Raw genomic sequence first — 144,179 nt, 5'->3', positions numbered from 1 at the left:
GAGCGGGACTCAGGGCAGAAGTGTCCCCTCACTGCGTTTTTTTTCTTCCTTTTATCCAAAGAACGGGGCAGGTCGCACGCTTCCTTCCTGTCCCCCGGTTAGGAGCGGGATTGGTGTGCGGAGTGGTTCGTCTTTTTTTTCTTTTGAACTTGGGAGCGCTATTTTTTTTCTTTTTCTTTTTTTAGGCTCAGTGCCGTCCGGGCTGGTTTCCCCGGTCCTTGACTAACCGCTTTCTGCCCCTTCTTTCGCCACCCCTGCCCAAGGTCGCCCCTCTGCCCTCGCCCCTGGCCCGGAAGGGTGGGAAGCTTTGACCCCTCCCTGCCCCTCGCGTCTTCGCAGCCGTAGCCGCACCTGCCCCAATATGAATAGGGTCAACGACCCACCTATTTTTATAAGAGATATTAAGCCCGGACTGAAAAACTTAAATGTCGTCTTTATTGTCCTGGAGATAGGACGCGTGACCAAAACCAAAGACGGCCATGAAGTGAGATCGTGCAAAGTAGCAGATAAAACGGGCAGCGTCACTATTTCCGTGTGGGATGAGATCGGAGGTCTTATCCAGCCAGGGAATATTATTCGGTGACCAGAGGGTATGCATCCTTGTGGAAAAGATGTCTGACACTTTATACTGGAAGAGGTGGTGAACTTCAAAAAATTGGGGAATTTTGTATGGTTTATTCAGAAGTGCCAAATTTCAGTGAACCCAACCCAGATTATCGAGGACAGCAGAACAAAGGGGCACAGAGTGAAAGAAGAATAATTCCATGAATAGTAATATGGGTACAGGTACATTTGGACCAGCGGGAAACGGTGTTCACACTGGCCCTGAATCAAGGGGACACCAGTTTTCACATGCTGGCAGAAACAATGGCTGGGGACTTAGAAATCCACAACTACCAGGAACAGCTAATAATCAAACAGTGATGACCACAGTAAGTAATGGCGGGGACCCTCGGAGAGCCTTTAAAAGATGACCTAGGCCCAATACTCACAAGCAGTTTTTATAGTACATGCCCTACTTGAACATGTATTGCACTTTTATTTATTGTTAACTGTGAAAAGTATGTCCTTTATTGGATTTCCTTTTGTATTCTTGGTTTGTTAAGAATGGTTTGTTTTTATAGCAAAACTGTTAAGCTGCTTAAGTCTCCCGTTGAAGAATGGGAACAGTGAAAAGTAGGGGCATTTATTTTTAGAGCAAAAAGACTGTTGGATAGCCTCTAAAAAACCTGCACCCATTTCATGGGTGAGTTACTTAAGACATCAGCTTTATAGCCTCTATAAGTCTATCTTCTATATAAGTTTTGTAATATTTAACACAAGGCTTAATGGAAGCGGTTCTTTTGTCTTATATTCAGATATTGCCAACTAAAGCAATAACCATGAAAAAACACAAGAACTTGTCAATGCTAGCTGTAAGTTTTGAGTGTTTGTGGCTCTCGGAATGATTGACTTTATTGAGTGACTGCCATTAAGATTTTCCAAGGACTGACTCATCCTAAATTTTTGTTGTATTACCAAAAAACAGATTCCTTATCAGAATTTGGAATATGCGATCTATACTGCAACAAGTAATTCTAAAAGAAAGCTACGTTTATTTTAAAGTAGCGTTCCTAATATGTATTATCAATATCAACTTTGTGGATTACATTGGAAGAAGATTGAAACTGGGGAAAAAAAAATGAAATGAATGCAAACCTGCTGGGTTTAGAGTCTCAGTCCTCAGGGTGTCTGAGCAGGGCCAGGAGCAGCTGGAATGGCCGAAGAGCAGCACCTCCTGCTGCTCCTCCATCACTGATGCCCGTGTGCCACAGCGTGCAGTGCCAGGCCCACTGTGCACCTTCACATGACAAGACTGGAAGTGCTTGCCTAGAAAGACGCTACACTAAGCACATGAGATGTAGACAATTTATTGCGGCATTGTTTGTGGGAGCAGAATAAATGAGAATAGCCTAAATGTCTACCAGTGGAAAATGGATTAAACAATAACACACCGAGGAGCTTCCAGCTCAGTGAACACATGGATGGGTCTGCAGGGCGGTGCCCGGGAGAAAGTATGAAGCCCTTGACCTCCCTCAGACCTTGCCCTATATATCACTTCATCTGGCTCTTCCTGAATTGTATCTTTTTTTTTTTCTTTTTTGAGACAGAGTCTCACTCTGTCACCAGGTGCCAGACTGGAGTGCAGTGGCACAATCTCAGCTCACTGCAACCTCTGCCTCCCGGGTTCAAGCAATTATCCTGCCTCAGCCTCCAGCTGGGACTACAGGCACATGCCGCCATGCCCAGCTAATTTTTGTATTTTCAGTAGAGACGGGGTTTCACCATGTTGGCCAGGATGGTCTTGATCTCTTGACCTCGTGATCCACCTGCTTCGGCCTCCCAAAGTGCTGGGATTACAGGCTTGAGCCACCACGCCCGGCCGAATTGTATCCTTTATAATAAACCCACAATGGGCTGGGTGCAGTGGCTCATGCCTGTAATTCCAGCACTTTGGGAGGCTGAGGCGGGCGGATCATGAGATCAGTAGTTCCAGACCAGCCTGGCCAACATGGTGAAATCCTGTCTCTACTAAAAATACAAAAAAAATTAGGCGGGTGTGGTGGAGGGCATCTGCAATCCCAGCTGTTTGGGAGGCTGAGGTAAGGTGAATAGCTTGAACCTGGGAGGCAGAGGTTGCAGTGAGCCGAGATCGGGCCACTGCACCCCAGCCTGGGCGACAGTGCGAGACTCCGTCAAAAAACAAACAAACAAAAAACCCCACAGTCTAGTACCATTTTCCTGAGTTCTGTGAGCCATTCTAGCAAATTATCAACCCCAAGAAGGGGGCCTTAGGAATGCTGGATGTACAGCTTGTCTGTCAAAAATACAGGCAATATCCGGATTTGAAATTGGCAGCGGAAGCTGAGGGTGGAGCAGTTTTGTGGGACACAGCCCTTAATCTGTGGGATCTGCGGCAATCTCAGGTAGATGATGTCAGAATTGAGTTAAATTGTAGGACACCCAGCTGGCGTCTGCCAAGGAACTGAACTGAATTTGTTGTAGGGAAATAACCCACACATTTGGTCACAGAAGTGTTCTAAAGTTGAGAGAATAAAGTAGGTTTCTTCCTATATATTTAATGTTAGAGAAGGGATTTCTAGGGATTTGCTTGAGCAGTCCTGACTCATAGAAACGTGTGATTTATAAAGAAGAAGGATGAAAGGATGAGCGATCAGGAACCTTTGATCCCTGGATGACTACGTGGTCACCCATGGTATGAAAATGCAGCTGAGCTGCATTCAGTGACTAAAGGTAAAAATTACCCGTGGAATTTGGAGATGGTAATAGACCCAACTCTTAAGGAGTTGGCCCTTTGGGTACATAAGGAAATGCAAAACAATCAGAAGCATGCTAAACATCTAATTCTGAGGATACTGTTAGATGTACTAGCTAAAATGAAATTAAGAGAATGCTGGCTTGGACCTCGAGGCAGGACCAAACTCAGATATGGGTTAGTCCAAGCTTCAGCCTCTAGCCTCAAAGCCACCCCCAAAAGAAAGAGTACTTTCTAGACCTCTGCTCACCAACAAGTTCGTCCACGTGAGAGGATGGCAAAAATAAGAAAGGACTAAAGCTGGGGGTATGGTGTGAAGGAGTTGTTTCATTCTGTGAATCAGTCCACCAGCTTCCAAAAGTCGATTGTGAGAGTAACTCATTTAGGGGCAGTATTTTTGGTTTTGATTGCCACAGAGCGGAAGAGCAAGGTTAGGTTAATACAGGACCTAGAGTTCACCATGGAACAATCACCAATGACTGTACATGATCCAGACACACTGAGGTAATTCCCTAGGGAACGGCCAGCCTGGTGGACTGAGTAAAGCCCCTGAAAGGTCTGTTTACCTGAGAGGGGTGTCCACCTGACTCCACCCTGGGGCTAAGAGGAGCCCTGCAGATGAAGTAGCTGAAATGCTTTGTATGCAAGCCACGTGGAACTGGCTCCATGATGACTGGGATATTCACACATTGAATATGCCTGTTACCCAGGTCATGATAAATGCTGTGGTTAAGGGGGTTCCTTTTGCATAGGTGTCTCATGTGACATTACTTCTGCAGAATCAGAGGACAATCCACAAATCCTTATCAGATCACCTGTCTCAGCTTCCCTGTATAGGTCTTACGGACACCAAGACATTAAAGTGATTTAATGGCCGGGCAAGGTGGCTCACACCTGTAATCCTAGCACTTTCGGAGGCTGAGGCAGGAGGATCATTTGAGTCCGGGAGTTCGAGAACAGCCTGGGCAACACAGTGAAACCCTGTCTCTAAACAAAAATACAAAAAATTAGATGGGCATGGTGGCATACTTGGGGTGCTGAAGTGGGAAGATTGCTTGAGCCTGGGAGGCAGAGGTTGCAGTGAGCCAAGTTCTTGCCACTGCACTCCAGCTTGGGCGACAGAGCAAAACTCTGTCTCAAAAAAAAAAGAAAGAAAAGAAAAAGAAAATGAAGAGACAGGGGCAAGAATCAAGGAACTTGTCCCAGCAGGTGGAAGACTTTGGATGAAAAATGGGATGAATGTGGCGTACACAGATGGTGCTAAACAAAGGTGTTGATGCAGCACTATCAAAGGTTGGGTGAAGCAATGGGGCCTTCTGTTCACACCCTACACCAAAGGGCCCTGTCTTTAGGGGCCAGGCATGGTGGCTTATACCTGTAATCCCAGCAGTTTGGGAGGCCAAGGCAGGTGGATCACCTGAGGTAGGGCATTTGATACCAGCCTGACCAACAAGGAGAAACCCTGTCTCTACTAAAAGTTTAAAATTAGCCAGACGTGGTGGCACACGCCTGTAATCCCAGCTACTTGAGAGGCTGAGGCAGGAGAATTACTTGAACCAGGGAGGCATAGGTTGCAGTGAGCCGAGATTGAGCCATTATACTCTAGCCTGGGCAGCAAGAGAGAAACTCCATCTTTAAAAAAAGGGCCCAGTTTTACTGTTTGTTCTGCTATAATAGTGTCTACAAAAAGAGTCAAACTCTGTAAAATATTTGAAGATAATTATCCTGAGGCAATTATGAGTGACCCATGACACAGCCCTTAAGAGGCCCTGAGAGCAGGCGCCCAGGGTGGTCAAGGCACACCCTAGTTTTATACATTTAAGGGAGAAAGGAGACATCGAACAAATACATGTCAGATATACGTTGGTTCAGTCCGGAAAGGCAGGACAAGTGGTTCAAAGAGTTATTATCTAACGACCGGGAATCAATAGAAAGGAATGTCTGATAAAGGAATGATAAGGAGTTGTAGAGACCAAAGTTGTTATCATGTAGATAAAGCCTCCAGGTAGCAGGCTTCAGAGAGAATAGATTGTAAAGGTTTCTTATTATACTTAAAATCTGTGTTGATGTTAAATTCTGGTTAGCTTTTCCTGAATTCCGAAAGAGGGCAGGGTGAGGGTATAATGAGGCGTGTTAAACCCTCCCTTCCTGTCGTGGCCTGAGGCAACTTTGGAATTTCCTTGGCTGAGAGGGTCCCATTCACATGGTTGGTGGGAGGCGGGGAGGCTTAGAATTTTGTTTTGGGTTTACAATAGAATACCACAGAGTAGGTAATTTATAAAGAACAAATTGGCTCACGTCTGTAATCCCAGCACTTTGGGAGGCCAAAGCAGGTGGATCACCTGAGGTCAGGAGTTTGAGACCGGTCTGGCCAACATGGTGGAACCCCATCTCTACTAAAAATACAAAAACTTAGCTGGGCATGATGGCGGGTGCCTGTAATCCCAGGTACTCAGGTACTGAGGCAGGAGAATTGCTTGAACTTGGGAGGCAGAGGTTGCAGTGAGCCGAGATTGCACCATTGCACTCCAACCCTGGGCAACAAGAGCGAAACTCTGTCTCAAAAAAAAAAGAACAAAAGTGTATTTCATACAGTTCTGGAGGTTGAGAAGTCCAAGTTGAAGGGGCTGCATCTTATGAGGGCCTTCTTGCTGCCTCATCCCAAGGCAGAAGGTGGAAGCGCAAGAGAGTACTTAGGAGCAAGAAGGCGGAAGCAGGCTGGCCTCATTCTTTTATCAGGGGCCCATTCCTTCAATAACAGCATTCATCCCCTCATAACGACAGAACCCTCATGACCCAATCATCTTTCGTGGGTTCCACTTCCCAACACTGCTGCACTGAGTATTAAGTTTCCAACACATAAATTTGGGGGAATACGTTCACCACATAGCACTGTCAAATCAATAATTTTTACGAACTTCAAGACTGAAACCTATCTGATATTGTTTGGACTTGTGTTCCCGCCCAAATCCTATGTCAAATTGTAATCTCCAATGTGAGAGGAGGGGCCTGGTGGGAGGTGATTGGATCGTGGGGGCAGACATCCCCCTTGCTGTTCTGGTGATAGTGAGCTCTCACGAGATTTCATTTTCTAAAAGTGTGTAGCACCTCTCCCATCATCCTCTTCCTCCTGCTCCAGCCATGTAGGACATGCCTGTTTCCCTTTCACCTTCTGCCATGATTGTAAGTTTCCTGAGGCCTCCCCAGCCATGCTTACTGTACAGCCTGCAGAACCGTGAACCAATTAAAGCTCTTTTCTTTATAAATTACCCAGTCTCAGGTAGTTTTTTATAGCAATGTAAGAATGAACTAATACACTATACAGTCATTCATTGCACAAATATGGATGCATATGGACTGAAATACTTTGCTGGAGGGGGAGCACACCTGGTCCATGCCCCATGGAGCTTCGATGCAGGGTCATGCTTGTGATAGATGACTGAAATGTGAAGTCAAGAGAGCTCTAGGCACCCACCAGGAAAGTCTGGCCCTGCCTGGGTGTCAGAAAGAGCTGCCTTGATAAAGTGGTGGTTATGCTGAGGTCTAAAGGACTAATAGGGCTAACAAGGTGAAGAGAAGCAAAAGAACATTCCAGGTGTCCTGAAAGTATTTGTAGCTTTAAGAAAACATTTCTGGTGAAGCTAGCTCTGGGATATGAAGCCACAAGAGAAGTTACTCAATAAAATGAGAACTTGGTGGGGAAGGTGGCTCACGCTGGTAATCTCACTACTTTGGGAGGCAGAAGCAGGTGGATCACTTGAGGCCAGGAGTTTGAGAACAGCCAGGCCAACATGGCGAAACCCCATCTCTCCTAAAAATACAAAAATTGGCCGGGCGCGGTGGCTCAAGCCTGTAATCCCAGCACTTTGGGAGGCCGAGGCGGGTGGATCACGAGGTCGAGAGATCGAGACCATCCTGGTCAACATTGTGAAACCCCGTCTCTATTAATACAAAAAAATTAGCTGGGCACGGTGGCGCGTGCCTGTAATCCCAGCTACTCAGGAGGCTGAGGCAGGAGAATTGCCTGAACCCAGGAGGCGGAGGTTGCGGTGAGCCGAGATCGCGCCATTGCACTCCAGCCTGGGTAACAAGAGCGAAACTCCGACTCAAAAAAAAAAAAAAAAAAAAATTAACCAGAAATGGATAAGGGTATCGGGCGTCTATAATTCCAGCAACTCAGTAGGCCGAAGCGGGAGAATCACTTGAATCTGGGAGGCAGAGATTGCAGTGAGCCGAGATCACACCACTGCACTCCAGCTTGGGCAACAGAGTGAGACCCTGTCTCAAAAGTTAAAGGAAAAAGAAATCTATGATTATAAATAGTTACATTGTCAGACTACTCAAGAATTGGTGATGTGATTTCCATGCCTTAGAAGATACTTATTCACAGGATCCTGGGCACAGCATGCAGATTGGGTTTCGTCCTCACAGTGAGCAATCAACTTCTACACTCCTACTATTCCACATCCCTACTATTCTGAAGATTACACACTTCTACTATTCCACACTCCTACTATTCCACATTCCTATATTCCACACTCCTATTACACACTTCTACTATTCCACACCACTATTCTGAAGATTACACACTCCTACTATTCCACACTCCTACTATTCCACATTCCTATATTCCACACTCCTACTATTACACACTCCTATTGCACACTCCTACTATTCCACACCCCTACTATTCCACACTCCTACTATTCCACACTCCTACTATTCTGAAGATTCCACACTTCTACTATTCTGAAGGTTACATTTTATCTAAGATTGATGCTCTTTTTTGTAATTGTTAAACACAATATTCAATTGCTTTTGTATAGCTAGTTAGCTTCATACAAGATAAATTTCCTCTATCTCAATGTACGGACTGAATTTTATATCTTTTGGAAATACTTTTGCCCTAAAATTTTATGAACCTTTTTTTCTCAGAATTTAGAATGTTAACCATAGGAGAAGTTAGAGGCCTTTTATTGCCGAGGAACTATTTAATAATATCTTCTATTTGAATTTATTATTTTATTACTGATGTGTCCATTTTATTTTTGCTGTTTACAGTGACTAGTATTTCAGAGTACAAAATTATAAATTTTTACCGCTTACATAGGAGGAATAACTTATAGTGTTCCATAGTACTATGGAATGACTATAGTTAATAATACTATGTTATATAGTTTCAGATAGCTAGAAGAAGGATATTGAATGATCGCAATATAAAGAAATGATACATATTTGAGGTGATGAATATGCTAATTATCCTGATCTGATTACCTACATTATATGTATCACAACATCACAAACTCATAAATATGTAGTTATTTTGTATCAATTTTTTTTTTGAGATGGAGTTTCACTCTTGTTACCCAGGCTGGAGTGCAATGGCGCGATCTTGGCTCACCGCAACCTCCGCCTCCTGGGTTCAGGCAATTCTCCTGCCTCAGCCTCCTGAGTAGCTGGGACTACAGGCACGCACCACCGTGTCCAGCTAATTTTTTGTATTAGTAGAGACGGGGTTTCACCATGTTGACCAAGATGGTCTCGATCTCTTGACCTCGTGATCCACCCGCCTCGGCCTCCCAAAGTGCTGGGATTACAGGCTTGAGCCACCGCGCCCGGCCAGGAGTTTCACTCTTGTTGCCTAGGCTGCAGTGCAATGGCATGATCTTGGCTCACGGCAAACTCTGCCTCCCAGGTTCAAGTGATTCTCCTGCCTCAGCCTCCGGAGTAGCTGGGATTACAGGCATGCACCACCATGCCCAGCTAATTTTGTATTTTTTTTTTTTTTTGAGACGGAGTTTTGCTCTTGTTACCCAGGCTGGAGTGCAATGGCGTGATCTCGGCTCACCGCAACCTCCGTCTCCTGGGTTCAGGCAATTCTCCTGTCTCAGCCTCCTGAGTAGCTGGGACTACAGGCATGCACCACCATGCCCAGCTAATTTTTGTATTTTTTAGTAGAGACAGGGTTTCACCTTGTTGACCAGGATGGTCTCGATCTCTTGACTTCGTGATCCACCCACCTCGGCCTCCCAAAGTGCTGGAATTATAGGCGTGAACCACTGCGCCCAGCCAATTTTGTATTTTTAATAGAGATGAGGTTTCTCCATGTTGGTCAGGCTGGTCTCGAACTCCTGACCTCAGATGATCCACCCGCCTCAGCCTCCCAAAGTGCTGAGACTACAGGCATGAGACACTGTGCCCAGCTTTGTGTCAATTTTAATGAAGACCAAGGCCAGACACAGTGGTTCTACTTAAAAAACAAAAATTAGCTGGGCATGGTGGCAGGCACCTGCAATCTCAGCGACTCTGGAGGCTGAGGCATGAGCACCTCCTGCACCCAGGACATGCAGGTTGCAGTGAGTCGATATCACCCCACAGCACTCCAGCCTAGGTGACAGCACAAGACTCTGTCTCGAAAACAACAACAACAATAATAATTAGCCAGCTGTGGTGGCATATGCCTGTAATCTCAGCTACTCAGGAGGCTGAGACAAGAGAATTGCTTGAACCCAGGAGGCAGAGGTTACAGTGAGCCGAGATCTCACCTCTGCTCTCCAGCCTGGGTGACAAGAATGAAACAAGAAAAGCAAAAGAGAAAAGAAAAGGAAATAGGCCTGGCAAGGTGGCTCATGTCTGTAATCCCAGCACTTTGGGAGGTCAAGGCAGGCTAATAGCTTGAGTCCAAGAGTTTGAGACCAGCCTGGGCAACATAGAGAGGCCCCTATCTCTACAAAAAATAAACAAAATTAACCAGGCATAGTGGCATTCACCTCAACTGTGGTCCCAGATACTCAGGAAGCTGAAGTGGGAAGATCCCTTGAACCTGAGAGGTCAAGGCTGCAGTGAGCCAAGATCACACCGCTGCACTCCAGCCTGGGCAAGACCTGTCAAAAGAAAAAAAAAAAGAAAGAAAGAGAGAGGGAAAGAAAGAAAGAAAGAAAGAAAGAAAGGAAGGAAGGCAGGAAGGAAGGAAGGAAGGAAGGAAGGAAGGAAGGAAGGAAGGAACAAATAAAGAAAGAAGAGAGGAAAAGAAAATTAAAGAAGAGAAAAAGAAAAAGACAAAGAAAGAAAATCTGCCAGGAAAATGTTGAAGGAGAGAAAGAATGAGAGCACACAATCCTATCACAAGTCAAAGTAGCCGACGGCATTGAAATGAACGTTGTGTGGCTTTGGCACTGATGGAGGAGGCAACTCAACAAATGGGAATTTAGCACATGACAAAGGTCACAGTTATTTTTTATTAACTGTTGGTTTTAAAGCCAGGATCTTGCTCTGTTGTCTAGGCCTTGACCTCCTGTGCTCAAGCAAATCTCCTACCTCAGCCTCTGAGTAGACTACTGGTGCACACAACCAAGCCTGACTAATTTTTGTTTATTTCTTGTAGAGACTGGGTCTCACTATGTTGTCCAGGCTGGTCTCGAACTCCTGAGCACAAGGGATCCTCCCACCGTGCTCTCTTACAGCGTTGGGATTATAGGCATGAGCCACCACAGAACGAATTATTTTTAAAATAACAGTGTTGAAACAATTGTCTATGTGAAAAAAAAACTGCAATATTTTCCTAAGATCACACATCCTTAAAATTTTTTATTGATTAAGGACCTAGGTGTAAAACAGTACTTTAAAAAAGCACTGGAAGAAACCAAGGGAGTATATTTCTGTACGTTTTATTTGTAAAGTATTTACTAATTAGGACATTAAATACACAAATTATAAAGAAAATAAACTGGCCGGATGCAGTGGCTCACACCTGTAATCTCAGCACTTTGGGAGGCTGAGGCGGGCGGATTGTGAGGTCAGGAGTTCCAGACCAGCCTGGCCAACATGGTGAAACCCCATCTCTACTAAAAATACAAAAATTAGCCAGGCGTGGTGGCATGTACCTGTAGTCCTGGCTAGTTAGAAGGCTGAGGCAGAAGAATCACTTGAACCTGGGAGGCAGAGGTTGCAGTGAGCCAACATTGTGCCACTGCACTCCAACCTGGACCACAAAGCCAGACTCTGTCTCAAAAAAAAAGAAAAAGAAAAAGAAAAGAAACTGGCTGAATGCAGTGGCTCACACCTGTAGTCCCAACACTTTGGGAGGCCAACGTGGGTGGATCACCTGAGGTCAGGAGTTCAAGACCAGCCTGGACAACATGACAAAACCCCATCTCTACTAAAAATACAAAAAATAGCCAGACATGGTGGCAGGCACCTGTAATCCCAGCTACTCAGGAGGCTGAGGCAGGAGAATTGCTTCAACCTGGGAGGTGGAGGTTGCTGTGAGCCGAGATCAAACCATTGCACTCCAGCCTGGGCAATAACAGTGAAATTCCGTCTTCGAAAAAAAAAAAGAAAGAAAGAAAGAAAAGAAACTGATAGATTTGGGCCATTTTAAAATTTAAACATCTATATGAAAAGGCATAAACAAAGTTAAGCAAGTAATGCCAAAAAATGTTTTAACTAAAAGAAAAATGCAACAACCCAATGAAAGAAAAATGGACAAAGGATAGGAGTCAACAATTTACATAATAAAAAACATAGGCTGGGTGCTCATGAACCTCTCCCAGCACTTTGGGAGGCTAAGGAGAGAGGATTGCTTCAGCCCAGGAGGTCGAAGCTGCAGTGAGGCAGCCAAGGTCACGCCACTGCCCTACAGCCCAGACAACAGAGCAAGACCATGTCTCAAAAATTTTTTTTGAAAAAGAAAAATATGTGCCAGGCACAGTGGCTCATGCCTGTAATCCCAGCACTTTGGGAGCCCGAGGCAGGTGGATCATTTGAGATCAGAAATTCGAGACTAGCCTGGCCAGCATGGTGAAACCCTGTCTCTACTAAAAACACAAAAAATAACCAGGCATGGTGGCGGGCACCTGTAATCCCAGCTACTAGGGGGCCCGAGGCAGGAGAATTGCTTGAACCTGGGAGGCACAGGATGCAGTGAGCCAAAATTGCACCAATACTCCAACCTGGGCAACAGAGCAAGACACCATCTCAAAAAAAAAAAGAAGAAAAATATAAATAAATGGTCAATAATAGATGCATTCTCTCAATAGTTATCAGAGAAAGGTAAAGTAAAACAGAGAGATATTTAAACTAATTAGATGAGCATGAATATTAAAGATTAATAACATTCAGTACAGACTGATGCATATGTACATATGGAAAGAAGAGGAAGACCATATCCCCATTCAGTTTTGGTAGAAAATGTTTATGGAATTTTTAGATGAACTCTTTGGAAACATCTATCAACATTTACAGTATACATATATTTTATGGTAACAATTACATTTCCAGAAAGCTATCCCATAGAAACATTCATACATGTATACATATGTTTACAGAAATATTGTTTATCACAATGGAAAATGGAAATAATCTAAATATTTATCAAAAGGGAAACAAACTATGGCACCTTTTTAAAACAGAATACTAAGTAGTGGTTTTGCAAAAAATAGGAATTTCAATTCAGGATGGTAGACCAATCACACATACCTACCTCCCACCTGATGAGGTCTCATGATACAGAATTTAGAGGCACAGGATTGAATAAATCCAAAATATTAGAGCAAGAATGAGGTGGTGGTGCAGGAGAGAGTGGTGGACAACAGATGAGAAATTTCAGTACACTTGTGGGAGACACATACCAGTGGTAAGCATGTTCGCCTAATTACGAACGTTCTGTAAATGTGGTGAGCTCAAAGTGAGTTGGTAGGATGGAGGACAGAAGTCAGGATTGGGGTAAATGGGGAGAATTGACTGCTTGGGTTGGGTCCCTTACTTACTCCCCATCCCCGCAGTGGATAATTCAAGAGAACAAGAGATACATTTAAAAGTCTCTAACATAAGGCCAGGTGCAGTGGCTCACTCAATCCCAGCACTTTGGGAGGCCGAGGTGTGTGGATCACGAGGTCAGGAGTTCAAGACCAGCCTGACCAACATGGTGAAACCCCGTCTCTGCTAAAAATACAAAAATTAGCTGGGCATGGTGGCACACGCCTGTAATCCCAGCTACTCAGGAGGCTGAGGCAGGAGAATTGCCTGAACCTGGGAGGCGGAGGTTGCAGTCAGCCAAGATCGGAAAATACACACACACATATTGTTTTTTTGAGACAGAGTCTCGCTCTGTCGCCCAGGCTGAGTGCAGTGGCACGATCTCGGCTCACTGCAACCTCTGCCTCCGGGTTCAAGCGATTCTCCTGCCTCAGTCTCCCAAGTAGCTGGGACTAAAGGCACGTGCCATCATGCCCAGCTAATTTTTGTATTTTTATTAGAGACAGGATTTCACCATATTGACCAGGCTAGTTTGAACTCCTGACCTCGTGATTCACATACCTAGGCCTCCCAAAGTGCTGGGATTACAGGTGTGTGTATATATATATAGACATGTACTTTTTAACTACAAAACAAAGCCAGGAGAAATGGGGAGTTCTTGTTTAATGGGTATAGGGTCTCATCTGTAGGGCATTAGAATGTGCTATCCCAGGACAGGTAAGGTAGCTCATGCCTGTAATCCCAGCACTTTGGGAGGTGGAGGCAGGCAGACTGCATGTCTGTAGTACCAGCTACTCTGGAGGCTGAGGTGGGAGAATCACCTAAGTCCAGGAGGTTGAGGCTGCAGTGTGCCATTATCATGCCACTGTACTACAGACTGGGTGACAGAGCAAGACCTTGTCTTAAAAAAAAAAAAAAGTGTTATCCCAGGCCGGATGCGGTGGCTCATACCTGTAATCCCACTGCACTCCAGCCTGGGTGACAGAGTGAGACTCCATCTCAAAAAAAAAAAAAAAAAAGTGTTATCCCAAAACATGTCTCTTTGACCTAATTATTATTTTGAGCCAAAGACTCAGTAGTTGAGAAACAGCAGATGCCAAAAAAGCTCTCTGCCCTCCCCCTCATTTGCCTAAAAGCAGGCTTAGAGGCTTAATCACCTGAGACTCTTTTTGGCCCTGAGACAGCACCCAAGGGGAATCTAGGTAACAAACCTTGCCAAAATAATGATCTTCCTTCCCAAGTTTCCCTGCACATCTTCACCTTCCCACGGACTGCCATCTAGAAAAGCTTAGACATCTTTTCCTTTGTCCCATCACTTCTCTACAAATGTATTGTTCTTTGTCAAGATGCAGTACAAGCTCATGTCTTTTTTTTTTTTTTTTTTTTTAAATAAGATGGGGTTTCACCATGATGGCCAGGCTGGTCTTGAACTCCTGCCCTGAGGTGATCCACCCACCTCGGCCTCCCAAAGTGCTAGAATTACAGGTGTGAGCCACCACGCCCAGCCACAAGCTCATGTCTAACCACCCCTCTGAGTTACTCCTCCCTAAGTGCTGCAGTGTGTTTGCACAGTGCACATGTTAACAAACTTCCGTTTGTTTTTCTCTTGTTAATCAGTTTAATTTCCAGGGCCCCAGCTGGTAAACCTGGAAGGGTAGGGAAGAAGCTTTTTTCCCTCCCTTACACAGTTCTGCAAGGTGATAAAAGTTCTGTAGGTGGGGCGTGGTGGCTCACGTCTGTAATCCTAGCACTTTGGGTGGCTAAGGTAGGAGGATTGTTTGAGCTCAGGAGTTCAAGACCATCCTGAGCAACATAGCGAAACTCCGTCTCTACAAAAAATACAAAAATTAACCGGGCGTGGTGGTGAGCGCCTATACTTCCAGCTACTTGGGGAACTGAGGCAGGAAAATCACTTCAGCCCAGGAAGTGGAGGTTGTAGTGAGCTGAGATTGCACCACTGCACTCCAGCCCAGGGAACGGAAAAAAACCCTGTCTCAAAAAAACAAAAAAACAAAGTGGGGGACATGGGGGGTACACACTGGGCTGTGTCCCTGAGCTTCCCTTCTCCTGTCTGTGGTGGCATGGCTGCAGCTCCGGCAGCCATCTTGGGACCAGAGGGAAGGCAGTCAGGAGACACTGAGACCTCGACTATGGCATCCAGCTGAGAAACTCCAAACACCACCAGTCTCTATGCTGCTTTTTCATAAACGCTTTGAGTTTGAGTCACTATTATTATTATTGTTGTTATTATTTTTTTGAGAGAGAGAGAGAAAGAGTTTCACTCCAGGCTGGAGTGCAGTGGTGCACTCTCGGCTCACTGCAACCTCCACCTCCAGAGTTCAAGCGATTCTCCTGCCTCAGCCTCCCCAGCAGCTGGGACTACAGGTGTGTGCCACCATGCCCGACTAATTTTTTGTATTTTCAGTAGAGATGGAGTCTCATCGTGTTAGCCAGGATGGTCTCGGTCTCCTTACCTTGTGATCTGCCTGCCTCAGCCTCCCAAAGTGCTGGGATTATAGGCATGAGCCACCGCGCCCGGCTGAGTCACCATTATTTTGTGCTTGCTGTTATATGCAGCCAAAGGCAATCCCTAACTGATGCATTCTTGTTATATCCTATTCCTGTTTCATGTGAACCAGTCCCGGCAGCACCTAGCAGAAACCTTTGCAGAGCAGCCTTTTAACAAAGACTTGTTGAGTGACAGAAATCGACTTGGGATTGTTATAACTTATGTCAAACTGAGAACAGTGCCACCAAATGCACTGGTGCCCTGAAAACCTCATAAAGGAAAGCAGAAGCCTTCCCCAGGGAGGAACATGAAGAACTAACAACTCTGCACCTTAAGGAAACTTCCATCAGTCTTGTCTAAGGAGGAAAGTGGATAGCTTATGTCCCGGCAGATGAGGTAATAAGACAGGCCCTCCACTGTGAATTTATGTGTTCCAGCCCCTTGGGAAGTAAACTGCCTGAAGCCAATCAACTTGTGGGTATTAGTGCCAAGGTGCAGGTGACAAATCGCCCCCTGCTTATTATAACGGAAGCCAGAATGCCTCAGCTCTCAGGGAGAGAGGTGTTAACCCCTCACATCCTCTCCTGCAGTGGGGCACTTCATGAAAACTAGAGAATTATTTCCCTTTATTCTTGGTAGTCAATAACAATCACTTATTTGGGGAGAAATATTAGGCTTAAAAACAAACAAACAAACAAAAAACACACACAAAAAATCACTTATACCACGGACATGGGAGACAAAAGAATTCTTAGCCCTCCTCATTAAAAAGACCACTAAACTGGCTGGGTGCAGTGGCTCTCGCCTGTAATCCCAGCACTTTGGGAGGCTAAGGTGGGCGGATCACCTGAGGTCGGGAGTTCAAGACCAACCTGACCAACGTGGAGAAACCCCGTCTCTATAAAAAAAAATTTAAAAATTAAAAAAAAAAAGAAAAAAGACCACTAAACCATAAATCACACAGGTCATAGAAGCATAGAACAAATATTCAAGTTGCCTGTCTGCTTTCATTTTTGAGATCAGAAACTTGGGGCTGAAAAGCTAAATATTTGGCAACTAATTTGGGAACTTAAATTCATGCTTGGAAAGCTCTTAATGTCTAAAAGGAAAATAGATAATATTGATATTCTTCCCAAATAACTACACATTCACCATCATCGCACCCACCCCCACAAATGTGGATGCTTAACTGTATTTTGTTTTCTTTGTTCTGAACTGATCTGGTATTTATAGTTCTAACGATCTCTCCCTAATGAGGGCTGTGGTTTTAAGGGCCACTCCCCTTCCAACATCTACTATTACTTCCCTTCTTTTTCTCTTTTTCCTTGACAATTGGGCCCTTTCCTCCAGTCTCTAGGTCCAAAAGAAATCACATTCTAGTAAGAGGATCTAGTTAATATAAAATTTTATACATTTTCTATTCTGGGTTTCATATAGAACTTTAAAAACAATAATGAAAATTGTGTTGACTTAGATGGATACTTTGATTAATCTTTCTCCTATAAATTGTATTTGATGTCTGGGGGCGTGGTGGCTCATGCCTGTAATGCCTGTAATCCCAGCACTTTGGGAGGCTGAGGTGAGCAGATCACCTGAGGTCAGGAGTTCGAGACCAGCCTGGCCAACGTGTTAAAACCTCATCTCTACCAAAAATACAAATATTAGCCGGGCATGGTGGTGTGTGCCTGTAATCTCAGCTACTCAGGAGTCTGAGGCAGAAGAACGGCTTGAACCTGGGAGGCAGAGGTTATAGTGAGCCAAGATCACGCCGCTGCACTCCAGCCTGGGCGACAGAGTGAGACTCCATCTCAAAGAAAAGAAAAGAAACAATGTCAACAGTATATATCAAAAGCACTTTCATTTACTATTTTATTATTTATTTTTACTTTTTCCAGACAGGGTCTCCCTCTGTTGCCCAGGCTGGAGCACAGTGGCAAGATAGGCTTACTGCAGCCTTGACCTCCAGGGCTCAATCAATCCTCACACCTCAGCCTCCTGAGTAGTTGGGACCACAGGCATATACTGGCATGCCTGGCTAATTTTTTTTATTTTTTATTTTTTGTGGAGACATGTCTCTTTATGTTGCTCTGGCTGGTCTCAAACTCCTGGGCTCAAGCGATCCTCCCACCTCAGCCTCCCAAGACTTTGGGATTAGAGGCATGAGACACTGTATCTAGCCCTCTTTCATTTTTGAGAAGTGACTAACAAAAAATACAAAAACTAGCCGGCTGTGGTGGCGTGCACCTGTAGTCCCAGCTACTGGGAGGTTGAGGTGGGAGAATCTCTTGAACGAGGAAGAATCACTTGAACCCAGGAGGAGGAGGTTGCTGTGAGCTGAGATCAAGCCATTGCACTCCAGCCTGGGTGACAGAGTGAGACTCCATCTCAAAAAATAAAAATAAATAAAAATAAAAATTAGCTGAGATAAATGGAGTGATCTTGCAGTATCCATTAATGTGCTACTTAAATTCAGGGACGTGTCATGCAGACGCCCCCACTGAGGCCTCCTCCCTGCTTTGGAGGTCCTCACCTCCCTTCCCTCCAACACCAGAGACTGGTTGACAGGCACGGCAGTTCTCCCTTAACTCTAAGAATGAAGAGGTGAACACGTGATTTCATTCTTAAGTTTATACTTTTCTATCAGCCTCCTGGGGAATAATCACACCTGCTCGCCTGAGGACACTCTTTTCCGCATTTTGTACTTCAGTGGCCGGAGAGTAAGGGATGAGAAGAATCTGAAAACACTGCCCACTCGTTCATTCACCAAATCAAAAAACTTACAACTCTTTCCCCAAAAAAGTCAACAGAACCAGAAACAGCTACCAGGCTACTTCTCTGTTTCCGACCTGGGCTGGTTCACCCCTCCTTAGGTAACCTGGTGGTCTCCCGCTCCCAGGAGGTCACCATATTGATGCCGAACTTAGTGCGGACACCCCATCGGCATAGCGCACTACAGCCCAGAACTCCTGGACTCAAGAGATCCTCCAGCCTCAGCCTCCCAAGTAGCTGGGACTACAGGCACGCGCCACTGCGCCTGACTCTATTTCCTTCTCAACCATGTTAAAGAAAAATTATTCCAACTCTTGTTAAAATGATTGGGAAGACTTATCTAAGATTATTGCAACAGAGGAGATCAGGCTGAACTCCAAAGGCAGGAGAGACAGGTGGGACTGATAGCCAAAGAGCAGGGTGGGGTCAGTGGGTGGAAAATTACTAAGAGGAGGCACCAAGGGTCAGTAGATTCTGGCTAACCCAGCCTAATGAGACTCTTGCTAAAGGCAGGCCAGGGACTTAGACTTAGAAAGCATCACCTTTTCAAAGCTGGAGGATGATCAACTTGATGAGACATCAAGGGTGACCAGATTTCAAGGAAGACGGGACTCTCATAAAACTGACTCCCAGAGATCTCTTTATAAAGGCACTCATGATATAACCACCTCCCAAAGACTCCACCTGATACCATCACTTTAGGGATTTCTACTTATAAATGCAGGGGGGACACAAACAGACTATAGCAGTATTATTAGCTTTTAATAATCCCACACTTGCTGCGTGCAGTGGCTCACGCCTGTAATCCCAGCACTTTGGGAGGCCGAGGCAGGCAGATTACAAGGTCAAGAGATCGAGACCATCCTGGCCAACATGGTGAAACCCCGTCTCTGTTAAAAATACAAAAATTGGCTGGGCGTGGTGGTGTGCGCCTGTAATCCCAGCTACTTGGGAGGCTGAGGCAGGAGAATTGCTTGAACCCGGGAGGCAGAGGTTGCAGTGAGCCAAAATCATGCCACTGCACTCCAGCCTGGCAGCCTGGCACCTGGTGACAGAGCGACACTCTGTCTCAAAAAAATAAAAAATAAAAATAATCCCACACTTTGGCTAGGCACAGTGGCCCACATCGAAATCCCAGCACATTGGGAGGCTGAGGTTGGGGAATGACTTGAGGCCAGGAGTTTGAGGCCAGTCTGGGCAACATGGCGAAACCCCATCTCTACTAAAAATACAACAATTAGCCAGGTGTGGTGGCACATGCCTGAAGTCCTAGCTACTTGGGGGACTGAGGCAGGAGAATCGCTTGAACCTGGGAGGCGGAGGTTGCAGTGAGCCAAGATCATACCACTGCACTCCAGCTTGGACGATAGAGTGAGACTTCATCTCAAAAAACAACAACAACAACAACAAAACCAGATACTATCTGTGACTGGGTATTTATAAAGAAAAGGTTTAATTGACTCACATTTCCACATGGCTGGCGAGGCCTCAGGAAACTTACAATCGTGGCAGAAGGTGAAGGGGAAACAAGGACCTTCTTCACATGGCGGCAGGAAAGAGAACTGCAAGCAGAGAAAGTACCAGATGCTTATAAAACCAACAGATGTGCCGGGTGCGGTGGCTCACGCCTGTAATCCCAGTGCTTTGGAAGGCCAAGGTGGGCAGATCACAAGGTCAAGGGATCGAGACCATCATGGCCAATGTGGTGAAACCCCGTCTCTATTAAAAAATAAAAAAAAAATTAGCTGGGCATGGTGACACACAGCTGTAATCCCAGCTACTCAGGAGGCTGAGACAGGAGAATCACTTGAGCCAGGGAGGAGGAGGTTGCAGTGAGCTGAAATCTCGCCACTGCACTGCAGCCTGGTGACAGAGAGAGACTCCAACTCAACAAACAAACAAACAAACAAACAAACAAAAACTATCAGATCTTGTGAGAACCCACTATCACGAGAACAACACGGGGGAAACCACCTCCATGATCCAATCACCTCCCTCCCTCCACACGTGGGGATTAGAGGCCCCTCCCTGGACACGTTGAGATGACAATTCCAGATGAGATTCGGGGGACACAGAACCAAACCGTAACAGTACATATCAGAGCCACCCTCTTGGGGTTGACCTCACAAAGAAACTGTTGTTTCATTGTCCTCTACGCTGGTTTGAGCATCAGGCTGGCATGGAGCAAGGCTTCATCATACTCCTTCCTGGGAAGACCCTGAATCCTGTCAACACCACTTCATGTAGACAGTGACCATTTGGGCAATCCATCATAAGCATGTGAGACCTTTCTGGTTATTGATTATTCAGATCCAAAGAGATGAGGTGGTAACAAGCGCACACTGAATATCTTCTTTAAGTCTCTCATAGGGGTCAGGACATGCTATCCCAAATTGTGGCCCCTTGACGTTTGACAAAACAGCCAAGGCAGGAAGGTCACTCTCACTTCCCCTTCACCCTTTTCCTCTAAAGCAGGTCACTAAACCCTCATTTTTGAGGTGTCCTCTCTGCACTCAGAAGAAAGGAATGTCCTTATCTCTGAAGGCACAAGGACACAGAGAAGAATTTGAACAAACATGTCTTTCAAGTCCAAGGTCTATTACCATTAGATCATGTCCCTTTGTTCAATCACACTTCTGCACACCTGTCCACTCTTCATCAACTTAACATAAAAATATATAAGTTTCCCTGTTTCTTTGGGTCTTCATTTCTTTTGTAATAGGGGCTTCAGACATGAACCTACTGATGGGGAAGAAAAGGTGGTTTGTTGGGTTTTTTTTTTGAGATAGAGTTTTGCTCTCTCCCCCAGGCTGGAGTGCAATGTTGTAATCTCAGCTCCCTGCAACCTCCACCTCTATGCTCAAGCGATCCTCTCACCTTAACCTCTGGAGTAGCTGGGACCACAGGTGCACACTACCACGACTGGTGAATTTTAAAATTTTTTGAAGAGACAGGTCCCACTATGCTGCCCAGGCTGATCTTGAACTTGTGGGCTTAAAAGATACTCCCACCTTGGCCTCCAAAGTGCTGGGATTATGAGCATGAGCCACTGAGCCAAGCCAAAAAAGGTTATTTCTTTGTTCATACATCTCCTACCATTGGTACATTGTTCTAAATTCCTCTGAGGCTCTGAAAACCAGGTCTGGTGCTTATTGAATGGGTAAATTGAAAGGAAAAGGGTTTATAAGGTGAAAGAAGTTGGTGCCACTTCACTTGTGTGAAGATTTTTCTTAAGGATAGGAGGACCTTTCTCAGGAGCACTTGGGGATTTTCTTCCTTGTGAACTTCTTCCATTACAGGAGAGAAAATAATGTTTGCCCTTGTCAAAGGCCAAATGTGGAAACCTTTGACAGTGCCTGTCCATTGCCACTCATGACTTCCCCCGCCAGGGGTAGGGGGCTGCCCACAAGCAGCTGGGGAAATAAGAGCACCTGAACCCTGAAGCACAGCCATAAACCATTGAAAACAGCCTTTGTTCACAAAGCATACTGCTGGCTTCCAAAGCTTCTCAGCTGGCCGAGTGCAGTGGCTCATGCCCATAATCCCAATGCTTTGGGAGTCCAAGGCAGGAGGATTGCTTGAGCCCAAGAGTTCAAGATGAGCCTGGGGCTTGAATCCATGGGGAGACTCCATCTCTACAAAAAATAAAATATTAGACCAGGCGTGGTGGTTCACACTTGTAATCCTAGCACTTTGGGAGGTCAAGGCAGGCTGATCACCTGAGGTCAGGAGTTCAAGACCAGCCTGGCCAACATGGTAAAATCCTATCTCTACTAAAAATACAAAAATCACAGCCTCTGTGACAGAGTGAGACTCCATTTCAAAAAAAAAATTAGCTGGGTGTAGTGGCTTGTGTTTTAGTTACTCGGGAGGCTGAGGTGGGAGGATCAGTTGAGCCAGGAAAGTTGAGGCTGCGGTGAGTTGAGATCATGCCACTGTACTCCAGCCTGGGCAACAGAGTGAGACCCTGTCTCAAAAAAAAAACAAACAAAAAAAGTTATCTGTGCTCTTACCCAGAAGCTCCCCTCAGTCTCAGAGGCCACCAGATAGGGCACTGGTGCCTCATCTATCCCAATGCTAGGCCACAGTGCGAGCTCTGGCTCCAGGGTCCTGCTGTGTCAAACCCGAGGACAATAACAGCAGTCCTCCGACAACAGGGATGAGCCTTGCATTCCAATAACATATTAACCTAATGGTTCCATGGAGAATATGTGGAGAATTCCACTGTGGACCTTTGCTGGTGTCTCTAGGATGGAGCCTCTCCAGGGAAGGCTGGTGAGTGAGCCTGTGTCCAACGGATAGGAATCTGCACAGCAGGAACCTACCCAGCAGCTCCAGTGACAGGCATGTGAGGGTCCTGGGTCCTAGTGCAAAAGCACATACAAAGGAGAAATAAGGAGGCTTAATTTTCCCCGTGGAAAATAAGAGACTCCTGCAGCTTTTCCCTCTTTCTTTCCTCTCTCCGTCCCTTTCTCTCTCCCTCCCTCCCTCCCTCCTGCCCTCCCTTCCTTCTTTCCTTCCTTTTGAGATGGAGTCTCACTCTGTGGCCTAGGCTGGAGTACAGTGGAGTGATCATAGGTCACTGTAATCTTTTTTTTGAGACAGAGTCTTGCTCCATTGCCAGGCATCAGGCTGGACTGCAGTGGCGCCATCTCGGCTCACTGCAACCTCCGCCTCCTGGGTTCAAGCAATTCTCCTGCCTCAGCCTCCTGGGTAACTGGGACTACAGGCGTTCGCCACCATGCCCAACTAATTTTTATATTTTTAGTAGAGATGGGGTTTCACCATGTTGGCCAGGATGGTCTCGATCTCTTGACCTCGTGATCCGCCCGCCTCCGCCTCCCAAAGTGCTGGGATTACAGGCGTGAGTCACCACGCCCGGCCAGGTCACTGTAATCTTGAACTCCTGGGCTCAAGCAATCCTCCCACCTTGGCCTTCCAAGTCACTGGGACCACAGGTGCACACCAACATGCCTAATTTTTAAATCTTTTGTGGAATGAGGGTCTGCTGGGCTCAGTGGCTCACATCTGTAATGTCAGCACTTTGGGAGGCCAAAGTGGGAGGATTACTTGAGACCAGGAGTTCAAGATCACCCTGGGTGACATAGAGAGACCTGTCTCTACAAAAAATGCAAAAATGTTAACTGGGCTTGGTGACATGCATCTATAGTCCTAGCTGCTTAGGAGGCTGAGGTGGGAGGATTGCTTGAGCCCAGGAGTTCAAGGCTGCAATGAGCTGTAATCATGCCACTGCACTCCAGCCTGGGTGATAGACTAAGACCCTGTCTCAAAAAAATAAAAGAAAATGAGAGCTGGCATCTCACTGTATTTGCCCAGGCTATTCTTGAACTCCCACCTCGGCCTCCCAAAGCTTTGCAGTTACAGGTGTGAGCCACCCACTGTACTCAGCCACCTTTTCTTTCTTTCACCTTTTCTTCCTTTCTACCTTTTCACTGCAATCTCAGACTCTTGAGCCCAAGCCATTATTCCACCTCAGCCTCCCGCATAGCTGAGACTACAGGCATGCACCACCGCGCCTGGCTAATTTTTTTGTACTTTTAGTAGAGATGGGTTTTCACCATGTTGGCGAGGCTGGTCTCAAACTCCTGACCTCAAGTGATCCGCCCACCTGGGCCTCCCAAAGTGTAGGGATTATAGGCTTGAGCCACCATGCCCAGCCGAGATGGGGTTTTGCCATATTGCCCATGGCTGGTCTGGAACCCCTGGGCTCAGAGTGATCCACCTACCTTAACCTCCCAAAGTGCTGGGATTGGCCAGGAATGGCAGCTTATGTCTGTTATCCTAGCTACTTGGGAGCAGGAGGATCTCTTGAACCCAGGAGGCAGAGTGCGGAGGTTGCAGTGAGCCAAGTCGAGATCACACCACTGCATGACAGAGTGAGACTTTGTCTCAAAAAAAAGGTGGGGGTGGGTTGGGATTATAGGTGTGAGCCACCATACCCCTGCTACCTTTTCTTTCAATATCTTTCTCTGTCCTTTTCTCCTTTTTTGTTTTTGTTTCTGAGACGAAGTTTTGCTCTTATTGCCCAGGCAATGATCTCAGCTCACCACAACCTCCACCTCCCGGGTTCAAGTGATTCTCCTGCCTCAGCCTCCTGAGTAGCTGAGATTACAGGCATGCACCACCTTGCTTGGCTAATTTTGTATTTTTAGTAGAGATGAGGTTGTATTTTTAGTAGAGATGGGGTTTCTCCATGTTGGTCAGGCAGGTCTTGAACTCCTGACCTCAGGTGATCTGCCCACCTCGGCCTCCCAAAGTGCTGGGATTACAGGCGTGAGCCACCACCCCACAGCCTCTCTGACCTTTTAAAATGTATGTAAATCTTCTAATGGCCAAAGAAGCCTATTGCCTGCCTCCCAATGCCACGAATGTTTCCTCAAGGACCCAGGAGACATCTCCGTGAGATGTAATCATCAAGGAAGAAGATGCCCCTGTCTCCCAGTTTGAAATGCAATTATCAAGGAAGAGAACAGCCCTGTCTCCCAGTTTGCAGAGAGGAGCTGGGCCTCACTTGCCACCTGACTCCACACTGCAAACCTACTTACTGCAATGTGCTGCTGCAGCCACTTGCCTGTACAAAAGAGGGAAATTTCTTTCAGTCTTTGCAATCTTCCAGCAGATTGCCTGTGATGCGCATCACTCTATTTGATGCTTATTCGATAATGAAATTGTTTTCTTTCCCTTCTACCTTTGTAGAGAGGTTTTCTGGCTTGGAAGGGGATTTTGTTTTTAAATCCATTTTCAAAGCACTGGCCAGGAAAGCCCCCAGAGCACTTTTCTTGGGCCCCAGGGGAGGGCTGCTTTCCCTCTTGCATCTTGGAAGCACCCAGGAGCTCCAGAAAAGACCAAGACTGGCTGAGCACGGTGGCTCACACCTGTAATCCCAGCACTTTGGGAGGCTGAGGCAGGCGGATTGCCTGTGCTCAGGAGTTCGAAGCCAGCCTGGGCAATATGGTGAAACCCCATCTCTACTAAAATACAAACAAACAAACAAAAATTAGCTGGGCGTTGTGGCATGTGCCTGTAGTCACAGCTACTCAGGAGGCTGAGGCTGGAGAATTGTTTGAACTCGGGAGGTGGAGGTTGCAGTGAGCCAAGATCGCACCATTGCACTCCAGCCTGGGTGACAGAAGGAGATGCCGTCTCCAAAAAAAAAACAAGACCTAGAGGGGCCCCAGGCCAATTACCATCAGTCAAAATTTCTGGGGGTAGGGAAATAAAAAAAGAAAATAAAAGGGAAAATTAAAAAAAATGTTTAAACTCTCCAGGTGATTCCAGTGTGCAGGCATAGCTGGGGTGTGCCACCCTGGGAGGACCAAAGAAACCAACAGACAAACCCACTACCAATGGAACTGGACCCTTATGTAGAACTATAAAGACACAAAAACATGGCCCCGACTTCACCCTTAAGAGACTTCCCATCTTCCTGCTCCAGGTCCCTTGAGGCTTGCCTGCTTCCTTATTCTTTCTAAGCCCGGTTCTCTAGTCCTTTCATTTAGGGAACAATATGCTGGCATTAAATTTCCTTTTGTGGCCGGGCACAGTGGCTCACACCTTGTATTAGTCTGTTTTCACACTGCTGATAAAGACATACCTGAGACTGGGAAGAAAAAGGGGTTTAATTGGACTTACAGTTCCACGTGGCTGAGGACATCTAGGAATCATGGTGGGAGGTGAAAGGCACTTCTTACGTGGTGGCAGCAAGAAAAAATGAGGAAGAAGCAAAAGTGGAAACCCCTGATAAACTCATCAGATCTCATGAGACGTATTCACTATCATGAGAATAGCATGGGAAAGACCAGCCCCCATGATTTAATTACCTTCCCCTGGGTCCTTCCCACAACGCATGGAAATTCTGGGAGATACAATTCAAATTGAGATTTGGGTGGGGACACAGCCAAACCATATTACACCTGTAATCCCAGCATTTTGGGAGGCCAAGGTGGGAGGATTGCTTGAGCCCAGGAGTTCAAGACCAGTCTGATGCCATCTCTATGAAAAATGCTAAATTTGCTAAGTGTGGTGGCATGTTCCTATAGTCCCAGCTACTCAGGAGGTTGAGGTGGGAGGATCACTAGAGCTCCAGAGGCAGAGGATCTAGTGAGTCAAGATGGCACCACTGCACTCTAACCTGGGTGAAACAGCAAGACATTGTCTCAAAAAAAAAAAAAATCCTTTTGTGCAAGTTAGACTACAACTAAAAAACCCGATATATCTATCCTGAGAAAGTCATCATTAGCTTAAGTCTCATACTGAAAAATCCAGTCATGACTTAGATTTTTTTCTAAGCTCTGAAAGCATAAAAAATCCATTTCAAATTTCTTAGGACTGAAGCCTCATTAAGGGAAAAATAATTCACTTGTTAAAACAGGAAGAAAGACTATTCAGGACTATAGTTATTGGTGTCAAGATGGCTGCAATAGGGGAGAAAGATTACATTTAACTCTGAATACACCTGTAATCCCAGCACTTTGGGAGGCCGAGGCGGGTGGATTACCTGAGGTCAGGAGTTCAAGACCAGCCTGGTCAACGTGGAGAAACCCCATCTCTACTAAAAATACAAAAATAACCCCATCTCTACTAAAAGTACAAAAATTAGTGGGGCATAGTAATGGGTGCCTGTAATCCCAGCTACTCAAAACTCTGAGGCAGGGGAATCACTTGAACCCAGGAGGGGAGGTTGCAATGAGATCATGTCACTGGACTCCAGCTTAGGCAACAAGAGTAAAACTCTGTCTCAAAAAAAAAAAATAAAATAAAATAAATTAAAAAAAACTGGCTGGGCACGGTGGCTCACGCCTGTAATCCCAGCACTTTGGGAGACCAAGATGGGCAGATCACAAGATCAGGAGTTTGAGACCAGCCTAGCCAATATGGTGAAACCCCATCTCTAATAAAAATACAAAAATTACCTGGGCGTGGTGGTGTGTGTCTGTAGTCCCAGCTACGCAGGAGCCTGAGGCAGAATTGCTTGAACCTGGGAGGCGGAGTTTGTAGTAAGCCGAGATTGCGCCATTGTACTCCATCCTGGGTGACAGAGCAAGACTGTCTCAAAAAAAAAAAAAAAAGGGTCAGCTGCGGTGGCTCACGCCTGTAATCCCAGCACTCTAGGAGGCTGAGGTGGGTGGATTGCCTGAGCTCAGGAGTTCGAGACCAGCCTGGGCAACATGGTAAGACCCCATCTCTACTAAAATACAAAATATAAGCCGGGCGTGGTTCCACCATGCCCAGCTAATTTTTTTTGTCTTTAGTAGAGATGGGGGTCTCACCATGTTGGCCAGGCTGGTCTCAAACTCCTGACCTCATGATCCGCCTGCCTCGGCCTCCCAGAGTGCTGGGATTACAGGCATGAGCCACCAAGTCTGGTCTTCTTTTTTTTTTTTTTTAAAACATCCTGGCTGGAGTGTAATGGCATGATCTCAGCTCACTGCAACCTCTGCCTCCTGGGTTCAAGTGATTTTCCTGTCTCAGCCTCCCAAGTAGCTAGGATTACAGTCATGCGCCACCATGCCTGGCAAATTTTTTGTATTTTTGGTAGAGACAGGGTTTCACCATGTTGGCCAGACTGGTCTTGAACTCCTGACCTCAAGTGATCCTTCCACCTCAGCTTCCCAAAGTATTGGGATTACAGGTATAAGCTACCACACCCGGCTGACCACACTTCTCAAATACTACCTGATAACCTTCTGGTCACATTTGATAGTTTACCTTAGAAGTAAGCAGGCTTACTAATTAATCCACCTTGGGAAGATCTTGTGACTTGATGGTGATATTCTGTCTCTGAGTAAAGAATCTTATCTAAAGTACCACAAATTGTTGATGTACTGATGAATGCGTAGTGTGCTGACACTGAATAGGATGCTGATTTATTTTAAGATTAGCTGAAGCATGAAGTTCTACTGATTGTCTTGCTGTAGGCATTTTTTAGCCCACATGATGTAATCTGTAGCTAATGATCATGACTTCTGTATTGTACCCACCTATGAAACGAGAACAACTCCAGTATAAGAAATTCTCCTCCCTTCTTTTAAACTTTCCTATAAAAAACTTTTCAGGAGTTCGAGACCAGCCTAGCCAACCTGGTGAAACCCCGTCTCTACTAAAACTACAAAAACTAGCCGGGCGTGGTGGTGGGCACCTGTAATGGTGGCTTGGGAGGCTGAGGCAGGAGAATTAGTTGAACCCGGGAGGCAGAGATTGCAGTGAGCCGAGATTACAACATTGCACTCCAGCCTGGGCAACAGAGCAAGACTCTTCTGAAAAAAAAAAAAAAAGAAAAAAAAACAACGTTTCACCATGGTGGGGTGTGGCAGCTCACACCTGTAATCCCCGCACTTAGAGAGGCCGAGGCAGGAGGATTCCTTGAGGCCAGAAGTTTGAGACCTGCCTGGGCAACATAGTGAGACTTCATCTCTATTTTAAAAAATTAAAAAGAGAAAACAACAACAAAACCTTTCACCTAGTGACACGCTCCAGAACAACTCCAAGTTTGTTGATGGATCTTCCTAGGCCAATCCTCACCTTCAGCTTTCAATAATCCCTTACAAAATTATTTCTCTCTCAACAGCCTCAATTTTGGTAGACAAAACCAGCCGACTGACTGCCCCAATCACGTCCTCTATGAGGTTTTCACACTCTAGGCTGCCATACACCTGCCCTAATCACCCCCCCCAGGTACCAGACAACTAAGAGACAGCCCCTAAGCTCCAGGGGCCACTGAGATTATGCAAACTAGCCAATCTTAAACCTGCTTTTGCTGCCCCTCCCATTCTTTCCTGTGGAAAAGGCTAAAGAAACTTACCCACAGTTTTACCCTCCTCTTTCTTCCTCCTGACTAAACCTGATGCAGTTCCATCCAGAACCGCACCACCTATCCACCCTATCCCCATAGCATAACCTCTCCTCTTCGAAACTGTGAGTAATTATGTTATAAATGAAATATACCTGGTCTTTGTCCCTAGTTAACACAGAGCACCTAAACTCCTTAGAATTTCTTAAGAGATACTTCTATCTTTTGCTTTCTGTTTTTTTTTTTGAGACGGAGTCTCACTCTGTCGCCAGACTGGAGTGCAATGGTGTGATCTCAGCTCACTGCAACCTCTGCTTTCCAGGTTCAAGTGATTCTCCTGCCTCAGCCTCCCAAGTAGCTGAGACTACAGGCATGCACCACCACGCCCAGCTAATTTTTGTATTTTTAGTAGAGATGGGGTTTCACCACGTTGGCCAGGATGGTCTGGAGCTCCTGACCTTGTGATCTGCCTGCCTTGGCCTCCCAAAGTGCTGGGAATACAGGCGTGAGCCACTGGACCCTACCACCTTTTGCTATTCTTTTGATCACACCTGAATTTGTGCTAATGAGGTGACTTACAGTGGGGCTGCTATGCTAGCTTCAGGATGAGATTTGTCACCAGAAAGACCAAAAATGTAATTGGAGGGTGGGAACTATCAGCACCACCTTCCCACCTCTGGAAAGAGGATGAGCTAAAGATTAGGTGCTATAAATAACAGGCCAGGTGCGATGGTTCACGCCCGTAATCCCAGCACTTTGGGAGGCCCAGGCGGGTGGATTACCTGAGGTCAGGAGTTCAATACCAACCTGACCAACATGGTAAAACCTTGATGAGCTTGGGGTTGGTGAACACTTGGAAGTACCTGGAGGGTAGCACACCCAGACAGGGCATGAGAGCTCTGCGCCCCTTTCCCCTACTGTCTTACCCTGTGCATCTCTTCCATCTGGCTGTTCCAGAGCTGCATCCTTTATAGTAACCAGCACATGTTAGTAACTGTTTCCCTGAGTTCTGTGAGGGGTCTTAGGAAATTAATTCAACCCAAGGAGTGGATTGTGGAAACCCCCAATTTAAAGCCAATCAGTCTTGTCAGACTGAACACTCCAGTGGTGGGATCTGATGCTGTTTCCAAGTAGTTAAAGTCAGAATGGAATTGAATGAGTACACCCAACTGGTGTCTGCTGAAGAACTGCCTTGTGTTTGGGGAAAAGAAACCCCCACACATCTGGTTACAGAAGTGTTCTGTGGTGAGTCTGAGTGTACAGAGGGGAAAAAAAATCTGTTTTTCCTTTACAGTAATAAACTATTTTTTCACTGCCCTCTCTCCTGATCTGTTATCCTCAGTACACCTTAAATTTTGTATCAATACACCATATTATAAAATATTATGTCACTGTCTCTAGAAGTAAGCTCTGTTATTGGGGAAAGAGACTAGAACTGGCTGGGAGCGGTGACTCACGCCTATAATCCCAGCACTTTGGGAGGCCAAGGTGGGCGGACCAGTTGAGGTCAGGAGTTCGAAACCAGCCTGGCGAACATGGTGAAACCCCTTCTACATGATAAATACAAAAATTAGCCTTGCATGGTGGCATGCGCCTGTAGTCCCAACTACTCAGGAGGCTGAGGCAAGAGAATCGCTTGAACCTGGGAGGAGAAGTTTGCAGTGAGTTGAGACTTGCCACTGCCCTCCAGCCTGGTCAACAAGACTGAAACTTCGTCTCAAAAAAAAAAAAAAAAAAAAAGAGAGAAAGAGAAAGAGACTGGAACTGCCCAATGGGTTTGGCTTGCCTACTGCCTAGACAAAGCCAATATATAAAGACAGGGAAATTGCAATACAGAAAGAGCAATTCACGGAGATCTGGCTGTGCCGGAGACCAGAGCTGTATTATTACTCAAATTAGTCTCCTGGAGTATTTAGGGATCAGAGTTTTTAAGGACAACTTGGTGGATCGAGGGAGGCCAGTGAGGCGGGAGTGCTGATTGGTCAGGAATGAAATCACAGGGAATTGAAGCTGTCTTCTTGTGCTGAGTCTGTTCCTGGGTGGCGGCCACAAGATCAGATGAGCCAGTTTATTGATCTGGGTGCTGCCAGCTGATCCATCAAGTGCAGGGTCTGCAAAATATCTCAAGCACTGATCTTAGGAGCAGTTTAGGAAGGGCCAGAATCTTGTAGCCTTCAGCTGCATGACTCCTAAACCATAATTTCTAATCTTGTGGCTAATGTTAGTCCTACAAAGGCAATCTAGTCCCCAGGCAAGAAGGAGGTCTGCTTTGGGAAAGGGTTTTTTTGGTCTTTGTTTTAAACTATAAACTAAGTTTCTCCCAAAGTTAGCACTGCCTACATTCAGGAATAAACAAGGACAGCATAGAGGTTAGAAGCAAGATGAAGTCAGTTTAGTTAGATCTTTTTCATTGTCTCAGTCACAATTTTGCAAAGGCATTTTTAAGACCTTTGCATAGTGTGGATACCCAGCATGGTCCATGAGCCCAAAAGTGTTATTTAAATGTAGTTAAACCAAACACAAAGACATACATTTCCTGGGTATAACACTGTACCAAAAAAAAAAAAAAAAAAAAAAAAAGAAGAAGAATTAAGAAAGTTTGGACACATTTAAATATTGAATAATAGTTTCTTGACTACGAGGCAAAAATAAAATCCAAGGAACTCACCACCCAGTCATTCCTGTGGTCCTGAGGTCCCTGTCTCTGTCTTTAGTCTGCTGTCTTCTGTCCTTCTTGTGATGTTTGTTCCTTTTTTTTTTGAGATGGAGTCTCGCTCTTTCACCCAGGTTGGAGTGCAGTGGTGTGATCTTGGCTCACTGCAACCTCCGCCTCCCAGGTTCATGCAATTCTTTTGCCTCAGCCTCCTAAGTAGTTGGAATTACAGGTGTGCACCACCATGCCTGGCTAATTTTTTTTCCCCACACTGCCTCCCCTCCCCAATTTTTTGTGTGTTTTTAGTAGAGATGGAGTTTTACCATGTTGGTCAGGGTGGTCTCAAACTCCTGACCTCAGGTGATCTGCCCGCCTTAGCCTCCCAAAGTGCTGGAATTACAGGCGTGAGCCATTGTGCCCGGCCATGACATTTGTTTCATATATAATACCCAGGACTGTTAGTTGTACTTAGTATGAGGAATAAGGAAACTACCACAACTCACACATATGAAATAGATAATTTGAAAAGCTGCATAACTATTAAAGAATTTGAATTCATAATTTTAAAACTCTCAAAAAGGAAAAATTCACGGACAGATGGTTTCATTGGAGACTCCTGCCAAATGCTTAAAAAAATTAACACCAGTTGTACACAATCACTTTTAGAAAATAGGAGAGAAGGGAATATTTCCCAACTGATTTTATGAAGTTACTATCAGCCTAATGCCAAAACCAATTAAAGTATAAAAAAATAGACCAGGCACAGTGACTCACATCTGTAATCCCAGCACTTTGGGAGGCTGAGGTGGGAGGGTCACTTGAGCCAAGGAGTTCCAGAGACTAGCCTGGGTAACTGGTGAGACCCCATCTCTATTTAAAAGTAAATAAATTGATTAATTAAAACAAAAAACTACAAACCTATAACCCTCATGAGTAGACGTGCAAAACTTAATAAAATATTATTAAATTGGGCCGGGTGGGGTGGCTCACGCCTGTAATCCCAACACTTTGGGAGGCCGAGGCGGGTGGATCACGAGGTCAAGAGATCGAGACCATCCTGGTCAACATGGTGAAACCCCGTCTCTACTAAAAATACAAAAAATTAGTTGGGCATGGTGGCACGTGCCTGTAATCCCAGCTACTCAGGAAGCTGAGGTGGGAGAATTGCCTGAACCCAGGAAGCGGAGGTTGCGGTGAGCCGAGATTGCGCCATTGCACTCCAGCCTGGGTGACAAGAGCGAAACTCCATCTCCAAAAAAAAAAAAAAAAAAAAAAAAATTAGTAAATTGAATTCAACAATATATTTTTAGAAACTATACAACATGTCTGAGTAGGGTTGATTTTAATGATGCAATAATAGTTTAATATTTGAAAATCAGTGTAATCTATTACATTAACAGCTTAAACAGAAGCAAATCACAGTCATGTCAATACATGCAGTAAAAGCTTTTGATGAAGTTCAACACCCATTAATGATAAAAAATTTCAGAAAATAAAGGAATAGAAAAAACACTTCTTCCATCTACAAAAAACCTACAGCTGCCAGGCACGGTGGCTCATGGCTGTAATTCCAACACTTTGAGAGGCTGAGGCAAGAGGATCTCTTGAGTCCCTGGGCTCAAGACTAGCCTGGGCAACAAAGAGGGACTCTGTTTCTACAAAAAAATAAATAAATAAATAAATAAATAAATAAAATTAGCTGGGCATGGTGGCTCTTGCAAAGCATGAGGATCACTTGAGCCTGGGAGGCAAGGCTGTGGTGAGCTGTCATCATACGACTGCACTCCAGCCTGGGTGACAGAGTGAGTGACACTCTGTCGCCACAAAAAACAAATTAACAAACAAACCTATAGTTAACATACTTGATAGTGAAAGACTTAATGTTTTCCCTTTAAGACCAGGAACAAGACCAAAAAAAAGATCAGGAACAAGGAAAGGATGTCAGCTCTTATCAGTCTTAATTTAACATAATGCTGAAAGTTATATGCAGTGTATAAAGCAAGAAAAGGAAATGAAAGGCACACAAACCATACAGATCAGAAAGGAAGAAATAAACTTGTCCATGGCTGGACACAGTGACTCACCCCTACAATCCCAGCACTTTGGGAGCCAGGCTGGGAGGATCACTTGAGATCAGGATTTCATGGTAAAACCTATCTCTACTAAAAATACAAAAACGTAGCTGGACGTGGCAGTGCACGCCTGTAGTCCCAGATACTCAGGAGGCCGAGGCATGAGAATCACTCGAACCTGGAAGGCGAAGGTGGCAGTGAGCCCAGACGGCGCCATTGCACTCCCGCCTGGGCAACAGAGTCAGACTCCATGTGAGAAAAAAAAATTGCCGGGTGTGGTGGCTCACCCCTGTAATCCCAGCACTTTGGGAGGCTGAGGCGGGTGGATCACCTCAGATGAGGAGTTCAAGACCACCCTGAGCAACATGGTGAAACCCCATCTCTACTAAAAATACAAACATTAGCTGGGCATCATGGCATGTGCCTGTATTCCCAGCTCCTTGGGAGGCTGAGGCATGAGAATCACTTGAACCTGGAAGGCGAAGGTGGCAGTGAGCCCAGACGGCGCCATTGCACTTCAGCCTGGGCAACAGAGCAGGACTCCATCTGAAAACAGTAACACAATTGTCCCCATTTGCAGATAGCACATGTATTTTTAAATTTTTATTGGAGAAGGAGTTTTATAGTGTTGCCCAGGCTAGTCTTGAACTCCTGAGCTTAGTCGATCCACCCACCTTGGCCTCCCACAGTGTGATTACAGGGGTGAGCCACTGTGCCTGGCCAGATAGCATAATTTTCTATGTAAAAAATCTCAAGGTAATTAAAAAAAAAAAACTTCCTAGAATTAATGCAGAAGCCAATTGTATTTCTACATACTAGCATGAACATGAAGACATCAAAGGTAACAATGGAATGCCATTTAAAATAACTCAAAAAGTACTCAGGTATTAATATAGCAAAATACGTACATGACTTACATGCTAAAAACTACAAGCATTTCAGGAAAGACATCAAAGAAGATCTAAATAAATGAGGAGACATACCATATTGATGGATTAAAAGACTGAACATAGTAAAAATGGCAATTCCTTCCAAGTTGATATACAGGTATAATGCAATTCCTATCAAAACGGCAGCAAGATTATCTGTAGATATAGGCAAGATCATTCTAAAATGTGTATGGAAAGGCAAAGGAACTACAATAGCTAAAGTAATTTTGAAAAAGAATAAAGTAGGTGCAATCAGTTTACTTGATTTCAAGACTTGTAATATAGCTACAGTAATCAAGTTGTTTGGGATTGGTAGAGGGATAGACACATATATTAACATAACATAACATAACCTAATAGAGACCCAGGAATAGACACACACAAATATGCCCAACTGACTGGGCAAAAGCAATTCAACAGAGGAAAGATAACCTCTTCACAAGATGGTACTGGAGCAATTGGACATCAAAAAGCAAAAAAGATAAATCTCAACCAAGTCTCATACCTTATGGAAAAACTAGTCGGGTGCGGTGGCTCACGCCTATAATCTCAGCACTTTGGAAGGTCGAGGCGGGCGGATCACGAGGTCAAGAGATGGAGACCATCCTGGCCTACATGGTGAAACCCTGTCTCTATAAAAATACAAAAAATTAGCCAGGCGTGGTGCGCGCTTGTAATCCCAGCTACTAGGGAGGCTGAGGCGGAAGAATCACTTGAATCGCGAGGCGGGGGTCGCAGGGAGGCGGAGGTCGCAGGGAGCCGAGATCCCTCCAGTGTACTCCAGCCTGTTGTCAGAGACTCCGTCTCAAACAAAAAAGAAAAGAAAAGAAAAGAAAAACTCTTTTGGCCGGACTCAGTGGCTCACACCTGTAATCCCAGTACTTTGGGAGGCCGAGGTGGGTGGATCACGAAGTCAGGAGTTTAAACTCGGCCTGGGCAAGATGGTGAAACCCCGTCTCTACTGAAAACACAAAAAATTAGCTGGGCGTGATGGCAAGCGCATATAATCCCAGCTGCTTGGTAGGCTGAGGCATATAATTGCTTGAACCCAGGAGGTAGAGGTTGCAGTGAGCCGAGATTGCGCCACTGCACTCCAGCCTGGACAACAGAGTGAGGAAAGAAGAAAAGAAAAGAGGCCGGGCGTGGTGGCTCACGCCTGTAATCCAAGCACTTTGGAGGCCAAGGCGGGCGGATCACCTGAGGTCGGGAGTTCGAGACCAGCCTGACCAACATGGTGAAACCCCGTCTTTAAAAAGAAAAGAAAAGAAAAGAAAAGAAAAGAAAACAAGAAGGAAAAGGAAAGAGAGAAAGAGAGGAAGGAAGGAAGGCAGGCAGAAGGAAGGAAGGAAGGAGAGAGAGGAAGGAAGGAGAGAGAGGAAGGGAGAAAGTGAGGGAGGAAGGAAGGGAGGAAGTGAGGGAGGGAAGAGAAGGAAGGACAGAAAGAAAGAGAAAGAAAGATCTTCCCAATGTTTAGGAAGGGAGGCAGAAGGAAGCATACATATCTATAGCTCTCTTTTCTCACATAGAGAAATGTAGCTAGAAAATACAAAAAAAAAAAAAAAAAAGACCCAAGAATCACTTTAAAAAATAAACAGGCTTCAGCAGGTCATAGACTTAAAAAAAAACAAAAAACAAAAAAACCATGAATAGGCTGGGTGAAGTGGCTCAGGCCTATAATCCCAGCACTTTGTGGGGCCCAAGGCAGGCAGATCACTTAAGGGCAGGAGTTCGAGATCAGCCTGGCCAACATGGTAAAACCCCATCTCTACTAAAAATACAAAAATTAGCCAGGCTTGGTGGTGGGCGCCTGTAATCCCAGCTACTTGTGTGGCTGAGACATGAGAATCACTTGAACCAAGGAGGGGAAGGTTGCAATCAGCTGAGATCACACCATCGCACTCTAGCCTGGGCAACAGAGCAAGACTCTGTCTCAAAAAAAAAAGAAAAAAAGGGGGGGGGAATGGAGACAGCAAACCACCATGGCATGTATGTACCTATGCAACAATCCTGCAGGATGCAGGATGTGCACATGTACCCCAGAGCCCAAAGTACAATTAAAAAAAAAAAGAAAGAAAGAAAAAAAGAAATGAACAATACAATGACTGAGATAAAGAAAAACAAAACAAACAAAACACTGGATAGGATTAACGGCATCTTAGACAAGGCAGAAGAAAAGATGAGTGCATTGGAAGATCAAGCAATAGAAACCATGCAAAATGAAATAGAACATAACACAGAGACCCAGAAATACTCAAAAGTCTTTTTTTTTGAGGGAAAGACTCAAAAGAAAAATAAACTGAAAAATAAATTGGTGAGCTACTGGATAACATCAAATGCCTAATATATTTGGGCCAAAAATTTTTGAAGAAAGAATGGCCCGTGTTGTCAAATTTGATGAAACTGTAAACCCACAGCTCAAACAAACAACAAAACCCAACAACCCCAAGCAGAAGGAGCATGAAGAAAATTACACCAAAGTACAATATAATAAAATTGCTGTCCAGGTGTGGTGGCTCACACCTGTAATCCTAGCACTTTGGGAAGCCAAGGTGGGTGAATCGCTTGAGTCCATGAGTTTGGGACCAGCCTGGGCAACATGGCAAAACCCTGTCTCTCCAAAAAACACAAAAATTAGCCAGGCATGGTGGCATACACCTGAAGTCCCAGCTACTCAGGGGGAGGCTGAGGTGGAAGTATGGCTTGAGTCTGAGAGGCAGAAGTTGCAGTGAGCCAAGATCTCGTCACTGTACTCCAGCCTGGGTGACAGAGTGAGATCTCACCTCCAAAACAAATAAATAAACAAAATTGCTTAAAGTGAGATATAAGGCTGGGCATGGTGGCTGACACCTGTAATCCTAGTGAGATAGAAGAAAGGTAGAAAACGGCAAGGCAGGCAGTTAGGATGAGTCATTGCTTGAATTCTTTCATACAGAAGAACAGCTGGAAAAATCAAGCTTCAGGCACAGATAAGGAAACTTGCAAGGGGGCTTGCCTAAGACAGGCCCACAGCTGCACAGATAAGAAAGGATATATAGGTGACATGTCCACAATGGAAAAATTCTGTCCCCTGACACATATGCAGTAAAGGGAACAAAACAATATGGAGTAACTCAAGCTGAGGGCCCACGTGCACATTAGGAAGAGGAAGTGGAGCCACCAGAAATTTGCACCTTATGCAAATGAGATGCCCAAGCCTCACAGGTTTCTTATAAAAGCCTTTACATTCAACTGTAAAAACAGTAGGCTGGGTACAGTGGTTTAACACCCCTGTAATCCCAGCACTTTGGGAGGCCTGTAAGTCTTCACCTCCTATTAACACAACATCATTAGCACAAAGTCACCACAAGTCCTCTGGCCAGGCATGGCTCCCTCTGTGCAGATGCTCTAGGAAGTACCCACTGATGTATTCCCACCACGAACCCCTAAATTTCCTTGTTCTGCAGTGGTTCACTCTCAACCCAGGAATCTGAAGCAATGATTTCTAAATCATGTAATTTGAGGGGGAGAGGTGATAAGAAGGTTGACATATTTAATTGGTAACTAAGGCATAGAAAAATCAGCTAAACTTGGGCCGATTAGTTGATGGCTCATGCCTGTAATCCCAGCACTTTAGGAGGCTGAGGCAGGCAGATCACCTGAGGTCAGGAGTTCGAGACCACCCAGACCAACATGGAGAAACCCCGTTTCTTTACAAAAATTAGCCGGGCTTGGTGGTGCATGCCTGTAATCCCAGCTACTCAGGAGGCTGAGGCAGGAGAACTGCTTGAACCCGGGAGACAGAGGTTGCAGTGAGCTGAGATTGCACCACTGCACTCCAGCCTGGGTGACAACATGAGACTCCGTCTCAAAAAAATAAAAAATAAAAAATAAGTTAAACTCGTGTCATTTTTTCATATGTAGACAACAGTTACACACACACACACACACACACACACACACGGTACATTCACATATGGGCATGCTCAACAGGTTTTTAACTGCCCAAACACATTTGGAATTCATCTGTGTAGAACATTCCAACACTCCTGCCTCAAAGGATGGTTGATCAGAAGACTGAAGATAACAAACAAAATTCTTGGCCTTTGGTTTGCAAAATAGGTTTCTGAGGTTTCAAGGCAGAGATTTTAGTTTGAGACAACAAAGTTTTGAAGTCTGCAAGATCTGTTTGAGATTCAAATGCCAAATTTCCTTTTTCTTTTTTTTTTTCTCTCTTAAGTGCCAAATTTCTAAAGATATATTTACTTTAGGAATATGAAAAGATTGCATGAGATTAGCACTCTCCTGTCCCCTGTGATAAAGATACCTTCCTCTGTCTGGGCAGGAGACAGTTGGTGATGCTATGAAAGGCATGAAAGCCTTTGGGTCAGGGCATGAGAGAGTTCTCTGGCTCTTGGCTGTCATTGCCTAGGGGTTAGTGTCTTGGCTGAGTCTTGGGGTATCATTTCTGTTCTGGCCCGGGTACACCTTCTTAACCTATTTATGCTCGAGGCTGCAATTTTGTGTGTATGAAAAATCAGATCTTGGCAATGATCTTGAGCAACAGAATATAAATAACTCCCGCAAGCTTAGGGTTCCAATAATGGAACACTAACTATTATCCAGGACATGTATTATCTGCTGGAATGCCAAGGCTCCCCTGCCTGTGCCACAGTGTTTGTGCACCCCTCAGACTCATCCTGACACTCAGAGAGGCTGTGGGCAGGCCTAGCACCCCTGCTGAGGCTGGGCACTTATCATGTACACTCTGACTATAGTCAGTAGATGACCTAGTCTTGGAGCAAAACTGTGAAAAGTAACCACCCCCAAGTTCACTGTTTGAAAGCACTGTGGTTTCTTAGATTTAATCTATTCTATTACATGCTGATGATTTATGGTTTTCACATCAAAGAAGTGAGCACTTACACTTTTTACCCTTAGGGCAAATCTAGCCAGGGGAGGAGGGAATTAGTTGGTCTCTCACACAGAGGAACAGGCATTTTCAAACACAGATGCAGATGTAGAACTAGTAACCCTTTGGAAAGCTTGTCTTTTGTTTTAAGGAAATTATCTGTGGGCTGGCTACTATATAAACTAAAATTTACACTTGATAGAGACTGAAAGTAGAATATTTTGATTATTTGACATTGTGAGTCATGTGAAAAATACGTTTTTTTTTTTTTTTTTTTACTTTTTTTTTTTTTGAGATGGAGTTTCGCTCTTGTTACCCAGGCTGGAGTGCAATGGTGTGATCTTGGCTCACCACAACCTCCGCCTCCCAGGTTCAAGCAATTCTCCTGCCTCAGCCTCCTGAGTAGCTGGGACTACAGGCCGGCGCCACCATGCCCAGCTAATTTTTGTATTTTTAGTAGAGACGGGGTTTCACCATGTTGACCAGGATGGTCTCGATCTCTTGACCTTGTGATCCACCCACCTTAGCCTCCCAAAGTGCGGGGATTATAGGTGTGAACCACCGTGCCTGGCCCAAAAAACATGTTTAAAGACAAAATTGGCCTGGCTCAGTGGCTCACCCCTGTAATCCCAACACTTTGGGAGACTGAAGTGGGTAGATCACCTGAGGTTAGGAGTTTTGAGACCAGCCTGGCCAACATGGCAAAAACCCATCACTATTAAAAATACAAAAATTAGGCCGGGTGTGGTGGCTCACGTCTGTAATCCCAGCACTTTGGTATGCTGAGGAGGGTGGATTATGAGGTCAGGAGTTCGAGACCAGCCTGGCCAACGTGGTGAAACCCCTCCTCTACTAAAAAAAATACAAAAAATTAGCTGAGTGTGGTGGCATGCACTTGTATTCCCAGCTGCTTGGGAGGCTAAGGCAGGAGAATTGCTTGAACCTGGGAGGTGGAGGTTGCAGTGAGCCGAGATCGTGCCATAATCTCCATTGCACTCCAGCCTGTGTGACAGAGACTCTGTCTCAAAAATAAATAAAGACAAAATCAAAATTAATCCTCTCCAGTGCTTAAAGTTATATTCTATAATTTTAAATGTTTTTTTTTTTTTTTGAGACTGAGTCTTGCTCTGTTGCCCAAGCTGGTGTGCATTGGCGCAATCTCGGTTCACAGCAACCTCTGCCCCCCAGTCCCAGGTTCAAGCAATTCTCCCACCCCAGCCTCCCGAGTAGATTGGGACTACAGGTGCCCGCCACCATGCCTGGCTAATTTTTTTGTATTTTTAGTAGAGACGGGGTTTCACAATGTTGGCCAGGCTGGTCTCAAACTCCTGACCTTGTGATCCACCCACCTTGGCCTCCCAAAGTGCTGGCATGACAGGCATGAGCCACCACACCCAGCCCAATTTTAAGTTTTTAAAAAACAAACAAGTGTTTCTGAACATGGGAGTAAAAAAATGGATTATCTTGGTATAGGAAAGATGTTTTTTAACACTGTAAAAACTAAAGAAGCAGTGCAAGAAAATAGTACCAAATTTGATTATACACAAATTTTAGGCCAGGTGTGGTGGCTCATGCCTACAATCTCAGCATTTTGGGAGGCTAAGTCATGAGGATCACTTGAGCCCAGGAGTTTGAGACAAGCCTGGGCAACATTGCAAGACCTCCTCTCTCCAAAAAAAAAAAAAAAAAAAAAAAATTGGCCTGTGCATGATGGTATGTGCCTGAGGTCTCGTTTACTTGGGAGGCTGAGGTGGATGGATCACTTGAGCCTAGAGGATGAGGACACAGTAAATTGATGATTGCACCACTGCAGGAAAATAAATACCATAAACAAAATAAAAACTGAAATAAAAAATTGGATAAAAATTTTGCTACATATGTGACAACAGATTATTATTCTTCAACATGTAAGGAGTTCCTGAAAAGGAGAAAAAACAAAAATCCCAATAGATTAGACCACAACATGGACAATTCACAAAGAATAAATTAAAAAAAAATTTTTTTGCTTTATTCTTTTTTTTTTTTTTTTTCCTTGAGACGGAGTTTTGCTCCTTACCCAGGCTGGAGTGCAATGGCGCGATCTCGGCTCACCGCAACCTCCGCCTCCTGGGTTCAGGCAATTCTCCTGCCTCAGCCTCCTGAGTAGCTGGGATTACAGGCACGCGCCACCATGCCCAGCTAATTTTTTGTATTTTTAGTAGAGACGGGGTTTCACCTGCTTTATTCTTTAACAGCTTTTTTGAGATACAATTCATGTATTATACAATTCAGCTTTTAGTATATTCATAGTTGTGCATCCGTTATCATAATCAATTTTGGAATATTTTTATTACTCTAGAAAGAAATGTAAGCACCTGACTAATTCTTCCAGCCCATTGTGTAACCTCCCAGTGGGTTCACCTTGCCCTCTGCCTAGACAGAGCTAATTTATCAAGACAGGGGAATGGCATATAGAAAGAGTAATTCACACAGAGCTGGCTGTACAGGAGACCAGAGGTTTTTCTGTTTGTTTGTTTGTTTTTGAGATGGAGTTTCATTCTTGTTGCCCAGGCTAGAGTGCAATGGCAAAATCTTGGCTCACAGCAACCTCCGCCTCCTGGGTTCAAGCAATTCTCCTGCCTCAGCTCCAGAGTAGCTGGGATTACAGGTGCACACCACAATGCACAGCTAATCTTTTGTATTTTTAGTAGAGACAGGGTTTTACCATGTTGGCCAGGCTGGTCCTGAACTCCTGACCTCAGGTGATCCACCCACCTCAGCCTCCCAAAGTGCTGGGATTACAGGTGTGAGCCACTGCACCCAGCCCAGAGTTTTCTTATTGCCCAAATCAGTCTCCCTGAGCATTCAGGGAGCAGAGTTTTTAAGGACAACTTAGTAGGTGGGGAAAAGCCAGTGAGCCAGGAGTGTTGATTGGTCAGGGATGAAGTCATAGGGAATTGAAGCTGTCAGCTTTTGCTGAGTCAGTTCCTGGGTGGGGGCCGCAAGATCAGATGAGCCAGTTTATTGATCTGGGTGGTACGAGCTGATTCATCAAGTGCAGGGTCTGCAAAATATCTCAAGCACTGATCTTAGGAGCAGCTTAAGAAGGGTCAGAATCATGTAGCCTCCAGATGCATGACTGCTAAACCATAATTGCTAACCTTGTGGCTAATGTTGGTCCTACAAAGGCAGTCTAGTTATTAGGCAAGAAGGAGGTCTCCTTTGGGAAAAGAACTATTAGGGTCTTTTTTTTTGGGGGGGGTCTTTGTTTTAAACCATAAACTAAGTTTCTCCCAAAGTTTAGTTCAGTGTACCCCCAGGAATGAACAAGGACAGCTTAGTGATTAGAAGCAAGATGGAGTTGGTTAAGTTAGATCTCTTTCACCGTCTCAGTCATAATTTTACAAAGGTGGTTTCAATTGCAAAGAAAAAATTATAATAATTCACTGAGACCATGACATTGCAGTAAAGAAAGACTTCAATTGCCAGGTGTGGTGGCTCACGCCTGTAATCCCAGCAATTTGGGAGGCCGAGGCGGGTGGATCACGAGGTCAAGAGATTGAGACCATCCTGGTCAACATGGTGAAACCCTGTCTCTACTAAAAATACAAAAAAAAAATTAGCTGGGCATGGTGGCGCATGCCTGTAATCCCAGCTACTCAGGAGGCTGAGGCAGGAGAATTGCCTGAACTTAGGAGGCGGAGGTTGCGGTGAGCCGAGATTGCGCCATTGCACTCCAGCCTGGGTAACAAGAGCGAAACTCCATCTCAAAAATAAAAAAAGAAAGACTTCAGTTGATATGAGGCTGGTCACACCACATGAGAGATGGAGTTATTACTCAAATCAATGTTACCAAAAGCTTGAAGGTTTGGGGTGTGTTAAAAATAGTTCAATGGGCAGGGAGTTAGGGTATAGGTGCTGATGATTGGTTGAGGATTCAATCATAGGGGTGTGGAAAATGATCCTTATGTCTGAGTTTGCTTCTCAGTGGGTGCCCAGGACTGGTTGAGTCATGGGCCTGGGTAGGGCCGTCTAGTAGTTGAAAATGCAAAGCCTGGAAAGACATCTCAAAAGGCCAATCTTAGGCTCTACGGTAGTGATGTTATTTACAGGAATAATTGGGGAAGTTGCTAATCTTGTGACCTCTGGAATAATGTCTGGTAACCTTTTAAATAATTTTGCAAAGACAGTTTCAGAAACCGTGCACTCCTTAGCCATCACCCCTCAATTCCCCATTCCCCCCAGTCCTAGGCATCAGTATAATTTATCTCTATGAATTTGTCTTCCAATTCATGAACATAGGATGCTTTTTAACTTACGTTGGCATTTAATTACCTTCAACATTATTTTATTCTTTTGGAATCTATTATAAGTAGAATTATTTTCTTAATTTTATTTTCAGTTTGTTCATTGCTACTGTATATAAATATAACTGATTTTTGTATTTGATCACATATCCTAAAATCTTGCTGAACTCATTTATTAGTTCTAAGAGGTTTTTTTCCCCTTTTTTTGATGTAATAGTATTGCTTTTGTGTAAAGTTCTAAGAGTTTTTTAGTGGATTCTTTAGGAAGAAATTACTTTTAAATACATAAAAAAGATATCAACTTCTCCTATATTAATAAGATAAATGCAAATCCAGATTATCACAGGATATGATAAATTCACTTACTAAATTGGCAAAGATCTAAAATTTTGATATCATTGTGTAGGTGGGGTATCTATTAAGACAAATACTCATACTTTTTCTTCAGAATCCTGAAATCATCATTGCAAAAGTATAACAGACCTAGGCCGGCTTAAAGAGACCTGACCTAGGCTGGGTGCAGTGGTTTATGCCTGTAATCTCAGCACTTTGGGAGGCCGAGGCAGGTGGACCACCTGAGGTCAGGAGTTCAAGACCAGCCTGGTCAACATGGTGAAACCCCATCTCTACTAAATACACAAAAATTAGCTGGGCATGGTGGTGGGTGCCTGTAATCTCAGCTACTCAGGAGGCTGAGGCAGGAGAATCGCTTGAACCCAGTACGGGAAGGTTGCAGTGAGCCAAGATCACACCATTGCGCTCCAGCCTGGGCGACAAGAGCAAAACTGTCCCCCCGCCCCCCACAAAATAAAGATCTGACCTAACCAACTCCATCTTGCTTCTAACCTCCAAGCTGTCTTTGTTCATTCCTGGGGGTAGGCTGAACTAACTTTGGGAATAACTTATGTTAGAAACAAATGCTTGTTCCTTGGTGCTGAAAAGAAGAACCAGTGCTCAAAGAACTTTTCTCAGCAAGGCGATTTTACTTTCTGCAGAAAGGGTGCTTTTTGGAAGTCTGATTGCCATGAGAACACATGAGATAAAGAGAAGCAGAAGTTTTTATCCCTGATGCATTGGATCCTTACTGCTATGTCTTATCACCATTGGCTGGAGCTGGACTGCACTATCTAGACTGATCCTGACTGACTAAGAACTTAAAACTTTCCTAAATAGGTAAACACACAATGAAGAACAAAGAAAGGAAGGGGGTTGTTTACAGGAAACTAGGAGAGTAATAACATTTCCAAATAAGGAAGAGGCATAGGCTTTAAGCCAGGAGATGCCTGGGCATATTCGGACATGTCTGAGCAGGCTATAGGCCAGAACAAATAACTTGGTTAAAGTACAAGGACATAGAATGTACTTATTCCCTTACTATATTTAGCAGCTGCATAGAGCTTAACAAGGAGTTACCAGCAAAAAGCAAGGAAACTTGAAGGAAGTTAGGCTTTTTTTTGGAGAAACTATTATTTCTATCACATTATTTATTCTTCAACAAAAAAGGAAACTTTGAAGAGGAATTTTTTACTTTTCACACTTATAGTTTGAAGCAAAGATGATAACAGCCCTTTCCCAAAAAAAACTGCCTTCTCGCCTGGGGACTAGACTGTCTTTGTAGGACTAACAAATTAGTCAAAAGATTAGAAATTATGGTTTAGGAGTCATGCAGCTGGAGGCTACAAGATTCTGACCCTCCCTAAATTGCTCCTGGGTATAACAACACTACTGTAAAACCTAAGATCAGTGCTCGAGATATTTTGCAGACCTGGCACTTGATGGATCAGCTGGCACCACCCAGATTGATAAACTGGCTCATCTGATTTTGTGGCCTCCATTCAGGAGCTGACTCAGCTCAAGAGGACAGCTTCAACTCCCTATGATTTCATCTCTGACCCAATCAACACTCCAGAATCACTGACCCCACCCCTCACCCATCAAATTATCCTTCAAAACTCTGCTCCCTGAATGTTCAGGGAGACTGATTTGAGTAATAATAAAATTCCCATCTTTGTACAGCCGACTCTGTGTGAATTACTCTTTGTCTATTGCAATTCCCCTGTTTTAATAAATAAGCTCTGTCTAGCCAGCAGGCAAGGTGAAACCTGTTGAGTGGTTATAAATTTATAAAATATCCTCCTTTTCAACTTAACCATAATGTTGCCATCATCCTGCTCCCCAATAAAATAATTATCCATGATCATCAAGTACCCAGTTTACTTGCTGTTTGACAATTATTGTTATTGAGACAGGGTTTCCTTTGCTCTTGTTGCCCAGGCTGCTCTATTTTTAGTAGAGATGCGGTTTCTCTATGTTGGTCAGGCTGGTCTCGAACTCCTGACCTCAAATGATGCACCTGCCTCGGCCTCTCAAAGTGCTGGGATTACAGGTGTGAACCACCATGCCCAGCCTTATTATTACTTTTGAGACGGAGTTTCACTCTTGTCACCCAGGCTGGAGTGCAGTAGTGCTATCTCGGCTCACTGCAATCTCTGCCTCCTGGGTTCAAGGGATTCTCCTGCCTCAGCCTCCCGAGTAGCTGGAATTACAGGCACCTGCCACCACACCTAGCTAATTTTTGTATTTGTAGTAGAGGCAGGGTTTCACCATGTTAACCAGGTTGGTCTTGAACTCCTGACCTCAAGTGATCTTCCCGCTTGGCCTCCTAAAGCGCTGGGATTACAGGTGTGAGCCATTGCACCCATTCTGACAATTATTATTATACTATCCTTTTCATGAGCACTACATCAGGTCTAGTCCTGTCCCGAAAAGTTTATTACAGGAGACTTCTACATCGTCTCCTATATCTCAAAATTCCTCTTCTACATTTTCCTCTAGATAGCACCAGACTGACTCAGTAAAGTTTACCCCACAAACCTGACCAAACATCTCGAATGGTTTCCAGCTGTATGGTGAAACTCCTTTGTATATATGTAGTTCTTTACAGAACTTATTTTGATTCTTGACATAACTCTGTAAGAATGGGTAAGGAGAGTTTAAATTCTCCAAATATCCTGGAGCTTTACAACCTCTGTGTCCTAATAAATCCACATGACCCAGTATTCCCAGACCACGTCATGTATTTATTCATATACGCAATTGTTGAACCCTTCCTGTGCTCTAGGAGTATACTGATAAAAACAGAGTTTGTTGTGCCCTCTGGACTTTATAATGGGGTAAGAGAACAAGAGGATATACAAGTAAACAAATTGATACCCATGCAATTACAAAAAGCGATGAATGCTACAAGTAGAAACGATAAGGACTAAGTAAAAGAGAACAGTGGGCAATCTACCTGTGCAGGTGGTCAGGGGAGGCTTCTCTGAGGAGGTGACATTTAAAAGCATTTATTTGTCTGCTGTGCAGAAAGTGACCTGTAGGGAGCTGGGGTGTCAGCCAAGGGAAATGGAAAGAAGCCTGGTAGTTGACCAGATGGCTGAACTCTGCTCCTGCTGTTTCAAGTCCTTCATTCAGTAAACATTTCTTGAGCACTATGTGATGTTTCCCCCCTCCCCCACCTCGTGATATATATAGACTTTGTGCCCCCTCCAGAGACTAATGAATAAAGATATCTGCTAAACCAGTGAATGGAAGGGCTCTTCTGGTTTTCTTTATACAGACAGGGACAATTTCAGTTGTTTGAGAGAAGCCTGGAAGGGCATGCACTGTAATTTGTGATTTTGCTGAGGCTCCAGGAGCATGGCATTAAGCCATAGTATAAACGAGTGTGGAGAGAGAGTGCCTTCTGAGACACAGTTCCTGGATTCTCTTTGCCCCTTGAAGTCTCACTGCTGCTGCCGGGCTTCCAGCGGATAGTAGCAGGCTAGTTTAGGGGAGAAAAAATATATTTTTCCTCAACCCTCTCTGAGTTCTTTGAGATGGACTGCTAGAACAAAAGACAGATTAACAAGAGAAAAACAAAGAAGTTTATTAACATGACTACCTTATAACTACATGGGAGATAACTCAGAGAAATGAGACAATCTCAAGAGTAGATATCAAAGAATTAGCTTCAGACTTACCATCATTCCCTGACACAAAGAATGAAGGGCATAGGCCAAAACATCCTCATCCTCCCCTAGGACTGCCTGGTCAAGAGGTGCAGGGTAAACAAAAGCCAGGTCTGTGATGCAGATTGAGCTTGTGCTTTTCACATTAAGAGTTTCCAGTGATTTACTCATCCTTTTCTTCCTGGTACGGAGAGGAAGGTACCATTACAGATGCAGATTTTCTTTATAGAGTAAGTTTCTCTTGCTGAACTTCACCACTGGCTCCCTCTCCCTTTAATAGGAATGTAAATAACATTTATAGGAGGCCATTGATTTCCACTGAGCTCCTGCACCAGCTTTAACAGACCAAACCAAGTCCCTCCTCTAAAGATTGCTGTCACCAAACTGAAACTAAGTTAGCTGACCTGAGAAATCAGGAGAGAGAGATAAAAGTCAAATTTCCAAACAGGCAAGCTTTAGCTGGCATGACAAGGGAGTCTCCTCTGCTTTAACCTTTACAAGGAAAGCAACTTTCAAACTACCAATTTGCTTTTTGTTCTTTGTTTCTGCTTCCTTCAGCTTTTTACCTAAGGACTGAGTTATGGTATATACTTACATATATATATATATATTTACCTTGCCCAAATTCCTATCTAAGGGGTTTAGGGGAGAAAAATATGCCCTACAAACCATAAATTCTCATCAGATGGGTTTTATTTAACACTGTATATCATGACTTACTTTCCAATCTGACTCTGGCATAACAAGGAAGAAAATAAGAATATTTACCCCAAATCATGTTTCTCTGCCATATCTTGAAATGGCCCTGCAAAGCCATCGCTTATGGGAAAAATCTACATTCTGCAGAGAATCCCCTTTCCCCCCTCAACTTTTTTTTTTTTTTTTAAACTTTCCTTCCTTTCCAGATCCAGGAGATAATCAACCAAGAGCCAGGCACACTTTTAGGTCCAATAAGAAACATTTTACAACCTGTTCACTCTGAAGTCTGCTATCTGCGAGCTTCCTCCGCACAATAAAACTTGGTCCTCACAATTCTTTATCTTACCCTGAACATTTCCTTTCTACTGATCCCAGGTCTTCACATAAACTCCACTGATTGTCAACCAGGAAACATTTAAATTTACCTATAGCCTGGAAGCCCCCTCTTTGAGTTGTCCTATCTTTCAGAACCAAACCAATGTATTTCTTTTTTTTTTTCTTTTTTTACTTATTAATAGTGGGCTTCACCCAACCAGGTGAAAGTCTTTTTTTTTTTTAAAGACAGGGTTTCACCATGTTGGTCAGGCTGGTCTTGAACTCCCGCCTCAGGTGATCTGCCCGCCTTGGCCTCCAAAGTGCTTGGATTACAGGCATGAGCCACCACGCCCGGCCCAATGTATTTCTTAAGTGTATTTGATTGATGTTTCATGCCTCCCTAAAATATATAAAACCAAGCTGTACCCTGACCACCTTGGGCACAGGTTCTCAGGACCACCCAAAGGCTGTGTCACGGGTCACGGTCACTCATATTTGGCTCAGAATAAATCTCTTAAAGATTTACTCTCAACATATCCATCCAAAACCCTCACTGCCCACATCACAGAGATGAGCTCTCGAAACCTCTTCTTGTTCTGAGGGTTGCATGATTGGTGAATGTTCTTTGCTCAAATAAGCTCTGTTCAACTTGTCCGATATTTTTCTTTATCAGGAAGAAGCTTTAGTGTGGAGTCCAGTGGTCTGAGGCTTCCTGAGAAGCAAACTAAATAGGCCCCCACCATTCAAGACTCACACTCTAGCAAGGTGATGGGATGGTATGATAAAGGGTCAGAGGATGGGGGCTGGGCCTGGGACTGGGTGTGGCTCCTCCAGAGAACATCTGGGTTTTCTTTTTAATTTTTAAAACCAATTACTTCCCATGGAAGAATAACTTCTGTATTGCAGTTGTGGAGCAAACATGGGGATGCCATCCATAGGCTCTAAGCCATCAGTAAGCCCTGAGCCAGTCTGGAACTTGCTCAAGCTGGTCTTGAACTCCTGGGTTCATGCAATCCTCCTGCCAAGGTCCCCCAAAGTGCCGAGATTACCGGTGTTAGCCACAGCACCCAGCCTTGTAGTGTCTTTATTGACATCTACTCTCACAGACTTTTGTGTAGGCAGTGGAGATACAGCAGAGAATAGAGGAAAGGATGTATGCTCTGGGAGTTTACAAGACTATGATAATGTGACAGAGGGCTAGAGGAGGCACAGAGCATGCTCCCACCCTTGCCAGCCTCCTGGAACCCAGGCGAGCAGGCAACACCTGGAGAGGCTCCCAGCAGGGCTGTGTGTGCTGTTTGTTTCTGACCCTGTCTCTGTGCTTTCCTTATTTGTTCCCCTCCTCTGGTCTTAATGCTGACCATCCAGGCAGATGCTGGTCACTTCAGTTCTGACCCACAGCCTGGACTCCACACTTCCTTACATGAAGCCTGTATCAATTGTGGCTCTCGGTCAGAGATCTGGCCCCAGTGCCTCATCACATCCAACACAGAAGAGATGCCTCTGTCTCAATGAGGCCACCATCTTATCAGAATTCACGTTAGGTGTCTCATTCTATTTTCTGTTGCTTGAAACTGGGTAATTTATAAAGAAAGAGAATTTTTTTTTTTTAAGATGGAGTTTCACTCTGTCACCCAGTCTGGAGTGCAGTGGCACAACCTTGGCTTACTGCAACCTCCGCCTCCTGGGTTCAAACGAGTCTCACACATCAGACTCCCGAGTAGCTGGGACTACAGGCACATACCACCGCACCTGGCCAACTTTTGTATTTTTAGTAGAGCTGGGGTTTCACCATGTTGGCCAGGCTAGTTTTGAACTCCTGACCTCAAGTGATCCACTCACCTCGGCCTACCAAAGTGGTGGGATTACAGGTGTGAGCCACTGTGCTCAGCCTTTAATTTTTAAATTTTTATTTATTTATTTTAGAGTTGAGGTATTGCTACATTGCCCTTGTCGAACTCCTGGGCTCAAGCCATCCTCCTGCCTCAGCCTCCTAAAGTGTTGGGATTACAGGTGTGAGCTCCAGTCCTGTGTATTCTCCGTATCTCCCAGTGTGACCATTACTAGAGACAAAATTTAAATCAGGAGCTGGGGATGGAGAGGGAGGTGGGGCAACATATTTGACTTTGAAGAGATTTTCTGCAAATTTTGGAGGAGTGGGTGTGCTACTGACATCTAGTGGGTGGAGGCCAGGGATGCTGTCAAACATCCTACAGAGCATGGAACAGACCCCACACAAAAGGATTATTCGATCCCAAAAGTCAACAGTGCTTAGGTGGAGAAACCCAGGGCTCTTACCAGTGAGATGAAATGTTCCAATCAGCAGACTTCTTGTCACCCACCTTCTTCCCATCCCTCCTTGTTTCTGAGCTAACCCCACTATAAGACATTAAACAGGCTGGACGCAGTGGCTCACACTTGTAATCTTAGCATTTGGGAGGCTGAGGCCGACGGATTGCTTGAGGGCAGGAGTTTGAGACCAGCCTGGCCAACATGGCAAAACCTCATCTCTACTAAACATTAAAAAAAAATTAGCTGAGTCGGGCATGGTAGCTCACGCCTGTAATCCCAGCACTTTGGGAGACCAAGGCGGGTGGATAACCTGAGGTCGGGAGTTTGAGACCAGCCTGACCAACATGGAGAAACCCCGACTCTACTAAAAATACAAAATTAGCCTGGCGTGGCGGCGCATGCCTGTAATCCCAGTTACTCGGGAGGCTGAGACAGAAGAATCGCTTGAACCTGGGAGGCAGAGGTTGAGGTGAGCCGAGATCGCACCATTGTAGTTCAGCCTGGGCAACTCTGTCTCAAAAACAAAATTAGCTGGAAGTGGTGGTGCATGCCTGTAATCCCAGCTACTCCGGAGGCTGAGGCACTGAGAATTACTTGAACCCGGGAGGCGAGGTTGCAGTGAGCCGAGATTGCGCTACTGCACTCCAGCCTGGGAAACAGAATGAGACTGTCTCACCAAAAAAAAAAAAAAAAAAAAAAAAAAAAAAAGACATTAAATACACAAATCAAAATGAATAATCTCTCAACACTTGTGAACCTGTAAGTACAGCGATACACTTTTATATCCCGGTATTGAAATTAGCCCTCTGGTTGGCCTGTGAACATCCCATGCCTGCCAAGTGTGTCATCTGAGACAAGCACTTTAATTTGTTTGAGCAGGCACATATCAATCTTATTTGGAAGAAAAGGTGCCAGTAAAAGCCCAAAGAGTATTGCTACCTAATAATTGTGCTGCAGTTTGGATTGTTCAAGGTGCTTTCCAATAACATGTTCTGAAATTTGATCTGACAACGCTTTGGGAGGCGGTTTATTAGGAAGAGGCTGCCCTGTCGCACTCGAGGAACCGGGTCAGTGACCTGCTCCCGGACACGAGGCTGGCGGGGAGTGGAGAGAGGCCGGCTGGACTCAGCCTCCAAGTCCCGCACTCGATTCTGCAGGAATAAAAACAGTTCTTCATGCTACCTCTCTCCCTTCTCCTGTAAACAAGCAACAAAATGCTGAAAAGGCATCTTAACTGAAACGGAAGTCAAATGAATTCGCGTGCGATCATGGGAATTTTTGGCTCTTAACCTTGCGAGTGGAGCTGGGTGAGTTCCATTTGTGGTGGGGGGCTGGAAACAGGTTTCTGGGCTTCCAGAGCCACATCCCGTCCCCACGCAGCCTAGGCCGGGCCAGGTGTTTGTAGGTGAGGCTCCGGGGCTCCAGCTAACCTGAGCTACCTGGGCAGGGCTTTGTGCGGGGAGGCAGCAAGCGGGGTGAGCGGGCGACGACGCCGGCCTCTACGCAGTGCGGTGGTGAAGACGTCTCTTCCAGGGAGTCACAGGACGCAAATCCATCCTTTTAAAGGGCTCGCGTCCCGCGGCCCTAAACCGGCGCGCTGGAGGAGAGCTGCGGCGTTCCCCGAGGTTCAGGGCTCACAAGGCTCGCAGCCCAGCCCTGTGATCCAGCTTCCTCAGTATTCGCGCTGCACCGCTCAGGACGACTTGCGGCTTACGTCCCAGGACAAAGGGGGCTTGTCCTTTCTTGAAAGTCCTACTGCGCGAAAACAACGCCCTTCTCTGGCTGCCTGCCCTCCGGGAGAAGCTGCGCACCCTCAGGCTCCTGCGCTCGGGGCGCCTGCCACCGCCCATTCCCGGCGCGCACCTGGAATTCCAGAGCTCGGGCCCCGCCCTGCCGCCCGCCAGGTGAGCGGCGCCAGGCCCCGCCCCCGCTCCCCCCCGCCCTGCTCCAACGCGCCTGCGCAGTCGGCCGTCGGCGCCAGGCGCCGGGGCGGCGCGGCCGTCGCAGTTCGGCGGGCGCAGTGCGCGTGCGCCCTGGCTGCTGGGGGGCGGGCGGCGTCCTCGGCGAGGGAGCGGGGGCGGGGAGGCGCCGTCTGGCTCGGGCTGGGGCCGGCGGGAGCGCGAACGAGCGACGGCGGCAACCGCGGGCCTGTGGACGGCGGCCCCAGCGGCCAGCAGGTGAGGCCCGCGGGGCGCGGGCGTGGGTCATACAGGGCCGTGAGTGGGTGCGGGTTGCGGGCGGGCCAGGGGTGCGGCGGCCTGGCCGGGGGCGCAGGTGAGCGCGGCCGGCGCGGGGCCCGGCGGAGCATTGTCCGGCGGGCGGCGCCCGCACAGCGCCCCCTGCCGGCCGGGCCGCGGCGGGGACCCGGGCGGGGCGGGCCTGGGCCTCGGGGCGGGCGCGCGCTCCTTTGTTCGCCGGCCCCCACTCCTCCGTTCCCCCCATCTCTGCCGCCCCCCGCCAACATGGCCGCCACCCTCCTGTCCCCAGTTCCCCGGCCGCCGCCGGCCCCTTAGCGCGCGCTTTGTTTGGAGCAGAGCTGGGAGGCCCACGGGCGGGGGGCGGCGGCGCTGAGCAGTCGGGCGCGGGGAAGGGGGCGCTGCGCCAGAATGCGGGCGGGGAGGGGGAGCGTTGCATAATCCTGGGCCGGCGACGGGGGCGGGGCGGGGGGAGGGGCGGGACCCCGGCGCAGCGGGTCGGGTCACCCCGGGGACGCGGGCCTGCCCTCGGGCCACCCCTCCCAGGCCCGGGGGATGGCTGTGGTCCTTGCGAGTTGTAGGCTGCCGGAACGCCCACCGGCCGGTTCTCGCGCCGGCGCAGCCCCCTTCCTGATGGGCCCGTCTCTTCGCCGCCCTCCGTGGGGGCGCGGCGAAAGGGTTGCGTGCTCTGGAGGGAGACACGCACTTTTCCTCTCCATCGTGAGTGACCTTGGATGTATTCGTCAAGGAATGAATGTGTTGAAATGTGCGATGCGGGAACTGCGCAGCGCCTCGGGTTTGGTTTTCTCCAGCATCTTATTGCATTGATTGTGCCTTCTCGATTTTACAGAGGTTGGTGTTGAGTAATGGCTTCAATAATGTTAACCCTTATGCATTTCAAAGTTTGTTTATGCAATTGTTTTTACATTTATTCTCTTTTTATTTATAATTTTCGAATAAGATTTTTGTGTTTTGGAGAGATTTTCCGTACCTGGTGGAAGTGTTTTTAATCTTGGTAAATGTGGATTATTTGGCTGTTTTATCACGTTCGTCAGAAATCAATACGAGGAACATTTAAATGTTTTAAAGGCTTTCACTCTGCAATGACTTGTGCCAAAAACGACATACATACCAAAACGGGAATACCTAACTTTTTTTTTAATTGGAATTTTCTGGAAGGAATTCTATGCAATCTGAAAGGATTGATGGAGAGTATAGTAATTGTTTTCTACATCGCTTTTGTTAAGCAGTGAAAATTAGACAAACTTGGAGATTTATACCTGGACATACTGAATTTTTGAACACTTGAAGTGAAATTTTGGAAAGGGCAGGTGAAAGAAGGCTTATTCCAACCTCCCTTTCTCCCTCCCAGTTTGGTTAAAAGGCAAGCACCAAAATATTGTAGTTGGTAATTTACAGAACGTTCATTATCAGATTTGATTATTATATATTAAGGTTGTACAATGTGTATGTGAGAATTATAGGTAGTAGGTCGTAGAATCTTATGAAAAATACAATTTCTTTATAATCTTCTGAGTAGCGAAATGGTTACTGTTACAATGGTTATGAATTGTCAAGGCAATAGGGCCAGTATATGTCTTCAGTTATCTTTTTATGTTTTATGCCTGAAATCCAGGAAACAGTGTAAATGAATGTTCCCTGGAACAGCCATCGCAATGCCATATGTTGATCATTGGTGTCCTTACAGTGTATCTCAGATATGGTGTGTCTCCCTTACTTGTGAACTGAGGCGTCATGATATTGCTGTGGCTTGTGTGTGCACCTCTGCATTTTGTGGGTAGTGTCTCACATTTGGCTATCATATTGAGAAGATGAGGGTTACTAATTTGGTTTTAACTGGAAGAAATTTAGGTGGTTTTCACTTCCCAGTGACTTACCTGATTGCACATAGTTACAACATTACTGGTTGCACTCCTTAATTGCTAGCATCTTTTTTCTAGTATGTTAGATATACATTCTTTTGGTTTGTCCTTTAAAATAATATTTGCTGAGAAAGCACTTAAATGTTAATACTGTATTTGTTTATATTTATTGGATGCTTAATTAAATGTGTTTCTTTCCCTTTTCCTGAATGAAAAATTGGAAGAAGAGAATCAACTATTTTGTGCAAGTATTTTGTTCAGTTTAGAAGACATGGTATTGTGAAAACAGTGTAGTCTCTGGAGTTAGACCTGGAGTCAGAGTGTATCTCTGACATACTAGAAAAAAGATGCTTGGAAGAATGGCTTTCCAAGTCAGAAGAATCTGGGTTGAAGTTGAGCTCCACTTCTTACTGGTCCAAAGCCACATAACTGATTCATCATGCAGCCTTTTTGTTAAAGAAAAAAAATTTTTTAATGCTACTCGAATATGTCTTATTTTTTCTCTATACATACATTTCTTACTGAAAATTGCAAAAATAGCACATTGAAGGTCCTTTTATTGGAGTTCAAACATTTGAAAACCAGAAAATTTAATTATGCTGTAGCCAAACTACCCAATGTTTTCTTTACATTCCTGCCCCATTGTGGGTAACCCCCCATATAGGCACCGAGGAATGAGAGCTAAGTGGAACCCTGGCACAGTTAGGGCTTGAGGAATATCTCACTTTATAGTGTTACTACTCAGCTATTTCCTTTTATATAATCCTTTACATAATCATATATTAGTTTATAGAAATAGGGCTTGAAGAATCCCTTTATATAATCCTCTATATATAATCACATAATAGTTGATAGTATGAGTGCCTAAGGAATATTTCCCTACATATATACCTATAATTATATCTTAGTTCATAATCGGAGGAATGCCTAGAGTAGACACAGTACAGAGCATGAATTGAGGAATAAGCAGCTTATAATCGGAGGAATGCCTAGAGCAAACACAGTGCAGAGCATGATTTAAGGGAAAAACAGTTATACCTGGACAAGAATCCATGGCCCAGGCGGCAGCGTTCAGTATCTTAAAGATACCCGCTGTATGGCAGGCTTGGGGCAGGAGCCACTCCTCCTGATAATGGAGTTGTAGGACCTTGCTCTAGTTCTTGTGGAAGGCTGCCCTCAGAACGGCAATCCGCCTTGGTGACTGTGAACTTTATCAGCTCTTGCTACTCTGCTGCTTGAAAAGCATCTTCCCATAGAACCCATTGGAAGCTGCCAGAAGGTGGCGGTAACCTTGACAGCTCTGTCACTGCTATGTGACTTAAAGCATCCTCCTATAAATCTTCTTAGAAGTAGTTTGCCCATAGATAGAAGTATTGTACATTGCACCCTCTTCACTGCTCACGGCCCACCTTCAAGTGTCGGTGACCTAATGGGGGTGGACCCCTTACTGCACATGCCCCTTGCCTTCGTGGGAAAGGGCCCCTTGCTGCGCACTGTCCACCTCCTGGCCTAGGTGACCTAATGGGGGTGGACCCCATGTTTTATTACTCACGACCCTATCACTATCCTTAAAGATGATTTCACTCACTGCCCTGTCCCCTAACCTATACATAATAAATACTCATGCTTCTGGACATTCGGGGCCTTGCCTGATTCCGCTTATAGGTGGCGTGGCCCCTGAGCCCAGCTGCATTTTTCTTGTACTTCTGTGTCCTGTCTCTTCATTTCTCGGATCCTGCGCCTCAGCACAGCATAAGGCTCATCCCACGAACCTGTGGGCACTCAACCCTACATCGGGCTCCCAACGTGCCCTACACCCCACAAGTTGCTTTACTTCGATTCTTGATGTTGGGCTTCATCTCACTGACTTCAGCCTTCTAACACACATGGGAATCTTAGGACCTACTGGCTCTTGGGGTCACATCAGAGAGGAGAGCTGAAGTATGTTGAAGTTATTCAGACACATTCAAGCTACATAGATCTCTTATAAATTACTGGGATCATGGTAGAAAGGAAAAGATAACAAAAAAAGACATCACAGAACTCTTTATCAAGGTTATTGGTATACAGGCTGTCCTAGCATAGAGTAGCCTTCTCAACCTGGTGCATAAAATTACCAGCAAGAAAAGTACAAGAGTAATAGTTCGTGGTTGAATTGGCTTGGTGTCATGATTCCCTGTTCTGGCATTCTCAGGCTATGATACACACAGAAACTGCAGCCACATTGGAATGGTTCCCTTCTTGATGCATTTTGAACTCCCTTTAGGCCAGTGTCTACTACTTCTTTTTCAAGCCAAGGAAATCTGTTGAGTAACAAGTATCTCGATTTTACCCTGTTTTCTTTCTGCATAGATAGCAGTGTTCTTCCTTCTCCTACTCCTAAGGCAAGCCATTTCTGATGTCCTGGAAGATTCTCTTCTATCCAGTTGTTGGAATGAATCTTCTGCTAGAAGGGAAGGGGGGAATTTGGTACTAGGGTTGAAAGTCGTGTTACTAAGGTTCTTTATTGACGTCTCTGAGCAGAAAAGAGGCTCCTGAGTCATCCTGGAAATTTTCTTCAGTGAGCATTTATGAAGACTCTGAGGTCAAGGTTGGGTTAAACTTTTGTGGTGGGTCCATCCAAGGTCTAGTCAACAGCACTGAGCTCTTCCTGGATATTTGGGACCCAGCGGAAAGTGATTCCAGCTCTCAAATTGCTACAAGGTAGCCTGGAAAGAAATCTATGACCCAGAAAAAGCCTGAAAACCCAAACTCCAGCAAATAATGTGAAAGAGCCAACTCACAAAGCCTTTTAAAACCTTCAATTCCTTTTCTATAAACTAGAATAAAACCTATTGTATAAGGCTATTCTGAGAGTTACATGAAATGGACTTATAGAGTTCTTAGTACAGTTCCTGAAATACAGCAGCTGATGCCAGTAGATTTCCTTCCCTTTTCTACTTTTGAACTTTGCTGTAGTTATTAGCATTTTTTTAATGTTGAAGTAAACAATTGGCTTAGTTGTGTATCAGTATTCAGTCCAAATTAATTTTAAATTAGGTCTTTACTGGGAGCCTCTTCATGACCTTAAAATTGTCATTAACCCTTTATAGATAAAACAGGTTGTATTTGACTAAATATATAAACAGGGCCAGGCACAGTGGCTCACATCTGTAATCCCAGCACTTTGGGAGTCTGAGGCGGGCAGATCACCTGAGGTTGGGAGTTTGAGACCACTCTGACCAACATGGAGAAACCCCATCTCTACTAAAAATACAAAATTAGCCGGACATGGTGGTGCATGCCTGTAATCCCAGCTATTCGGGAGGCTGAGGTAGGAGAAATGCTTGAATCCGGGAGGTGGAGGTTGCAGTGAGCCAAGATCATGCCATTGCATTCCAGCCCGGACAACAAGAGCAAAATTCTGTCTGAGGAAAAATAAAAATAAAAAAACCCAGAGATGTATCCTTACAGACTTTGCAGTCTGATAGAGGAGACACAAATACATATAGTGAGGGAATTCTGCACTGAAGGGTGTCTGGGAAGAGAAGGTGATTCTACAGAATAGCAGAATGGGAGAGGAAAGACATCTGGCTGGAGGAGAAAGCAGGAGCAGAGGCATGAAAGGAGTTGAAAGAGACCATGGGGGATTTCAGTCCCAGCCAAAAGTTAGCCCCTTGTTTCCTTCCTTCCCTCCCTCCTTCCCTTTCCCTTTCCCTTTCCTTCATTCTTTTTCCTTTCCTTTTTCTTCCTTTGTGAGTGTGTTTGTTTATAGCGTGGGACGAGAACACCTACCTCATCAGGGGTGAGCTTAAATGAAGTGAAATGATTCATAGGCTCCTGGTACACAGTAAATGCCCAGTTGATATTGATGATGTCACCACTGCCAACACCACCTGTAGTTTCCTATGGCCGGTCTGTCTAGGGATGAATCTGGAGGCCACATTTTAAGTTTTGGATATAACATTAATTAAGGTGGTTGGTGTTTAATTTGTAGGTAGGGGAAGCCATTGAAAGGTAGGGACAGGATTGGACCTTTGTTTTAGAACAGTATTAAAGTGGGTTTGGAGGAATCTGCCCATGTAGGAACTTTTAATTTCCAGAGTCTAGTCTGTTAGAGAAGCTGGTGAAGTCATTTGAGGCATGGAGTATGGGTCTAAAGTCAGAATATTTTAATTTTTTTTTTATTTTCTCTGGTCAGGGTGGAGAAGACAAAGTCAGAATATTTAATGTTATGTTAAATGTGCTTCTTTTTTCCCTGAAGGGAGAAGGGAGAAAGGATTTATTTAATGTAAATTATTATTTTATCCAAACATTGAGAGAATAGATGAAGAGACTGGTAAGGCATTTTTGTACCATTTGAGATGTTAGATTATAGTAGCATCTTAACAAAATAGGCAGAATTTTTTTAAAAACTAGATTATATTTGTTTGTAGTTGTTTATGTTTGGGCCTCTCTGAATATTTGAATTACTATTACTTGACACAGGTAATAAGGAGAGAAAAGAATGTGCTTTTTCCTGCTTTGGGTTTTTTTTTTTTTTTTTTTGAGATGGAGTCTCGCATTGTTGCCTGGGCTGGAGTGCAATGGTGTGATCTCGGCTCCTTGCTCGCTGCAATCTTCGTATCCTGGGTTCATGCGATTCTCCTGCCTCAGCCTCCTGAGTAACTGGAATTGCAGGAGCACACCACCACACCCTGCTAATTCTTTGTATTTTTTTTTAGTAGAGACAGGGTTTCACTATGTTGACCAGACTGGTCTCAAACTCCTGACCTCATGATCTGCTTGCCTCGGCCTGCCAAAGTGCTGGGATTACAGGCGTGAGCCACTGCACCCGGCCTCCACCATCCCCCAGAAGGAGTCATGCTGTGTCACTCTGGCTGGAGTGCAGTGGTGTGATCTTGGCTTACTGCAACTTCCGCCTCCCAGGTTCAAGCAATTCTCCTGCCTCAGCCTCCCAAGTAGCTGGGATTACAGGAGTGTGCCACCACGCCTGGCTAATTTTTTGTATTTTTGGTAGAGACGGGGTTTCACCTTGTTGTTCTGGCTGGTCTCAAACTCCTGACCTCAAGTGATCCACCCACCTCAGCCTCCAAAGTGCTGGGATTACAGGTGTGAGCCACCATGCCTGACTTTATCCAGTGTGTTTTGTCTCTTTTTGTTTGTTTATTTATTTATTTGTTTTTTCTTTCGTATTTTTTTCTTTTTTTTTTTATTCTTTTTTTTAATATCCAGTGTGTTTTAATGAAATACTGTTTTTCCTCAGCTTGTCACAATGTGGACATGTTGAGGTCCTTTCAAGCTAGTTCTCTTTCCTTTGACGTGACACATAACTTTCTGAAGCTTTTCTTGCTTTCTGACCCAAGATATCTGAGGTTCACTTTGTGCTTTTCCTGCCAAATACCTATCAGTCATTTCTTTTTTTTCTTCTTCAATTCGGGTAAGTCATTTCTTTTAGCGTGTTTTATTGATGAATAGAATTTAGATACTAAAATCTGGGTGTTACATGTTCTTACTGTTAGGATGCCCATGCTTTCATTGGGCAGCCATGGGAAATGTACAGATTTGGATTTTTATATTGCTGTTTCTAGTTCAAATTTAACATCACAGTTTTTATTATGAGTTTATCCTTTTCTCTCTAACGTTGAAAATTAACATTCTTAGCAACATTAATATAATTGCTTTATCTTACAGTACAAATGTTGTAGTTTGAAAATAACACTGATAACAATAAAGCAACTGTAGGTTTATGTTTGGTTATGGTTCTTTTTGTTCTTCAGATGTATCCACATAAGCGTGTACAGTTGGCATTCCGATTTGTAAGGCCATTTGAAAAGATTTTCTCTGATGATGTTATGTGATAATTAATTTGGTTTGTTTTTCTGAAATTTTTCTAAGAATTGTGTTTTTTATTTAATGTATTTTTTTAATGTGTAGAACATGTATGTGAACGTTTATGTAGTTGAAAGTTCGGCGCTGTGTGAAAAATTTATGTTCACAGCCTCACTTTCTTTTTTTTTTTTTTTGAGACAGAGTCTCACTCTGTCACCCAGGCTGGAGTGTAGTGGTGCTATCTTGGCTCACTGTAGCCTCTGCTCCCTGGGTTCAAGCGATTCTCCTGCCTCAGCCTCCTGAGTGGCTGGGATTACAGTTCCCTGCCAGTGTGCCTGGCTAATTTTTGTATTTTTGGTAGAGATGGGGTTTCACCATCTTGGCCGGCTGGTCTTGAACTCCTGACCTCATGATCCACCTGTTTCAGTCTCCCAAAGTGCTGGAATTACAGGCGTGAGCCCCCTCACCCAGCCCACAGCCTCACTTTCATTCTGTGCCTCCACAAATTTTTCTTCTTTCCCAGATAATTGTTTCTGCTTTATTCTTTTGGTATTTCATTTTTGCAAATGTAAGCACATCTGTATATTTTTATTTTCCTTTCTTAATAGGCAGCATTCTGTGCACACTGCTCTGCTTCCTTTTGCTTCATATATTCTGGAGATCGCTTCATAGAAGCTGTGTATTTTGTGCTTGCAGCTCATCGCCTAATGATGAACATTTAGGTTGTTTATGTTCTCTTGGCTGTTACAAATATTGCGACACTGAATAACCTTGTGCATATATTGTTTTGTATTTATGCAGGTACAGCTTTAGGGTAGATTGTTGGGTGAAACTGAACACATTTGTAGTTTTGTTCATGTCAAAGCAATTACATTTTCTTTTAAAAATTTTGAATTTTTTGTAGAGATGAGGTCTCACAGTGTTGCCCCGGATGATCTTGAACTCCTGACCTCAAGCAGTCCTTTCACCTGGGCTTCCCAAAATCTTGGGATTACAGGCGTCAGGCCCAGTTAATTTTTGTATTTTTGATAGAGACGGGATTTTGCCTTGTTGCTCAGCCTAAAAAATTACATTTTCACGCTGGGTGCGATGGCTCTTGCTTGTATCCCAGCACTTTGGAAGGCTGAGGCAGGTGGATCCCTGCGGTCAGGAGTTAAAAACCAGCCTGGACAACATGGTGAAACACCGTCTCTACTAAAAATACAAAAATTAGCTGGCACACACTGTAAGGTGGCACACACTGTAATCCCAGCTACCCCGCATGAGAGTCACTTGAAACCTGGGAGGCGGAGGCTGCACGAGCTAAGATTGTGCCATTGTACTGCCATCTGGGTGACAGAGCGAGACTCCATCTCAAAAAAAGAAAATTAAAATTACATTTTTAAAAGGCAGATCCCATGTCACCTTTTACTGAAAACTCTAAATGGCTTCCTGGTGCCTTAAAGACAAAAGTTTATAATGTAGTCTCAAGGGTATACATATAGTTGCTGTACATACAGTTTTACATCCCTTAAACATGGAGATACATTCAGAGAACCTCGTTGTGAACATCATAGAGTGCAGTTACACACACCTATATGGGACAGTCTAATGTGCACCTAGGCTGTGTAATACGGCCTAATGCTCCTAGGCTACAAACCTGTACAGCATGTGACTGAACTGAGTACTGTAGGCTTGCAACACAGGGGTATTTGTGTATGTAAACATATCTAAGCACAGAGAAAGTACAGTGAAAACATGGTACAAGAGATAAATGGTATGCCTGTGTAGGGCACTTAGTAAGTCATGATTGGAGCTGGCAGGACTGAAAGTTGCTCTGGGTTGAGTCTGTGAGTGAATGGGAAGGCCTAGAACATTATTGTTCACTACTCTAGACTGTATGTAAACACTGTACAATTAGGCTACACTAAATTTATAAAAAGTTTCTTCAATAATTAACCTTAGCTTACTGTAACTCTTTAACCTAATAAACCTTTTCTTTTTTTTTTTTTTAACTTTTTGTCTAAATAGCACTTAGTTTAAAAGAGCCTCATTGTAATGTGGATCCATTGCGGTATATGTGGTCTTTTGTTGACAGAAACGTCATTAGGTGGTGCATAACTCATTACTTTGGGCCTCAGCCTCATCTTGTACCATTTTCCTCCTTGCTGTCTTTGCTCCAGCTGTGTGGGGCCTCCTTCATTCTCCTGTGCTCACCGTCTTCTCCACCAGGAATCTTGGCACTTGTTCTTTCCTTCTGCCTGGAATGCCTTTCTTTGTTAACAGTTATCCCTAGTCTTTAGAGTTTGGCTCAGGCATCACTTTTTAATGAAATTTTCTGTGTGCGTGCTTGCAAGTTTTTACTAAGATAAGAGATTGGACTGTGCTGATATTCATCACCCACTCCAACAAGTGTCAGTTGTCTGAAGTTTTTTTTTTTTTTTTGAGACAGAGTCTTGCTCTGTTGTCCAGGCTGGAGTGCAGTGGTGCAATCTCAGCTCACTGTAGCCTCTACTCTCCGGGTTCTGGTGATTCTCCTTCCTCAGTCTCCCAAATAGCTGGGACTACAGGTGTATGCCACCATGCCCAGCTAATTTTTTTTTTTTTTTTTTTTTTTGGTATTTTTAGTAGAGACGGGATTTCACCTTGTTGGCTAGACTGGTCTTGAACTTCTGACCTCAAGTGATCTGCCTGCCTCGGCCTCCCAAAGTGCTGGGATTACAGGTGTGAGCCACCACTCCTGGCCTGAAGTTGTTTTTTGAGACAAGGTCTCACTCCGGTTGCCCAGGCTGTAGTACAGTGGCACAGTTTTGGTTCATTGCAGCCTCAACCCTCTCGGGGCTTAGTTGATCTTCCCATCTCAGCCTCCAGAGTAGCTGAGACTACAGGCATGTGGCACCATGCCTGGCTAGTTAATTTTTGTATTTTTGGTAGAGACAGGTTTTTGCCTTGTTGCCCAGGCTGGTCTTGAGCTCCTGGACTCAAGCAGTCTACCTGCCTCAGCCTCCCAAAGTGCAGGGTTTACAGGCATGAGCCCCTGTACCCAGCTGTCTGAAGTTCTTGAATTTTTTTCCTGACCTTTCTGCAGTCAAGTCATCTTGGTGCCTACCAAAAGTACAGTGTTATATTAGTTTATGTAATTTAATTAATTTTAGTTTTCCCACAAAGGCTGAGTTTCAAGAAAGCAGAACCATTCCTGTTTTTGACCATAATTACTTTTCTAGTACCTAGCTCAGTGTTTAAATCCTGAGGGCTCAAGCTACCATGTGCAGTAGCTAGAATTGAATAATGAGGAAGTCGAGGTTTGTGCATTGGCTAAATGTCTTGTCTGCTGCACAGATATCTGTCATATAGTGATTAGTAAGTAACAATTTGGTGACTTTTAATTGTAATTTTTCTTTCAGGATCACATATGGTTTAGAAAAATAAATCCACTAGGATGGATAAAGAAAAAAGTATATGGGGTGTGTGTTTATGTATTAAGGCATTTGTTACAGGGATTTGAGTTCACACAGTGTAGGAGTTGGCTAAGCAGTTTCTATCAGGCTGTTGTCTTTGTGCTTCATAATCGAGTTTGAAGTCCACAGGCAGTCGTTTGAGAAAGGAAGAAGGATGTAAAGTGGGGAAGAAGCCATAGGCAGGGGGGATGGAAAGCCATGCTAGTTCTAACTGCCTCTGTTCTTGTGTGGGTGGCCTGTAAGAGCGGGATCCTTGGCACATGTAGCCCGGGAGGCACAGAAGCAAGATAAGGAGAACCCAGAGGAAGGTAGAGTGGCTACGGCTGTGGTTCTAGGCCAGCCACTGCCTCACAGGAGTGGGGTGAGTCAGAAGATGAGCAGCAACAGTGTGTGCAAACTGCAGGGTGGTTGCTGTATCTGCTGCACAAGAATCTCTTGAGCCTCGCAAGTTGGAAACATTAAGGAAAGGAAATTCTGAGGAATGTAGTTCAGCTCAGCCAAGTTCAAACCATACAAAAAATGATGAGCTCAGGCTTTTAGATTTTTAGCTCAGGTTACACGTAAGGAACCTGAAGGTTTCTGTGACTGCTCTAAAAGTGCAAATGTAATTCTCAATTTGTGGGTGAGATCATTGATTGGTAGGAATGGAATCCTAAAAATTGGATTGGAGGCATATGGTCAGATTCTGTTCAAACTGGTGACCTTAAAGCTTTAAATGCTGCTCAGCTATCTTTGCGGAAGAAGCAAACTTTCCAACCCTTCCCAGAGGAACTTAATCTCCCTTTGCCTGAAAAACCTGTAACTGGCCTCCCTTTGGGTAGTTGCCTTGTAGGGTACTATCTTTCTGGGAATCTGCCCTGTAATCCTTCTTTCTTGTAGATCTGTGACTGAACTGTTCTTGCGACAGGTCCCAGAGAGTGAGGTAACCCATGAGAAAGGCATGCTACACTCCAAAAGATGGTATAGTTTTGCCACTATATAGTCAGGACCCTTGAGGAGTATTTGTGGCAATGGATCTTAGGAGCGTAGTATAATAGTGGAAGGAACATAAAGTTGGATCAGGCAGAATTTATTGATATGGGCTTACTATGTAGAGATTCTGGATTCAGTGTTACAGTTCGAGGAGTTAGAAAGGGCTCTAACAGTTGAGTTGATTGGCTGAGGCCCATCCTACGAGGTCTAATGCCTCAATTAGATTTTTTCCGGCCTAACAAGGAATTCCACTGAACACTCATCTTGTATAAGAGTGTGTATTTGACCTGGCATGGTGGCTAACACCGGAAATCCCAGCACTTTGGGAGGCCAAGGCGGCAGATGAGCTGAGGTCAGGAATTCAAGACCAGCCTGGCTAACATGGCGATACCCCATCTTTACTAAAAATACAGAAATTAATGTGGTGGCCCATGCCTGTAATCCCAGCTACTCAGCAGGCTGAGGCAGGAGAATCGCTTGAACCCAGGAGGCAGAGGTTGCAGTGAGCCAAGATTGCACCACTGCACTCCAGCCTGGGTGACAGAGCAAGACTCTGCCTATAAAAAAAAAAAAAAAAAAAATTATCTGGGTATGGTGGCTTGTGCCTGTAGTTTTGGTTACTCAGGAGGCTGAGGTGGGAGGATCAGTTGAACTGGGAAAGTCGAGGCTGCAGTGAGCCATGATCATGCTACTGCGCTCTAGCCTGGGCAATAGAGCAAGACCCTAATAAATATTAGTCCATAAGGAAAGGTTCACCTAAATGCATAGCCTTTAAATAAATAGCTTGCATCATTGGTGGGACTATACTTTAGTAGGACCTCTTTGGAGGATGGGTGCACTAAAACAATTTTTTTTTTTTTTTTTGAGATGGAGTTTCACTCTTGTTGCCCAGGCTGGACAATGGTGCGGTCTCAGCTCACTGCAACTTCCGCCTGCTGGGTTCAAGCGATTCTCCAGCCAGAGCCTCCTGAGTAGCTGGGGATTACAGGCACCCACCACCATGGCCAGCTAATTTTTGTATTATTGGTAGAGATGTGGTTTCACCATGTTGGCCAGGCTGGTCTTGCACTCCTGACCTCAGGCAATCTGCCCACCTCAGCCTCCCAAGGTTTTGGGATTACAGGTGTGAGCCACCGCACCTGGTCTAAAACAGAATTTAAAATGCATGTACTCTGTGTATCCAGCAGTTTCACTACTAGGAATTTATCATATAGATAAATTTGGACAGTATACAAATATGTATGTTTAAGGTTTTTCATTATATCAGTGTTTGTGATTGAGAAAAATTAGGAACAACTGTCCAAAAATGGAGTTAAGGTAGAGTAAATTACTATTATACCCATACACTGGAATATTCTGCCGTTGTTAAAAATAAGAGGTTGATAGGAAAAAAATTCATACAGCCATCCCTCCATATCAGGGGATTGGTTCCAGGACTGCCCCGCCCCAACCCAGTGGATACCAAAATCCGCAGATGCTCAAGTTGCTTATATAAATTGGTGTATTTGCATATAACCTGTGCACATCGTCCTATGTAAGTAATCTCTAAATTGCTCATAGTATATAATCCAGTATAAATGCTATACAAATTGTTGTTATACTGTATTGTTTAGGGAATAACTATAAGGAAAAATGTTTATGTGTTTGGTACAGATGCAACCATCATTTTTTTCCCGAGTTTTTAAAATGTGAGGTTAGTTGAATCCACAGATGTGGAGTCAAGGGATAAGAGGGCCAAAGACTTACTGTATTACAGGGTAAATGTAACATTTAGTAAGAAAAGCAAGTTGTGGAACTGTATGTTCTCACTTACGCTGAGATGTTATATATCTGCTTTAAGCCTTTGCATAGAAATACATTGCTAAATTCCTAGCAGTCTTTTCTTTTTATTAATGTATACTGTTTTACATCTTTATGGGATACATATGATGAATACTTGTTTTTGTTTTTTTCTGAGATGGAGTTTTGCTCTTGTTTCCCAGGCTGGAGTGTAATGACACGATCTCAGCTCACTGCAACCTCCACCTCCTGGATTGAAACCCTCTCCTGCCTCAGCCTCCCGAGTAGCTGGGATTACAGGCATGTGCCACCACACCCAGCTAATTTTTTGTATTTTTAGTAGAGATAGGGTTTCACCATGTTGGCCAGACTAGTCTTGACCTCCTGACCTCAGATGATCCACCCATCTCGGCCTCCCAAAGAGCTGGGATTACAGGCGTGAGTCACCATGCCCGGTCTTATATGAATACTTGTTAGATGCATAGAATGTGTAATGATCAAGTCAGGGTACCTGGAGTATTCATCACCTTGAGTATTTATCTCTTTTTTTTTTTGAGACAGAGTCTTGTTTTGTTGGTCAGGCTGGAGTGCAGTGATGCAGTCTCAGCTTGCTGTAACCTCTGCCTCCAGAGTTCAAGCAATTCTCCTACCTCAGCCTTCGGAGTAAGCTGGGATTAAGGCATGTGCCACCATGCTGGGCTAATTTTTGTATTTTTAGTAGAAACAGGGTTTTACTATGTTGGCCAGGCTGGTCTGGAACCCTGACCTCAGGTGATCTGCCTGCCTCAGCCTCCCAAAGTTCTGGGATTATAGGTGTGAGCTACCATGCCTGGCCAAGTATTTCTTTATCATCACTGTGTGCTGGTAACATTTCAAGCCTTCTCTTTTAGCTGCTTTGAAATATACAATATGTATTTGCTAACATATTGCAAATACATCGTGCCATTGCACTTCAGCCTGGGCTAACTATGGTGACCCTACTCTGCCATAGAACATTAGAATTTACTGCTTCTAACTGTATGTTTGTACCCATTAACCAACCTCTCTTCCTCACCTCCATCCCTTCCCAGCCTCTGATACCTGTCATTGTGTTCTCTGTTTCCATGAGGTCAACTTTTTTTTTTTTTTTTTTTTAGCTCCCGCATATTTGTGAGAATGTGTGATATTTTTCTTTCTATGGCTGGCCTGGCTTATTTCACTTAACATAATGACCTCTAGCTTCATCCATGTTGCTGCAAACAACATGACTTCATGTTTTTTTTTCTGGCTGAAGAGCATTCAATTGTGTATATATGCCACATTTTCTTTGTCTGCTCATTGGTGGATACTTAGGTTGATTCCATATCTTTGCTATTGTGAATAGTGCTGTGATAAACATGTGAGTGTATACTGATTGGATATACTGATTTCTTTTACTTTGGATAAATAGCCAGTGGGATTGCTGGATCATGTAGAGTTCTGTTTTTAGTGTTTTGAGAAATCTCCATGCTGGTTTTCATAACAATGTTACTAATTTCCAGTCCCACCTCAGTGTGTAAGAGTTCCCTCTTCTCCGCATCATTGTCAGCATCTGTTGTTCTTTGTATTTTTAAAAACAGTTTTCCTAACTGTGGTAAGGTGGTAGGTATCTGCTTGTAGTTTTGATTTGTACTTACCTGGTGATTACTGATATGAGCATTTTTTCATATATCAGTTGGCCATTTGTATGTTTTTTGATGTCCTTTACCCATTTTTCAGTGGGATTATTTGCTGTTTTTAATTGTTGGTTATTTGAGCTTGTTACATATTCTGGATTTTAGTCCTTTGTTATGAACAGTTTGCACACATCATTTCCCATTCAACAGGTTGTCTCTTTGCTCTGTCGTTTGTTTCCTTTGCTGTCCAAAAGCTTATTGAAAGAGATGTATTGAGCATGGTGGCTCACGCCTGTAATCCCAGCACTTTGGGAGGCTGAGGCGGATGGATTGCCCGAGATCAGGAGTTCTGAGACCAGCCTGGCCAATGGAGTGAAACCCCGTTTTTACTAAAAATACGAAAAATTAGCTGGGTGGGGTGGCGGGCGTCTGTAATCCCAGCTACTCGGGAGGCTGAGGCAGGAGAATCACTTGAACCTGGGAGGCGGAAGTTGCATTGAGCCGAAATTGCGCCAGTGCACTCCAGCCTGGGCAACAAGAGTTAAACTCCATCTCAAAAAAAAAAAAAGAAAGACCAGGTACAGTGGCTCAAGTCTATAATCCCAGCACTTTGGGAGGCCGAGGCGGGTGGATCACGAGGTCAGCAGATCGAGACCATCCTGGTCAACATGGTGAAACCCCGTCTCTACTAAAAATACAAAAAATAGCCGGGCATGGTGGTGCGTGCCTGTAATCCCAGCTACTTAGGAGGCTGAGGCAGGAGAATTGCCTGAACCCAGGAGGCGGAGGTTGCGGTGAGCCAAGATCGTGCCATTGCACTCCAGCCTGGGTAACAAGAGCAAAACTCCGTCTCAAAAAAAAAAAAAAAAAAAAAAAAAAAAAGAAAGAAAAAGTGAGAAATGTGTTAATACTTTTGATTTTGCATTTGTCAGTTTCTCTTTAGTTGTGATACTTTTTGCTTTATACATTATCTTATGAGGGTATGTGCTTAGATGTTTAGGTATTCAGAACTGTATAATTAATAAATAACAATAAATTATAGATTATTTATATTTATAATTATTTATTAACATTAATTAATAATAATGATAATTACAGACGGGAGCTACTGGCCTGAATTTTTTTTTTGAAGGATACTTTTGATGTGTGCAGAATTGTAAGTTGTCAGTTTTCTTCTGAGGTGTTAAAATAAACTATTGAATTCTGACCAGGTGCAGTGGCTCACATCTGTAATCCCAGCACTTTGGGAGGCCAAGGGGAGAGGATAACTGGATCTCAGGAGTTTGAGACCAGCCTGGGTAACACAGTGAGACCTCATCTCTAATTTTTTTTAAAGTTAAAAGAGAAGCTATTGAATTGTATCTTCAGTTTTCATTCTTTTTATAAGAAGTAAACTGTGAGTTTTAATATTTGTTCCCATGACTGGAATCTCTCTCGATTTTTTGTGGTCGGGGTGTTCAGAGGACAGAGTCTTGCTCTGTCACCCAGGCTGGAGTGCAGTGGTGCAGTCTCGACTCACTGCAGCCTTGACCTCCCAGGCTCAAGTGATCCTCCTACCTCAGCCTCCTGAGCAGCAGCTGGGAGTATAGGCCCGAGCCACCCTGTGCCTGACTATTTTTTATAGTTTTTGTAGAGAGAAGCAGGGTTTTGCCATGTTGCTCAGACTGGTCTTGAACTCTTGGGCTCAAGAGATCTGCCTGTTCTGTCTCTCAAAGTGCTGGGATTACAGTCGCAAGTCACTGTGCCCAGCCTGGAATCTCTTTTGGTACTTCAGGCTTTATGGTTTTTTTTATGTCTTTGGTTTTCAACAGTTTTACTATGATGTATTTGGGTATATATTTCTTTTTCTTTTCTTTTTTTTGAGACAAAGTCTTGCTCTGTCACCAGGCTGGAGTGCAGTGGTGTTATCTCGGCTCACTACAACCTCTTACTCCTTGGTTCAAGCGATTCTCCTGCTTCAGCCTCCTGAGTAGCTGGGACTACAGGCATGCCCCACTGCACCCAGCTAATTTTTGTATTTTTAGTAGTGATGGGTTTTCACCATGTTAGCCAGGATGGTCTCAATCTCCTGACCTTGTGATCCACCGGCCTTGGCTCCCCTAAGTGCTGGAATTACAGGTGTAAGCCACCGTGCCTGGCCTCAGGTATGTATTTCTTTCTTTATCCTGCTTGGATTCTTGATTTTATTGAACTCATGAGGGGATGTCTTTCATTAGTTTTGAAAAGTTGGCAGGCATTATCTTCTCAACTATATCTGGTATTCCCCCTTTACCCCTCCTCCCCTGCCTTCTGAGAGCCCACTTAAATACATGTTAGACCTTGGTCTCTTACCCTCTTTGTGCTTCATCCTGGATATTTTTATCTGATCTCTCTTTGTTCAATAATTGTTAACAGGGTTAACTTGCTGTTAATCCTATCCATTAGTTTTTTTTTTTTTACTTTTGGAATATCCATTGTATTTTTTTTTTTTTTGCTTCTGGAATATCTGATTTATTGATAGTTTTCTGTTGAAGTTTTCAATCTTGTGTTTTCTTTATTTGAACATAGTAATTATAGCGACTTTAGTTTTCATTTAATGATTTCATTTATTGGTACACTATTCTCCTAGCTTAAAGTATGATTTTGCAGTTCTAACACTTGGCAGCCCTGTGGGCCTGTTTTTTTTTTTTTTTTTTTTTTTTTTTTAATTTTTAAGTTGGTTTTCTCTGTTATCCAGGCAGGAATGCAGTGGTGCAATTATGGCTCACTGCAGCCTTGAACTTCTGCACTTAAAGGATCCTCCTACCTCAGCCTCCCAAGTAGCTGGGACTGTAAGTGTGGGCCATCATGCCTGGCTAATTTCTTATTTACATTAGCTTTAGAGATGGGAGTTTCATTGTGTTGCCCAGGCTGGTCTCTAACTCCTGACCTCAAGTGATCCTCCCGCTTCTGCCTTCTGAGTTGCTGGAATTACAAATATGCGTTACCATGCTGGGCTCTGCTTCATTTTTCTTGTTTGTTTTTTTCTGCTGGTTTTTATTCATTTTGTCTCTTTGTTGGCTGTGTGTGTGTGTGCGTGCACGCATGTGTGTGCTTGTATGTGTATACATATGTGCACATCTAGTAGATTACATTTTAAATATCGTTTGAAAAATTTGGGGTCTAGGATGATATATCCAGAGAGGATGTATGCTTACTTCTACCCCCAGGCATCTCAGGGAATAGGCAGTCTGGGATCACCTTGGTTCAGTTTTAGGGATAAAGATGAGTTGAAGTTGAGCTACACATCTTAGAGCCTGGCTGCTTCTCTTTTCCTCCACTTCCTAAGTGTAGCAATTCAGAATTTCATCTTGAAGGTAGATGAGTTTCCCTGTCACTCTGCAATCCCCGTTGGTATTTTCTGAATTTTAGTTATTTTCTCCTAATCTTACCAAGCTGTCAGATTCTCAGCTGTCCCTTAACACTTGGCAGTTGCTCTCAGGGACCAAGTGGTTATAAATGTAGGGTTTCCCTCTTTAGATTCTGTCTCTCTGATACCTTACTATCTTTCAAGTTATTTGATGCTTTCATGCATATATTTAGTGTGTTCAACTTTTTTTTTTTTTTTTTTTTGGTGAGGCAGGGTCTTGCTTTGTTGCCCAGGCTAGAGTGCAGTGGCATGATCATAGTTTATTGCCCAGGCTAGAGTGCAGTGGCATGATCATGGTTTACTGCAGCCTTGGTCTCCTAGGCTCAAGGAGTCCTTCTGCCTCAGCCTCCCTAGTAGTTGGGACTATAGGCATATGTCGCTATGCCTGACTAATTTTTTAAATTTTCAGTAGAGGTGAGATCTCCCTATTTAGCTCCGGCTGGTCTTGAATGTCTGGATTCAAGCAATCCTCCCTTGCCTCCAAAGTGCTGGGATTACAGGCGTGAACCACTGTGCCTGGCTTGTGTTCAGCTTTTTCTCTTGGTAGTTTTCAGTTATATACAGAAGTCAAGAACATAGTGCAAAAGAACCCTGTTTGTTTCCTTTACACAATTCCAGTAGTCACTGATGTAGCTTCCTTGCTTCTGGTATAACAAGATCTTCCAAGCTCCTCTAATGTCCTTCTCCTCATCTGGAATTGGCTATTTCTCTAAGAAACTCTGGCTTCTGATGGTTTTTTACTAGAGATATCCTTGTAAATTTTACTTTAATTTTGTAGCTGTTGGGAGGATTACCAGTTCATTATTACCAAGAGTTGACCATTTACAATGACACTTGCAGGTGGCCTTCAGAAACCTATCAAAGACCCAGAGAGATTGCTTGTTGTCCATAGTTTTATGTAGAGAGGGTTGTGCTATGGACCATTTGGCAGTTTTATGAAACCAATGGATGCCTTTTCAGAATCTTTCTGAACACAATGAATGAAATACACAGGATCACAACAGAAAACAATTATATTGAAACAGTTATACAAATATTACTACCTTGTTAAATGGAAGGCTATGACGTCTTTGTTGGTAATTTAAGTGACAAGACAATATTGTTGATATATAGATAATTCAGATTTTGTTTTCTTAAGATAATAAAATTAAGGGTTTTTTTTGTTTGTTTGTTTGTTTTGAGATAGAGTTTTGCTGTCATCCAGGCTAGAGTGTGGTGGTGCAATCTTGGCTCACTACAACCTCTGCCTCCCGGGTTCAAGCAGTTCTCCTGCCTCAGCCTCCTGAGTAGCTGAGACTACAGATGTGTGCCACCACACCTGGCTGATTTTTGTATTTTTAGTAGAGATGGGGTTTTATCATGTTGGCCAGGCTGGTCTCTTTAACTCCTGACATCAGGTGATCTGCCTGCCTCAGACTCCCAAAGTGCTGGGATTACAGGCGTCATCCACTTGCCTGGCATACATATATATATTTTTTTGTTTTTTTAGATGGAGTCTTGCTCTGTTGCCCAGGCTGGAGTGCAGTGGTGCAATTTTGGCTCACTGCAACCTCAGCCTCCCAGGTTCAAGTGATTTTTGTACCTCAGCCTTCTGGGTAGCTGGGACTACGGTGTATACCACCACATCTGGCTAATATTTTAGTAGAGATGGGGTTTCACCCCATCTTTCATCTTGGCTCACAGGTGTGAGCCACTGTGCTGAGCCAAAGTTAAGGTTTTGATATTTATTTGAGACAAATCAATTGTGGGGTAGTCTTTGGCTCATCTCCTTTTATATATTTGTTGGAAACAGGTGCTCAAAGTTGCAAAGAGAATGAACACTCAAAAGATTTCTCAGCAAGGCAAATTTACTTCTGCAGAAGGGTTCTCCTCACCTCACTGCTGCGAGAGCACACTGAACAAAGGAGGGAAGGGGTTTTTATCCCTAATGCAGTCCCTGTTTCTTCTGTGTCCTGCCCCTGTTGGTTGCAATAGCCAATCTAAGCCACACTTGATTGGTTATTTTAAATCGGGACTGGTGGGAAGATTGGTTACAGAGCAGGTAGTTAGGAGCGAAGAGGGCTATTTCCAAATAAGGAAGAGATGTGAGTTAAAGATTGGGACTGGCAGGAGAAGTTGTTTACAGAGAGTAGCTAGGAGTGAGAAGGTACAAGGAAGTTGATTTTGAGAACAAAGAACAAGGAAGTTAGACTTTGAAGAGCAACCCATTATATCTGACATATTCATCAACAAATAATTGTTGATGGGGAATTCTGTTGAGCATTGTAGATGTGTGTATCATTTTGATACAGTCTGACTTAGATCAAAGTTAATCAGTTTCTACAAGACTGCCCTCACTTTGGATACCAACTGCAAACTTGAGGGGCTCCCATGTTACTTCCATTTCTGACTGAGTCCAAATGTGGAGGTTTCCATCACTGTCAAGTTTGAGAATTCACTTAGGATGACTCAACAAAACTCAAGAAAGTACAATACTGATAGTTTATTACAGCAAAAAATACAAATTGGGACCAGCCATAAGAAGTACATATAGGGAAAAAAAAAAAGTACGTATAGGATAGTGTCTGGGAAGGTCCCTGATGTGAAGTGTTCGTGCCCTCCTATGGAGACAGGGTGGATCATCTTGGCATATTCATGTGTGACTACATGCACAGAGTATTAACTAGGAAAGCTCATGTAAGCCTCTGTGTCCAGAGTTTTTATTGATGCTTCATTACATAAGCATGATCCATTGAATCATTGGCCTTGAGCTTGAACTTAATTCCTAGCTCCCCTCCCTGAACTTTGGGCTGCTATCCTGGAGCTCAGAGCCCCAACCTTCTAATCCCATGGTTGGTCTTTCTGGTTTGGCCAGACCCGCACCCCCACATCCTGAGACATCTTGTTAGCATAAACTACGTGCTCACCATGAATTAGGAGATGCCCTGTCCCTCGCAGGACATTTCAGGGATTTAAAGGGTACCAACTGGAGCTGGGAGAAAGGCCATCCAAGCTCTTTGTTACATCATAGTCAGCAATTCTGCTTTCAGTTTGATGCCTAGGGACCAGACCTAGTGATGTCACATGGCTGACCTGAGCTGTGCCTGAGCAACTGCGTGAGAACACTGTGTACTCTGTGCTGGTGGCAAGTCTAGTTAAGTGTCAGTTGATGAGTTTAAGTGATATTTTGAGGTCTACAATAAATGCAATGGGATGGAAAGATGTGATTTCTATTGTTGAGAAATTGGAAGTACTACTACTAATACTGTGGTTTGCTGCATACATTCATGATGGAAGGAAGTGCTGTACTTCAGGTAGAGGTTAAGAAAGATGATGATGAAATTTTTCTTCTGTCCTAATCCATGGTCCTTATAAAATCTGACCATATATTAATAATTGTATTAAAAATTGGTATTAAGATGTTTAGTGGTTTAGTGTGTTTAATAATTCTTAGATTGATAGGAGAATTTGGGGCTCTGAAGGTCTTCAGATCTCTACTTGGTATATGTGATAGCTGCTTTGCCAGTATCCTTAAGTAGCTGAACATTGTGTAATTAGCAATGCTTTATAAGGATTGAGATCTTTATTTTAATCTTTGAGGTTTTAGCTAAAGACATAGCCTACACCAGTGGGCCCTAGAACATTGTCCTTAGGTGCCATCCATTGTAACATTTATTTTTTGAGACAGGGTCTTACTCTATTACCCAGTGCAGTGGTGCCATCTTGGCTCACTGCAACCTCTGCTTCCCAGTCTCAAGTGATCCTCCCATCCCAGCCTCCCAGTTAGCTGGTACTACAGGTGTGGACCACAACATTTGGCTTTTTTTTTTTTAAATGTTTTGTAGAGATGAGGTGTTACCGTGTCACCCAGGCTGGTCTCGAACTTTTGAACTCAAGTGATCTTCCCACCTTGGTCTTCCAAAGTGTTGGGATTACAGGGTGTGAGCCCCACCCCACCCATTGTATCATCTTAAATAAGAATATCTAGTAAATTCTCTTAGTTACCTAGGAAGGTTTCGAGTTGTACTCTTGAGTGTTTTTTCTTTCCAGAGCTATAAAACCTAAAACCATTGACCCTTAAATTTTTGTTGTGAAAAATTTCAAACAGAAAAGTTGAAACAGGCAGTTAATACCTGTGCTCAACACCTGCATTCAGGAGTTGCAGATATGTTTCCATCCTTTTCCTTTTTTTTTTTTTTTTTAATTTCTGTTCTGCTAAACCATCCTTTCTTATTCTATTTTTATTTTGCTTATTTTTAGAGATAGGGTCTCATTCGGTCACCCAGGCTGGAGTGCAGTGTCACTTGATCAGAGCTCTTTGCAACATCAAATTCTTGGGCTCATGGGATCCTCCCATCTCAGCCTCCTAAGTGCTGGGACTACAGATGCACACCACCACAATTTTAAGACAACTTGTTGACAGCCCAAGCTTCAGTTTACACTTGACGTGTTTCACTATCAGTGCTCCTGATGTTAAGATTTGGGAACTCAGTATTTTTGTTTAAACAGTTTTAGGAATCTATTTTCTTTTTATTTATTTATTTAGAGACAGAGTTTCCCTCTTGTTGCCAAGGCTGGAATGCAATGGTGCGATCTTGGTTCATTTTAAACTCTGCCTCCTGGGTTCAAGTGAGTCTCCTGACTCAGCCTCCCGAGTAGCTGGCATTACAGGCATGCACCACTACAGCCGGCTAATTTTGTATTTTTAGTAAAGACGGAGCTTCTCCATGTTGGTCAGGCTGGTCTTGAACTCCCGACCTCAGGTGATCCGCCCATCTCGGCCTCCCAAAGTGTTGGGATTATAGGTGTGAGCCACCGTGCCTTGCTCTATTTTCTTTCTCTTTCTCTTTCTTTTCTTTTTTTTTTTGGAGATGGAATTTTGCTCTTGTTGCCCAGGCTGGAGGGCAGTGGTGCGATCTCGGCTCACCACAACCTCTGCCTCCTGGGTTCAGGTGATTCTCGTGCTTCACCCTCCTGAGTAGCTGGGATTCTGTAATTCCTACAGGCGCCTGCCACCATGCCCAGCTCATTTTATATTTTTAGTAGAGACAGGATTTCTCCATGTTGGTCAGGCTGATCTCGAACTTCCACCCTGAGGTGATCCGCCCACCTCGGCCTCCCAAAGTGCTGGGATTACAGGTGTGAGCCACCACGCTTAGCCCTATTTTCTTTTTATAAATAGTATTGTTCAGTGATAGTAGCAGGTAACAAATACTTTGATATGTAGACTCTACTTCCTCAGAATTACTGCTTTTATGTCTAAAATGTTGAAATATTCATGTATTAGCCTTATTGGAGACAATACATTGTTGTTGATTTTGTGATACCCTATTCCTTTATTGAAGCAATCTATGTGTTTATTTTTAAAATAGGAAGTTTTGACAATGCTAGCTGGAATCTGTGGTACCTTGACCAAATTATTTTAATGTCTGTGCTGCAGTTTTTCAATTTCCAAGATGGAATAGTTATAGTACCTACCCTCCTCATGGTTTTTGTGAGGAGTTCATGACACACAGTGAGTGCTTAGTAAGCAGTCATTTTTCTGATAAGTAGTTGGAGAATTTTCCGATATCCTTTGAGATTATTATAGAATGAGAATTTTGAGTTTCAGAATTTAAGTTCATGACATATTTTGACTATTATTTAGTAAAAGTGCAAGCCTGGATACGTAACTATATTTAATAAAGTTGGACTTAGCAGAGGACAATTCAGTATCTTTTTCCTCTTAATTTCTTATGAAAAATTTGAACTGAAATAAAAGTTCACAGAATAATGTTAGTGAATACTAATGTGCTCTTCACCTACATTAACAGATATTTTGCCATATTCATGTTGAATAAAAATTGTAGGTGGTGCCATTGTTTTGAGCTAGTCTCCTGCCTGCACTAGGCCACAACAGACCAGACTAAAATCTAAATGGAGCAACCCATGCTGAGGTTCCAGATCACTAAACTGAGGTGTTATCAGACCTTCCCAGAAATCAGGAGAGTAATAGCCTTAATTTCTCAAACCGGGCAGTTCCAATTGGCGTGATACTGCATTTCCCAATCAGTTATTTCTGTTATCCTGTTTTCTCTTTCCTTCCTTACAAGGAAAGTAACTTTGAAATGACCAATTCACCTTTTGTTCTGCCATCCTGAAATAATCAAAAGGATCATAGTCAAGTTTAAAAGTTTTACTCAGGCTGGGCAGAGTGGCTTACGCCTGTAATCCCAGAACTTTGGGAGGCCAAGGCGGGCGGATCACCTGAGGTCTGGAGTTCGAGACCAGCCTGACCAACATGAAGAAACCTCGTCTCTCTAATAAACATACAAAATTAGCTGGGTGTGGTGGTGCATGCCTGTAATCTCAGCTACTCAGGAGGCTGAGGCAGGAGAATTGCTTGAACCTGGGAGGCAGAGGTTGCCGTGAGCTGAGATTGCGCCATTACACTCCAACCTGGGCAACAAGAGTGAAACTCTGTCTCAAAAAACAAAAAAAACCCCAAAAATTGGCTGCGTGTGGTGGCACAGGCCTGTGGTCCCAGCTACTCGGGAGGCAGAGGCAGGAGAATTGCTTGAACCCGGGAGGCGGAGGTTGCAGTGAGCCAAGATTGCGCCGCTGCATTCCAGCCTGGGCAACAGAGTGAAACTCTGTCTCAAATAAACAAAAACAAAAACAAAATGAAAAAATTCAAGTGCAAAGCTGAGAGTAGCCAACTGGGTAACAGAATCCAGAGGAATGGAGCCAGCCCTCTGAAGCTGAAAAGTTTAAGGTCTTGCTTATTTGGTCAGAAAACAAATTTAACAGGATTGCCACATTTTCCATACAAGGCTGGTTTATGAATTGTAGCAATTTGATTAGTTACAGTTCTATTCTTTTTCCAATTTAAAAGAGTTTATTTAACATTCCATCTTAGTATGGTAGTCTTGAGGTCTATGTGTAAGAGAAGTAAGAGGGAAGTTAATCTGTAATGAAGATCAAGTTTAGAGGGATAGGGGTTGTCTTTGGAGCCCTTTAGTCTTTTACAACATTTTACAGAACACTGTAGGTAAAGAGGCTGATCTATAATCAGAGGACTAAAGTCGCCTGTCATATGACTCAGGTCCCATAATCACATTTCTTTAAGACTGAAAATAATTTAAACTTGCAGTAGATTTGATTTTGAATTATTTTCCCAGTTCTTTGTTTCTGCTTTCTTCAGGCCTGTTCTGTCTATACAAGGAGCCTCTGCTCTGCCCACTGGAATGCTCATTCTGTTTTATGGAACAAAGCGTTGTTTGATTCTAGAATCGTAAATAAAGCTGTTTTAGATCCTTAAACCACATTATTGTAATTTTGTCTTTTGATACTTATGTTATCTCTCATGTGTGTATTTTCTTCCCCTGAATCATTTAAAGTTAACTTACAGAAATTGTGAGTCTTCCTCTTTAGATATTTCAGCATGTTTCTCAAAAGAATATATTCTCAGGCATAACCACAACATCGTCATCCTTTTAAAATGTAATGATAATCTCACAGTATCTATTATTTAGTCTACGTTTAAATTTCCCCAGTTGTCTTAAGATTGTGTGTGTGTGTGTGTGTGTGTGTGTGCGTGTGTGTGTGTGTTTATGCAGGGTCTTACTCCGTCGGCGAGGTTAAAGTGCAGTGGCTCCATCATGGTTCACTGCAGCCTTGACCTCCTGGTCTCATGTGATCCTCTTGCCTCAGCCTCTTGAGTAGCTGGTAGCTGGTACTACATATGTGCACCACCACAGCCAGCTATCCATACCATGTTGATCACTTCAACTCCTAGGCTCAAGTGATCCTTCCAAAGGATTAGGATTACAGGCTTTAGCCACTTTGCCTGGCCTTAAGTGTCTTTGGTAGCTTTCACCCACCTCTCCCCACCAACCATGTGTTTAGGGTTTATTCATTGTCTTATTGTTGAGTCTCTTTTAGTCTAGAGCAGTATGTCTACCATTTTTCTTTTTTGACATTGACTTTTTGAAGAGTATGGCCCACTTTTCATGTACAAACTCCACCTCTCTTTCTTTTTTTCTTTTTTTTTTTTTCCGAAGCACAGTCTTTCTCTGTCCCCCAGGTTGGAGTGCAGTGGCGTGATCTCAACTGACTGCAACCTCTGCCTCCAGGGTTCAAGCAATTCTCCTGCCTCAGCCTCCCGAGTAGCTGGGATTAGAGGCACGCACCACCAGGCCCAGCTAATTTTTGTATTCTTAGAGACGGTTTTTCACCATGTTGGCCAGGCTGGTCTCTAACCCTTAACCTTGTGACCTGCCTGCCTCAGCCTCCCAAAGTGGTGGGATTACAGGTGTGAGCCACCACATCCGGCCCCAAACTCCACCTTTCTAATTTGTCTGTTTCCTCATGGTGTTGTCTAACTTGCTGCTTCTGCATCACCTGTATTTCCTATAAACTAGAAATTATATCTGAAAGCTTGACTAGATTTTTTTGAATATATGTATTTTGTTTGTTTTAGTGATGAGGTTTCACCGTGTTAGCCAGGATGGTCTCAATCTCCTGACCTCGTGATCCACCTGTCTTGGCCTCCCAAAGTGCTGGGATTACAGGTGTAAGGCGCGGTGGCCGGCCTTTTGAATATATTTTATATTGCCACACCTCACCTGGAAATAAAAAATTTTTGACAAGAGTAGTACTTTATAAGTGATGTGGTCTGCTTTGTATCATATCACATTAAGAAGTGGATGAAGCGAGGTTGATTCCCTTTTAATGATGCCAAATTGTTTGATCTTTCAATTCCTTGGTAGTATAGGCCAAGATTGCTCCATTGTAAAGCAACATTTTCCTCTTTATAATTAACAAGTAATCTCTGGAGCAATCCTTTGATACCATACAATTATTGTTCTCCAGCAACCTTTCTCCTGATGGTTTTAGCAACTTCTGATGGGTCTCTGAATGCAGGACTTTCTTCCTTATAATTAAGCTCCGTTTGTCAATAATTCTTCATAACACTTGAAGAAATATTTTATAACTTCTGCTAACCTAGAAGTAATACTAACTCTGAATTTGAAAAATGTTGTTTCCTTCAGTTTTTATTTACGAAGTTACTTAGTAGAATAACTTAAGGTCTTTAAAAAAACCTGAGCACAGTAAGTTTAGCCTTTTCCAGTCAAAGTAGAGTGGGATTTGTTTTAGGAAAGCTTTAGTTCATCTGAATTTTGAAAGCCTTACATGGCAGCTGTTAAAACCAGGGTTTCATTAGTTAGCACTCAGTGTTTTCTTTTTGATCTGTTTCTGCATTTCTTTCTGGTCTTAACAGGAGTCAGGATAAGATCAGGTGGTTGAAGTATTTATTAATTGCAACTCAAAAAAGAGAAAGGACTTTTTTTTAGACAACATCTAAACATGAGAGAAGGACTCTTTTTTTTGAAACAGTCTTGCTGTGTTGCCCAGGCTGGAGTGCAGTGGCATGATCTCGGCTCACTGCAACCTCTGCCTCCCTGGTGCAAAGCCTCAGCCTCCGGATTAGCTGGGATTACAGGCGCCCACCACCACGCCTGGCTAATTTTTGTATTTTTAGAGGAGACGGAGTTTCACCATGTTGGCCAGGCTTGTCTGGAACTCCTGACCTCAGGTGGTATGCCCACCTCGGCCTCCCAAAGTGCTGGGATTACAGGCGTGAGCCACCGTGCCTGGCCAAGGGAAGGACTCTCATCTGGAATTTTGCGTTCTTTTTTTTTTTTTTTTTTAATTTTGCGTTCCAATATTGTTTAAATAGCTACCTTGTATCCTTCACCCACTGCAACTCTTCCTTCAACTCCTGTTTAAAAAAATCTTTGGTTTATTAACAAGTTCAACTTGAAATTTTTATGAAGTGGAAAACAGCAGAAAATATTGCTAAGATAAGCTTAAATCTGATAGTGAGGAGGGTGCATAGTTCAGAATATCAGTAAGTTGAAATTTTCATTTGGTCGAATGAATTTGTTAGGATAAATTGATTTTATGTAGTTAAAAAATTTCTTTAATCTGGCCGGACACAGTGGCTCATGTCTGTAATCTTAAAAAAAAAAAAATTTTTTTTTTCTTAGTCTTTGAAGTAGTTCTGTAAAGAGCACAGAAAGGGAATGGAGTCATGGGATGTTTTTTAAAATTTGGAAATACTACATTACTTTTTTTTTTTTTTTTCTGTGACAGTCTTACTCTGTTGTGCAGGATAGAGTGCAGTGGTGTGACCTCAGCTCACTGCAACCTCCACCTCCCAAGTTCAAGCAATTCTCCTGCCTCAGCCTCCTAAGTAGCTGGGATTACAGGTGTGCACCACCATGCCTGGCTAATTTTTGCAGTTTTAGTAGCTACGGGGTCTCAAACTCCTGGCCTCAGGTGGTCCTCCTGTCTCAGCCACCGCACCCAGCCTACCTCTTGTGTATATATATATATTTTAAATAAAAAGCTCTTGATCTTCATTATTCTTGCATTTTTTTGAGATGGGGTCCCACTCTGTCACCCAGGCTGGAGTGCAATGGCACAATTTTGGCTCACTCCAACTTCTGCCTCGCAGGTTCAAATGATTCTCCTGCCTCAGCCTCTCCAGTAGATGAGACCAAGGACACACACCACCACGTTTGGCTATTTTTTTTTTATTTCTCTTTTGTGGAGACAGGGTTTTGCCATGTTGGCCAGGCTGGTCTTGAACTCTTGAGCTCAAGTGATCTGCCTACTTTGGCCTCCCAAGGTGTTGGGATTACTGTTGTGAGCCACTGCAACTGGCCTTTACATCATGTGTTGTATGCTGATGGGACATGCTAGTGGTAAATGTATACAGAGGAAAAAGGATGGGATTGGTTAGGCAAGTGACGTGGTTGAACATGGCTCAGAGATAGTGCATCTTTTATTATGGAGACAAAGGGTACTGATTAGTTAGTCAATTTGCTGGTAAAGTGATGAGTAGTTATCTTTGCATTTGTTTTCATAGCCAATAGCAAGCCTATCTGCTTAGGCTGTGGGTATTTGTTGAATGCTCATGTGAGATATGAGATGACAGATTTGAAGTGAAAATTTGTATGTTTTTCATCCATGTTTAACTGCTTTATGTTGTAAGTACTCTAGGAAGGGATTTGGGTTTGGGTTTGCTACACAACAGTGACAGGAAGAGAAGGGTAAGAAAATTGAGAAAGTCAGTGGAATAATAATCATCATGATGTGATTGACCATCCATGAAAACTTAAGCAGAGTAATGAGGGAAGTTAGTCCCTGAGGAGATAATGCGATATTGGAAAAACAGTAAAGCCGTAGATAGGTGGTACTGGTGGCATCAAATAATTGTTGGAATGGGAGTGTCAGTGTAAGAAAACTAGAATGATGAGAGTTGGTTTGAGTGTGAAATAATGGTTTTGGGGTTATTACAGTTATTGTTGATAAAAAGGTCTATGTTGGGACTGTGAGAATAGATGAAGTATAGGGTAAGTGGGTTGAAGGGAGGGTGTCTAAAGAACCAAGGGGGGAGGTTGAATGGATCATATGTATGGATATTGAGATTGCCAGGAATGTTAATGGGAATCATAGGAGGAAAAGAAGTAAACCAGATACCATAATCTTCAACAAATGTGTGTAGATGACTGGAAGATTAACAGGTAGAAAACTAACAAAAAGGGATAGCTGTTATAACTAGTGTTATGGCATGTGCTTCTAAGGTGAGGATTTGAGGTAGGAGAGATTGTGTTAGGGTGTACGAGGAGAAATATAAACAGCCACCTTTTGGGGGAGCTATTGGCGGGTAGGGTCATATGCATATGTTAAGAAGTATGTGGCCAAAGCACTTTACCTTCTGGAGAGGTTTGGGCAGGCAGGGAAGAGAGTCATAGGGGCCCATTAGATAGGTCTGAATGGGAAGAGAGTTGAATGAGGGAAAACAGGGATACCAGATTTGATGTGGCAGTTGGCTAGGCTCTCAGGGGAAGGCAAGTAAGCAACCAGTTGTCCTGATAGCCTTCATCTTAGGCATAGTCTCTGTAGATCATTGAGTAGTGAGACAGACCTGCTATATCTCTAGGAACTAAATTTGGCTTAAAAGATAATTTGCTTCCATAAAATGACTTTAGCATTTACATGGGTGAGGAACTTTCTTTGAGGCATCTCCGGAATTCCTGGACCTTTTTCTTTAGTTTCTGGAAGCTTGTGAGCAGAAAGGGAAACACAGAGACTTGTTGGCTATAATTCTTTCTTTTGTCCAAGACCCTGGACTACTGATCTTCAGCCTCGCTGTTGCTCTGTCTTGAACATGATTTCCTGTGCTGCCCCCATGGTGTCCCTTCCACTCTTGCTTTCCCAGTGACCTCACACCCCTGTCACCCACCCCCATAGTCTGGTTCTTTGTATCCATCAGAGAGATGGGCCATGCTGTCTAAATCTTCTGTGAGGTTCCAACATCCACCTTTTTCTGGTTTCTAGCAGCAGGATGCTTTAGGATAATAATGGGGATGCCAGACAACAGCTGTATTGTGTTCCAGTTGATGTTGGAAGAACTTTACTTTTGGGTCTTGCACTTGTCTCAGGCTTCTTTTTTTAAAGAGTCTATTGCCTCTTTTTCTCCTTTCTGTTTTGCCATGTCCTGAGAAACCAGGTCTTAGGAAATAAAGTTAATTGCTTTGGGACAGCAAATACTTTTGCTTAAAATTTTATGTTTAAAGGCTCACTAGGCATAATTTGCTCTCTTGATGCTGTAGTAATGAACTGTTTCACTATTTTACAGAGTGCTTGTGATTTCACCTATTTTTGCTGAACTTGTAAAAGAGACACTTGGATGGTGGATTAACGAGAACATAACATTCTGTGAAAAATTTCAAATTGGAGAATATTGAATTTTCACCCTAGTCCAGCAGCTCTGCTGCTCACTTAAATACAGATGAATGAAGACCCCATTCGGAAAGACACCTGGCCAGCGGTCCAGAGCTGATGCAGGTAGGCATTGTGGTTGTACACATACTTTAATACAATAAATTTCAAATAAGTGTAAAATTGGGTACTTTCACATAATAGCTAGTGAAAAACTTTGTCCTTTCTAGTATTTTATACACGCATGCATATGTTAAGCAGATTTAAGTTTCTTGAAAAGGAGGTAGTCACACAAAATTTTTGTATAATCCTCTAGTAAGTTATAAATGTCTAGTAAATTTAGCAAGTGAATTATAAATACCTGTTAATAGGATTATAGTGAAAGGAGTTATTTCTTTTGAAAGAGTTAAAGTGAGGTGACATGAGTTGGATTTAGTGAGGTTTAGTATATTGAGAGTAACTTTAAGGAAGAAAGATAAACTTGGAATTTCTTGTGTTTATTTGAAAGAACTTCACTGGTGTGGAAATTTTTATAAAAATTACATTAATTCTTATTTTTGTGGTCTGTAGTTGATACAACTTGAATAAAAGTTAATCTTTGCCTAATTTTTAGTTCCCCCAAAATAAAGATAAACAGAATTTTATAGGATACCCTATAAAATAGGTAAGTCATACTTTCTTTGTGACTTGAAAACATTCTTCTCCATTTCAGACATAGATTTGAATGTTGAAAACAGTCTGTCATAACATGTTAGGGTTCTTTGACAAATGAATCAGAGAATTATCCTAGAAAAATTATTATTAATAGTATAAACTTGTTTACATGATTTAGAACAATTTCTTTTATTTATTTATTTATTTATTTATTTTGTTTGTTTTTCCCTAATACAGATTTTGGTAATTTTCTTTTATTTACTATAGTAGTTGGAGTTCCTTTGTAGAAAAACCACAAGAATTAAGATTTCTAAGTATCCCTTATCTTTATTTTAGCTTCTCTTTTTTTTTCCTTTAAATTTTTAAAATTATTTTTAGAGACAGAGTCTCACTATGTTGGCCAGGATGGTCTTGATCTCTTGACCTTGTGATCTGCCCGCCTTGGCCCCCTAAATGCTGGGCTTACAGGCATGAGCAACCGCGCCTGGCTCTTAGCTTTTCTTTTTGAAGATAATATTCATTTAAATATTTAATATTTGTCAGTAAGATTAATCTGGGCTAGTGATGACTGAAGTTTAAGGCATCTGAGAGCTTATTCAGAATCCTAGTCCTTATTAGCATATAAAGCTTGACACATTGTTTAGTCCTCTTGAGCCTTAGTTTTTCTCATCTAAAAAAAATGGGACACTTTTTTTTTGTTTTGTTGAGAGAGAGTCTTGCTCTGTTGCCCAGGTGATCTTGGCCCAGTGCAACTTCCGCCTCCCGGGTTCAAGCGATTCTCCTGCGTTGGCCTCCCTAGTAGCTGGGATTACAGGCATGTGCTACCATGCCTAGCATTCATTCATTCATTTATTTTGTATTTTTAGTAGAGTTGGGATTTTGCCTTGTTGGCCAGGCTAGTCTCAAACTCCTGACCTCAAGTGATCCTCCCACCTTGGCGTCCCAAAGTGTTGGAATTACAGGCGTGAGCCACTGTGCCTGGCTAAAAAATGGTACTATTTATTCATGTACCTATTGGGGTTAAGGACTAAATGTCCTGTGAGTCAAATGTTTAGGTAGGTGCCTGGCACTTTTAATACTGTTGTTATTGTTGATCATAATGTTTACAATAAAATATTTTTATTTCTTCTCATTAATTGAAAGAAATGCTGTCAGGTGTTTATTGATTGGTGAAACCTCCCAGGTCTCTGTCATTTGAAACTGTAATTCCTTTTCCAAAGTTCATTTATGTACAGCATACAGCATACAGCAGTCCAAATTCAACATTCTTTCTTTATTTAAATTTCCGTTTTTATTTTGGATTCGGGGGTAAATGTGCAGGTTTGTTACAAGGGTATATTGTATGGTGCTGGAGTTTGGGCTTCTATTGATCCCGTCACCCAGATAGTGAACATAGTAGTTCTAGCAGGCAGTTTTTCCGCCCTTGTTACATCCCTCCTTCCCTTTGGAGTTCCCAGTGTTGATTGTTTCCATCTTTATGTCCATGTGAACCCAAGATTTAGCTCCAGCTTACGAGTGAGAGAATATGCAATATTTGATTTTTTCTTTTTGCATTAGTTGATTTAGGATAACGGCCCCTAGCTGCATCCTTGTTGCTGCAAAGGACATGATTTCATTCTTTTTTATAGCTGTGAACATTGCTGTTTTCTTTATCGATTTTGAAGTCATCTTCCTAGGAGGATAGCTGCTGAGTAAGGTGATGTGTAATATGGTTTAAGTAACTGAAGGAACTAAACCAAGAGGTCTTTTTTTTTTTTAAGGAGATTGTTAATCCTAACAAGTACTTTGATCTTACATTTTCTTATTCTTTGATATTTTTTATAGCATATGGCATAGGCCTAAAGCCAAAGTAGGTCTGTGTGAATCCTAGTTGACCTGTTAGATATTTTAGCATAAGAGACCGTGAGGTTATTTTTCAGTGTTGTGTAATTAAGAAGATACAAGAAAAATAAACCAAAGTGCTTTTTCCTACCTGTTCTCTCTCTTTTATTATTATTCTTATTTTTAAAAAAAGAGACAGTGTCTCTCTCTCTCTCTCTCTCTCTCTCTCAAATAGGCTGGTGTGTGGTGGTGTAATTATAGCTCACTGCAGACTTGAACTCCTGAGCTCAAGCAGTCCTTCTGCATCAGCCTCCTGACTAGCTGGGACCACAGGTGTGTGCCATCAAGCCTGGCTAATTTTTTTTGTAGAGGCGGGGTTTTGCAATATTGCCTGGGCTGGTCTTGAACTCCTGGGCTCAAGCAATGCTCTTGCCTCAGCCTCCCGTAGTGTTGGGATTACACTCGTTAGCCACTGTGCCCGGCCTCCACCTATTCTCTTATGTAATTCAGTACAACACAGCACCTCTGGTCACCCAAATGTGGGAAGGGGAGGAGTTGCTTCCCACCAGCAACCAAGCAGTTCTGCAGCAGACAACATTTCACTTCAATCCATTTCTGATACTACCAGGAGACAAAGCTATTGGGGAGTTTATGAGGTCAAGTTTATAAGAAATTTAAGGAAATAGAAAAAAAAAATCACTAAACTCCAGGAAAAGCAACCTGTTGTACCAAACAAAAAAAGTAATTATACTACATTACAGTATTCAGTATATTAATTCTACTAGAAACAATACATACAATTTTAGCCAAAAACATTATTAGAAGGCTAGTAGGAGGGGAAGAGCTAAAATCCTCAAGTCAATTTGTAAGAGAAATTCATATACTCTTATTATTTATAAATTTGGAAAAGTAAAAATAAAAATGAGTTAAAAATCGTTACCTCTAGAGTACCTACCATTTTTTGTTATAAGCCATTTAGCACTACTTCATATCTTCAATTACAAACTTTTATTAATTTGATAAAAATAAAATCAACTTTTTTAAAAGAAAAAGTTCTTAAAATGGCCGGGTAAGGTGGCACACACCTATAATTCTGGCACTTTTGGAGGCCAAAGTGGGCGGATCAGTTGAGGTCTGAGACCAGCCTGGCCAACATGGTGAAGCCCATCTCTACTAAAAATACAAAACTAGCCGGGTGCAGTGGTGGGTGCCTGTAAACCCAGCTACTCGGGAGGCTAAAGCAGGAGAATCACCTGAACCCAGGAAGCAGAGGTTACAGTGAGCTGAGATCATGCCATTGCACTCCAGCCTGGGCAACAGAGTGAGACTCCATCTCAAAAACAAAAAACAATGTTTTTGGCTAAAATTGTATGTATTGTTTCTATTAGAATTAATGTATACATACGGAATACTGTAATGTAGTATAATTACTTTTTTTGTTTGGTACAACAGTTTGCGTTTCCTGGTTAGTGATTTTTTTTTTTCTATTTCCTTAAATTTCTTAGAAACTTGACCTCATAAACTCCCCAATAGCTTTGTAAGACCTTTCTCAGCATAATTTCTTGCAAAGTCAAATGTGATAATTCATGTTAGATGTTTTTCTAGCATCTTTTGTTTTTTTCTAATTTGTGTTGATTGCTGTCTAGACTGATGCAACATTGCCATTCTGAGAATTCCTTTTTTCTCTCTTTTGTGTTGGATTCTCCTTGTTTCATGAATGCCATGCCTTTTGTTTTTTGGTTGGTACTCTTATCTGGGTGAATAGGCAATGAATGAATTGATTGCTAAAGCTACAAGTAGGGTATATGGTAGTTTGTTCATACCTTTTGTGTGTCTTTGAAATTGTCTATAACAATCTTTGAAAATGCACATAGAAGATAGTATTTTCAGACTTTGTGTTGATATTGTCTTTATTCTACCCTGATGGTTCGTCCTTTTGTTGGTTAAGATTCTAGATTGGAAATACTGTTAAGTCAAAATTTACTCTGTTTCTTGTCTTTGAGTTTCCATTGTTGCTATTTAGGGAACTTGGGTGACATTTTTATTTCTTATCTTTTGTGTGTGTCCAGTGGGTTTTATTCTCCATTCGTTGGAAACTTTTAGAATTGTCTTTTTATGTCTTGTGAAACTTTATGATAATGCCCATTAGTGTGTATCTTTTTCATTTATTGTTCTAGGCTTTCAATCCTTAGATTAATCCTTTAGGCCAGGTACAGTGGCTCATAAACTATAATCCCAGGGCTTTGGGAGGCCGAGGTGGGAGGATCATTTGAGGTCAGGAGTGTGAGACTGCCTGGGCGACATGGTGAGACCTCACCTCTACAAAAAATTAGCTGGGTGTTGTGGTTTGAACAAAAAAATAGATTTATTCTGTAGCAATGTGGAGTTTTATGTTACTTCTTTAACTATCGCTTGTTTCCTCCTTTCTATCTGAAATGCATGCTACTTGGATATTCGGCCTCTTAGATTAATCTCCCACTGCCCTCCCCCACCCAGTTACTTGTTTTATTTTCCCATTCTTTTTTGTTTTTTGAGATGGAGTCTTGCTCTATCGCCCAGACTGGAGTGCAGTGGTGCAATCTTGGCTCACTGCAACCTCCACCTCCCAGATTCAAGCAATTCTCCTGCCTCAGCCTCCTGAGTAGCTGGAATTTACAGGCACATACCACCGTGCCTGGCTAATTTTTCTACTTTTTTAGTAGAGATGGGGTTTCACTGTGTTGGCCAGGCTGGTCTTGAACTCCTGACCTTGTGATCCGCCCACCTTAGGCCTCCCAAAGTGCTGGGATTACTGGTGTGAGCCACCGTGCCCGGCCCATTTTCCCATTCTTTGAGGGGAGCTTACTGCCTTTTTATTTACTCACCTTTTCTTTTTCTTTTTTTTTTTTTTTTCATTTCAGTCAGCAACTTAATTTCTAAGTGCCTTCCCTCTTACCCCCTCTTTTTCTTTTACCCACGCTGGTCTCAAAACTCTTGGGCCCAAGACATCCTCCTACCTCAGCCTTTTAAGTAGCTGGGAATACAGGTGCATGTACCGTTGCACCCAGCTTTTTTATTCTCATGCTTATTTCATAGATTCAAGCAGCTTCCATTTCTGGAGATATTAATTACTTTTTTTTTCAAAGTATAAATTTATATTTTGTAGGAAATGTAGGTTTACAAAACAGTCGCTACCCCTAATCCAGTTGATGCACTTTCCCCTGAAGGGGGACGTTTAGATCCTATTCCGCTGGGCAGGGGTAAAGTGATTGATTAGTCGTCCAGGTTAACAGTAAATTCTTCTCCCAAGGCTGGAGCTGTCAAGGCACAGTCTGCATGAGGCTCACCCTGTCTGGCTCTAGGGTGGGGTTGCTTGCTCTGTAGGTAGGAATTGGGGTGGGTGGGGGGTTCAAGGAAGGATCTGGACCCTAAGACTTCTGTTGGCAGGAGGATGCTGGGAAAACTCTGCCTTGGGCTCAGGAGTCCCCCTCTCCCCTCTTTGGGGAACAAGTGGGGAGGGCGTAAGTGGGACCCTGCTGGCTGGAGGGCTCAGGTCTGAGCAGCAGGAAACCCTTAGCATCCACTCCAGCAGACTTATTGGAAATTTACTACCTGAAGACAAAATATAGGTCTAGGGTCTTTTTTGTGATTTTGGGGGAGTCAGGGCTTTGGTGGGAGGAAAGAGGTATGGTCTAAGGTCACAGTCTGAGAGAAGAGTCCTTGGGATCAGAGGTTGAACAGAAGCACTTTCCCCACCTCCTGCACCATGAGATAAGGTTACCAGGATTGCATTATCATTTTGTGTTTCTCTGGACTCATGGGTCAGGGTTCATAGAGCAGCCACCACGATAGAAGTCACAAATGGGATACATGTATGTTAACTGACAGTGCCCTTGCCAGAGGTCAGGGGGCACTAGATCCTTTGCAAGAAAGCTAAGTGATCAACAGGTCAGATGCGAGAAGCCAGGCACATGGCAGCTCACACATACATGGCCTGGGACATGACAAAGCCTTAGCCCTGGTAGGAATCAGAGGGGCTGCTGTAGGACAGGGCATCATAGATGGAGTTGATCTTATCCAGATAGTCTTCCAACTCCTCTCCCTCCTTGTCCTCTAGATCCAGGGAAGCACCTTCCACAGCAGGTGGCCCTGGAGGTACCAGGATGGGGGACCCCAGGCTTGTGGCTCCAGGGTGTAAGAGTCCTGACTGTTCTTCCAAGGTGGGCATCTCATGGTATCAAGGCATTTTCTGCTCAGTGGATGAGATGCCAGCATCAAAGTAGGGAGTCTTGAGTGGGCTGTGCCCCGAGGCCCGCAGAGTGAAGAGCTGGGAGGGCTACAGCGGGAGATAGGCAGGGAGGTCAGGATTGTTTGTTTTGAGATAGGGTCTCGCTGTGTCACCCAGTCTGGAGCACAGTGGCTGATTTTGGCTCACTGCAGCCTCAGCCTCCCAGGCTCAAGAGATCCTCCCACCTCAGCCTCCTGAGTAGCTGGGACTACAGGTGCAAGTACTGCCATGTCCTGCTAATTTTTTATATTTTTGTAGATACGGGGTTTTGCCACCTTGCCCAGGCTGGTCTTGAACATATGAGCTCAAGTCATCAGCTGGCCTTGGTCTTCCTAAGTGCTGGGACTACAGGCGTGCACCACTGCACCTGCCTATAAATTACTTTTTAAAAAACCCTTTCTAATATTAGCCCTACCGCTTATGAGTTTATTTATGTCTCTGCTATTCGTCTGTTTCATTTGGAGGCTTTCCTTGAGTTTCTTGATCCTAGGGTGATCCTCTAGGAAGGCACCAAGACAGTGGGAAGCTGTCTGTAAGGAAATGGTTCTTGTTGCCTGGTAGACTTCTCCTGCCTTACTGGGGAGTTTTTCTGTGAGTGTTTTCTTTGGAGATGGATTGTCATGTGTCCTCCTTAGATAATTATCGCTCATCTCTCAGATTTTCTTATTTCTCTTTCAAGTTTATATTGTCATATTTCTTTACCTGCTGGATCCCCAGAGACGACTGTGGATCATACAAAGCTGAGCTTATAAAATCTGCAGAGCAGCCGGGTGCGGTGGCTCACGCCTATAATCCCAGCACTTTGGAAGGCTGAGGCGGGCAGATCACCAGGTCAAGAGATCAAGAGCATCCTGGCCAACATGGTGAAACCCTGTCTCTACTAAAACTAGAAAAAACTAGCTGGGCATGGTAGTGTGCACCTGTCATTCCAGCTACTCGGGAGGCTGCTGCAGGAGAATCACTTGAACCTGGAAGGTGGGGGTTGCAGTGAGCCGAGATAGCCACTGCACTCCAGCCTGGAGATAGAGCAAGACTCTGTCTCAAAAAATAAATTAATTAATTAAATTTAATTTAATTTAATTAAAAATAAAATCTGCAGAGCAACAGGAGAGTATCATCTTGGTAGAGTCTCAGTGACATTTTCAAACAAAGGTATGGTGAGTACTCACTTAATGCCATCTGTAAGTTCTTGCAAACTGTGACTTCACGGAAAACAAAACCAGTTTTTTTTTCCTCATCAGTGTTAGAAGGAAACAACTTTGAACAGTAAACTGGCAATATTCGAGGACCTACCTTACATTGTTTTGTGTAAAGTCTCAGTTTCTGAGAACCTATTGACAGTTAAGCGAGAACTCAAGGGGAGGAGTGAGTCATAGGGTTGGAAGTCAGTAAGTATGATGTAGATGGGGATTGGTTTAGAATTTCTAATCCAAATGACCTGCTGGATCAGACATTGGTCTTTATCATTGGAGCATTTGAATCTACACAAAGTTTACTTAAAATAGTTGGTCTTACTTTGGAACATGTGTTTGAGTAAGCCTCTGTTAAACAGTTTTGGTTTTATTTTGTTTCTCATGCATATTATGTTTTAGTATAGTTTTAGCTGTTTTAGAGTCATAGAATAGTTTATTTTATAAATTATGGTTCTATTTTCTTCAACAGATAGATATAATAAAGCTATATAGTAAAGGATCTTTTCTCTTTTCCACTGGAAAGTCAGTGATGGGTGATAAAACTCCACTTTTGGTGACAAACTGTTATCATTATCCAGTTAATATGTACCCACTTGACTTACTCTTTACTTGCTTTTTCTGCTTAACAATGTGTGTTGGTGACCACTTAGCAGTATGTAGAGCTCTTGTTTTTTACAGATGAATAGTACTCCATTGTGTGGCTGTACTGTATTAGTTCATTTGGTAATCCATTATTACTGGACATGTGAGTTGTTTCTAGTCTTCTGTTGTTACAGATAATAGCTACAATGGGCTGGGCAGGGTACTCAACACCTGTAATCCCAACACATTGGGAGACCGAGGCAGGTGGATCACTTGAGGTCAGGGGTTTCCAACATGGTGAAACCCGACCTCTACTGAAAATGCAAAAATTAGCTGGGCGTGGTGGTGGGCGCCTGTAATCCCAGGTACTTAGGAGGCTGAAGCAGGAGAATCACCTGAACCCGGGAGGCAGATGTTGCAGTGAGCCAAGATCGCATCACTGTACTCCAGCCTAGGTGAAAGCATGAGACTCTGGCTCAAAAAAAAAAAAAAAAAATGCTACAATGACTACCTTTGTCAATAGGTCTTGCTGTTGTGTCACTGGATAAATCTCTGGAAATAGAATTGAGTCAAATCTTCAGTTCATGTATAATTTTGTGAGATCTCAGCAGATTCCCCTCCATCGACTCTGTATTATTTTGCATTCTTTTTTCTTTTTTGGAGATGGAATCTCACTTTGTTGCCCAGGCTGGAGAGCAGTGGCGTGATCATGGTTCACTGCAGCCTTGACCTCCTGGACTCAAGTGATTCTTCCACCTCAGCCTCCAAGTAGCTGGGACTACAGGCATGTGCCACCATGCCCAGCTTATTTTTGTATTTTTTGTAGAGACGGTGTTTCACTGTGTTGACCAGGCTGTTCTCAAACTCCTGAGCTTTGTGAGCCATGGTGCCCAGCCCATTTTGCATTCTTACCAGCATTAAGATATGTAAAATGTTTCTTTCTCCTCACAGTTTTGCCAGTGACATATGTTGTCAAATATGTGGTTTTGTCCGTTTTATGGGTGAGAAATGGTGTCTTTCTTCAGTTTTATTTGTGATCTTAGCTTGTAAGGGTCTACTTAGCCTTTCTTTTTCTGTTATTACATCTATTTTTTCCTCATTACTTGCATAAGCTTTTTTTACATCAGATTTATTAACCTTTAATCTGTGATGGGGTCATTTACCTTCTTACACTTCTGTTTTGTGGAGTCAGTTTCTTGGAAACAGCCTTTCTTGAGTCCCTGGTCTCTCACTTCTACCTGTATGGGTTTGTCAGCCTATGTTACTGTTAGATATAGTGAACTCCAAGTTTCTCTTCAAATAATTGGTATGTTCAGCCCTCTTATTATCTAATTCTCCATTTTAAAGTTTAACTTCTTAGTTTTTTGCACCCCCTTGCCTCTAGTTTCCATAAACAGCTTTCTCATCAGTTCTAATTAGTAGTTCACATCTGTACCCCTGATCACCTGGTCTGACCTGTTCCGTTACCATCCTTCCTGCCACACTACTCACCCCACCACTCTGGCTCACACCGCTGCTCTCTTTAAAAATAGCCAATTGGAATTAGTTTAGACTGTGCGGTCTAACCCTGGCCAGTAGGGGAACAACACAGCAGTAGGGGCTACCTGTGTCAGGAATAAGAACCCCTTCCCCTCCCTTGACCAGGTGTGTGCTCTCCATTGCTCCATCTGTGAGATGCACCCTTCTATAGAAGTGAATTGCCTTGCTGAGAAAATTAATATTTGAGTGCTGCTACTTTTGCAGCACCGAAAATTCGCGTGTAACATTACCTAAGTCATACTGGAACCTTCTGCTCTTCTAGGTTATATCTATGGTTTCTCAGATCTATATGTTTATGTTGCTTTTCTTATTTCTTGAGGGGTATCCTTCAATAACTTCAGAGAAGATGTGTATGAAATATAAATTTTAGCTCATATATGTATGGAAATGTATATAATGTCAGTTAATAATCTAGCCAGGTATGAAGTTCAGGGTTCAAAATCATTTTGCTTCAATATTGAAGATATTACTCTCTTGTCTTCTTGTTTTCTAGCCCAGTTTTGTTGGTTTATTTTAAAGAAATGGGGTCTAACTATGTTGCCCAGGCTGGACTTGAGGTCCTGGGTTCAAGTGATCCTCCTGCCTCAGCCACCTGAATAGCTGGGACTACAGGTGTGTGCCATAGCACCTGGCTTTATAGCTCAGTGTTGATGACAGAAGAGTAAGTGTAGACTAAAAGTTTTTAAACTTATAATCTTGATTCAGTTTTAAAGTTGCAAAGAGATAATGGGTTTTATTCTTTTAGAGCAGTTTTAGGTACTCAGGAAAATGGAGTGGAAAATAACAGTTCCCATATATTCCTTTCCTTCTCATATTTGCAGCGCACCCTCCCACATCCCCGCCCCACATCTCACAGAGTAGTACATTTGTTAAAGTTGATGAACCTACATTGGCAAGTCATTATCACCCGAAGTCCATTAAGGTTCATTCTTGGGGTTTCACTGCCCTGAAAATCCCTTGTTTTCCCATTATTTTTCTCTCTCACCTCGAACCCCTGGCAAGTGCTGGTTTTTTGTTGTCTCCCTAGTTTTGTCTTTTCCAGAATTACATAAGATACAGTTGGAGTCATACAGCATGGAGTCTTTTCAGATTGGATTTATTCACTTAGTAATTAATGTGCACATAAATTTCCTCTGTGTCTTTTTATGGCTTGAGAACTCATTTCTTTTTAGCACCAAAGAATATTCTGTTGTTTGGATATACCAGTTTATTTATCCATTCACCTACTGAAGAAACATCTTGGTTGCTTCCAAATTTTGGCAGTTTTGAATAAAGCTGCTATAGACCGGGAGTGGCGGCTCATACCTGTAATCCCAGCACTTTGGGAGGTTGAGGCAGGCTGATCTCTTTAGCCTGGGAATTTCAGATCAACTTGGGCAACATGTCAAAACCCCTTCTCTATGAAAAATACAAAAAGTAGAGGGGTATGGTGGCTCACACCTGTGGTCCCAGCTACTTGGGAGGCTGAGGCAGGAGGATGGCTTGAGCCAAGCAGGGAGAAGCTGCAGTGAGCACTGATCATGGAACAGAGTGTGAGACCCTGTCTCAATTAAAAAAGAAAAAGAAAAGCAACACAACAAAATGAATAAAACTGCTATATATATCTGTGTGCAGATTTTGTGTAAGAATATTTTCAACTCTTGGGTAAATATCAAGGAGCACAACTCCTGGTTTATGGTTAAACGTGTGTTTACTTTGCAAGAAATTGCCAAACTGTCTTCCAAAGCGGCTGTACCATTTTGCATTTCCACAAGCAACTACTTTTTGATTTCATTGATCTTTCTCTATTGATTTTGATTTTCAGTTGTAGTGATTTCTACTGTAATTTTTATAATTTTATTTTTCTCTCTTTACCTTGGATTTAATATTCTCTTCTTTTTCTAGTTTCCTAAGACAGAAGCTTAGATGATTGACTTTTGATCTTTCTTTGACTGGGCGTGGTGGTTCAGGCCTGTAATCCCAGCACTTTGAGAGGCCGAGGTTGGTGGATCACTTGAGGTCAGGAGTTTGAGACCAGCCTGGCCAACGTGGTGAAACCTTGTCTCTACTAAAAATAGAAAAATTAGCTGGGCGTGGTGGCACACCCCTGTAATCCTAGCTACCTGGGAGGCTAAGGAAGGAGAATTGCATAAGCCCTGGGAGGCGGAAGTTGCAGTGCATTGAGATCATGCCACTGCACTCCAGCCTGGGTGACAGAGAGAGACCCTGTCTCAAAAAAAAAAAAAAAAAAAAAAAAAATTTTTTTTTTCTCCTAATACATGCATTAATTGCTATAAATTTCTCTGTACTCACTGCTTTTGCTGCATCCTACAAATGTTGGTAAGTTATGTTTTCATTTTCGTTCAAAATATATTTAAATTTCTCTTGCAATTTCTTCTTTGACCCATGTGCTTAGCAATATGTTGTTTAATCTCCATTTTTGAGATTTTGAGATGTTCCAGCCATCTTTCTGTTGCTGATTTCTAGTTTAATGCTGTCATTGTATGATAGCATACTATACTGATTTCTTTTAAATTTGTGAAGCTGTGTTTTATAGTTCATAGTGTGGTCTGTGTTGGTACATTTTCCATGTGAACTTGAGAAGAGTTTGTATTCTGCTGTTGGGCGAAGTAGCCTATAGATCTGACCATAGATCAAATTCATAGTCAAATGAATTTGATGGTGCAGTTGAGTTCATCTATATCCTTACTGATTTTATGCCTTCTGGATCTGGCCCTTACTGATAGAAGGATGTTGAAATCCATAACTGTAATATAGGTTGAGCATCCCTAATCCAAAAACCTAAAATCTGAAATATTTTAAATCTGAAACTTTCTGAGTAACTTACATGATGCCACAATTGGGTGATAAAGATGACATTAATACTAAAGAAAAAGTGCCTGTTAACCACATGGGGAAAATGTGTAATGGGCTTACTGAAGGACTAGAGCAGGGTGCATTTGTAACAGAACAAGGAATCATGTCAGTTTATACAAATAGAGACTTTAAAGACAAAAGACTTGTTTATGAGGCAGCTGACTGGAGGAAAAACTTCAAAAAACCATCCAGTAGAATGCTTGCTCATTCCTAAGGACCCACTTCCTGGTCCCTCAACTGCTTCTGAATTTTTTCTCACCTAAAAAAAAATCAAACTCAAAAAACACAGCATTGTAGATAGAGAGCAAAGGCAAGCTGTTGTTTGTTGTTGCTGTTAACAGTTGATACAGATATTCTGGTGCTGCTACCGTGTGGCTTAATATCCTGAACACATTATTTTTTCACTGTATTAATGGCATGCCGTATTTTTTTACAGTTAAGAACTTGTGTGTGAATTAGTGTAAGAGAATGGTTGCTGTTGGTAGCACATATATTCAATGTTAGGAATGATGACGATAACAAACACAGATATCCACATGGGTTGAGCTGGTGACACCTTTGCTTTCTGATACTTCAATGAATATAAACTTTGTTTCATGCACAAAATTATTTAAAATATTACATAAAATTACTTTCAGGGAGTATGGAAGGTTTATATGAAACATAACTTAATTTTGTGTTTAAACTTGGGTCCCATTCCCAGGATACTTCATTTTGTATATGTAGATATTCTGAAATGTGAAGCACTTTTGGTCCCAAGCATTTTGAATAAGGGATACTCAACCTATAATGGAGTTACATATCTCTTCCTATAATTCTATCAGTTTTTTCCTCACATATTTTCATGCTCCGTTTTTAGGCACATACACGTTAAGGATTGTTGTGTTTTCTTGGAGAATTGACACCTTTGTTTTATGTAATGCCCCTCTTTGTCTTTGCTAACTTTTCTTCCTCCAAACTCTGCTTTCTCTAAAATTAGTATAGGTTCCGCTTTCCTTTGATTATTGGTAGCAAGCTATATCTTTTCTTCATCCGTTTACTTTAAATCTGTGTATCTTTATAGTTAAAGTGGATTTCTTGTATATAGCATAAAGTTGCATCTTGTTTTTGATCCACTCTGAGTCTGTCTTTTAATTAGTATATTTAGATCTGTAATATTGAAAATGGTTATTTATGTAGGTGGAGTAATACTGTATCATATTTATGTTACTGTTGTCTATTCTTTGCTCTTGTTCCTTTTTCCTATTTTTGCCTTCCTCTCTTTTCTGCCTTCTGCGGTTTTAACAGCATTTTATATGATGCCACCTTTTTCCTTTTTTAGCATATCAAGGATATTTTTTGTTTTTAATTTTTAATAATTTTTTTTAATGTTTAAAAATAGAGACAGAGCCAGCCTGGCCAACATGGCGAAACCCCGTCTCTACTGAAAATACAAAAAAATTAGCTGGGTGGGGTGCAGGCACCTGTAGTCCCAGCTACTTGGGAGGCTGAGGCAGAAGAATCACTTGAACCCTGGAGGAGGAGGTTGCAGTGAACCAAGATCGTGCCACTGCACTCCAGCCTGAGCAACAGAGCGAGACTTTGTCTCAAAAAAAAAAAAAGAGGGTTTCACCATGTTACAAAGTCTGGTCTTGGACTCCTGAGCTCAAGTGGTTCGTCCACTTTGGTCTCCCTAAGGGCTGGGATTACAGGTGTGAGCCACTGTCCCCAGCCAGTTTAAGTTTTTAAACTTTTTTAGTGATTGCCCTGTAGTTTGCAATATAGATTTACAAGTAATTCAAGTCTACTTTATTTCTTTGTCCTTCTCTTTTTCTCTCTCTTCCTTTCTCCTTTTTTTTTTTGGCGGGGCAGGGGGCGGAAAGATGGAGCCTTGCTGTATCACCCAGGCTGGCGTGCGGTGGCATGGTATCGGCTCACTGCAACCTCTGCCACCCAGGTTCAAGCTATTCTCCCACCTCAGTCTCCCTGGTAGCTGGGACTACAGGCACCTGCCACCACGCCTGGCTAATTTTTTTTTTTTTTTTTTTTAAAGCGGGGTTTGACCGTGTTGACCAGGCTGATCTTGAACTCCTGACCTCAGGTGATCTGCCCACCTCAGCCTCCCAAAGTGCTGGTATTACAGGTGTGAGCCACCGCGCCCAGCCAAGTTTTATGTTTTTGTAAAGACGGGTTTTCACCATGTTGGCCAGGCTGGTCTTGAACTCCTGTGCTCAAGTGATTCATCTGCCTCAGCCTCTCAAAATGCTGGGATTATAGGTGTGAGCTACCACATCTGGCCTCTTTCTTTCTCCCTCCCTTTCTTTCTCTTTTTCTCCCCTTTTCCCTCCTCTGCCCTCCTCCCCCTGCTTTTTTCTTAAAAAAAAAAAAAAAAAAAAAAAACTTCCCCTTTCCAAGCCTACTTTGAAATAACATTACATTGCTTCAAGGGTAGTGCCACCTACCTTATAATGATAAAATACAGTTGGCCCTCTGTATCCATGGGTTTTGTGTCTGTGGATTCAACCAAACACAAACTGAAAATATCCAGAAAAACACCATTGTGCCTGTACTAAACATGTACATTATTGTCTTTTTTTTTCTAAATGATACATTATAACACCGATTTACATAGGTTTTGTATTTGGTATTGTTAATAATCTAGAGACAATTTAAAGTATATGGGGGGGGTGTGCCTAGATTAGTTGCAAATACTACACCATTTTATATAAGAGACTTGAGCATCCATGGAGTTTGGTGTTGAAGGGGGTCCTGGGACCAGTCCTTCACAGATACGGAAGGATGGCTGTATTCCCAATTCCTCTCTCAAGGCTGGTTGTATCATTGCCGCCATTCATTTCGTGTGTGTGTGTGTGTGTGTGTGTGTGTGTGTGTGTATTGTTGCTCAGTTAAGACAAGAAAAATAGGCCAGGCCAGGATGCTGTGGCTCATGCCTGTAATCCCAGCATTTTGGAAGGCCTAGGTGGGAGGATCACTTGAGCCCAGGAGTTCGAGACCACCCTGGGCAATGTAATGAGACTCCATCTCTACAAAAAATGAAAAAAATTGGCTGGCATGATGTTGCATTCCTGTAGTCCCCGCTACTTGGGAGGTTAAGGTGGGAGGATCACTTGAGTTTTGGGAGGTTGAGGTTGCAGTGATCCATAATGTTACCACTGCTCCAGCCTGGGCGAAAGAGTGAGACCCTGTCTCAAAAATAAACGAATAAATAAAAGTGTTTATGTTATTTTTATTTATTTATTCTTTAATATTCTTCCTTTATATAGATCTGAGCTTCTGACCTATGTTTTCCTTTTTTTTTTTTTTTTTTTTTTTTTTGAGATGGAGTCTTGCTCTGTTGCCCATCTGTGCAGTGGTGTGATCTTGGCTCACTGCAACCCCTGCCTCCTGGGTTCAAGCACTTCTCTTGGCTCAACCTCCCGAGTAGCTAGGATTACAAGTGCCTACCACCAAGCCTGGCTATATTTTCCATCTTTCTAAAGATCTCCTTTTTAACATTCCTTACAAGGCAGGTCTGCAGGGGACAAATTTTATCCCTTTTTGTTTGCCCGGGAAAATCTTTTATTTCTCCTTCCCTTTGAGGTATAATTCTGTAGGATAGTAGTTTTTTTCGTCTCAACACTTTAGATAATTTCCTCTGCTATCTTCTTACTTTGCATGGTTTCTGAGGAGAAATTTTCTTTCAGGATGCCTTTCTTTTCCCTTTCCCTTTCCCTTTTTCCCTTTCCCTCTTTCCAACAGAATCTTGCTCTGTCACCCAGGCTGGAGTGCAGTGGCCTGATTTCATTCACTGCAACCTCCACCTCCTGGGTTCAAGCAATTCTTCTGCTTCAGCCTCTGGAGCAGTTGGGATTACAGGCATATGTCACCATGCCCAGCTAATTTTTGTATTTTAGTAGAGATGGAGTTTCACCTTGTTGGCCAGGCTGGTCTCAAACTCCTGACCTCAAGTGATCCGCCCACCTCGACCTCCCAAAGTGTTGGGATTGCAGGCATGAGCCACCACGCCTGGCCAAGATTTCTTTTCTTTACCTTTGATTTTCTACAGTTTGAATATTTGATATTCCTAGGTGTAGTTTTTTTCAGGCATTTATTTGGCTTAGTGTCCTCTGAGCTTCCTGGATTTGTGGTTTGGTGTCTGTGATTAATTTCTGGGAAATTCTCAGTGTTTGCTTCACATTGCGTCTGCACCTTTCTTTCTCTTCCTACTTGAAATTCCGTAATGTGTAAGTTACGCCTTTTGTACTTGTCTCATAGTTCTTAATATTCTGGGGTGTTTCTCTCTGCTTTTCAGTTTTGGAAGTTTCTATTAAGATGTTCTCCAGCTCAGAGGTATTTTGCTTAGTCTTGTCCAGTCTGTGAAAGGCATTCTTCATTTCTGTTAAAGTGTTTATCCATAGTATTTTTTGATTCTTAGAAGTTCCATCTCTGTATATATTGTCCATCTATTCTTTCATGTTAACATTATTTTTTAGAGACTTTAGCATATTAATCATAGTTCATTTAAATTCCTGGTTTGGTAATTCCAGCCTCCTGCCTATTTGAGTCTGGTTCTGATGCTTGTTTTGTCTCTTAGAATTGCTTTTTGCATTTTAATAAGCCTGTGATTTCTTGTTGAAAGGCACACGTGATGTCTGGGTAAGAGGAGCTGTGGTAGTAAGTCTTTGGTAAGGTGGTGGTACGGTATACTGGGGAGGGGAAGCAGTCTGTAGTCCTATGATTACGTGCCAGTCTTTTCTTGAGCTTGTACCCCTCAGTTGTGACCTTCGCTTGTGCTTCTCAGTCTCCCTACCCCTGCCCCTTGTGGGACAGGATGGCTTGACCAGCTTCTCTAGCTTGTAGAGGAAAATTTAAGGAAAGTGTGGGGGTCCTTGTAAGAGAGCCCCCAACCCCTGGAGTTTTTGTCAGACCTGTTCATGCTGACCCTCCAGCAGTGTCAGTTGCAGTTTAGGTTTTCTTACCATGGCCCTGGTTCCTGTGGAGGTTTCGGATCTAATCAGTTGTGATTCTCTACCTCTGCCTGTCTCTCCAGTGTTGGGGGCAGTTGTTTGTCTGGTGACCTCAATTCTCTGATCAGTCTAAGAAGTTGTTGATTTTTTAGTTTGTTTAGCTTTTTGTTAGGACAAATTGGTTAACTTCCAAGCTTTTTACGTGCCAGGTTATCTTTATTCATTTTTTTTAATTTTCAGGAGCTCCTTTCCCTTTTCATAGCCTCTTGTTCCCATTCTGTTATTATAATATCTCCAGTTTCCTTGAAGATGCCAGTTTATAATCATTTTAGTTCTCAGATCATTTCAGGGAAAGTGGTGCTGCTTGCTTTCATTTTGCTCAGACTGTGGCTGTTGATTATCCATTCCTGTTTAAGATTAAAGGATTCTTTGATTATGAATAGCTTACCTTTTCTAGACTGATAAATAGCAAGTTCCATTTCTTCTAAATGGGAGGGTTGACTCTGTGGGGACGTAGGGCAGTGTTTAGCATTTGAGGCACCCTTTCCTAGAACCCAGCACTCAGTACATCCAGTGTGGGGTTGTGTGTGTGTTGAGGAGTGGAAAAGGGTTCGTGACACCTGGTGCAATTCCAGTAGATCTTGAAAGAGTTTTTACTTTACTTCTTTTTTACCATTTCTTACCGCCTTCATCCTTGTCTACTCTTAAGTCCAGACATGCTCCAGGGATGCATCAGGTAGACTTGCTCCTGCTTCTAGTCTGTGTCTTGTCTTCACTATTTGGGGCCATCACATACTTTATTCTTCACCCATTAGCCATTGTCGAGCTTCTGTCCACATCGCAGTGCATGTGAACGTGCTGGGTCAAGAGGGCTGAGCGGTTCTTGGCAGTCAGGCCCATCTCCCTGTTTTTGTCTCCAAGGCAGAACAATAAGCTTTTGTTTGATTTCAGATTGCCTTAAATGTATTGAGACTTGTATTATTATTACTTTATTGTTTTGAGGTGGAGTCTCACTCTGGGCTGGAGTGCGACTGCAAGATTGCAGCGGCGCGATCTTGGCTCACTGCAACCTCCGGCTCTCGGGTTCAGGTGATTCTCCTACCTTAGCTGGAATTATAGGCGGCTACCATCATGCCTGGCTTTTTTATTTTTGTCCTGTATTTTTGGTAGAGATGAGGTTTCACCATGTTGGCCAGGCTGGTCTCAAACTCCTGATCTCAAGTGATCCACTCGCCTCAGCCTCCCAAAGTGCTGGGATTACAGGTGTGAGCCACCATGCCCGGCCTGAGACCTGTATGACTCAGAAATATGATGTATCTGAGTGAATGTTTCCATGTGAACTCGGGAAACTGTATTTTGGCATTAATAGTTTAGTATTCTTTAAATGTCAACTAAGGTTGGGTGTTCAGGTTGTTCAGGTCTTCTGTTTTCCTTTTGATTCTGTTTTTTAAATTTTTCTACTTTTTTATTGCCATATTCATGACGTATCTTTCTGATTTTCCTATGCACTTGTTACATCAACTATGAGAGAAGAGAGTTGTATAATTAAGTATAATTACGGATATGTCTTTGTCTTTAATTCTGTCAGTTTTTGCTTCATGTATTTCCATTCTCTGTAATTGAGTTCATATGGATTTAAGATTATTACAGCTTTTAATTAATTCACTCTTTCATTCTTTTAGCATTTTGAATTGTTCTTTTGATTTGTGGTAATATTGTTTGTCTTGAAGCTAATCTGTCTGATAATAGTCTTAATTGGGACAGTTAGACTATTTCTTTTTAGTTTAATTATCAGATGTGTTGCAGGTGGAAGGTATTTTTTGCTGGATGGTTTAAGTTCATAGGTAAGTTGCTTTGCCTTTTTTTTTTTTTTGAGATGGGGTTTTGCTCTTGTTGCTCAAGCTGGAGTGCAACAGTGCGATTTTGGGTCACTGCAGCCTCTGCCTCCCAGATTCAAGCAGTTCTGGTTCTCCTGCCTTAGCCTCTTGAGAAACTGGGATTACAGGTGCGCACCACCACACCTTGCTAATTTTTTGTTATTTTAGTAGAAACAGGGTTTTACCATGTTAGCCAGGCTGGTCATAAACTCCTGACCTCAGGTGATCTGCCCACCTCAGCCTTCCGAAGTGCTGGGATTATAGGCGTGAACCACTGCGCCCAGCCCAGTTTGCTTTTATTTTTATTTTAAAATTTTTTTGGAGACGGAGTCTCACTCTGTAGCCTAGGCTGGAGTGCAGTGGCGCGATCTTGGCTCACTGCAACCTCCACCTCCTGGGTCCTGGTTCAAGCAATTTTCCTGCCTCAGCTTCCTGAGTAGCTGGGATTACAGGCATGCTCCACCATGCCCAGCTAATTTTTGTTTTTAGTAGAGCTGGGGTTTCACCATGTTGGCCAGAATAGTCTCGATCTCCTGACCTCATGATCTGCCTGCCTCTGCCTCCCAAAGTGCTGGGATTACAGGTGTGAGCCACTGCGCCTGGCCTTATTATTATTATTTTTTTTAGCACCTTAAAGATTTATTCCACTGTCTTCAGGCTTATATGGTTTCTGACATCAATTTTGGAGCCAGTTTTATTATTTTTTTTTCCAATTTTTAATGTATCTTCTTTAGCTATTTAAAAAAATTTATTTGAATCAATAGTTTTTAGAAATTTGATGAAGAAGTCCCTTGGTGTGGTTTTCTTTGTTTTTGGTCTTTGGCTTTGTTGAGCTTATTAGCTCTGTTGTTATATGCTTTTTATCACATCTAGACAACTTTCTGTCATTATATTTTCCCCTCACTTCTCTCTCTACTCTTTGCCTTTGATTCCACTTTCCTGTGTGTTAGGCTAGTTGATACTGTTGTAAAGATTACCGAGGTTATGTTCATTGTTTTATTCCAGATTTTTCTTTCTGTGCTATTTTGGGTAGTTTGTATTGCTGTGTGACAAAGTCACTGATCTTTTTATCTCACATTGAGTGAATTTTTAATTTCAGATCATGTATTTTTCACTAATTTATTTGTTTCCTTTGTATTTTCTATTTATATGTTTTTGTATTTTCCTTTAAATTTTTGATCATATGTATTGATGTTCTCTTAATGTCCTTGCGTGCTAAATACTTTATTTCAATCATAGCCTACTTGATTATGGGGTTACAATCTGCTACCTTTTTCATGTCTAATAATTTTTGTTGGTGTTGAACGTTTGAAATCTCATGTTGTTGAGTGTTGGGACTTTGTTGTTGCCCTTTTACAGAGTGTTGGAGTCTATTTTGGCAAGCAGGTGCTGAGCTTTTGTTCTAGGCTTCCTCACATTTCCATGTTAGGGCCATCTTTTGCCATCTTTATTGATTTCCCCAAGTGTTAAGAAGTGGCGATGGGATCTGAACAACTATACCCCTTTGTGACTTCTCAGAATTATGTGCAGATCTTTGTGTAGTCAAAGACTTAAGACATCCTCCCCCAAATGCAGACTTTTCGAGTTTTCCTTCTGAGTCGATCCCTTCTTGCCCATACGCAGTTCCACAAATTCCAGACAACCCACTGACTTACGACATGGTAAAAAGATGGTGTTCTTGGTTCCCTCTTCATGTACCATTGCCCAAAAGTTGCTTCCAGGAATGAGTTCCGGTCCTGTGCACAGTTCCTGTGTTTTCTGCTCCCACGTCCCACGCACTTGTGCTGCCTATCGCCCAGCATCTAAAACCAGGTGTTTCATATATTTCATCCTGTTTTTCAGTTGTTTATAACAAACAGTTCTGTACCATTTAGGACTTTATGGCTAGGATTGTCACTTAGTCTTGTTTTGGTCTTTTTAAATTTTATTTTATTTTTTGAGACAGTGTCTTACTCTGTTGCCCAGGCTGGAGTGCAGTGGTGCAATGTTGGCTCACTGCAACCTCTGCCTTCTGGGTTCAAGTGATCCTCCCACCTTAGCCTCCCAAGTAGCTGAGATTACAGGCATACTCCACCATGCCTGGCTGATTTTTGTATTTTTAGGAGAGACAGGGTTTCACCATCTTGGCCAGGCTGATATCAAACTCCTGACCTCAAGTGATCCACCATACTTGGCCTCCTTTCAAGGTGTTTGGATTATGGGCGTGACCCACTGTGCCCAGTTAGGTTTTTTGTTTGTTTGCTTCTGTTTTTTGAGACAAAGTCTTTCTCTGTCACCCAGGCTGGACTGCAGTGGCACAAACACAGCTCACAGCAGCCTAAACCTCCTGGGCTCAAGCGCTCCTCCCACCTCAGCCTCCTGAGTGGCTGGGACCACAGGCACACACCACTACACCTGGTTCATTATTTTTTTGTAGTGACAAGGTCTTGCTGTGTTACCCAGGCTGGTCTCAAACTCCTGGCTTCAACCAGTCTTCCTGCCTTGGCCTCCCAGAGTGCTGGGATTACAGGCATGAACTTCAACTCCAGGCTTAGTTTTTCTTGTAGCTCTTGTCCATACAGTTCTGGTTTTGTGCTTTCATGGCTAATCTAAGTGGGTAGAACACTGTTGCCTCTATTACTGTCTTTGAAGAATCTCTTCTGTGTATCTCCTTTTTAAAAGTTCAGTAAACAAATAGCTTTCTTACATGTTTGCTGGTAATGGTGTATTTTCTTTCCCTGTTCTGTATAGCAGTTTTGCAGAAGTTAAGATTTTCCTGAGTTATGAGGTATTTTTATATCTGGTTTTCATTGACTGTATACTCATCTCTCTTACAGGCCATGCTGGAGTATCTGCCAACATGATGAAGAAGAGGACGTCCCACAAGTAAGCAGTTCTGAAACCTGATTCTAGATAGTGTTTTGTGACCTTTTGTACACAGCATATAAGATCACCTAGGTAAGGCCCCCTCCTGTGATTTAGGGCCTCCTAGCTCACAGGAGATGTAGTGTGTGATGAGGAATAGTATCTAGTCATCTTCTCTGTCCCTTCCCTTTTTCTTGGTCTGGCTGAAGTGTGCCAGGTCTACCTGTAACCATTAAAAGCCTTTGGGATGTGATTTTTCTCCAGTTGAATGGGAACTAGGCCAATGGAAGGAAAACCATTCTGGCACGTGTGGCAGGTGCGTGGTGAACCTCTCCCGCTTCTCTCCTTGGAATGACTGTGTGGGCCTGGTGTGCAGGCTTCCTCTCCTGGTCTTGGTCCACTGTTTGACAAGGAGCTCCTTTTGGGCAGAGACTGTGTTTTATGCTGGAAAGGCCTGCCTAGGATGCTGTCACACACTTACTGCTTTATAGCATTTTTAAATGAAGGAAAAGCTTATGAATTTAAGGAAAGCATATCCATGTTAAAAGACAATGCAATAAATAACCATGTATTTAAACTGACAAGTGTGCTCTCAATCCTAAATTCTGTAGATTCCAGCTTACAGAATCCACTTTTTTCCCTAAAATTTTTTTTGTTTGTGACATAGTTACATCCAAAAAAGAAAATTAAGATTCTATTAATATCTTCAGTTATAATATCCACTTTTACTTTATTATATACAATAGATTTTACAACTACCCTCTGCTGATAACTTTGCCACTGCAAACTGGAAATGTCACTTGAACAATCTGTTCTGATTGTAAGACTCTTCTTAATCATAGATTATTAAATAAGGAGAAGACACTCCTTGACCCTAGCACCATGTGAGGCACTCTTTAAAACATTTTTCCCCAAAATATTTATATTGAAAGTGTATGGTCCTTAGCCACCACACTGTAATAGCTGAAGCAGATGAGAGGCCGCTTGGCTGTCATGGAAGGGCTGATGAATAGGCATGTCAGTAATTGTTAGTGATTGGACCAAACAAAAATCTCCAAAATGTGTATGTGATACATAATGTAAATATTTGTAATATTTAGCTTAAGAAACTGCCTGTAAAGTAAAAATGTGAAAGAAAGCTACATATGTTCTTGTTTCTCTGAGGTTTAATAGTTTCTCAAATTTTATCCATGTGCTCATCACTTTCATGGTTTTGCCATATCCAGTGATATGTTTCCGTTCATTATCATGTCATTACCATAAATGGTAAGCCATGTCTTACTACAAATAGAACATAACAATAAAAACAAATATAAGCTGTAAATATTAGGTAATGATGAAAAACTTAAATACAGTGGGGACAAAGGCAAGTTAAACCTTAACTTTGCAAGACCAGAACAGTTCATTCAAAACAGATTTTGCAAATTAAGTTAAAGGCTTTTAGAATGTTAATATGCGTCCTAATTATTTTTCCATGTTTTCTAATCATCTGTGATTAAAAGTTCATTTACTTTGGATTTCAGATATTAATGGGGCTTTTGGATTATTAATTGGGTTTTGTGCAAGAAGATTCCGTGTGCCTCATCCTAATAAGTAATACTATTCATTAATTCATAGGTTTGATTCCCTAAAGCATAAGAAACAAGCACCTACCTAAAGTTTATATGTATAGTAACTGAAAGAATCTCTCAACCTCTATGTTCCACATTTGGGGACCTTGATTTAGTGCCTTCACAGGCATACATACTTGTCTTGAAGACTGGAAGCCTTGAGCACATTACTGTCTAGCAAAAGGGACAAATTGAAAGGAAAAGTTGTCAGTCCCATTTTCCTGTTCTCAATGCAAATCTGAAGATGGATAGAAGGAAAGGCTGAAACACAAGTTTCCACATTCATGAACAGTGATTATTAATGTCTTTCACATGGAGTGAGCAGGGATGGCTTTATGGAGCTTTGAAGAGGCTCTCCCAGTTGCTGGTCTTAGAGTTAGGAAGCCTGATGGAATTCGACTGTTAGGCCTGTGGAAGTTCCTTAATGTCTCTGAGGTTCGCTTACTCCTTTCTAAAATCAAGGTATTGGACTAGAACAATGAGGTTTGAAGCTTTTTAGCATAGATTCCTTTCTAAAATTCAAATTTTTATGGAAACCAAATATAAAAAAACAGAACTATAGTATCCTTCTCCCCTTCACTTTCTCCACTTCTGACTCACAGAAGTTGTAAGGAGTAAGGGCCATCTGGCTTGACACTGGGGCTCTGTGATGATGGCCACCCCTTCTGTCTCTTCCCAAGTCAGTACAGGGGGTGCTGAGAAAGAACCTCTGGTTGCTTGAGGGAAAAGTCACAGAACTGCACTGAGTGAGCAATAGCGCCTGTCCCTGATGGTGTTGGGAAGAAGGTTCAAGGAGTCTGGTGTGAAGTACTGAGACCACACAGGAAACATTCTATAGTTTTTGTTTTGTAAGAAAATAGAAGGAAGCTTGTTTTTTTCCTATAGACTGAGCACCTCGAAGTGTTTGGGTCAGACTGGTGGATATGCCTTTCTGGGCTGGCCATGATTTGGGACAAACGTTTGCATTAAACGCCCCCCCCCTTTTTTTTTTTTTTGAGACGGAGTCTTGCTCTGTTGCTCAGGCTGGAGTGCAGTGGTGCAATCTCAGTTCACTGCAGTCTCCACCTCCTGGGTTCAGCTGATTCTCCTGCCTCAGCTTCCCAAGTAGCTGAGACTGCAGGCGTGTCCCAGCACACCCAGCTAATTTTTGTATTTTTAGTATAGACAGGGTTTCACCGTGTTGGCCAGGCTGATCTCTAACTCCTGACCTCAAGTGATCCACCTGCCTAGGCCTCCCAAAGTGCTGGGGTTATAGGCGTGAGCCACCATGCCCGGCCTAAAAGTACATCTTGGAGGGAGAATATAGTTGGAGGGATGTCTAAGACAAATTTCTTCTTAGTGGTTCTTTGTTTCAGTTTTAAAATGTAAATTCCCTTCTCTGCTTCTGCAATTTGAATAGGGAATAGATTTCCATTCCATGCTATTGTTGAAACAGGTGATTGGGCTTTGGTATATTTTTCACTAACTTAGATTTAGAAAGTGGACTAGAATCTACTAAACAGTAAATAGAGGGATTTCCAGGGATTTTTTTTTTTCCTTCCATTTTATAAGACAGAAATACTAGTCACTGACAAAGAATGTCTTTGTACTCCTCGTCCCTGGGGTGTTCTTAGGCAGTTTTCATGATAGCCCTGTCACATAGGAACTCTGAACCTTTATTACAGGTGGGGAAACTGATGCATGGAGGGATCAAGTAACTTGTCCAAGGTCATGTAGCTAGTAGTAGGTGATTGAGCTAGGACTCAAATAGGATGGTCTGATTCTAGAGCCCATGTTATTAACTACCACGCCATAGTTATTGAACTGCATGTTTTGTTTTCTCGTCTCAGAAATTGGTTATTTCAGTTGTCAACATGAAGACTGGATAATTCTTGGTGTACCATGGTGTTGACAATCATAAGTTGGTCAGAACATTGAATGCTTTTTAATCATCTTGCAGTAAGTCATTCATGCCAGTCATGAGAGTAGCACTTGGAGGCCCTGAAGCTGTTTGAATGTTTGCCGTGGATATCTCTGGTATTCCCAGAGTGTACAGTGTGTAGACAGAGTAATGAAAGGAACCATACTAATGTAGATGGAGAACTGACTTTTTTGGGGTCTATCTTGTTTTTATTGTTGACAGTTTAATCTGATAAATGACAGTACTTGGTATAGAACTTTTATTGACTTAATAGTTACCAGCAAAGCAGGTTTTTTCCCTCTCTGATTTGTGTCTTGCAAAAAGACAATTATTTTGATTTAACCAGTCTTTTCTTCTAAAATCTGTAGCCCAGAGTAAGAGAATTGCTTTTTAACAATACCAAATAGACCAAGAGTATCAGTAATTAGTCCTTACAACCTAGCATACAGCATATGACAGACATTTACAGGTATGAGGTAGAATTGTGATTGTTGAAAATTTAACATATATTATGTCTGTAAATATTGACTACCAAGATTAGATATTTAAATACTGATTAGGAATAGGAGTTAATTCAAGTTGTTAAGGGAGTCTAAGTCTAGGTAAAAAGATGAAAAGTCTTTCTTTTTTCTTTCCTTTCCTTTTCATTTAATTTCTTTTTTTCCTCCCCCCCCACCCCCCGCCCCAAGTAAGTCTTTTGCATTCCTAAAAAGGTTTTTCAACACAAGATATCAGCACAGAGTAATAGTACTTTCAGAACTTCTTTGAAGTGTTGAGCAGAGTACATAATGTTTCCTACAATCTCGGTTTTCTTTTTTGGGAACATGAAGACATAGTGTTCATTCTAAATCAGTGCTACCCAAGGTGTGGTTCATGGATTAGATGCAGCATCAATTCAGCAGTTGGGAACTTCCAGAAATTCTTTGGTTCCTCTCTTCAGGCTGCTGAATCCAAGAGGCTTTGGGGGCTGGTCTGGGGAATCTCATTAGAGGCTCTCCAGGTGATTCAGATGCATGCTGAAGTTTGAGAAGCACTGGCCTAAATCATTGGTGGAATGATATCGTAAGCACATTGGAGAACTAAGTTAAATTGTGGTTTGGAAATTAGCACACAAAACTATAGCAATGAAAGGTGGTTGCAGTGCTGTGTAATTGTTTACCATTTACTCAAATTCAAACCACAAGAAAAGTTCTTTTTAGCCATTACACAGATATCAGTTTTATCTCTAATGATGCTAAATACCTTTCTATCACTTTATTTTGTTCTTGAATTATTTGTTTCAAGAAATAGCTTCTGGAGTTATGAAACAAGAAAAGAGGTTATAGATGTTTAATTCTGGCTGCATTTCAATATGTCCTAGGTTGAATGAAGTATCTTGGTATTTGCTTTACAGCATTGCTCTGTGAGGGGATGTTACTAACTGGTAAATGAGAGCTAAGAATATTTTAGATTCTTTCCCGAGAAAATATAAGAGATTGAAGGGCTTTTAGAAATACATATATTCAGAGAGTTTTTAAATCAAAATCACAGTATTAAAAAAAAAAACCTTTATTTTAAATCACTAATCACTCTTCTCTATTGGGGATATTCTGAATGATCCAGATATAACCAAAGGGTGTTTGTTTTCATTTTATTCCCTTTCCAGTAATTCCTAATAGTTTGCTTTTATATACGCTATTTCAACTCATGCAAATAAGCTTTAACTTTTATTATTAATAGTTTTTCCTGATTTTTTTTTTTTTAGAACTCCTAGTAGGTGATTAGAAATTAAAATTTCTTGGAACTTGTTCAATATAAAAATAACCTTTTACTTTGGGAAATTTTAAATATACACAAAAATATAGAGTAGTATATCATAAGTCTTGGCATTCCTCACCTAGCTTCAGTAATCTACATTTTGCCAAATATCAGATATTCTTAGTGTATCAGGTTTAAACCTGTCTTGAAGTAGGTACTAGTTGGAAGAACTGAAATGAATTTATTAACAGCTTCCATATTTCAGTACTCTTAGTAGTGAACACAGTCTAGGTTTGTTTAAACACTCATACTTGTGAACTTTGGCTGCTGAGCAGCTTGTGCATTCACGGCCCAGTAATTTTAACAAGTAGTATATTATTCTAATTACTCAGTTTTTTGTTTTCAGGGGAAAATTACCTGTTTCCTTTGCCTTTTCAGTCAAATTTAGTTATTAAGTAAATTGGACAGGAATAGTATCTGTAACAGATATTCTTTAATTCTTCTTTTGGAAATAGTAAAATTACATTCTGAAAGAAGAATTGCTCTTGAACCACAAAAAGGCAATAGAAATTAATGTAGGAATTGCTATCCTTAAAGTATGTAAATCTGTTTTTATATATAATTTCTTGGTGAATTAGTATACACATTGCATTAATATAGCAAGAATTTAAAATTGTGTTTTATGTGGCTGCAAAACTGAAATACTTAAGTTGTAGAAAATTTTGAAAACAGGTAAACACAGAGGAAGAAAACTTATTTATAATGCCGTCACCCAGAGATTCTCTGTTAATAATTTAATGTATATTGTCAAAAACTTTTTCCTACATACCTATAAGGATTGCGTATAAAAATTTTTCATGTGGTCATATTTTATACACTTGTGGGTTTTTAAAATTTTTCTGAGACTGGGTGCAGTGGTTCACACCTGTAACCCCAGCAGTTTGGGGGGCCAAAGTGGGAGGACTGCTTGAGCCCAGGAGTTTGAGACCAGCTTGGACAACACAGTGAGACCCTGTCTCTACAAAAAATAAAACATTAGCTGGGCATGGTGGCAGGCATCCGTACATAGTTCCAGCTACTTGGAAGGCTGAAGCAAGAGGATTCTTTGAGCTGAGGAGTTTGAGGACAATTTGGACAACATAGCAAGACCCCATTTCTTTAAAATTAAATTCTTTTTCATGATTTTAATGTGTATATAGTTATTTTATCATGGAGATATATACTCTGAACTTTTTAATTATTGGGGCCTGTTGTTAAACATTTTATGTTTAGTTTCCCCTATTAGCAGTATCTTTGTGCACATCCATTATTATTTTCTTCTGATAAATTTGTAGATATGGACTCACTGGAACAATGGAAACTCCAAATGGTAAGGCTTTCAACAGATACTGCCAAACTAATCACTAGAAAGGTTTTATTAATTTTATACAGAGGTAGAAAATAGTACTTCATCACAATTTACATTAAAATCATCAAAATTCTAAGTTTTTGTTATTGTTAATACAAAAAGATCATCCTGCTGGCAGACCAGAATACTAAGAAATTTCTAGATCTCAAGCAGATAGGAACAAATTTATATCAAGATTCCACTGAGGAACTCTAGTGCCAAAAAGTAAATAATCAAACTAGATCTCGAATGCTGCCAGGATCAGAGATAGTAAGGGCTGGACAATAGAATGGCTTGGGTACAGTCACCAAAATAATTAAAAGGGTAAGAAAATTAATTGTACAGAATTGTCACTGGAACAGAAGATGCTCAGCTTACCTCTTCTTGCCTTAAAGATAACCTGTCACTTCTTAGCCTCTGTGCAGCTACCAGGGTCATGACTTCTGTCATCAAAACCTGCATTTACTACTCAGAGGCCAGAGAGTCTGACTTGAGCTGAAGACATACATTGTATCCGCAGATGTCACTTCATCTTAACTTACATCTACAAATACACCAAGAATCATGAGGCATCTTAGAGCACTAAACACATAAAAGACAGTCACTAGTCAAAACAGAAGAGCAAGTCAACAATCACTATGTATGTGTAGGAAACAGAGGAGACCTGATCGTAATGAGTTCCTGGAAGAATCAGGAAAAAAATGAAACATCTTCAGATATCAGAAAGCATGTTCATTAAAAAGAAAAACCATTGAAGATATGATGACAATGAAACAACCAGTTTTTAGACATTAAAAATATTATGCAAGTTATTTAATAGGCTGAAAGTAGAGTTTACTTAATTCACTAACAATTGAACTGAAGATTTCTTCCAAGATGAAAAGTATGAGAGGGCAGTTGAATCATGGAGGTTTGATCTAGAAGTGCTAGCATTTGTCTAATGAGATTCCAAAAGGGAGTAAAGGAGAAGAATAATCCAGACTACATATGGGTGATAATTTTCCTTTGCTCTCTTCAGATTGACCAAGTTCTTGTGAGGGATAATTAAAGACACATGTCACAGGTCTTCCTGACATTTTAGACTCTAGGAACAAAGAAAATTCTAAAACACCTTTAAGACCCAGCACTTTGGGAGACTGAGCTGGGGCAGATCACTTGAGGACAGGAGTTTGAGCCAGCCTGACCAACATGGCAAAACCCTGTCTCTACTAAAAATGCAAAAATCAGCTAGGTATGGTGGTGCACACCTGTAATCCCAGCTGCTTGGGAAGCTGAGGCACGAGAATCACGTCAACTGGGAGGTGGACGTAGCAGTGAGCTGAGATCGCACCACTACACTCCAGCCTGGGTAACTAAGTGAGACTCTCTCTCTCAAAAAAATAAAATAAAATAAAACACCTTGAAGAGAGAATTGCCCCTCAAAAGAACAAGAATCAGATTGGCTTCTATCGTCTGTAATTCTAGATGATAAAAGAAAAAATTTTTTTTCTCTCAAAGTACTGAAGGGAAAAAGATTTTGAAACTGATTCGTATACATAGGCAATTCAGGGATGAGGGCAAAATAATATTTTGAGGCTTACAAGAATCTAGCAAGTTCATATTTCTGAACTTTATCTCAAAGAATTACCAGAGGATGTATCTAGGAGGACAGAATATATGTGAGAAGAAAATGTGAAAATATTGAGCAAAAAGCCTTTCTTGTTTCTAAATAATGCAGCATTTTGAAAAGTTACTATTAAGATAGTAGCAAAATGGGCCAGGCGCGGTGGCTCATGCCTATAATCCTAGCTCTTTGGGAAGCCGAGGCGGGAGAATCACGAGGTCAAGAGATTGAGACCATCCTGGCCAACATGGTGAAACCCCATCTCTACTAAAATACAAAAATTAGCTGGGCATGGTGGCACACGCCTGTAGTCCTAGCTACTCGGGAAGCTGAGGCAGGAGAAATGCTCGAACCTAGGAGGCGGAGGTTGCAGTGAGCTGAGATTGCGCCACTGCACTCCAGCCTGGCGCCTAGCGACAGAGCAAAACTCTGTCTTGGAAAAAAAAAAAAAAGTAGCAAAATGAAAAATAACAATTTGGAACAAAAGCCTACATTTCAGCAATGCAGTAGAATTAGCCAGGTAAGGTTTTAAATCTTTCTTTTAAGGATTTTTGTTTGGTGTTAGTGTTGCTTTGGATAGGGGGTGAAAAGTATAGGTTTTGATTAATCATAGATTTTAATAGAAAAATGAGAGTTTATGTATGATGTTTGGAAAGTTAAAGGTAATTGCTGGAAGACTAGAAGTAGGATGCATCATTTGCACTAGAAGCTTTATTTAGTGATAAGAAACTTCAATCATTCTAGCTGCACTGATAAAGGTAGAGAGGAAAGTGAGGAAAAGAAAACACAAGACAAGTATATAACATACAACAAAATGTTAAATATGAGACTCATAGTATGATTTACCACAGCCAAAGCTAACTTTTTTATATAAGAAGATGAGGAAATAAAATCAGTTCAAAAGGGAGGAATATGCATCCTCAGAATTAAAGGACCCTGGGTCCAGTTTGAGGAGGACTTCTGGCCAGATGCGAGCCCCTTGTGTAATGCCCAAAGGGAGGAGACTTTTTTTGCTCCTTGGAGGTGTCTAGTATTAAAACTGTTTATTCTGAAATGCGATTCTAGACATTATCAGGAGCAACTGCAGATAATTCCCATTTACAGAGGAATGCTGCTAACGAGTAGGAGGGAGCAGCGACAAGTAAAAATTCTGCTGTCATATAGGTCAAGTTTATGTTGGTTTTGTTGAAAATCAAGGGTAGAGGCTGGGCACGGTGGCTCATGCCTGTAATCCCAGCACTTTGGGAGGCCAAAGCTGGAGGATCACAAGGTCAAGAAATCAAGACCATCCTGGCCAACATGGTGAAACGCCATCTTTACTAAATATACAAAAATTAAACAGGCGTGGTGGCACGTGCCTGTAGTCCCAGCTACTTAGGAGGCTGAGCCAGGAGAATCACTTGAACCTGGGAGGTGGAGGTTGCAATGAGCTGATTTCATGCCACTGTACTCCAACCTGGTGACAGAGCAAGACTCCGTCTCAATAAATAGATAAATACCTAAAATCAAAGGTAGAAAATTTCATGCTATTAGAGAGGAACACATGGAGAGGGAAGGGGGAAGATTTATATTAAAGAATTGGCTAATGCAGTTATGGGGACTGACAAGTTCAAAGTCTGCAGGGTAGGCCAGCCATCTAGAGACCCAGGGAAGAGTTGAAGCTGCAGCACAAACAGGCAGTCTGGAGGCAGAATCCCTTGCTTCTCCATGGAGGCCAGTGTTTTTCTTGAATGAGGTCCATCTACGTTATGAGGGCAGCGTGCCTTGCTCATAGTCTGCAATACAAAGGTTCATTCCCGCTAAAAAATGCTTTCAGAGTAACACCTAGACTAGTTAGTGTTTGACCACATATCTGAGTACTGTGGTGTAACCAAATTGGCACACAAAGTTAACCACTATACTGGTGAAGATGATGTATTTGCTTATAATTTTAGTAGTAATCATGAAATGTCTGTGTAAATTACAAAATGGGACACATGACTGAATTCTGTCCTTAGTGAGGCTTGGGAGCTAACCTTAGCCTTTATGCTCAATGTGAAGAAAGCCTGATCCTGTACAGGGAGTAACTCACTGGGTCTTTCGCTTAGAAACCAAAAGAAGATATGTAACTGGTTGTCAGTTTAAGGAAAAAAGTATTGCCAAAAAGGATTCTTGTGTTCTAAAGTGGAAATGTTATCTCCTTCATCAGCTGTTTTTCTGAAGAGGCCAGTTGGATATTATTGTATATGCCAAGAGATTATGCAAATGTCTAAAAAATCTCCTTTCTTCTACTTCTGAGTAGTAAAGTTACATACTTGACTTTTTGTTTATTTTTAGGTGATATATATTTGTTCCTTAGAATGAACAGTTTTGAATTTAGCTCTTTGTCATCTCCTTTCTCTCTACAATCCTAATTTTAATCCTTTTTTGGATGCAAGTGTTGTAAGACAGTCAGTATACTTGTTCTACTTGACATATGCTTTCCTCCTGTTTTTGAGAGTTGTATTAAATTTGTAATATCAGAACAGACAATGGTTACACACTATTGTCTCTCCTTGCCATCATTCAGTTAAATTTATTCATTGCTTTCTCCCAGTGCTGTGCTGAACCTTCTCTGTGAGTTCCTTAATTATCTGAAGCTCATCGACATGTAATTTTATAAGAACAGTATCCCCTGCCTTCTGACATACTCATTACAGTTTTGTCTGTGGCCTTTATACTTGAAGGTAGTGTACATTCTTGGCTGATGAACAAATCTTTGGCTCACATTTTCTTTTCCCTGAGAACCTTAAGTTTATTACTCTGTTGCCTTCTGTCATAGAGTGTTGCTGTCAAATTCTGAGTCTTTCCCTTACACATGATTTGGTTCTTTTGTCTAAATGCCCAAAGGGTGTTATTTTCTTTAAAATTCATTTATTTGACTTGGATATGCCTTAGCTCCAGTCATTCTGTGTTTTCCCATGGGGTGCCTTTGTATGTTCAATTGTTTTGTTTCAGGAAAGTTTTCTTGAATTGCGGTTTTTAGTACTCTCTTCTGTGAACTTTGATTTTAGTTTTTAGTTCTTCTGTTATACAGAAGTTGGAATATTTGTTACCATCTCTTAATTCTTTTTGCTTTTGTCCCCATCTGTACCCTTTTCATCATCCACTTCCCTTACATGCTCTCATGGTGTCTATTTCTTCTCATGTTCTAGTTTAGTTTCTGAAAAAAAATTTTCAAATTACTCTTGATTCTTTATTTTCTCTGAAAGTTCTTACATCTTTTCTTGTCTGGCTATCTCATTTTTCATCTTTTCTATTTGTGGTATATGTTCTTAGGTAAGTTAGGGCTCTCCAGGGAAATAGAATCATTGGGAAATAGATAAAATAAGAAGGAGATTTATTATGAGGAATTGGCTCATGCGGTTTTGGAAGCTGAAAAGTCCCATGGAGTGCTATCTTTAAGCCAAGCCCCAGGAAAGCTGGACGTGAAATTCAGTCTGCAGGCCTAGAACTAGGGGAGCCGGTGGTGTCAGTTTCAGTTCAAGGGCACAAGAAGACTGATGTCCTGTGGGAATTTACTCCGGATGGTGGCAAAAATATTAAGGGGAAAATATTAGAGAAAGTTGTAGCATATAGTCTCAAACCCTTTTGGAAGGCCTAAGGGCTTTTTCTATAGTTCTTGGCTGAAGACAGCCAGAGTCTCTTTGCAGGAGCCAAGAGATTAGGGCACAAAGACAAAGGAATGTGAGTAGTTTACCTAACTAACTTGTTTGCTCATGTGGTCTTAAAACGAACCTTTGGGCTGGATGGCTGTCTTGGGGGAGGTTGACCAGGGTTATTACCCACTGATTGTGTTTGCTTTGGGCATTGGAACCTGTCCTTTAATCTTTCAGTCTAGTGGTGTTGACTCAAGCCTTTGTCAATTAAACTTTACTAAATAAATGCAAGTCTCACTGAGTGGTGGGGGCCAGTGGCTCTGTCTTTTTACAGCACTCTCCAGGGAGTCTGTAAGCAGCCATGGACCCTCAAGCCAAACTGGCAAAGCATAATATCTATGTCAGTGTAGTTTATTCATCTGTCCCTGAGTCAGGGTGTGCAGGACAGACCCCTGCACATCCCCCTCCCTCCCCCAGGTGGTGACCCTGACAGAGGTGGCCAACATGGGGCGACTCCACCATGTCCCAGTTCAGGCAGGCCAGCAGGAAGAAAAAGGGGCAAATTCCTCCCTCCTCCATCTTTTGTTCTGTTCAAGCTGACAGAATGGATGATGGCCACCCACACTGGTGAGGGCATCTTCTTTGTTCAGTCTGCTGATTCAAATACACAGACACACCCATGAATAGTGTTTAATCTGGGCACTTTGTGGCACAGTTAAGTTGACACACAAAATTAATCATTGCAGTTCCTCTTTCATGGCTTCTGCCATTTGCTCTGTGTTAGTAGTTTTCATCTACTTCATGAAGCTGTTTTTGAGGCCTGCTCCTGCCTGTCAGAACATCCTTCATATTGTTAGTCTCTTTCCTCCTCAAAATAACTTTGTGTGTTGTCCAACCATGATGCTTCCAGACTCATGTGAATAAGAGGATTCCAGGAAGACTTTCGTAGCTTAAGTCCTCTCTCTTGTGTAGCCACCTCTGTCATACTTAGTGAGACCTGCCACCCTCATTTGTGCCTGAATCCTGCTTTCCTCCCCCTGTGGTCTTGTCTTGCTCAGTGAGGATTGTGTACTCAGAAGGGCTTTGTCTTTCAGGAAGGAAGGTTTCCTGGGTGTTTGCACAGTCCTGAGGGGCATAGGCAGACCTGGGTTTTCTGGCCTCACAGTCTTGCACTTAACCTTGTGAATCTCCTTCCCAGTCTCCCTGGTTAGGCTCCAATCCCCTTGCTTAGTTTTTCACACCAAAGGAGAAGCTTCCCTTCTGTTGTGAATACTGCTTATCATCTCTCATGACCTGTTCCCCTCTGACTTAGCTACAATTATTTATGTTACCAGTCTAGAGGAAATTCTATTTAGAAAATAGATAATTTTAGTTTTAAACATTACAACCTACAATAAATTGTTTATTTAAAAAACTTGTTTGTGTTATATGTCAGACATTAATCACTTTTTTCATGGTTTATGAAATGAGAGCTTTATATCCATAAAACTGTGGGAAGGGAATTCCTTTCAGCTGTTTTCATTCTTGGCATATATCAGCATCCATTGTGTTGGTTTTGGCCTTCAGCTTGCCTCCAAGAAGCCAAGGTTTCAAGGTGAAATGAAGATTTTTTTCTGCTATCAAGAGCCAGGTGTATTATTTATAAACATCCTATGTAGCTTTTTCAGTTGCTAATAATCAGAAAAAAAATAGTGTGTTTCAGTAATTTTTAATATTACATTGTTTTTTATAAACTTCAGTTTTAAGATTATATGTTTCCTAGACAAGTAATATTTCTGTAGTGCATTGATATAAGCTAGTGTGGACTTTAGTTTAAGAGAAGATTGTCTAGTTTATTTTTGTTTAAGCCTGTACAGGCAGAATTACTTGGGCACTGGAGTGGGTTAAATTGAATAGTCATACATTTCTTTTTAACTTGAAATGGATTCATATTATATAAAGCTATATACCTGTGTGATATTGGTAAAATATATTTCATGGGTCAGCCCTTCTGCTTCTTTAATTAGATAATTTTGAGTTGATTGAATTAAACTCAGAAAGCTGAGGACCTGATGATTAATAGTAGGGCTTAAGTTGCTGTTGACCAGTAGTTTTTTTTTTCCCCTGTCTGTATACAGTTGAGGTGCACAACAAGTTCCTATTACTAACATACCATGTTACACAGTCACCACTGCTGGTACACGGGTAGAAGATAACCACCTTGAGTCATCTGAAGCAGGAATGTGGCAAACATGAGTTTGTACATGTTTTGGGACCATCTGTAATGAGAGCATATTAGCCAGTTATGTTAGATCTAGGCATGCATACTTTTGAGATAATACCTTACGTGTGTATATGTGTGAATGCAGAAAACATCGGAGCAGTGTGGGGCCGAGCAAACCTGTTTCCCAGCCCCGGCGGAACATCGTAGGCTGCAGGATTCAGCATGGGTGGAAAGAGGGGAATGGCCCTGTTACCCAGTGGAAAGGAACCGTTCTGGACCAGGTGCCTGTAAATCCTTCTTTGTATCTTATAAAATACGATGGATTTGACTGTGTTTATGGACTAGAACTTAATAAAGATGAAAGAGTTTCTGCGCTTGAAGTCCTCCCTGATAGAGTTGGTAAGTTCTTTTTACTGTTTGTACATTATATGCTTTAAAAATGATATTGAAATGGATGCTTTTTTATTATTTTATGATATTAATACTTTCACTTTTATTGGAACACAAGCACCCCTCCTGTAAACATTATATTAAATCACTGAAAACCACAAAAAATGGATCCAAAGCAGTTCAAGGAACTGTGTAGGGGATATAGAGATGTATATTCCCCCCTCCCCCAAGAGGTTTGCAACTTAATAATTTATAATACAGTTATTTCTAACATTTTTGCTCACTGTTTTCTGGACTCTGATGGGTAAGGTTATCAGTAGCTTAAATCTCCTGTGTGTTGATCTCATCAGATACAAAAGCTAAGAGAATGTGCATTTATTTTACAATCTTTATGTGAAAGTGTATCTTTGATTGTATACAATGTAAATGATAATTGTACTTTGAGCCAAAATTTAAGCAACGAAAATGTGATCTTTATTGTACGCAGAGCTTGTTTGAACAGTATTTGTGGAAATGAATGGCTCTTTTAAAATGTCATATAGTGGCAGTTTTGCTTTACATATGTTCCTTAAGACATAAGATCTAAGGTAAATAATAATTACTGATTTTATTTTTTAGTAGGGTAGGATACACCCAAATTTTTACTTTTTTGCAGTATTTATTTTGAAATATTTTCTTATTACAGTGATGCTGCTCTTGTTTAAAATATCGGTTTGTACTTTGAGAACTGTCTTTAACAGTCTATAACATTAAATAATAAAGCTTCAGCAGATCTAGACTTTGGAGGTAGGAATTTTGGGATCAGATTTCACGGGAAGAAATTGAGTCTCCTCGCTTTGTTTTTCTTCAGACTGTGCCATTGTATTCCTGGGATATAACAGTTTCCCTAGCAAGTTAATTCTGCCATAGTAGCAAGTTATTTTGTTAATCTTCTGTTTAGATATCAAATGCGAAATCTTTGCTCATCTGCATAAATATGGTTCAGTTTTCAAAGAAATCTTTCTTTAAATATAAATCTTTATTATTACTCCTAAAGGTGATATTAAATCTGTTGTTTTCAACATTCTCATCTGTTCTTAAGTGTGACTGAGTAACTGCTCTTCCTCTTGATGCACATCCTACATTTCTTCTTGATCATGACATTAATCCATTTCTCACATAAGAAACTTTAACATATTAAGAATTTTAACTGCAGAATTTTAGCCTCTGCCCCTTCTGAGACAAGACGGGTAGCTCACTTGAAGGTTCCTGCATATTGCTGCGTGACCTGTGGTTGTTAGTCTTTTTGTCATTGAAGGATAGAAACTGTGCAAGTATCTCTGGTGATGGTATTAAAGGTTCCATGTTTGTAGTTTGGGATTATCTCAGTTTCCAACAATATTGATTTTGTAAACGGTAAAGCAATTTAAAAAGAAATCCAAGAGCTTCTATGTAAATCAGCAATATATATGCCGAATTCAGCTAATAGTTGCTATTAATTTTAGTGCTCACTGTATTATGGTTGGTGCAAAAGTAATTGCAGTTTTTGCCATTGAAAGTAGTGGCCAAAACAGTAGTTACTTTTGCATCAACCTACTTTAGTCTAAAAAATTACTTGCTTTTCACGTATGTTTTACATAGGAAGAAATTTGCTTCAGGTAGTACATTAGAGTATAATTAAAATTATGTTTTTCTTAAGCTAAAATTGGAGAAAAAAGTCAGTCAGCCAAAATGCATGTGATGTCACAGAGCAGTGGTTCCCAAAGCAAAGTCTGGGGACCCTTGGGTTCTTTGAAGCCCATTCAGGAGATTTGCAAAGTCAGAAATATTTTCATATTGATAAGTTGTAATTTGCACTTTTCACTCTCTCTTTTTCCTCAGTTACACAGTGGAGTTTCCCACTATCTATTTGGAAGATTTGCATAACTTAGTGAACACAAAATTTTCTTTATGAGCGATGCATGGTACCAGATCATGCACTGGTGGTAGAGCTGTAAAAAGTGCAAGACTAACTACTTTTCAATTGTAAAAAAAAATGTATAGCATAACATTTACTGTCCTAACTATTTTTAAGTGTACAGTTCAGTAGTGTTAAGTACATTCACATTGTTGAAACAGATCTCCAGAACTTTTCATCTTGCAAATCTGAAAATCTACCTATTAAACAAAACAATGTGCCTTTCTTCCCATTCCCAGCCCCTGGCAATCACCGTTCTACACTCTGTCTCTATGAATTTGACTACTCTGGATATAGAAGTAGAATCATACATACTTGTTTTGTGAATAACTTACTTAGCATAATGTCCTCAAAGTTCATCCAAGTTGTAATGTGTGATAGGATTTCCTTCCCTTTTAAGGCTGAAGAGAACATTCCATTGTATCTATATACCACAGTGTATGTTTATCCATTAAGGAACATTTGGATTGCTTCTACCTCTTGGTAGAATGTAAAATTGTGAATAGTGCTGCTATAAACACGGGTATGCAGATGTTTCTTTGAGATCCTGCTTTCACTTGTTTTGGTTATAGGCACAGGAGTTGGGATTGCTGGATCATATGGTAATTATAATTTTATTTTTAATATCATAATTCTAATTTCTTAGGTAGAATGACCATACTGTTTTCCACAGCAGTTGTACCATTTTCCAGTCCCGCCAACAGTACACAAGGGTTCCCATTCTCCATCCCTTAGTCAGCAGTTGTTATTTACTGTTTTTGTCATAGTGGTCATCCTCATGGGTGTGAGATGATACCTCATTTTGTTTTGATTTGCATTTCTCTGATGATTAGTGATGTTGAACATCTTTTCATGTGCTTGTTGGCCACTTGTATATCATCTTTGGGGAAATATCTATTTAAGTCCTTTGACCATTTTTTAATCAGGTTATTTGATTTTTGGTTTTGAGTTGTGAGAGTTCTTTATGTGTTCTGGAGGCATGAGTTTTAATGTAAGAGTATGACAAATTTATTAATGGTTTCAGATTCTACATTGTAACTAATCTTTAAACAGTTAACTGTTGAATTTTGTAGTTTCATATAAGAATATCTAGAATTACTGAAAGACAGAATACTCTTCTTTTTCAGTATCATAACTTTGTAAGGCTGGATTTTATACTCAACCAAAAGAACAGATCATAACAGATTGAGCACTAAAACAGATATGAGAATCTAGTTGTTCTTTTTGAAACCTAGACAATTAGGAGATTTGCAAAAATGTAAAATTATGCCACTCTTCTTACTATATTTTGATAGGAAGTAGTTACTTTTAATTTAAATTACATTGTTATACAGGTATTTTAAAATAAATGTTTCTAGATTTGTTTTTTATTTTTTGAAATAGTAAATATAGGTAGGAATTATCTGTGTAAACAAATGCTTTTTTAGATCTTTAGTAATTTCTATTTATTTTTAAATTATGTTTTTAGAGACAGGGTCTCGCTTTGTCACTCAGGCGGGAATATAGTGGTGGGATCATGGCTCACTGCTGTCTCAACACCTTGGGCTCAAGTAATCCTCCTGCCTCAGTCTCCTGAGTAGCTGGGGCTACAGGCGCACACCATGATATCCTGCTAATATTTAATTTTTGTAGAGATGAGATCTCATTATGTTACCCAGGCTGGTCTCAAACTCCAGGCCTCAAGCAATCCTCCTGCCTGGGCCTCCAAGTGCTAGGATTATAGGCGTGAGCCACTGTGCCCAGCCAGTAGTTTTTAAGAATGCAAATACAGTTCTGAGATCTAGTAGTCTGAGAGTTACTGGCTTTAAGAAACTAGTGGCATTCTTTTTTAGTGTCATGCACAGGGGGGAATTTGTAATTTTTTATTATTACTGCACACTTAAAGGAAACCAACCATATATGTTTAGGGTATGCTGATAAAATTAATAGCAATACATTTGTGAAGAAAATCTAACTTGTTTCTTTTGATTTAACAGAAATAGAAGTCTGATGAATGAGGAAAATAGGAGTGCTAATTGTTTTTTGTTGTTGTTGTTAAGACAGGGTCTCACTCCTGTAGCCCAGGCTAGAGTGCAGTGCCGCCATCTTGGCTCACTTCGGCCTCGGCTTCTGGGTTTAGGTGATTTATGACCTTGGCTTCCTCAGTAGCTGGGACTACAGGCCTGCACTGCCACACCTGGCTAATTTTTTGTATTTTTAGTAGAGACGGGGCTTTGTCATGTTGCCCAGGCTGGTCTCAAACTTTTGGGCTCAAGTGATTCGCCCGCCTTGGCTTCCCGAAGTGCTAGGATTAGAGGTGTGAGCCACCGCGCCTGTCTCAAAATTTTTTATTTTTATTTTTTAAAGACAATTGTTTTAATTTTAGGTAAAGACAATTATCTAAAATTGTCAACTGGAGAAACCTTAAAACCAATAGGATCCTTTATAATTTTTCCAGTATTAAAAAGACGAAGATGATAATTTTCACCCACTTTTGAAAAGTATTAAGGGCTAGGACTGTTAATCTATTATTACAGATACCTGAGCCCCAATTACACTGGGCATCTGATTAAATCATACAGTAAATATTGACCTGCTGTGATCTAGGTATAAAAGAAGAAAGGGAAGGTCTCTGTTTTCATGGGGATATCCAAGCAACAAACTAGTACCACAGGTACATAAAGTGGGATAACTTTAGATCATGGTGAATGTTATTAAAAGTAAAACGGAGTAATGTGACTGGGATTGGTGGGGCTACCTTCACCTTGTTGGTCAGGAGAACCCCAAGAGGAACCGGCCTTCGGAAGGTGTGAGGAAGAGCTTTAACAGGCAGAGGAGAGTGTGTCCTAATGGGAGAGGAAGAAGAGCAGAGTAGCGGAGACATGGGCAGTGAGGAGGCAGATGGCAAAACTTGAGGGCAGAGGCGTGATGGCTTATGGCTTGGGGGCCATAGTGAGCAGTTTGGTTGCTTTTCAAATTATGAAGATAAGGCGTGGGAACATTGTAAATCACACAGTCTGGTATCGGTGATAGTGATTACTTTGGTTTCAGTGGAGAATAAGATCGTAGGAGCAAGAGTAAAAACCTATGCCTTAATAAAAAATGGAAACAAGATTAAAGGAAAACAAACACCAGTTTCTTTAAAATAAAAAAAAATCTGTGCCTTAAATAGGTTCATTTCTAAGTTTTAAATAAATGTTCTGTGGTCATGTGAGATGCTAATACAGGAAAAGCAAGGTGAACTATATACAGGAACTGTACTATTTATGTAATTCTTGTGTAAGTCTGAAGTAATCTCAAAATTTAAGTAAACAATAAAAAAATATATTTTATACCTTGAATGAACGATTAACACTTTTGATGTGGGTACAGAACCAAGAGCAAACGAGTCCAGAAGATTTTTTTAAAAATCATATTTTTTTCAATTAACTGATTTGGGACAAAATACTTCTATTCCTGTTGAATTCAACTCTTGAGCTGTGGCCCAGTAGTTTGTGTTGGGTTTTTGTACCTCTTAAAGCCTTCCCAGATTCTGATGCTTGCTAATACATTGCATGGACAAAATTTCAGATAGTCTTCTTTAGTAAATTCAGTCTTCATAGGTGGTAATCAGTGAAACAGTTTGTCAACTTTTATTTTTATTTTTTAAATCCCCAGCAACATCTCGAATCAGTGATGCACACTTGGCAGACACAATGATTGGCAAAGCAGTGGAACATATGTTTGAGACAGAGGATGGTTCTAAAGACGAATGGAGGGGAATGGTCTTAGCACGTGCACCTGTTATGAACACATGGTTTTACATTACCTATGAGAAAGACCCTGTCTTGTACATGTACCAGCTCTTAGATGATTACAAAGAAGGCGACCTTCGCATTATGCCTGATTCCAGTAAGTATATATTGGCAACTTTTATTTTGGATAATTCAAAAGGGATTTGGATTTTAGTACAAGATAGTTGATTGACTATTTTGCAGATACATTTTTATTTTTGGATATATAATTATTCTTTTAGTCATACACAAACACAGGCTTTGAAATTTTTCATATTGTCATGAATTTTAGATAAAATGTTTGATAATCAGTTCTGCTTGGCTCCTATAGTAAAATACAAGTTGTTTTATAATTATTAACACTACTACATGTTATTTACTTTTATTTAAAAACATGGTGGAATAGGGACCAATAAAACACGTCCCTATGTACCCCTGCTCAGCTTTAACAGTTACTATCTCATTGCCTGTCTAGTTTTATCTGTTAGTCCCCCCAATGCAGTTGTTTTGAAGCTAGCCCCCCCAATGCAGTTGTTTTGAAGCTAGCCCCAAGACATTGATTATTTTATCTATAAATACTTGAACTTCAGAGCAGCAATTTTCAGCCTTTTTTGGCACCAGGGACCAACTAGTTTTGTAGAAGACAGTTTTTCCACGGATTAGGGGTTGGGTGTAGAGATGGTGGTTTTGGAGGCATTAGATTCCCACAAGGAACACACAACCTAGATTCTTAACATGCGCAGTTCACAATAAGGTTTGCACTCCTTTGAGAATCTGATGCCCCTGGTGATCTGACAGGAGGCGGAACTCAGATGGTAGTGCTCTCTTTGCTGCTGCTCACCTCTTGCTGTGTGGTGTGGCCCAGGTATTGGGGACTCCTGATTTAGAGAACATCAATTTTAGAAAACAGCTAATTGGGGGAGCTTTTCTGTAGCAACTGAAGTACAGAGTCAGTCTTGAGACAGATCATTTAGCTATTTCCACAAGTAGTCTGTTAACGCAGGGACGGTAGAAAAGGATGTACCTGGGCTAATTTCATTAGGCCTAGAAAAGCTTTATTGTGTTATTTCTTTGTTGTTTTGTTGTTGTTGTTGTTTTTGTTTTGAGACAGAGTCTTGCTCTGTCGCCCAGGCTGGAATATAGTGGTATGGTCTCGGCTCACTGCAACCCTTCCCTTCCCTCCCCAACCAGGCTGAATCAAGTCTTCTGCCCCAGCCTCCTAAGTAGCTGAGACAGCAGGTGCCTATCACCATGCCTGGCTTAGTGTGAGTGAGTGTGTGTGTGTGCGCGCCTGTCACTGTGTGTGTGTGTGTAGGTGCCTGTCACCGTGTGTGTGTGTGTGTGTGTGTGTGTGTGTGTTTAAGTAGAGACCACCATGTTGCCCAGGGTGGTCATGAACTCCTGAGCTCAGGCAGTCCGCCAGCCTTGGCCTCCCAAAGTGTTAGGATTACAGGTGTGAGCCACCGTGCCCCACCATGTTAGAATTTCTTCTAGACCATACAGTTAGTCCATTTAAAATGTGCAATTCTGTGCTTTTTAATGCATGTACAGATATGTACAGTCCTCACCACAGTCAATTTTAAAATGTTTTCATCACCTTAAAAGAAAACCTTGTATCTGTTAGGTATCAGTCCTTTATTCCTTCAACCTCTCTTCCTCCTAGCCTTAAGCAACCAATAATACTTGCTGTGTCAGTTTCACTGATGTGGACTTTCATGAATGGACTATATGGTGTGAGGTCCTTTGTGCTGCCTTCTTTTCACTTAGCATGTTTTCAGATTTCATCCACACTGTAGCGTATATCAGTACTTCATTCCTTTTATTGGCCAAATATGATTCCATTGTATAGATATACTATAGTTTGATTAGCTGGTTTATCCGATAAAGGACATTTGAGTTGTTTCCCATCTCTTCGTTGTTATGAATAATGCTGCTATGAACATTTGTGTACAGGTTTCTGTATGGACATGTTTTATTTCCTTTGGTTTTATTCTACCTAGGTGTGGAATTGCTGGCTCCTCAAGTGAGCCACCTGCCTTGGCCTCTCTACAGGGGTGAGCCACTGCACCCAGCCTATTTAGCCCTATTTTTATCATCTGTGGTGAAATGTTTATTCATATCCCCTGCCCATTTTTTTTTTTTTTTTTTTTTGAGACGGAGTTTCGCTCTTGTTACTCAGGCTGGAGTGCAATGGCGCAATCTCGGCTCACCACAACCTCCGCCTCCTGGGTTCAGGCAATTCTCCTGCCTCAGCCTCCTGAGTAGCTGGGATTACAGGCACACGCCACCATGCCCAGCTAATTTTTTGTATTTTTAGTAGAGACGGGGTTTCACCATGTTGACCAGGATAGTCTCGATCTCCTGACCTCGTGATCCACCCGCCTCGGCCTCCCAAAGTGCCCCTGCCCATTTTTAAATTGGATTATCTGTCTTTCATTATTGCATTGTGATAATTTTTTTTTTGTACATAATAAGACCCTTATCAGATATAGGTTGCAAATATTTTCTCCCATTCCATGGGATCTGTTTTTACTTTCCTGATGATGATCTTTGAGGCCACAAAAGTTTTAAACTTTGAAGTTCGAGTTATGTTTTCTCTTGCTGAGTGTGCTTTTTGTGTCCTAAGAATCTTTTGCGAAATCTGAGGGCATGAAGATTTACACTTGTTTTCTTCTAAGAGTTTTATAGTTTTTGCTCTTAAATATAGTTATTTGATGCATTTTTGAGTTAATTTTTGTCTGTGGTTCAAGATAAGGGTCCAGCTTCATTTTTTTGCATGTGACTGCCTATCCAATTGTCTGAGCACCATTTTTTGAAAAGACTATTCTTTCCCCCATTAAATGTTTTTGGCACCTTTGTTGAAAATCAGTCGACCACAGATACGTGGGTGTTTTTCTGGACTCTCAGTTCTATTCCATTAGTTTGTATGTCCATCATTATGCCAGTGCTGCATTGTCTTGATTACATTGCTTTGTAATAAGTTTGAAATCAAGACGTTTGAGTCCTGCTTTTTTTCCCTCCTCTTATTGAGACAGTCTCACTCCATTGCCCAGGCTGGAGTGCAGTGGCACAATCTCAGCTTACTGCAGCCTCCGCCTCCCAGGGAGCTGGGATGACAGGCATGCACCATAACGCTTGGCTAACTTTAGTATTTTTCGTAGAGACAGGGTTTTGCCTTGTTGGCCAGGCTGGTCTCAAACTCTTGGGGAGAAGTGATCCGTCTGCCTCAGCCTCCCAAAGTGCTGGGATTACAGGTGTGAGCCACTGCGCCAGGCCCCTGCTTTCTTTTTCGAGATTGCTTTGGCTATTCTGGGTCTCTTTCAATTTCGTATGAATTTTAGAATCAACTTGTCAGAACAAAGAAGTCACCTGGAATTCTGATGGAGACTGCTGAATTTGTAGATGAGTCTGAAGAGTATTGCCCTCTTAATGTTAACAAGTCTTCTAATCCATGAGCATGGGGTGTTTTTTCATTGATTGATTTCAACACTTTGAAAACATTTATTGTTTTGTTTTCTATTTCTTTTTTCTTTTTTTTTTGGGAGAAGGAGTTTCACTCTTGTTGCCTAGGCTGGAGTGCAATGGCTCGATCTCAGCTCACCGTAACCTCCGCCACCTGGGTTCAAGTGATTCTCCTGCACCAGCCTCCTGAGTAGCTGGGATTACAGGTGCCTGCTACCACGCCTGGCTAATTTTTGTATTTTTAGTAGAGATGTTTCACTGTGTTGGGCAGGCTGGTCTCGAACTCCTGACCTCAGGTGATCTACTCGCTTTGACCTCCCAAGTGCTGGGATTACAGGTATGAGCCACAGCACCTGGCCTCACATATCTTTTATTAAATTCACTTCTAAGGTTTTTGTTCTTTTTGATGCTGTTATACATATGAATTGAATTGTTTTCTTAATTTCACTTCGAATAAGCTCATTCTTTTAAAAACTACTCGATGGCCTTCACACACACGAATCTCTTGCTTTGGACAGATGTAGATGTAACTGGTAGACTCTCCATACGTTAGCCATGTGACAATCATCTCTATTCCTTTTTGTTTGTTTTTTAAAGTTTCTCCTCTGAAGAAGTCAGTTAATGAACTTAACTAATTTGTTTATCTGGTCTTGAATTTCTACTTCTTAGATATATATATTTTTAAGATTTGTGAGCTGGGTGTGGTGGCTTATGCCTGTAATCCCAACATTTTGGGAGGCCAAGGCGGATGGATCACCTGAGGTCAGGAGTAGGAGACCAGCCTGGCCAATGTGGTGAAACCCCATCTCTACTAAAAATAAAAAATTAGTTGGGTGTAGTGGCGCATGCCTGTAGTCCCAGATACTCTGGAGGCTGAGGCAGGAGAATCGCTTGAACCCAGGAGGCAGAGGTTACAGTGAGCCGAGGTCATGCCACCACACTCCAGCCTGGGAGACAGCCAGACTCGGTCGTTAAGAAAAAGATTATGTATAAAGGGGTAATAAAGAGGTAATACAAATTATTTATATACTAAGGAATTCGTCATGAGAACGTTTCTTTAAAAAGCATTTTTTCAACCTGTGTGAAGTTACTTGAACATTTTTTTATAGCTAAATACCCGATCAGAGCAAGTACTATTAACCTAATCATAGGAAATACAAGGGCATTTGCAATTCTCCCATTGCTTTTCCTAACCGCTTTTTGATCTTTCCACTCCTTTAATTCTCCAAACTCATACGTATTGTGTGTGTGCTGTGGAAGCTTATTTACCTTTAGAAACAGTGGTCATGTTCTGATCTAATGAGTTCTGAAAGGGTCTTGTTTGACTACCTGCTCTGATGATAAAATGGGACTCTACATGAGTCTCTTGGTTAGCTCAGTTACTATAAAATTCACGTGTGATTGTGTATTGGTAATTCCTTTGTAAACACAAAAGTGCCACAAAAATATGGCAGTATGATGATACTGCTTAAGGGAAGAGAATTTTTAAAGAAAAAAGTTTAGCTTATATTTCTTTATTACTTTTTAAAGAACTGATTGTGCTCAGGCGTTTTATTTTTATTGCTTGTGATTCTTAGTACCAGAGATCACAGTCGCACTTTTTGGATTATCATTCAGTGAGAAAATTTATTGTAACCAAAGAGGCAGACAACTGTTAATACATGTACATTTATATGGCCCATGCCAGGATACTTGTGAGAGTAAAATGGCATTACTACCAATTGTGCCAGGATAACATGAACTATCTTAAGCAGCCAGAACCCTGGTTGCCCTATCTGAAGATTACTACAAGGAAAAAAGCTTTGAGTTTTTCAGAACCCATGCAATTTTTTTGAAAATAGAAGTATAATTGCCTACCTTTATCCCTCTTTTTTTTCTTTTACTTTGTTTTTTGTTGTTGGTAGTGGTTTGCTGTTCCTGTGTGTTTTGTTATAGGCCAGAGGCCTATCGTGATCTCGGCTCACTGTAACCTCTGCCTCCCAGGTTCAAGCGATTCTCCTGCCTCAGCTTCCTGAGTAGCTGGGATTACAGGCACGCACCACCACGCCCAGCTAATTTTTGTATTTTTAGTAGAAACGGGGTTTCACCACTTTGGCCAGGATGATGTCGATCTCCTGCCCGCCTCTGCCTCCCAAAGTGCTGTGATTATAGGCATGAGCCACCGTGCCCTGCCAACTTTGGGGACCTTTTAGACAGTACAGATGCCTCGGCCATCCTCAGAGATTCCCTTGTACTTGGCCTGGGCTGAAGTTCATTCAACACCAATTTTTAAAGCATGGAAAATTTTTTTAAATTTTGAATCTGAGGAAGATGATGTGAAATGCTGTAAAGTTGAGGAGTAAGAAGATTTAAGGATTCACAGAGTAAAACCAATGGTACTTAGGCATTTTAAATGTATACCATATTCTCAGTAATCCCTGTAGGAATTGTCTGCCTTCAAATTATATTTCAAAGCCACTCAGACTTACTTTCAGTTAATTACAGCTACAAATTAAACATGGACCAAAGGAATTTTGGGGTATGATTTTCAAAATTGTTCATATATCTAGATTGGGGTCGGCAAACTATTTTTATGGAAAAAGTTTCATTGGAACACAACCACACCCATTTATATACTTACTATCAGTGGCTGCTTTCATGCTACAGTGGCAGAGTTGAACAGTTGGGACAGAGACCATATACCCTTAAGCCTGAAATATTTACTGTGTGGCCTTGTAAGAAAAAGTTTGCTGACTCCTGGTCTAGATAATCATCAATTCAGGGTATTTCGATTTTTTTAAATTATGAAAATAAAAAATAGTTGATTTCTTGAGAGGCCAGTCAGGAGTCTGCCTTACCAATATGAAGAAACCCCATCTCTACTAAAAATACAAAATTAGCCGGGCATGGTGGCACATGCCTGTAATCCCAGCTACTTGGGAGGCTGAGGCTGGAGAATCATTTGAACCCAGGAGGCGGAGGTTGTGGTGAGCTGAGATTGCGCCATTGCACTCTAGCCTGGGCAGCAAGAGTGAAACTCTGTCTAAAAGAAAATATGTTAGTTGATTTATATCTAAAAATTGATTTTAAAATTTTATCTTTTTTTCTTTTTTAAATATAGATGATTCACCTCCAGCAGAAAGGGAACCAGGAGAAGTTGTGGACAGCCTGGTAGGCAAACAAGTGGAATATGCCAAAGAAGATGGCTCGAAAAGGACTGGCATGGTCATTCATCAAGTAGAAGCCAAGCCCTCCGTCTATTTCATCAAGTTTGATGATGATTTCCATATTTATGTCTACGATTTGGTGAAAACATCCTAGATGTCATCACAAACTGCCAAATTTGTGGAACTGTGAAATGTATTATTTGTAGACATAAAGACTTGATTGCTTTCCAGTTTAATGAAAGCTTAAATGTCCCTGCGAACCCACAATCTCTGCCAGCAGAACTGGTTTTGTTCTGAATAGTACAGATTGATGTGAACACAAAGCATTTTGTGTAAGGAGAACTCCTTTCTCTTAAAAGAAGTCTGTCTATTTGGAGGGGAGTTACAGGCAAGTTTGATAAAAGTTAAGCTAGTATCATAGTCATTTAAAATTGTAATAGATCTTAATCATTTCCCCTTTACCCTAACACTCTTATTCTGCCGCCACAATGCAAGCATAGTTTGGTGTTTTCGTTATTGCCTTTTTTGAGATATATGTATCTGTATCTACCTATATCTATATGTGTGTATACATATATAATATATACACACAGATATCTCTCTCACACACACACACACATGCACACACACACACACACCCCACTGGCAGTCTTTTCTTTGTGGGATTGGGATGGGGGTGACATAATTTTCTTCAGTTTAACAGGAGTGCTTTACCCAAGTCAGTCATGGTTATGATATTACTGCTCTTAAAATTAAAATTTGGGCACAGGAAGCATATAGAAACATTCAGCTTGTTTCAAAAAATCCGAAGTTCAGAGCACCTTTTCAATCTGGAGCCCTTAAACCGTAAGTCCAAATGAGAATTACTTGTGAACAGTTAATGACCCACATTAGGATTTTACAATCTGGTGAGAAATCTGGGTAAAAGGCTACCTTTAATTCTAAGCTTTGAATTGTTTCGGTTACATTTTAATCATAAATTTTTTTTAGCAAAGCCCAGGTCCTTGTTCCACACAGTGTCATGTAGGTGTATTTTGGACAGCACGTATGGTCTGTTGTTTGTATAAATCGGTAATCTGGATTTCAGTACATGGATTTAAAAGGCAACAATACATCACTGGTTTGTGAGTTTTTGGTAAGTTTCTGGAGGAATACAATGTTTTTATATTGGAAGTTTAAGTTTTGAGTGGCATTATTGCCTTCTAACAAGCTCTCTGGGACTTTTAAATTTTTATTACTATTATTGCTAATGTATGATTATGGTTGGAAACTTCTGCCCCACCCCTTCCCCCTACCCCCTGGCTTTTCCTCACAGAGAATGTCTAGACAAATAGCAGCTTGGTCTCTTGACACCTCTTGTGGGGTGCATGTTTCTGCTCCAGGTGTGCTGTTAATGTGGATTCATTCCATTCAGTGGCCCTTTGGGGTTTGCATGTCAGTGATGCGTTACCATAGAAGAGCCAGCCGTTTGTGTTCGCTTGGTGGGTGTAAGTAATAGCAGCCCTTCGCCACAGTCTTTACATGGTTTCTTCCTGCAAGGTTGTTCTAAACTGAAATAGAACTGCTAGTGTGATTGATTGGTCAGTGAAACAGCTGCTCTCACTTTGTTTTGGAGGAACCCTGGTGGTTTGACAGCCAGGAGAAAGGCCATATGTGAAACCAGTCTCTTGTGGAGATTGGAAATCCTCCCTGATATTTGGGCAGAGCCTAAATGTGCATGCTTGTCACTCAGACACCAGAAGTTTGAATCAGAGATCCAAGTGGCCTCTGTTGTGGCTGTTATTGATGGTTTCCAGGCCTCATTATGCATGGTTTGCTTGATGCCCATTTTTTGTGCCTTGTGCTGTTGGATGGTAACGACCACTCACCATGTAAACACAGTACCTCAGTTTTCTGTCCACAGCTACAGTCGCTCTGTCCCTGTTGCTTCACCATGGGCAGCCAGGGACAAGCTTTTGAAAGCAGTGTGATACACAAGTCATAGGTGCTTCTCTTTAGTGTGAACAGGTGTTATTCTGCAGATCTACTATGTGTTTTCCTGTTGACTCTTAAAAGTCCCTGCATGTAAATCTCAAAGCTGAGCCTGGCTCCCAGAGTCCAGACTGACATTGCAGTGCAAGAATTTGCAAGTGTGTCCAGCATGCATGGACTGCGCAGCACTTGGCTCGGTAACTTTGGGTGAAAACATAAAGTTCATTTTGAAGTATCTTGAGGGTTGGATCAATTGAGACATTTCTAGCATTACTTAATGACTTGCATTGTGGTTTTCTGCAAGCAACTGTAATGACTTTTTTTTAATACCACATGATCTCCCGTTTCTAGATGAATGCAACATGATGATAGTAATGACAACGATGAGTTTAATCATTGTTCCATTTATTGCCTTTAGGGCTGAGGGAAAGGGAAGGGTTTTTTTTTTTCTCCTCATTTCCCCCCATTCTGTCTTTCTTTTGGTGACTTACACCACACTTAATGACGCTATGACTAATCCTGCTCCCAAGCCCTTGTATCTTGGGCTTTGTTTTAGGCTCATGTGTCAGATCTGCATGCATTGCTTGCATTTTTCTGGTATCAGAATGTTGGTTCCTTGTCCTAGGAATTCAACATTAATTTCCAAAAGTATCATGGGACTTGTGACAACACAAGACATGAATCTATGTATAAAATTTATCGGCCTTTCTCATTTACCTGCTCTAGTATTATTGTATTGTGTGTGCGTGCGTGTGTGATGTCAGGCTGCCACGTAAAACTTCAGAGAAAAATCTTAAAAGCAGACCATCCTTTTTTGCATGCTCTATTCTAAGTAGAATGTTCAATGTAACTGACTAAAATTGCATGTTAAAGATATTTAGGTTTTTTTGTTTTCTTTATTTTTATTTGCTTTCAGTTTCCTGTATATTTGCTTACTGTGCCGTTTTAGTGGTTTTAGGATAAAAATGCACTGGTGAAGCAAATGTAGTGCCAACAGAAGGTGATTTTCCAGTTGTAAATGTCATGCAGCATTTGAAGGGACTGTGTTTTCTTAAAAAAATCACAGTTACTTCTAAATCAGATTTCGTTTCTTTTATCGTTTTATGTGCCAAACCACGAAGTGCATTGGGCTTGAATCTCTGAACACTGTAGACCCATTAGAAGACTGTTCCGATTGTCACAAATTGTAGTGCCTGAAAACACTCTTAAGCTGATTGTCTTAAAAAAATGAACGTTCTCCAAAGACAAAACAAGAACAATTATTATAACACAATAATTATGGTTGAAATGTCTGTGGTTCCTTGGAAATGCTGCGCTCTTTGTGTTTTTCCATCATTAGTGCAGTTGGAATGAATGTGTATAGGTCAGAGGTCTTCGTGTTCACATTTTAAAATTAGGTAAATGACCTCATCTTTCGAGCTTGAATTCATTTTTAATTTTAATTTTATTTTATACAATGTGTAGACAGTTCCCTGTTCTCTGCATTTAGAAGTATACACAATATAAATCTGTTAATTCTGTAAGTAATTTTTATAATTATGATGTAACTCTATCTTATCCTTAAAACATTTAAAATAAACCCTTTATGTGCAACTCCTGACTGTAAAGTTTGTGCTCATGAGCAAAATGCGATGTGTTAAATAAGTGATTCTGAAAAGTTGGGCCAAGTAACTTTTTCATCACATGTAAATGTCAGATATGCATAGAAACAGAAAGAAACAGAATTTTTATTAGATTGATAACATTCAGTAATACCTGAAAGAAGAGGAGGCACTCATCAGTATCCCACGTATAGTAAATATTAAAGTTTGCAATTTGACATTGAGAAAGTTTAACTTGCAAGACCCTAAACTTAAAAAGATTCTCTTAAATAGAATTAAATAATGTGTATTTCATACTTTCACATCTATTCTTGCTTTGAATATTTCTTATAATGCTTTTGCTCATACTTAAATAATAATGGGATTCTATAGTGAAAAATCACCATTTGTCAATGCTAAGGATATGAAAAAATGAAAGTAATACAGGATATGAAATAATAAACAATGGGGAGTCTATAGTGAAAAATCACTATTTGTCAGTGCTAAGGATGTGAAAAAATGAAAGTAATTTAGGTTAGTACAAAAGTAATTGCAGTTTCTGCCATATGGCAAAACTTCAAAAACTGCAATTACTTTTGTACCAACCTAATAACACTTATATATATTTTATCTTCCTTGATTATTTTGATCAATGAGGTGAAGAGTGGAATTTATGGCATGCTTTAATTATTTTTTATTTATATATTTTTAAAATGTTTCCCAGCTCATTTTGGCCAAGGGATTTCGTGCTTAAGTCTAGGATAACCTGCCTGCTTTTGGGAGAATGTTGCTACTTGGTGAGGGATGAATGCAGACTTGAGCTTTGGGACACCTGGCTTCTAGGTCTGTGTCAGTGCAATGTCTGTGCCCCAAGACCATGGAGGTTACTGAGGTAGACTGATGCAGGGTCTACTCTGGCTCTGGTGAAAGAAGGCTGCAGTTTGGGGAGGAAATGAGTCATTGGGAAGCACTGGCGCCCCTCTTGAGTCCGGATTTTCTGACTTGCTGAAGGTATTTTCAATGTCTGTTTGTGATATCTATCACAGGTATGGCTCTGTAAATATTGCCCAAAAATATAACAAAGCAAGTTTAGTCTGAAGTTTGGAAGTTGATGACTAGTATTTGTAAACTAATGAATCAACTCCCCTATTTAAAGCAGTCATCACTCTGTTGGAGAATTTTTGTTTCTTCTTTTAGTACAGTTAAACTCTGTAATGATAAAAGCATTTGACACTAATAAAGCATTCGGAAATACTTAATAATTACCTTGCCAAGCACTTTCCACGCTATTTTATTTAGTTCTTGACAGTCTTCTGAGGAAGGCACCGCTTTTCTGTTCTACAAATAAGGAAGGGCAGAGATTGAGTATCTCACGCAGGATTACTGAGGAATGAAGACTCATCTCTATTTTGTGCCCAGACACTGAGCTGCTCTATGAATGCCTCAATTAAATTACTTCAGTGGAGTGATTTGAATAATCTATAGTATAATATTTTCTGTGACTAATTTTCTGTAACCTTATTTCATAAGTTAATATCTTAAAAGTGTTTATTTCCAAATAGCCAAATAAAAGGTTTTATATTAGTCATTAGAATATAGGCATCTGTGTCTCTGTATACTAAGAATTATAACCCAAAATTATTTTTGTGCTTAAACAATAAATGACGTCTCCACCATGGCACATGTATACCTGTGTAACAAACCTGCATGTTCTTCACATGTATCCTGGAACTTAAAATTTAAAAACAATTTTTTTCATAGCTAAAAGAATAAGTGATGTCTCTTTTTGGAAAGAAAGTATGCTGAAGAAATTTTAATTTTTCATCATAAGAATATACATACCTTATTTTAATTTTTAAATCTATTTGTATATTTTGAGATCGGGTTATGAGACTGGCTAATTTTTGTACTTTTGGAAGAGACAGGGGTTTCACTATGTTGCCAAGGCTGGTCTCGAACTCCTGGGCTCAACCGATCCATCTTCCTCAGCCTCCCAAAGTGCTGAGATTATAGGCATGAGCCACGACACTCAGCCAGATAACTTTATATTTTAAAGACTTTATATTTTAAAATATTTATATTTTCACTTTAAATATATCATGAAAGTATTATCTTCATAAACCTAATTTTTTTAACCACACAGGAGACTTTAAAAGCCTAAATTTCTTTTGCTTATGATCTACAATCTCATACTTAATTTTTATAGTAATTGGTTTGTTCTGTGTCATATACTTGTAAGTTTTTTTTAGGCTGCAGAGTTGAGAGAATTCATTGAGTCTTTAAGTTTCTTCTCCAGCCATTCCTAGAGCCTCTGTGATTGGTTTTGGTAAACCAAGTAGCAGATGGTTTTTGAACAATGTCATGGCACATAGGTGTGCCTAAACATGACATTGACATTCTTTCTGCTTAATTTTTAAGTGAGGGCACTGGACCAAGTGGTGCACTGGCCCCTGCCAGCTCTGACCTGACACAGAAGTGCGGGGCCTCGCTGTGTATTTGTTTGTTTATGTTGATTGTTCCAGTGGGTGAGTAGGCTTACTCCTGGCTCTGCTTTTACCACCCTCTTTCTCATTATATTCAATTTATGCTTTCTGGGGGGAAAGTTAAGAGCTTTATGTACCACACAAACTACTTAAAATCCTGAACAGGGTAGACACATTATATGTAACTTTAAAATTGTCTGTTTCTATGTTGGAATGACTGAAGCAGCTTGTACTATGAAAAGACAGAAGGCCTTTTAAAAACCTTGATGTTGGGCCGGGCACAGTAGCTCACGCCTGTAATCCCAGCTTTGGGATGCCAAGGTGGGCGGATCACAAGGTCGAGTTCGAGACCAGCCTGGCCAATATGGTGAAACCCCATCTGTACTAAAAATACACAACAATTAGCCGGGTGTGGTAGTGCATGGTTGTAATCCCAGCTACTCAGGAGGCTGAGGCAGAATTGCTTGAACCCGGGAGGCTCTGATTACAGTGAGCCGAGATCACACCACTGCACTCCAGCCTGGGCAACAGAATGAGACTCTGTTTCAGGAAAAAAAAAAAAACAAAAAAAACACCTTCATGTCTTCATGTTAACATAAGTAACAGTTGTTAACAACCCAGGGTTGAATCGCAGCATTGTGAATTGTCTTCAGATACAGATTGTGAAAATAACTCTAAAGCTTTTTCCTCGAACTTGTCTTTATACGCCTTTGTAAGAAATTGGATAGCTGCTTTCCTTGGTCTTTCTTGCACTCGCACACTGTGTATACAGGTGCGAGCCTCTGGCCTTCTCATAGAAAAATCTGATGACTGTTAGAGAGATGATGTCAGCAGTAGCTCTTTTTCCTAAAGTCAGTCTTTATCCCGTACTGTGTTCACTCTGTGTGTTTTATTTATTGGAGACCTGGTTTTAACAAAATGTTACTTCTAGTAATATTGTGGTAAAGTAGCTTTAACTACTGGATTAGCCACTAGATTCTCAGTTTAATCTAAATCTGATGGATGCTAGTAAGGACAAAACTATGGTCATTTTCAGAGCAGTCCTGTAGGGGAGAGCAACGTAAGACAAGTAAGCACAGTGCAGGCCTATGCCTGGCACAGGGCATGTTGCCGTTCTGCTGGCCTGTCATCATTGGGCGTCACTTAAGGCCTTACTGTGTTTTTCTTTTCCTTTTTTCTTTCTTCCATAGATGGGGTTTCACTGTGTTGCCCAGGCTGGTCCTAAACTTCTGGACTCAAGCGATCCTCCCACTTCAGCCTCCCAAAGTGCTGGGATTACAGGTGTGAGTCACACGCCTGGCTGGCTTTGTTATTTTTGATGTTTGAGATTACACTTTTAGTTCCACACAGTCAGTTTTGCTTGTCATATAATGTTAGGAAGATTTCAGTTGTTACTTTTTTTTTTTTAGAACATTAGCATCTTCCAACATACATAAAAATTATAAGCAGTGTTAAACGTTTAGTAGAGTGTTTCACATTTTCTACGTTATTGTTGCTGAGAAGACTATACATCTAACTTATGAATAAGGGGACACATATATGGTGTTTTTTTTTTTTTTTTTCCTTGAGACAGAGTCTTGCTCTGTCACCCAGGCTAGAGTGCAGTGGCATCATCTTGGCTCACTGCAGCCTCTGCCTCTTGGGTTCAAGCAATTCTCCTGCCTTAGCCTCTCAAGTAACTGGGATCACAGGTGCCTGACACCACACCTGGCTTTTTTTTTTTTTTCTTAGAGGAGTCTCGCTCTGTCACCAGGCTGGAGTACAGTGGCGCAATCTCTGCTCACTGCAACCTCCACCTCCCGGGTTCAAGTGATTCTTCTGCCTCAGCCTCTGGGTAGCTGGGACTACAGGTGCACACCACCACACCCAGCTAATTTTTGTATATTTAGTAGAGATGGTTTCACCGTGTTGGCCGGGATGGTTTTGATCTCTTGACCTTGTGATCCGCCCACCCTGGCTTCCCAAAGTGCTGGGATTACAGGCTTGAGCCACCTCGTCTGGCCTGTATTTTTAATAGAAACAGTTTCACCATGTTGGCCAGTCTGGTCTTGAACTCCTGACCTCAGGTGATCTGCCCTCCTTGGCCTTCCAAAGTACTGGGATTACAGGTGTGAGCCACTGCGCCCGGCCCAGAGGGACACATCTGTGTTTTACGTTTGCTTTTGTATTGTCTTAGTGTTGCCCAGGGTACAGTGGCTTACGCCTGTAAGCCACTTTTTGTCTAAAAGTGTCTAGACACTTATTGTCTAAAAGTGTCTTCTTAATTCATTTGTAAAACATGGTGCTGGAGTTGGCAATCTAAGCTAATGGCTAGATGAGTAGAGACGTAAATAGCAGTTCTACTTTTAGAGCATATTCCTGTGGAGAGGGATGCTGCATTCTTTTAAGAAGGACAGTTGTGCCCAATGAAGTTTATCTATTGAAAACTACAGGAAAGTTACCATCATTATCTTTGTTTATACTTGTAGACTTTAGATGCATGATGTATTTAATTAATTAGTCTTTTCCTTTCAAATATAATCTGAAATAGTTGGTCTTTGGAGAACTTTTAAAAGTTGATTATATTTCTAGGGGGAGAAATTTGCAGATGTTACAATTCACCTTGAATTTTTTGACATCCATCACTAATTCAGTTTCTGGTATGGATTTGTAACATTGGTCCCCACATTCTAAGTAAAGCTAACTGCTTTATAAATTGCAACAGAATCTCATTCTCTTGATGTGTGCTCAAAAGAAGTAACTTTCAAGATTGCAAGAGTGATTTCTAAAGTCGGGTGGGTCATTGTATGTTCTTCCATGTGGAGCTTTGTGATGAGGCAGATAGTAAGGCAAGAAGAAAACTTGCATATTTTGGTCCTGAGAATAAAGGCAGTAGGCTGCCTTCCTAAAGGGTTAGCAGTTTAAGGGACATTTTAGACCTCTAGTCTAGAAAATGTAACTGTTGGCTGGGTGCAGTGGCTCACGCCTATAATCCCAGCACTTTGGGAGGCTGAGGCAGGCAGATCACCGAGGTCATGTTGGCCAGTCTGGCCAACATGGTGAAACTCTGTTTCTACTAAAAATAGAAAAATTATCTGGGTGTGGTGGCATATGGCTATAATTCCAGCTACTCAGGAGGCTGAGGCACGAGAATTGCTTGAACCTGGGAGGTGGAGGTTGCAGTGAGCCAAGATCACACCACTGCACTCCAGCCTGGGCAACAGAGGGAGACCCTGTCTCAAAAAAGAAAAAGAAAAAGGAAAATGTAACTGCAGATCAAAGTTTAAACTTCTTTAGACTGAAATTTCACTTGTTTATACCTTCCAAGTATTGTTTAGTTTTACTTTTTAAACGTAGGATCTTGCTGTGTGTCCCAGGCTGGAGTGCAGTGGTAAAGTTACAGTTTACTGTAACCTTGACCTCCTGGGCTCAAGTGATCCTCCCAAGTAACTAGGACTACAGGCAGGTGCCACCACCGCCAGCTGATTTTTCAGAGATGGGATCTTGCTATGTTGCCCATGCTGGTCTTGAATTTCTGGCCTCAAGTGATTCTCCTACCTTGGATTCCCAAAGTGCTAGGATTTGAAGCATGAGACACACATGCTCAGTCCTCAGGTTTTTATTGTAACTTATAAGCATGTCAATTCCAACTTAAATTGGCTTCAATGCTATTTAGATAGTAGCAAAAATG

The 144,179-nt window shown here is 42.1% G+C and overlaps 1 protein-coding gene and 1 pseudogene across 3 annotated transcripts; both read left to right on the top strand.

Annotated features, from left to right (window-relative positions):
- Positions 1–122: 122 nt before the first annotated feature.
- LOC105725292 (SOSS complex subunit B2-like) lies at positions 123–978 on the top strand (annotated as a pseudogene).
- A 51,611-nt stretch (positions 979–52,589) lies between these two features.
- On the top strand, positions 52,590–138,039 carry SPIN1 (spindlin 1). Of its 3 annotated transcripts, none has more exons than XM_012463436.3 (6): positions 52,590–52,608; positions 85,071–85,279; positions 107,705–107,753; positions 121,935–122,188; positions 127,752–127,985; positions 134,430–138,039. In XM_012463436.3, the coding sequence occupies exons 2-6, from the start codon at positions 85,228–85,230 to the stop codon at positions 134,627–134,629; spliced, it is 789 nt and encodes a 262-aa protein (XP_012318859.1). In that variant the 5' UTR covers positions 52,590–52,608; positions 85,071–85,227; the 3' UTR covers positions 134,630–138,039. The 3 variants fall into 3 exon arrangements, with proteins under 3 accessions (XP_012318859.1, XP_021527570.1, XP_012318855.1); XM_021671895.2 differs by lacking the exon at positions 52,590–52,608 and adding an exon at positions 53,384–53,478; XM_012463432.3 differs by lacking the exon at positions 52,590–52,608 and adding an exon at positions 54,177–54,348.
- Positions 138,040–144,179: the final 6,140 nt, after the last annotated feature.

This window comes from Aotus nancymaae, unplaced genomic scaffold, assembly GCF_030222135.1.
Source record: "Aotus nancymaae isolate 86718 unplaced genomic scaffold, 86718_ANA_hifiasm-v0.15.2.pri h1tg000041l, whole genome shotgun sequence".
Classification (NCBI taxonomy): Eukaryota; Metazoa; Chordata; class Mammalia; order Primates; family Aotidae; genus Aotus; species Aotus nancymaae.
Note: the sequence above shows the minus strand (reverse complement) of the source record. Positions and strands in the feature narration are given on the sequence as shown.

Bases quoted from the DNA above. Each gene is read 5' to 3' on its own strand.
- SPIN1 (XM_012463436.3), top strand. From the start codon at position 85,228: ATGAAGACCCCATTCGGAAAGACACCTGGCCAGCGGTCCAGAGCTGAT. The intron at 107,754-121,934 runs GTAAGCAGTTCT...GTGTGAATGCAG, and splicing joins AAGAAGAGGACGTCCCACAA to AAAACATCGGAGCAGTGTGG. The intron at 122,189-127,751 runs GTAAGTTCTTTT...TTAAATCCCCAG, and splicing joins AGTCCTCCCTGATAGAGTTG to CAACATCTCGAATCAGTGAT.